Source organism: Nuphar pumila, chromosome 15 (assembly GCF_984573655.1).
Source record: "Nuphar pumila chromosome 15, dmNupPumi1.hap1.1, whole genome shotgun sequence".
Lineage (NCBI taxonomy): Eukaryota > Viridiplantae > Streptophyta > Magnoliopsida > Nymphaeales > Nymphaeaceae > Nuphar > Nuphar pumila.
Genome location: NC_143263.1, coordinates 68,171,204 through 68,315,382, shown reverse-complemented (window position 1 = coordinate 68,315,382; position 144,179 = coordinate 68,171,204). Strand labels below are relative to the sequence as shown.

Here is a 144,179-nt window from a genome sequence, read left to right as displayed (position 1 = left end):
GCATTATTCATGCTCATATAAACTTAGGTCAAATACAATCCTCATCAATCTAGGATTTGATTGAAAACAATGTTTGCTTCTTATAATTTTTAAAACTCTACTTCTTTAGGTCATTAGAGCCTTTTGTTTTCTTGCATATTGATTATATTTCAAAAACAACCCAACCTATTTTTACCTGACCACCACGTTGCTAGGCTTTCTTCTAAAACCATAGTTCAGGACAAAGGCTCACAACTGAGCTACCTATTTGGGTTGATCCCCTCTGCCATGTACCGATGGCCATAGTCCAAAGTATATCGACAGGCACTCGAGGATGTTGAAAAACATGAGCCTAAAACCAAAGAAAATTGTTTTTATGCCATGTATATCGAGCATTGGCTCAAATATATCGGCATAACATGATTGGACATAGATGATCAGAACCTTAGAGTTAAGATTAGGGTCCTACAACCATTTCAAAATTTGCTGCATTTAGAGTCAGCCTTTTAGGGAATGTCGTATGCGCATACTTGATTGTATAGGATGTGATTAAATACATTTTAGTTATTTTCCTTTATTTTCTTATTTTTTCAATAATTTTTCTGAAAATCCTGGATGATTTTTCAAAAATCCTCTATTTTCCTTCAAAACTTCAGGCAATTTTTCATCCTTTCTTTTCTCTGGATCTCAAAATTTCAGCTTTATTTTGATCCTGCCTGCTATTTTCTTTAAGAAAAATCATGTGTTTTCTCATGGATTTCAATCCTGTTTTGAAAATCTCTTCACCTTATTTTCTAGTGAATTTCATGATCATGGCAGTGGGAAATTATCCGCCCACCTTCCCTTTTGGGTTTACCTTAGTTGTGTACTTTTTTCGTCGAAGTAACAATGTAATTGTCGCAATTCCAATGATAACCCAATCTCTGGTAATAAGATATCCTTTCATAATTGCCAACCTGATCTCATCAGATTTTTCTCTTCTCCTTTTCATTCAAATTGTTGCCCTAAAAAATGTTTCCCCATCCTTACCATCCCCTTTATCCTACAGAGAGTATTGACATTGTTGAATGGTTCAGACCAGATCAGGCAAGGAGACTGCACCATATCAGCGTGTCAGCGATATTAGCAGCGAGCAAGAAAAGATGAGTTCCCCGAGTTTGGTCAGAGGATAGGGTCAACAAGATAGCAATGACATCAATCATGCCATGTATACCTTATTCCAGAAGATGATGGCCAAGATGCAATCAGAGCAAGCTGACGCTAGCTCAGGAAAGGTGCCATCCAGGAAGAAGGCTAAGGGCAAAACCATGAAGAAACATATCAAAATTGCTCAGAAAAAGGTTCAGCGGGACAACGAGTCTGAAGGTGTAGATTCAGCAAAAGAAGACTCTGAAGAGGAACAAGAGTTGTTCATTCAAGAGCTCGAATCTATTAACCAGTTAAAGAAGCAAACCTCAATAGTCGATGATATGATCCAGCTTCAGCTGAAGGAAGTGACCAGGATGGTCAAGGACTTATAAGCCCGCGATAAAATCAAGAAAACCTACACAAGTGAGGACTTCTACGATGGCCTTCAAGGGAACGATAGTCTGAAAGATCTCTCTCGCAAATTTGTCAAGTTTGATGGGATTGGCGATCCCAAAGCTCACCTAGCCATGTTCTTCATGGAATGCAACTGATTCAAGAGAGACAATCGGGCTTTGTTCAGATGTTTTCCACACAGCTTAGAAGTCACCACAACTAAATGATACTCTGAGCACATCAATTCAATCGAGTTGCAGGAGTTCGATAAGGTGATCAATCTTTTTATCAAGCAAAGCATATTCAACACTAAAGCACTTTCAATGCTCAATCATCTCTATAATATGAAAAAGAGAGATAATGAAAAAGCCAAAAACTTCATCCGCATATGGAGGGGTACTTGCAATAAAATGGGAAACCCCATCTTAGAGGAGCACAAACTCCAAATTATCCTCAACAACTTCTCGCATCCCCTGAGAAGGCTTATTTCCACTTCACCTTTCAAGTCTTTCATTGAACTTACTGAACGAGTCGAGTGGCTCAAGATAGGGATGGAGAACGGAGTCTATGAATGTATCACCCTCATCAAGAACAATCAAGTTTAAAAGAAGAAGACAAACTTCACCCTCTCTGCCACCTCCGACAGCAATGACAACAAAGGTAGCAAGGACAACCATGCAGGTCAGAAGGAGAAGTCTTCTAAGCACAATGACAAACATGTTCAGTCCAACTTTCAACAGAAAGAAAAGATAAAACATGACGGTTGGGGTAACGATTACAAGTTCACTCCTCTAGAGCAGTCACTCGACGAAGTCCTTGAATATATGCTGACCAAGGAATTAGTAAAGCTCCCAAAAGCCACAGACCCTTCAACGATCATGGAAAGATTCATGAATCAGTTCTGCAAATTTTATCGGGCAGTAGGGCACGACACCGACCACTATTTTGTCTTCAAGAACATTGTTCAAGACCGCATTGATAAGAATCTCCTTGTTAAAGATGAAGAAGACATCAGTCAGCCGTCCCGACTGAGCTTTTTCTTGATCATTCAAGAAACTGACAATGCCAATGCTTTCCCATTTCTCATCTCGCTTTTGTCATTTTGAAGGGATGATGTAATCCCATTTTTCTTTCCTTGATTTGTCATTCTTCCTTCAATGCATCAATAAAATTATCAACTTTTCTCATAGTTGCCGCCATCTTCTTTGTTGCTCTTTCTCCTTCTTTGTAATATGTCTTTTTACTAGGAGAAACCTATTTCAGAGTGCCTCCTGAATCGATCAAGAAGTTTGTTGCCTTGTTACCTTCAGAGAGTGTTCGTTAAATACCAATTATTTATCCTTTTGTTCAATGTTTTATTCCATAGTCATACCAGGGCATCTTTTAAAAAACTGTTTTTACCTCAAAACGTCATGTATGCAGACATGATCAAACAAAATCTCTCACCATTCATTTGCATTTATTGGTATTCATTTGCCTCTATTTGCATTCATTTGCATTCATTAGCATCAATTCACATTAAATTCATATACCCATTCAGGATAAGGGATAATTCTGAGACTCTCGAGAGTTGTCTATGACAATTGCGAGGGTGAAAATTGAAAATCTTTCATCACAACCATTAAGCACTTATAGAGTATCGATCTTCTCAAGATCAACCCTCGGGTTGAGTCACCTTTCAAAACTACCTTCACCAATCTTTTCAAATTTGACTCTAGGCTCTAGTATTTTTATAAAAAACTAGGCTTACCGGTTTTTCATGATTGATTTCCTTTTAAAACCATTATCTTTTTCAAAACTCAACCCACAGGTTGAAATCTCCTTTAAAAAACCAACCTTACGTTGGACTTACCTTCAAAACCCAACTTCCGAGCTGGTTGAGTTTTCCTTTGAGATTCAGGTCCCGACTCAAAATTTCTAGTTTTTCCTTTAAAGATTTGAGTTTTGACTCGAGTTTTCTCTCCTTCAAATCCAAGAATTGGTCTAGTTTTTTCTTCAGAGATTCGAGTTCCAACTCAAATTTTCTTTCCTTAAAATCGAATTGGTCTAGTTTTTCCTTCAAAGATTTGAGTTCCGACTTGAACTTTCTTTCCTTAAAATTTGAATTGGTCTAGTTTTCCTTTGAAGATTTGAGTTTCGACTCGAATTTTCCAGTTTTCTTTGAGATTCGAGTTCCAACTCAATTTTTCTTTCCTTAAAATTCGAATTGTTCTAGTTTTACTTCGAAGATTTGAGTTCTGACTCAAATTTTCCAGTTTCCTTTGACAATTTGAGTTCCAACTCGAATTTTTTTTCAAATCTAAGAATCGTTTTAGTTTTCCTTTGAGATTCGGGTCCCGACTCAAATTTTCCAGTTTTTTTTTAAGATTTGAGTTCTGACTCAAGTTTTCTCTCCTTAAAATCCAAGAATTAGTCTAGTTTTTTCCTTCAGAGATTCGAGTTCTGACCCGAATTTTCCTTCCTTAAAACTGAATTTGTCTAGTTTTTCCTTCAGAGATTCGAGTTCCGGCTCAAATTTTTTTTCCTTAAAATCTGAATTGGTCTAGTTTTCCTTCAAAGATTTGAGTTCCGACTTGAATTTTCCAGTTTTCTTTGGGATTCAAGTTCTAACTCGATTTTTTTTTTCTTAAAATTCAAACCATTCTAGTTTTCTTTTGAAGATTTGAGTTTTGACTCGAATTTTCCAGTTTTTTTTGACAATTTGAGTTTTAACTTGAATTTTCTTTCAAATCCAAGAATCGTTTTAGTTTTTTTTTGAAGGTTCGAGTTCCGGCTCAAACTTCCTAACTTTTCTTTAGAGATTCGAGTTTCAACTCGAACTTCCTAATTTTCCTTCAAAGATTTGAGTCTCAACTCAAACTTTCAAGTTTTCCTTTGAAGATTCGAGTTCTGACTCAAACTTTCCAGTTTTCTTTTGGAGATCCAAGTTTCGTCTTGGACTTTCATTCCAAAATTCAACTTTCAAAGTTGATCTTTTATTAAATACTGAGTCTTTTGAGGGCTCAGTCTAGTCACAGATATGTTAGTTGGATATCAATCAATTTCTTTCACTAAGGATTTCAACATATTTTGCGAATTTATCATCAAAAATAGTTGTTGATTTGAAATTTTTATTACATAAAATTTTACCTCAAGTTACCTTCAGTGTTCTCTCCAAAAGGACAAAGCTCTTGCGGAGAAAGAAGAAAATTTAAGCTTTTTTTGTTGGTCAACCAAAAGGATGAAGAAAAATCCTTGATATGACTAGCAAAGGAAAAATTCAATGATATTGAAAAGGCATACGTGAACCGGCATTGATCATAGCTATGGCACATTTTGAAAGACCATTCCTCTGATAATAGGGCAGTGAAAATATCCTGAACATAAAAAGAATTCACTCAACCTCAATATCTCTTTAATCAATCAAGCTGCAACTAACTATCTACAAAAGGAATCTCTCACCTATTGTCAAGTTGAAGACGGATGGATGAACTAGACTCCCGTGGCCAAAGAAGACCCAGATCATCTCCGAGTTGAAGGAGCATGTGACGTGTCCTTCCAGGGAAAGTTTAAATCATCACCAAGTTGAAGACTGATGCGATGAACCTCCCGATAATCTCTAAAAGATATTTGATTTATCATAAAAAGATTTTCAATTCAAAAGATAATATAATCAATCTAATTCTTGGGACTAAAGAAGACTCAGATCATCTCCAAGTTGAAGAAACATGTGATGCATCTTTTCAAAGAAAATCAGAACATCACCGAGTTGAAGACTGATGTGATGAAATTCTCATCAAATCCCAAGAGAGCATACTTTTCATGTCTCAAAAGAGTTTAAAAGACCTTCAAGAGATTTCAATCAAAGAGACAATATTATCAATCTAATTGCTGAGACCAAAGAAGACTTGAAACATCTTCAAGATGAAAGAGTATATGACATATCCTTCCAGGGAAAATCAAAACATCACCAAGTTGAAGGCTGATGTGATGAAATTCTTGCCAAACCCCCAAAAAAGCTCAATCTCTATGTCTCAAAAGAGTGTAAAAAGATCATCATGGGTAAACCCCAAATATCAAACTGCCAAAACTACCAAGAATCTTCTTTACTTATGTGAAATTCTCTTATCAATATCTTTTCATAAAACACTTTTATAAAATCGGGAATATCTTCATTTCTTTTCATATCAAGGAAATGGATAGCTTCCTTAAAGAAACTCAACAACAATAATTTGATCTTGCTTTTGGATTCTACGGAGTTAGCCCAATTGGAAGTAATACTCTAGGTATAAGAGGGAATATCTTCCAAGCAAATGTGCTTACTCTCAATTACTTTGAATCAACTACAACTTTTATCATTTTTGCAATATTTTCTAGTTATCCTAACATAAAACGAGAGCTCGATGTCCATTTTGATACATTCTGGCCTCACCTTATACCTCTTTAAAAGAGTCGCCTTATTTATCTTTCATATTGTCGAAAGAATCGCCCTACTCCTCTTCAAAAGGATTGCCCTATTCGTATTCATCTTTCGCATTGTCGAAAGAATTGCCTCACTCCTCTCCGAAAGGATTTCCCTACTCATCTTTTGCATTATCGAAAGAATTGTCTCACTCCTCTCCAAAAGGATTGCCCTACTCATCTTTCGCATTGTTGAAAGAATTGCCTCACTCCTCTCTAAAAGGATTGTCCTATTCATCTTTTGCGTTAGCAAAAGAATCACCCTACTCATCTTTCACATTGTCGAAAGAATTGCCTCACTCCACTTCAAAAAGATTGCCCTATTCGTCTTTCACGTTGCCGAAAGAATCGTCCTACTCCTCTTCGAAAGGATTGTCCTATACATCTTTTGCGTTGCCAAAAAAATTGCCTCACTCCTCTCTGAAAGGGTTGCTCTACTCATCTTTCGCGTTGTCAAAAGAATTGCCCCAGTCCTCTCTGAAAGGATTGCCCTATTCATCTTTTGCGTTGTCGAAAGAATTACTTTACTCCTCTCCAAAAGGATTGCCTTGTTCGCCTTTCGCATTGTCAAAAGAATTGCCTCATTCCTCTCCGAAAGGATTGCCCTATTCATCTTTCACATTATCGAAAGAATTGCCTCACTCCCCTCTAAAAGAATTTCCCTACTCATCTTTCGCGTTGTCGAAAGAATTGCCTCACTCCTCTTGAAAGGATTTCCTTATTCGTCTTTCACGTTGTCGAAATAATCACTCTACTTCTCTTCGAAAGGATTGCCCCATTTGTCTTTCGCGTTGTCGAAAGAATTGCCTCACTACTCTCTGAAAGGATTGCCCTACTCATCTTTCGTGTTGTCTAAAGGATTACTTTATTCATCTTTCGCGTTGCCGAAAGAATTGCCTCGCTCCTCGCCGACATGATTACCTTATTCGTCTTTCGCATTGTTGAAAGAATTGCCTCACTCTTTTCTGAAAGGATTGCTTTATTCATCTTTCGCGTTATCAAAAAAATTGCTTTGTTCCACTTCAAAAGAGCCGCCTCATTTGTCTTTTGTGTTGTCGAAAGAATCACCCTTGCCCCTCTTTGAGAGACTTGCCTTATTTGTCTTTTGCACTAACGAAAAGTTTGCCTTATACTTCTACAAAAGAATTGCCTTATTCATCTTTTGAGTTTCCTTCTGCAATCTCATTTTTCTTACCTTTTGCAAACCCCTCTCGAATCTATTTTGTAAAATCTGGGTTCCATCATGGTTTCTTCATTCGAGGATTTCATATTATTCATGCCCGTTCAGGTTAAGGGTTACACCTGAGCCTTATTTTCTGAGGTATTATCTTCTTCCCATTCAGGTAAGGGCCAAGCCTGAGCCTCATTTTGATGAGGTGAATCTTATTCTTCATCCCCCATTTTATATCTACCACCATTATCATCAGAGCTAATTCTTCCATACCTAGTCAGATTCTTCTAATTGAGGCATTTTTATAGCCCAAAGTTGGTGTGTGTGTTTTTGCCATTAAGCTCGGCTCTAAACCGGCTTAGTAGCAAAGAGTGACATCTGTAAATACCCCAAATTTTCCTTGTTCATCTTCAAACATCCCCTTTCAGCAGATGTCAATCCTCTTAGGAGTTTAACCCTAAGTTGATCTCAGTTTAGGTGCCATTTTACCCTTATTTTGTTAGAAAATTTACCATTTTACCCTTAGGTCACCTTAGATCTCAGCCACTCAGAATCAACAAAGCTCATTTTTAAGTTTAGAACAGTTAGAATGTCAGTCACTTCTAGCTCCTCTGAGCTCACGATAAGCGAACTATGTTCATTTCTTACCATTTCAACTAAAATCAGTTTATTTCTCAAGAAATAAGCTCATTTCTGTCTCAAATACAAGCCAATTGTCTTCGAGTCAATCAATTCCAGTCAATCATGTCCTTTTGAGTCTAACTTGAGCTCATCGAGAGTTCAAGTGGTCCGGTTTTAGTTCAAATCCATTTCTCATATTATTGGAGTCCATTTTAGTTTATTTCAACTGAAATTGAACTAAATCCAGTCAGTTGAGCTAGTGTTTGAGCTCTAGATTTAGTTCATCTCAGTATTACTGACCTTTATTCCAGCTCAAACATAGTACATTTTTGTGACCCACTTCACTCCAGTGGTGATTTCTCACCATTTCTCTGAGAATTGGGTTATTTCTCAATCATTCAGCCTGAAAGTTTAGTTGAGTCAGTGTCTTTTTAGTTCACCTGAGTTTAAAAACCCTAGGATTCAGTGTAAACCAGTTGAAACCAGTTAAAATCTCGTTCCAGTGTCACTCCATACCCTGCAGGGGAAAAATCATTTCTCAAATCATTTTGGTCTGAAACCTCATTTTATCATTCTCCCAACAGGTACAACCACTAATCGAAGCTCAGATCGGTTCCTTTCCTAGAAATTTTAGCCATATTCGAGACTCAAATCACATTTGGATCAGATCCAACAGCGGGTCTGATATCTAATTATCAATTTTTGCCTTCGAACAAGAATGTTAAGTTCTTTGTCCTTGCCAGGGGTCCGGGACTTCAAATCCTTTGCCAAGGGTTTATATTTCATATCATTTTATACCATTTGATATCATTTCATGTCATTTCTCATTGTGTCATATCATTTTATTGCATTTCATTACATTGCATGCCATCTTCGAGGTCCAAATCTCTGCTTTTTCAAAATCTCAAATCAAGATTTGAGTTGCAAAACCTTGTTTTGAAATCAATTTTAAAAACCAGGGTTTTAGATCAACATTTGCCATTTGGCCAATCCCCAGAGCTTTACATCCTTTATTAAAAAAACATTTTCCTTAAAAAAAATGATTTGGATTTGTTTTAAACTCGATTTTTAAACCAATTTCCAATTTTTACAACTTTCTTCATGTGGGGCCCACCCTGCAGTAGTGTAAACCCTAATTTTTCATTTTCTTATCCAATTCCAATTCATTTTCATGTTTGACACATTTCAAAAAATACAAAAATATTAGTGATTATAGGTGTCCTTTTGAAGCTTTTCGAAAAAATCGTTTTTAACCCCTTTATTTTCAGGTTTTTAAAATCATTTTTTGAAAAATCAAATGGGGACTACAGTAGATGGCACCACATTTGAGAATATTTAGGTTAGTTTAGGGGTTAGTTAGTGTTCAAGTTATATTAGAAGTTTGAAAAAATTAAAAATGATTTTAAAACTCTACCTTTATTTTAGTATTTTTAAACCTTGTTTTTAACCTTTAATTAAAGTTTTAAAAACTAAATGTGAGCCCACAGAGGTGGTGCCACATTTGAGGATTTTAAAAGTCAATTAGGACTCAATTAGTGTTAATTAGTTAGTGCCTTGTTAGGTTAAAACTCCCATGTAGAAATCCCCCCCCACCCCCTCCCCTTAGTTTTATTTGTTTTGAAACTCTTTTAAACAAATCTAACTCTTAATTAAGAGTTTTAAAAATGTTTATAAATAGGGCCATCTAGGATTTTGACCCCCACATCATCTTCTCTCCCTCTCTCATTGCTCTTTCTTCCTCCTCAAGTCCAGCATCCTCCATTGTTGCAGCCCAAGGTGAGCATCCATTCCTCTTTTTATTTTTTTATTTTTTAATTATTTTTCTATTATTTCCACCATTGCTGCCCCCTTTTGTGCATGCGTTTCTCTTTTTTTTCATTCAAGGCTAATGCTCACGACCCAAGATTATGATCTATTGATCATCCATGGTTATTTTCACATTTTTGATCCGTTCGAATTATTGGCAAATCGTTTATTATGTTAAATGTCCAAAAAAGATCAAGATTCAACCTTTTTATAGGTCGAATATCCCTTTTAATGGCTAAATCAAATTTGTAACTATACTTTCCTTAATTTTTTTGTTTATTTTATCATATTCATGTTTATTTTAGTTGTTCAAGCATCAAATCATGATTCATTGCATTAGTTACACATTTTTTTATGTTTTTAGCATGAATAATCCATGTTATTTCATTCTAGGGTTTTAGATTCGTTATTTACAAATCTGACCATCTGTTAATATATTTATTTTACCAGTTTATATATGCTAATAAAATCTGATTTTTTTATGGTGAAATTATTCATATACCTACAATTTTCAATAAAACAATCAAGATTTTTAGAGATCTGTAACTCTGTGTTCAAAAATCAAAGTCAGAACCTATTTTCTAAGTCAGAAAAATGCTATAGAAATTCAAGAGAATCTTTCCGAGGTCATATCTCCCTCGTTTGAGATCTGATCGATGATCTGTAAAAAAGAAGTGTATTCCTCATGATGTCTACTGCAATCTGTAAAATTTTTATAAATTTCTATGGTAAATTTCTATGCTTCTTTGATCCAACAACAACGTATGTATTTCGTGAAATGACAGACCTGATTCATGGTTTGGGTCAACTTACTAAAATGATTTCTCCTTAACCGGAGATCGTATCGATGATCCGTAAAAAAACACAGATTTATCTACATGTCTAATTTCAGTGGTAAAAATTTCATAAAATTTCACTTTGTATTTCTATTTTTTTAAGGCTCACAATCATAGTCTGTATTTCTTGAGTGAAAATTTTGATTCAAATAATGATTCAACTTGCCGGAATGATTTCTCCCTCACCGAAAATCATTTTTCGATCCGTAAATAAGGTTTTTCTCTTTGTAATCTCTAGTTTGTCTCTGTAAAATTTTATAAATTTTGATGTTGCTTTTTATATTTCCCTACACCCAAAACCGGATCTATCTGTTTCACATCATTATGTATAGGTCAGAATCAAGTACGTATTGCCGGAATCATCTCTCTCTAACTGAAGATGATTTTTCCGATATGTAAAAAGTGTTATTTTTTTCATTTGTCCTGTTTTTATTTGTCAAATGTTATAATTTTTTATGGTCGTTTGATATCTGATTGGAGCCTGACACTGTGACAAGTACTGACAAGTACTCTATTGTAGGTAAAATTGCATATTTTCATCTTTTTATTCAATTTTTATATCAAAATAATCTCAGAAATTATATTTTTTTATTTCATTTTAATTTTAGGGTCATTATAAGTATCCATGTCAATTTTTATGAATTTTAGAATTTATTTGATGCATTATTTAGTTATTTCATAAAAATAGGATGCTCGCGGAGTCCTAATTCAACTGAAATACGACAAAATATTTTTTTTCTAATGTTTCAATTTTTTCATAAAAAGTTTTATATTTTTAGTGTTTGATCATGTTCATAATCATATTAGGGTGCTCTCCACCCGATTTGGCTTTGTTTTGAACTTGTTTGATCCCCGAATGAAATAAAATCTTGTTTGAAAAACCCTATTTTTAGCCTTATTTTGCAATAAAGGTCAATTTTCAAAGGTATTTTGGCTATTTTTTTTAAATTCTGAATTTTAAAATTATTTATTTTTATTATTTATTTAGTCAAGCATCATCCTTTATTGTGTTTATTTCAGGAAAGTATGGTAATCAATTGTACTCATTGCATACCATGAGGCTCAGTTTAGTGCCATCGACTGCAAATCCAGGTTGAGGTTCAACGATCATATAATTGGTTATGAGAGTCCGACTCCTTGAGAAGGGTCTTCGTTATCCTTTGAAAGGACTTGAAACATGTTGGCCAGCCCAGACTTGGTTGATGACAGCTTAGTTTTCCAATTTCTATTCAAGCTTTAGAGGAATTCCCGACATCCAGCGATTAGTCGTGAGCGTTCTTCCACCAACACGGCAAGCACCGTGACATAGCATCATTTTTAGCTTATTTTTATTGGCAACTCGGATGATGAATAAGCCATTATCAAATTCGGTAAAGTGTAGCTCGAAGAACTTAGCCCAAAGTTTCTGCAAAGATGAAAAAACAAATTTAAAATCCGAACATTTGTATCTTTCACCACCAGACAGTCCTGCTATTGCGCTCCAATGCACGGTTTGAAGCATATGATCATAATTTGAGGTCAGGATAAACAAGTGGTTGCAGTTCGATCCCTCCAAAATCTTCACAGGAGGAAGGTTGTACTACATCATGGACGCAAAGCTATCTCATTCCACTGTTGAGGCCCAAGAGCGGCTTGCTCCTTGTGAAGAGCCCGCAGTGCCTGAAGGATGAGAGAACTTTTCAGGGGGCAAGGACGGGGGGAGGGGAAGGCGGAGGGTCACCACACGGGAGAGGGGGGTCGAAGCCATTCGGGTGCTCAATGTTTCAAGTGTTGAACCTTATTAAATTACCTTCGTTCTTGATTTAAGCTAATATAGAGTAATGCTACAGGAGTATTCTCAATCAGACCTTATATATGTACTTTACACAGTTTACTCGATAGGAATCATGCCTTGGATCATGTTTTTTGGACATAAAATTAAGTCTTTTTTAGTCATGAAATTTTGGTACATTGTGAGCCGTTGATTTTCAAAGATCTTAAAAGCCTTACACTATGCCATAATCACATGATCCAAAACTTGGTTTTCACTAAATAATGATTGTAGATCATATCTATATGGTCTGATCAAAGAAAAACCTCAAAAAAATTGAAATTTGAAGCTTTTATTAGGTGAGAATAGGTGCTCTGGGAGCTACTTATCATTACTAATATATATATATATATATATATATATATATATATATATATATATATATATATATATATATAGAGAGAGAGAGAGAGAGAGAGAGAGAGAGAGAGAGAGAGAGAGTAATGTGTTCCTTAATTAGGCCCCCTTTTTAGTTAGATCTCATTAGGCCTATTCAAAAATCATAGTTTTAAGTATTTTTTCTCACCTCATACACCGTAGATGTGATATGTAGGTTTTTCTTAGTGAAAACCGGCTTTTGGATCGCCAAAATCTGACTTGTATACAGGTTTTCCGGTGATCGAATATCAATGGCTATGAAGGTACCGGTTTTTTTAACTCAGAAAAACATGCTTTTTCATAAAAAAAGACATGATCCGAGAGTTTTTCCCCACTAAATCGAGCATGCTAAACACATCTAATGGTTCTGATCTCTCATAAAACACTTAAAACCTATGGGGCAGAACGAGATGGGGCCTAAAATATTCAGTTCATATATATATATATATATGAAAGAGAGAGAAAGTATTTCACTATTCTTTTAATTTTTTATTTATGACAATTATTAAAAGAAAGAAAGAAGTGGTTACACGTTTTTGTAACTTGGTAAAAACGTGATTACGTTGAGATATGTTAACATTGTGGGGGTCAGAGATGGGGGCAGGGTTTTCACCATTCTTTTCATTTTTCTTATTTATATCAATTTTTAAGAGAGAGGTAGAGGTTGTTACACGCTTTTGTGACTGTTGGTAAAATTCACAATATGACATGTAAATAACAAAAAAAAAATGTAAACTTCATGAAGATGGGCAAACAAATTTAATGACACTATTACAACACATGGTGAGAGTATCGTTTAAGAAAAAGTTCAAAGCCAATAATTTTTGGCACCTAGTGCCCCTTATTCTACATTTATAATATTTAGGATGAGGACATAGGAGATAATCTCAGGTCCATGAATTAGCTTTGTAAATGAGTATTGCAGCATATTAATTGGTTAATGAATCGACATATTATGGTTAAACTGATAAAAACGAAGGAATAATTAAAATATATATGGTCCATATCATTAAACAATCACTTCTAATTAACAAGCTCACTTGTAATAATAATACTATAGGAGAAACTACGGAGCTAAAATAAATCATGTAAAATTCAAATAGTAGTAAACAAAGCAACAAAATATTTAAGGATTTCCCTGGTTGAAATGACGATAGATGCAACTTAGATAGTGACAAGAATTGTCATCCGAAGACAACTCCAGTCCAGACAGGTCGCTTGACTCAGCATTCCCACAAGCTTCCAGCTTTGGCATGATTGTTGCAGGGTCAGCCATCTCAGTGGAACTAATATAATGGTCTGGTTCAGGAAAATCACTCACGATGTAACTATTGTGCTCATCATTTGCTTCAATCATGTCACTCGGGATGGAAAAATCCTGCTCATAATTTGGTGCAAGTGAGCTTGGTGCAAAGCTATCTACTTGGACATTTGATAGCACTGAGCCTTGTTGAATGTGTGGTGCTGGTGGGATTGGTTGGGTGCTTGTTGAAGGTGTGTCAACATTCCATGAACCGCTAGTTGTTGCCTCCATGGGTGGCCTAAGCATTCTCAAATGTTGGCTAGGCAAACACAGAAGCCCCCAAGTATGTTCGGTGCTCTTGAAAGCAAGTGGTTGATTATTAGCTTTAGGAGAAAAATTGGGCACGATTCCCTCCATAGAAGGAGCTTGAACACCATCAAGGTTACCAATATCATGCTTAGGTGCTTCTTTCAGTTCCTTCCTTGGTGTCTGACTTGCATCCTCTACCTTCAAATTTTTGGTGTCTCCAACCTTCTTTCGGCAACCCCTCTTGTTATCCTCTTTAGTAATAATAACTTCAGCTTTACCTCTTTCACATTCTTTCTCATACACTCTGCAGAGAACCCAATCATCCAACTGCAACAACAATTGGTTATTAGTTATTAAAAAAGAGTAATGCTACCGTGCTCTGGGAGTACCTACTCCCACATAATAGAAATCATGGTTGTATTAATTTTGACAATCTAAAGCTACATTAGGTACTTTGGGAGCACCCTATCATAGAACACACACACACACACACAGAGAGAGAGAGAGAGAGAGAGAGATCACCGTCATATCACCAGCCTTCCTTTTAAGGGATGTACTGGTGTTGGTTTCATAATCATCGATGGTCCGAAACTCGTGCATGATCCAGTTAGTCTTGGTGTCGTCGGGAGCCTTCCCTTGGTAGTATACAAGTGTCTTTCGTGTTCCAATCTTTCGGTCGTTCCCATCAAGTATGTACTTATCGCTACTGATGGCTTTCCAGTAGCCATCCCCAGCAGACCGACTTGGCCGGCTCCCGTTCTTATACTTTCTTGATCTTGGGGTGAAGAAGTACCACAGTTTCTTCCCATAAACTGCCTTCTCTGTATTCATTATCATCATAAAGTCGCATAAAAAATCTTTTCACAAAACTGAACAAAGAAAAAAAAAACATATATGTATATTGAGAAAGAGAGAGAGACAGGTATCCTTAATTAAAACTCTGTAACTTCAATAGTAATACTAATCTACAAATTTGCAGAAAGAGACAAGGATCGTGTTTTTATTCTTCTTCTTTTGTACTAATGAAGTTTAAGAATTTTGCAGCACTATACAAGACTTGAAGATGAATCTTCTTTTTCCAAGAAAATGGATAGACGTATAAAAGAACAAAAATACAAAAAAAATGTGTAAAATTATTCATCCCCTACTTATCCCAATACAGCATAATGAGGGCTGAATCAGCCCCAACATCAAATTGAAATAAGGTCTATTCCTATTTGGTCATATATATATATATATATATATATAGAGAGAGAGAGAGAGAGGCAAAAAAACAGCCTTTAGCCACAGCTAAAGTCTGTATTTTCGCCCAGAGCACAGCAGTCAAAGACTACCACTAAAACGCTCAGATAGACGATGGACACACGCCCAATGTTTTTCCATCCACTGTTACAGGTTTTTGTGTGTGTCTATAATACGCTTAACTGAAAATCTAAATTATGGTAAGCTGACTTTGGTTGGATATGCAATAGAGAGAGAGAGAGAACCTATGAGTTGAGGTGGCGCCATGGAGTAGACGTCGACGCTGGCGATCAAGTCTTTGAACTCATACGAGTCATCATTAGCAGCCTTCTTCCTTTCATGGAGGAAGTATCCCACCAACTCTTGTTCAGTGGGGACGAACCTGAACCCTACCCTTGGTTCTTTGGCCATCTCCTTGTTTTTCTCCATCTCTTCTCTTCAGCCAAACTCTCCAAAAAGTTCCCGAGAAAAGGAGAAAATATTGAACTTCTTTGAGGCAGCCAGAAAAAAATATCATATATATAGAGAGTGAAGAACTTCTTGGAAGTCTTATTCGTTTACGACTCTAATGGAAGCAGGTGAATACGGTGGAAATGAGCAAAAGGCTCGTGCTAAAATCGTGACCGCCCCTCATATTTTTTTATGAATGCCACGTGGCACTTAATGGAGCTGGTATTAAACGGAGCTGTTTTTCCGTCTATTTTGAATGAAAAAATATTAAAAAAATAAAATGTAAGTCTTCTTCCCTTTCCCTCTGTTCAAACTCTCTTTGAATCCTTTACAATATACGGGTCTTCTTCTTTTCCTTTCTGCAAACCCTCTTTCAACCAGCAACATGCCTCCGTCCAAGGTAAAAAAGGGAGGTGGATCGGTGAAAAGAGAGTTTGCAGATAGGGAGAGAATAATTGTATATAGTTTTGCCCCGGGGTGGAGGCATGGAGTCAAGCATAGAGTGCATAGCGAAAAACAGAGAGTGCATAGCGAGTGCAAGAGAGCGAAGAAGCAAAGCTGAAGAAAGCAGAAGCAAAAGAAGAGAAGAGACAGGAAGGGCCACCACCACCCGTGTTGAAGAAGATGAAGATCTTGGTTGGGTTCGATGAGAGCGAGGGCAGCTTCTATGCCCTTAGATGGGCACTGGACACCCTGTTCAGCCATGGCAGCTTGATGATTGTGAACGCCAGTCAAGCTTTCCAGCAGTATTTCTTCCCTGCTGGACCAGCTAACGAGACCCGAACTTGGTCATGATTTTCATGGGATGCCAAACACGCCCATTCTTTTTTCTTTTTTTTGGAGGGAAACAAGCATATACTAAACGGTAAAAAGGATTTGCAATTGGTTTCTCCCCATGTGTTTGTTAGATTTTTTTTGAAAGATCATAATCTTGGCAAAATGTATTTGGATGAGGAATTCCCATTTTGGTCTTTTGATTGTGCAGGTGTTTATATTACCCCTGCTGTTATTCAGTCGGTGAAGCAAGGCCAGGAAGAAAACAGTGCAAGGCTCTTGGGACAAGCATTAGCGTTGTGCAGTGAGAAACATGTAAGTTTTTACTTTTGGAATCTTTGAAGAAATTATCATTTCTTGGTCAGGATGGGGTTATTAAAATGAAACATCCAACTTTGCAGCTTTGTCCTTTTTTCTGTAATCTAGAATTGGCACACCTAATTTAGTTAATTCTTACAGTGTTGTCACGTGTATTGTTTGTATGAATTCTTGCTGCCAGATAGCTGATTTAAATGCTAAAAAGATGGAAGCCATGTCCTTTTTGTATGCAATATCAACATCTTAGTTTATGTGCTGCTTATCAAAGTCTGTGCTAGGGGTGCAAACGGGTCGGATATGGGCTAGATCATGCAAGACCCACTCTGATTTTGAGTTGCATGATATAGATTTTTATCAGAGTTGTATGTGAATGATATATGATGAGGTAGGATTGAATCAGGATCTGAAATATATATGGTTATATTAAATCCAGTAAAAACATGATTGGATTTTGTTCGAATCAGAACATAGATCCAACATAAAATACTGATGTAAATCCCATCCGAGCACAAAATTAATCTAATTAAGCATATCCAAGTCCGATCTAAAAGAACATTGAGATATTATCTTAAAGATCCATATCTGAAAATAATATATCATATTTGAGTTGAATTACAAATGCAATCTGTTTGCACCCTTAGTCAGTCATGATTTTGCAATTGGGGCACTACTTTTTGTTCATCATGTCTCTTGAAAGTATGATATATAGCTCTTGATTTCTTAATTATCCATTAATTTTTGCAATGTGTTTAAGTCTAATGGCTACTAGCTAGTTTTTCAATTGAGATTGATCATCACTATTTACAAGTTCAGACTACAAAATATGATTACTTAAAAGCTAAATAAGTTACAGTTACTCTTTGGTGTGTGGAAACCATCCCAATAGGCTTTTACATCTATTATTTGTGGTATCTACTTTTGTAAATACTAAACGGCAAGCATGGTGATAGCTAAGTCAGGATGCATGCTTCAATGTTGCTGGTTGGAAGTAAAAATATTGAAAATTTAAACCTTTTGCCTTTCATATCTCAGTTCATAGTTCATACACCCTTATGCACACCAATCAGTGTTGTGAAAAGCGTTGAGGCGTAGCGAGGCGCTCCACCAAAATCTGAGGCGAGGCGTAAGCCTTGAGGCGCAAAGCGTAAGCCTCAAAAAAAAATTTAACTTAAAAAAAAACTATAAAAATTATCTAAAATTATAAATAAATAAGAAATGCTTTATTGATGAAGCGCCAACCGACACGAAATAAAAAATCTCAAATAAATACGAAAAAAATATGAGATTAACATGTAAAAGTAACATTAATGCAACAACTTGATCTATATAAGTATCTAATTGCATAAATATGAGCATTCATTCAATAAAAAACTAACATTAACAACAAAATGCATATTAGCACTAACAACATCATGTCATAATTAAAAAATGCATGTTAACATTAACAACCAAATGTTAATGTATTTGTCCAGAATTTTTCAAAATGAGAGTGTTAACATTCACAATTACAACTGAAAGTCCCAAAAAACATATAAATGGTCAATAGCTCTATGATATAAATTAGGGCCTAGGCTCTTGTTGTGTCTCGTCATCATCAATATTTAAGTCTTCAATATCATCATTTGAAGAATTCATATAAATAGGTTTTTATTCATCTTCATTCTCTGACTCTTCATCATCTACACTTTCTTCATCCACGTCCTCAATTACTTCTTTTGCTTTTCTTTTTCCTTCAATAAAAAATCATGTATTAAATATTTATGTTATGTAATTAAAAAAATACATTTATATTCATAGCTAGGTAAAAGGAATATAACTTTACCTCGATCTCTTGAAGACATGTCTTGCCTAAAACCACTTTGTGAAACATAAGATGAAGTGACTTTTTCAATAGGCACATGCTTAATGGCATTTATGTCGAAGTTCGGATCCAACCATGAATCCTCCAACCAATTGGGATCACTTGGCAACACTGGATCTTCCTTCTCCACAATCCACTCATCGTCTGAGTCTATATGATCTAGACATATAGGGTCTTTGGTAGCCCTCCTCTTCATATTTTTCTCTCTTAATTTCATATTGTATATTACAAAAACCAATGCATTCATCTTCTCTTGTTCAAGTCTATTCCTTCATTTTGTATGTACCTATAATTTCAAATCATTGATAATCAAATATAAGATAATTAAACATATAAAAATGTACTTCAAAAATAAAATAAAAAGTCACAAACCAATGAGAAAGTACTCCAATTCCTCTCACAGCCCGATGCACTGCATGTCAAACTTAAGATTCGCATTGCAAAATTTATCAACTCAGGATTTTCGTGCCTAAATGAACTCCACCAATCAGCTGCATTCAAATAAAATAATAAAAAATTGATAAAAACATTAAGAATGTCATAATTAACAAAAACATAAAAAAATATTAACAAATAACAACATAATTGCAAACTTATCAGGACTTTTTAATTTTCTTGTTGTAACAACGACCTCTCTGCCAAACAAGCCCTTTGCCTTTTTAAATGCATCGATTTGTGCTGTAATTTTTAACCGAATATTTGCATCAGAAACTAAATTTTCAACACAATCGTAAAAGTCACCCATAACTTTTCCATCAGGGTTGAAGTTGTCAGCATAATGAAAATGTGGATTTAAATAATAGGCAGATGCTGCATGCAAAGACTTATGAAGTTGCAAGTCGCATCGTCTATCAATGATATCCCAAATAGATTTATATTTTCTTTCGACATTGTCAAGGTTTGAAGCAATTTTCTCCTTCGCTCTATCTATTGCCTCATACAAAAATCTCATAGCAGGTTCGTCTGCATCAACGAGTCGCAACACTTTCACGAGAGGTAGTGTAGCTTTAATTGCATATGATATAGCAGCCCAAAACTTATGATCATTAAGAACAATATAAGAAATGTTCTTAGCATCAAATTTTTTTATAGTAACTAGATGTTCTAAAATTTGAAGATAAGAACATCGACTTTAACTCTTTCTTATAACATCCAATACTATGAAGTGTAAGATTGTGGTAAAACGAGTGATGGTTGGACGCAGAATTTCTTTCTTCTTTGCTAATTTTCTCATTAAATTTAATACTCATGCATGACTATAAATGTATCTTATAATTTTTTTTGCCTTTTCCACTGTATCTTTAAAAATTGATATCTTTCCAATATCTTCTAACGTAAGATCCAAGCAGTGGGCTGCAGATGGTATCCAAAAATATGTTTTTCCTGTTGTTAACATATTTTCAGCTGCCATATAATTTGGTGCATTATCTGTAATGAATTGCACCATATTACTTTCACCAACTTATTTAACAACTTCTTCAAACAACTTATACAACTTTACACCAATTTTTTTCATGTCGCTGATGTCAATGGACTTCAAAAATATTGTCCTAGATGAGCTGTTCACAAGAAAATTAATTAAGTTTCTTTCTTTTCCATCTGTTCAACCATCTGCCATAATATTGCAACCAACCTTTGGCCACTCTTTTTTGAACTCTTTCAAAATTTCATGAGTACAATCTGCCTCGTCCTTCAAAATCCACGTTCTGATCTCATGAAAAGAAGACAGTTTGAACCCTCGCCCATAATTTGCAATAGCTTCTACTATTGCACCAAAATATAGACTGTTGCAAATATTAAATGATAAGGCATTTGCATAAAAAAATCTACCAATGGCACGACATACATTTTTTCTTTTATCCCTTTTGAAAGCAATGTTTATTGTGGTTTGTCGTGCTTCTTTATTCACAAAAATGTTCATAGGACCAGCTGTACTTGTTTTTGCATCACTACATGATCCACTAGTTTCTTTATTCACATTATCGTCGGTTGATGATCCAAAATAAACACTTCTCCCGATATCCAACTTGTTTTGTTCGAACTCTTCTTTCTTTAGCCTCTGATCCTTTAGATGATTCTGAAAAAATCTTTTCACGTCAGGTGGAACCGCTTCGCACATACTTACACCATGCCTTGTGCCAGCTAAGTAATGTTTTAGCCTATAGATGACTCATGTAGTCTCTTTATGACAGTAATTGCAAATTAAATGTCCTACGAGTTTGGGATCTTTAGTAGGATTTGGAACTTTAACTCCATGATCCCATCCTACATCTTTTGCCATTGTTCAACTGCAAAAATACATAACACAAAATATATTTTAACATCATGCATTTTGCTGATCACATTACATGAAAACAAATGCAAAATAGACAATCCCGGTGTATAAGCTATATAGGAATCCTAGAAAAAACATAATTGAGCAATAGGAGCTACGTTGCTCATGTGTGCCAAAGTAATAGAAACAAAACAATGACGGCATACATAACTCTTCTCTAATGTAACAGACTAATATACAACATGCTAACTGAAGGCATAGTAGTAAGGAAGTTGCAAATCTATCAAAATATAATGTGAGTTGAAAGGTTCTTTAAGTAATTTGTCCATCTTAACCAGGTTTGGTCCATTGTAGGTTTTGTAAACCAAACCCATGATTGTGATCTCTTTAGTTCTTTTAGTTGAAAACACATACCACATTCAAAACTTATCATGTTTAGTCAGATTTTTTAAAGAAATCTAAAAATCAACATTTTGTCACTATAAGTCAAAAACGATGGAAGCGAAAAGATGGCTACTTGTGCATGCCCAGAGACTAGAGTATTTCTATATTTGAAGAGGCAAGGAATAACATCCAAAATATTTTGAATCCGTAGTCACTAAAATAATACATAAATACAAACAAGGCTAAAAGGTGACAAGAAAAACACAAGTGACAACATGGCAAAAAAGTCATTAATAAGACAATAGAAACAGAAGCCAACAGTAAAATATTCATATAATGAACCTACTTTTTAGTTTTAATTAGGCCGAGTGCGTCTAGTGGTCTAAATAGTTGGCATGATAACCTTTCATAGTGGAGAACCAAAGAGTGATGGGAAGAGTAAAACAAACTCTCAAGAAAAAAAAGAAAAAAGAAGAAGATGGGAACAATAAAACAAAGCAAAAAGCTAAGCAGATGAAAAATCGACTTAACTTCAATTCCCCTAAGGCCCTAATATTATCTGTCACCTGGAAGTTCAGAGACATCCAATTCATAACAAGAAGTATGCCAGAAGTATATTGTTTGTCATACAATAATCAATGAAACAAACTTCTAAATTTTTTGCTACAAACTGACAATTCATATCATGAAGAGAGAATTCAGACTTATACTAATTCACAGACAAAAACATACACATATTTTTTGTTTCTTTAACATCCAAAAAGCCTTGAACCGATTTACTCCATTACCCCAAGAAAAAGATAAGAAACCATGAACAACCATGAAACTGAATCCTCAATTCAATGTTCTCTTAAACCAACAAAAAACAAATGCTAAATCTTAACTCCACATCACCACAAGGGAGAAACTCAGAAACACAGTCTATTAGCTAATTCAATTCCCCTGCCCACGAAAGGCGACGACAGGGGGGGGACCCCCTGCCCACGAAAGGCGACGACAGGGGGCACCACCCCCTGTCGGTCGACCCCAAAAGAATGGCAGGAAGTAACCCCCTGCCAAAGAGAGGTGACGACAGGGGGCTCTGCCCCCCTGTCGATCGACCCATCACGGAGAAGAAGAAGCAAAGAAGTTTATCTGTCACCGGAAAACGCAGAGGTCGCCGGAATGGACGGCAGTGGCGGTGAGTCGTTGGCGCTCTCGTAACAAAGAAAAGAAGACGGTGGTGGCCGGCGGGTTGCCGATGCCTTCTCAGTAGAGGAAAGAAGAAGGTGGAAGAGGCGATGACCGACGACGGGTGGTGGCCGGCGACAGCAGTGGCAAGGGACGAGAGGGGACAGAGTGGAGAGAGAAGGGGCGAGGGCTTTCCCTCGCCCCGAAGCGCTTGTGTCTTTTTTAAAGACACAGGTTCTCGATCCTTCGAGAATACGGGCCCGGATCCGGGTCAAACTCGGGTCCGGGCCATCCGGTTTTTTAATGCGCGCCTCACTTTGAGGCGCGCCTCGCCTCAAGGCACATGAGGCCTACGTTTTTATGGCTTTACGCTTTTTAAGTGCGCCTCAAGGCGAAAAGGCTCTCGCCTCGAGGCGAGGCACACTTTTTGCGCCTTGAGGCACGTTTTTAACAACACTGACACGAATATTCTAGTTGTCAAGAAATGTTGTTTGCAGAGAAATAGTGCTTGTTAGCCAAGACAAAGAAAATGTACAAGCAAAACTGGAATTTTAGATGAGGACATTGAAGAAAAATAAATAAAGAATTAATACAATAAAAACAAAATATATAGATTGTAATTTTAGTGATGAAGTTAGTGAAAAGAAAAAATGTCATAAAAGCTATGTCACATAGGTGTGGGTGCGGGTGTGGCGATGTGGCACTTTAAAAAAACTTGGGTGTGGGTGTGTTGACTTTGAGGTATTCGAGCAAAAGTATAAACGTTTTAACATGGGTTACTTTCTGGAATTTCAGTGTTCATTAGAAAATTTGGTGATGATGATGTCCACTAATGTTCACACAATAGCCAGTATCATTAAGGCGATGTTTGGTGACTTTTTGACGGAAGCAGATCAGGTCATGCTGGAAATGAGTAGAAGGCTCATGCTAAAATCATGACCGTCCCTTACACTTTTCGTATGAATGCCATGTGGCATTTAACGAAGCTGCTTTTCCGTCTATTTTGAGTGAAAATTTATTAAAAAAATAAAATGTAAGAGTCTTCTATCCTTCTAACTCCGCCTGTGTATAACTGTTTAGTTATACACTGCCGGTCTCAAGCCCGGATAAAGGAGGAGGGTTGCGGTAGGCCTGTGACAGCCAGCATAAAAACTTAGTCATACCCTATGATTATGAACCAATATGAGAATTTCGTTGGGGGCGTTCCCTACTGAGCGACGCGTTGTACTCTATAGGCCCGGAGGCAGTGATAAATGGGCAAGGGTTGCTAGGTCGTCATCCGGAAGCGACGCGTCACACCGGCGCCCGGGTGTGGTGTCAAATAGGCAAGGGTTCCCTCACTTTGTTGAACGGGTGGGGGTAAAGAAGTTAGTCTAAGACCATAAAATTAGGTTATCCACTTGGAACATAGGATCTTTAACTGGTAAGTTGGTAGAGTTAGTAGATGTTATGTGTAGGAGAAAAAATGATATTTTATGTCTACAAGAGACCAAATGGGTAGGTGAGAAAGCAAAAGTGATAGAACCTTGGGGATATAAGATTTGGTATACAGGAATAAATAGGAATAGGAATGGAGTAGGGATTGTTATTAGTCGTGAGTTTATAAATAATGTAGTTGAGGTCCGTAGGAAGGGTGATAGGATTTTACTTATTAAATTAGTATTAGGTACGGATATTATTAATATTATTAGTGTTTATGCACCTCAAGTAGGTTTAGATGATTCCATTAAGCATCAATTTTGGGAAGATTTAGATGGAGTACTACAAGGGTTATCCTATGGAGAAAGGCTTTTCATCGGCGGTGACCTTAATGGGCATGTAGGCATTAGTAGGGATGGATTTGAGAGTATCCATGGAGGCTATGGTATAGGAGAAAGAAACGAAAGTGGAGAAAAGATTTTAGATTTTGGTTTGTCCTATGATATGATCTTAGCAAACACTTGGTTTAAGAAAAGGGAGTCTCACCTAGTAACATTTAAAAGTGGGGTTAATACGAGTCAGATAGATTTTTTCCTACTTAGAAAGAGAGATAGGGGTTGTTGCATCGATTGTAAGGTTATACTGGGAGAAAGTGTAGCTACACAACATAGAGTCTTAATTTTAGATCTTAGAATTAGACAATGTCGCAAAAGGGATAGACATAGGATAGATCCTAGAATTAAGTGGTGGGCACTGAAAGAAACTAAACAAAGAATGTTTGTAGAGCGGGTAGTTAAGGAAGTTGATTGGTGTCTCGAGGAGGATTCAGAATCAATGTGGAATAAGATAGCGGGTGGCATGAGAAAGGTGGCTAAGGAGGTATTGGGTGAGTCTAAAGGCGGTGCACCGCTAGGTAAGGATACATCGTGGTGGAATGAGGATGTCAAATTAGCTATTAAGGTTAAAAGAGAGTGTTACAGAAATCTAAGTAAAAGTCGTGATAATGAGAATTTGGAGAAGTATATGATAGCAAAGAAGGAAGCTAAAAAAGTAGTTCGGAACGCGAGGGATAAGGTATATAAGGAGGTTTATGACAAGTTGGATACCAAAGAGGGCGAGAAGGATATTTATAGGCTTGCAAAGATGAGAGATAGGAAATCGAGGGATCTGGGTATGGTTAGATGTATCAAAGATGAAACGCAAAGGGTTTTAGTCAAAGATGAGGAGATTAAGGAGAGATGGAAAGATTATTTTGATAAGCTATTTAATGAAAGTCATGATCAGGATCTTGGAGACTTTTCCATTCCTTTTCATGAGATGAATCGTGACTTCATGCGCAAGATTCAAAAGAATGAAATTGCAAAGGCTTTAAAGAAAATGAAATCAAGAAGGGCAGTGGGCCCAGATGGTATACCTATCGAGGCTTGGAAATGCTTGGGAGAGAAAAGTTTAGAATGGTTGACAATTCTTTTTAACAAGATTTGGCGGACAAATAAGATGCCTAATGAGTGGAGGAAGAGTACTTTGGTGCCTCTATATAAGAATAAGGGTGATATACAAGATTGCACAAACTATCGTGGTATAAAACTCATGAGTCATACTATGAAACTTTGGGAGAGGGTGATGGAGTCTAGGTTGAGAAAGGTTGTCATGATATCGGAGAATCAATTTGGTTTTATGCCTGGAAGATCAACTATGGAAGCTATACATCTTCTTAGACAACTTATTGAGAGAAATAGAGAGAGGAACAAAGATTTGCATATGGTTTTTATTGATTTAGAGAAGGCTTACGATAGAGTACCTAGGGACGTTCTCTGGTGGACAATGATGAAGAAAGGTGTTTCTCTCAAGTACATTAGTATAATTAAAGATATGTATGAAGGAGTAGTAACCAATGTTCGCACTTGTGTAGGGGTGACAACCAATTTTCCTATAACGATTGGGTTACATCAAGGATCTGCTTTAAGCCCTTTCCTATTTGCTATAGTGATGGATGAGCTTACGAGATCAATTCAAGAAAATGTGTCGTGGTGTATGTTGTTTGTTGATGATATTGTTTTGATTGATGAGTCTAGAGCTGGGGTTAATGCTAAGTTAGAATTATGGAGACAGACATTGGAAGCAAGAGGTTTTAAGTTGAGTAAGAGTAAGACAGAATACATGGAATGTCAATTTAGTAAGCAACGAAGTAGTGATGGGAGTGTAGTGAAGCTTGGTGAGCAAGAAATATCGGTGGATGATTCTTTTAAATATTTGGGATCTATCATACAAAAGTATGGAGAAATTGATGGAGATGTAAATCATAGGCTAAAGGTTGGGTGGATGAAATGGAAGAGTGCAACTAGAGTGTTGTGCGATCGTAGAATGTCATTGTGGTTGAAGGGAAAGTTTTATAGGACGACTATTAGGCCCGCTTTACTATATAGTACGGAATGTTGGGTTGCCAAGAGACATCATATTCAAAAAATGAGTGTCGCTGAGATGCGTATGCTGAGATGGATGTGTGGAAATACAATAAAAGATAAGATTCGGAACGAGGAGATACATAAGGTAGGTGTTGCACCCATTGAAAATAAGATGAGAGAGAATCGTTTACGGTGGTTTGGACATATTCGACGAAGGCCTAATGATGCTCCAGTTAGAAGAATGGAGAAATGGGAAAATATATTAGTTAAAAGAGGTCGGGGTAGGCCTAGGAAGACATGGATGGAGGTGATAGGAAAGGATATGAATGCTTTGAACCTCACCGAAGACATGACATTGGATAGAAATGAATGGAGAAGGATTCATGTGGAAGACCCAGAATGATTTTCTTTGTTGGTTTATATCGCCGACCCCAATTGTTTTGGGATGAAGGCGTAATTGTTGTTGTTGTTGTTGTTGTTGTTGTTGTTGTTGTTGTTGTTGTTGTTGTTGTAGTCTTCTATCCTTCTCCTCTATTCAAACTCTCTTTGAATCCTTTACAATGTACGGATCTTCTTCTTTCCCTTTTTGCAAACCCTCTTTGAACCAGCAACATGCCTCCATCCACGGTAAAAGAGGGAGGTGGGTCTGTGAAAAAAGAGTTTGCAGAGAGGGAGAGAAGAATTGTATATAGTTTTGCCCCATGAGAGATGGAATGTATCATGCCAGATCAATGAACCAGAGCTTGTCAAGCAGCTTAAGGTATGCTTATCAATTAAAATATTTCTTATTACAACGCCCTCTTTGTTTTCAATCTTAATTTTGGCCTTTTTATTTGGGGACTGCAAGTATTCAAGTGATAATTGCTGCATGTACTGTTAGGAAGAGTTGAGAGCAGAAAACTCCAAAGCAAAGGAAGAAGTCGAGGATCTAACCCAAGAAATGGTTGAATTGTGTTATCAGACAACAGAAATGCTTGAAGAAGAGCGCAAGCGACATGCTTTCATTGACCAAACATCACTCCTTAGGATTAAGGAGTTAGAAGAAAATGTACTGAAAAGATGAAAATTTAATATTCACTTCCTGAATGGTGTGCTCTCCATCTTTCTAAATCTAAATTCTTTCTGTTTGTTTCTGACTTCAAGGTACGTGATGAACCTAGGAAATTTTTTGCTGTTGAGAGGCATCTGCATGAAGCAGAGGAATTGTCTGACATTGGATATAAGGAGATCATTCGCTTAAATGATACTTTATTGGTATGTCTCTCCATGTTCCTTGTAATTGAGACTGCAAATTCCTTAGTGTTGTGTTTATACTTTATAGAGCAGCTCTAGCACATCTTTGCTGCTGAACTTCAGATTTCTTATTCCATTTGCATCAGTCCACAAGTTGCTCATCTCTGTGGATACTGCTCTTAGTGGCTTGTTGGAATAGTCCAGAAGAGATGTTGCATTCTGAATCAAATCACTAGGATAGCAGTTCATTTCTTTCAAGTACAGTCATTGATTGCATTCATTTTCTTGTTCCATACAGAATTTTATGAAATTTATGAACCGTATGCATCCACCAAACTGACATCACAGGGGGGAGGAATCTCCCAGTTCACTAACACCAAGAGGGGGAAAATATCATCAGAATGACAAAGAAAAAAAAATTAAAGAAAAAAGTGAGCTTTCTTTTTTCTCAAATGCATATTATGCCAATTATTAGGCAATCTTAGGTTGATCTTGCTGATCAAGATTTTCTGCTCTTTTTGGTTTTCTGATTCAGAGATTACAATTTAAGGGCTCCAAGGCAATTCTGCATAAGGACAAAACATGCATGTGTGTGGTCTGTGGATGATTTGAAACTCCAGCTTCTTAGGTCAAGAACCATAGAAAGCTGAATGCATATTTTCTTCAGATGATATGTGGTGTTGCACCAATTCTTTGTAACTAAAGAAACAGAGAAGGCCGCATGGCAGGAATGCGTGGTTTTACAGATCCTATCATATAGGTGATGGATTGCAGCAAGGCTGAGATTTTATGATTTTTTTTTCAATGGAAAAATCTTTTTGATATTTGAATTCATTCATTCATGTATTTTAACTCTATATTCATGTTTTATTTGTTTTATTCAGTAAATAAAAAGCTTATCGGTGTACAGTACCTAAAGTACACAATATCATTGCTGAAACTCAAGATATGGCCCAAGTCCATGCATGCTTAAAATTCATGGCAGTTGCTCATTCACAATAGCTGGCTGGACAAGACAATAGGATGACTCATGCCTATGCTAATCTTGATTGGAAGTGGCTCATTTCTATTGGCAGTTAATGAGGCTGCTACGGCAACAAGCTGTACACCCACAAACTATAACCATGGTTGGCTGTGTTGGTCGTTCTGTTGCAGGAATTATAAACATGTTTTCTTTTTTAACCTCCATTGCAGAACCTCAGACTACATAATCCTTGGGCTTACACTTTTGTAACTAGTCCAAATTCTGAACCTCAACTGTCGTCCTTTTCTCCATTTCCTGGTTGCATGTTTGGTGAAACCCACTTCGCATCATTAAAACCCGAGTTCTGTGAAGAGCATATAGATCCGTGTTCGCTATGGATGTCCCAAGCTTCTAGCAATTTCAGCATTTCTCCTTCTATGTACCAAAACTTGTATAAGGTCAACAAATCCCCATAAAAAAGAAGAAAAAAGCCTTTTATATTTTGAATGGCATGTGTACCTGCATGTACGGAGAGATGCATTATTCGAAGATGGGCATTTCTTAGTTCTTAATTTTGAAAATTTGAGGCATCATAGAGGTTGGCTTTTCAAGGATCTTCAAGAATCAATGTTGTTAAAGTCGGTTCACAAAGGTGAATCGGTTTCTTGAAAAAATCTAAATTGAATCGAATGGTTTGTGAATCGACAACTTTTTACCACCACATGTTTGTCGATTGAATTTTTTGTACCCACTCAAAATAATATTAAAACTCTAATCTGAATTGGCCTTTCTATAATTGTTGTTTTGGCCGATTCGATCTGACTCAGCCGATTCAATCCATTTTTAATAACATTGGTTAGTAGAATAAGCTATAAATTAATAGAAAAAGAAAAAAAAGACACTATAGGCTCACGAGTTCCAAGCCTAATGAGCATTTAATTATCTGTATACACATTTTTTGATAGTCAAATTAGGGTTCCCCTCAATGTGATTCAAACCCAAGATCCATCTGTTTAGAGAATGAACTCTAAGTCATCATTTGTGCTCATTGAAGGACTAATCCAATATGATCCCGACATTTGTCCACTAACAAGTTTGCTACTTTTGCAGGGACACTCAAGATTAGATTTTTTCTTTTCCTTTCTTTTATTTCAATTCAATTATTAATATAAACATTAAAATAAGAATTTTCTTTTCTGCTTAGAATATAGTTACATTGCATATAGTTTATTTTCAATAATATTAATCGTGTGATGAATGTTGATTTAAGTATATAAAAAATCTACGATGGTCTACACGAATGGCAAATGCACTAGCTTGATTTTATCTAAGTCTTTCTCCTAAGAATCGATCTTTTCATAAACCCTTTTGATTTTCAAGAAATTTTTTATCTTTTCTGAATCTAATTCACGATTTTCCTTTCTTCAGAAATATTTTCCAAATGTGTCTCACGATTTTCAAAGTGTCCTCTTTTTCAAGTATTTTAAATATTCGAAGCATATATCATGTTTTCAATCAAAAAAATTTTAAGTCATAGCGCATGCCTGATTCTTTGTGTATTTAAGAATAGAACATCAATTTAGATAGTTGACTAAGGCAAAACACATGATTGATCCTTGGTTCGATTACCCCTAATTATGGTGCCAGGAACGGTTGAACCTCGTAATGACAAACGAGTCATTTTCCTGTAAATGTTTTAAAATAAAGGTGAGTTATTTAAAAAAACATTTTTCAAAGGTAAGTTTGACTTGCAAAAGTAATATTTTGCAATGATAACAACGGGGCAAGGCGGGAATCGAGATGAGAATGGGGCGGGGGCAGGGGAAAGCGTAAGTCTATCCCCGCATGGGTTGTGATTTTAACCTCCATCTCTGCCTCCATTCCCATTTCATGTCCTCCATCCTTGGTCCAAATAAAGGCCCTATTTTCCCCCGGCCCATTGCCATCCCTACAACCATGATGTTAGATTCCATTCGCACATAGTGACCCTGTCCACCATGTTGAGTCCTTTTTTTTGAAAGGCAAGTTAGGGTTAGGTAGACCCCTACCAGTTATACAACTGTACCTTTGGGATTTGAACTTGCAACGTCTCAACACAAGGTGGCATGCACTAGCTGCTTCCTCTGTGACAAATATCACGAGATTTATAAAAATCTCATGATAATATTGCAAGAAATTGCTTGAAAGTTTAAAATGGTAATTTTTCGTGAGATTTTCAAAGCGTGACAAATATCACGAGATTTACATTTTTAACATATATTTATTGTGAAAACCCTTAGGATTTTTATTTTTAAACATATTTTCTTATATTTTTATTTAATTTTTATTGCCCAAATTTTGCTGAGAAAACATGAGATTTTATGAAAAAATTCAATTTTTTCTGAACTTTTGACTGCGGATTTGTCACTATGGCTGCTCCTACCCACATTGAGTCTTGCTGCTAACTCCACACTCAAGCTCAAATCGACCTGGAGTTGACTCAAACCAGACCTGGCTGACTTAGCTACATTGAGCTTAATATTTGAACGAAGGCATGGTGGCTTGCCCTGTTTGGGCCAAGTTATTTGTGGTTCCACCTGTGTCTAGGGTTGTCAATCGACCGGGTTTGACCTGGACCCCACCCATAGCAAACCCTATAAGGTCAGAGTTTGGTGATGAACTGATTAGAATCCGGGCTAGACTCAAAGGGTCTGATCAATATATGGAGCTGGGTATGATTTGTGAAATTTCATACCAGACCCTGGCCCGACCCTGGTTATGACTATGATATGCAAATTTTCAATGTAAAAAAGATTAAAATATATTATTTTACCGTGTATGTTTTAGGTATGGTTCATGTAATCTTTATAGGATCTGGTTATGGTTTCTTTTATGGGAGGTCCAATTGGATAATCCAATACCAACATCTCAAATCAGATCTAAGTTTGGTCCCACTTGGGTCCAAACCAAACCCGAGCCGTTGACACCCCTACCTGTGCATCGTGTTTTCAAGCCCACAAGTAGCCATCCGACTTCTTTTGATATGAAAACTCAACCCGTGTTGCTCTCTTCTCTGCTTGGTGATATATTTGGAAAGAGAGGGTCTTCAAAGAGGAGGCATCGTGTTCGTGCCTGCGTTGACATCTGATTAGTTTCAAGAATGTTCAGGTATTCGTGAGCTGCAAAAATGGCTGGATGATCACTTCTCTTGGCTAACCATGTTCTGACCATTCATTTATTTCTTGGTTCTTTACATTTTTCTGTTTCATTCTAATCAGTACACCTCATGACGCTTTTACTTTGATGTCACGAAAACCCCGAGTGAAGCCCCACGAGTCGACCACCCTACCCTTACTTGGCCCACCTTTGAAAGATACAGACACACTCATGTGCCAGTGAAGTTTGATCCAGTGACTTCGTCATGCTTTCGATGAAATTTACTAATTCTAAAAAAAAAGAAAAAAAGACCGCCCCAAAACACCAAAGATGACTCTTATGAGGTTCGTACCAGGCTTGGTTTTATCAGGCTGAGTTAGAGATACATCGGGTCAAGTACTTGACCATTCATCCCCGAGTACCAACGGGGTTCCGCTTGATTGGTAGGAGCTGTTAGTGTAGGTCACCATGTGTTGGGACTTTGCAAGTTCAAAACCCAATGGTATGTTGTGTAACTGGACTAGCTTGCCTTTCAAAAAAAAAAAAATTCTCCCAAAGTGCTCTCCAAAAAATTACATACTAATGAATATAAATTATTATCCTCCACCCCCCGCCTTCATCCTCGTTTCATGTCCTCCATCCCCGGTTCAAACGGGGATGAGGCGGGGCAGGGAAAAGTGGTCGGGGCGGGGCAGGGAAAAGTGCACGTCCATCCCCGCCTCCACCCCCGGACGGAGATGGATTTTAACCTTCGTCCCCACCTCCATCCCCGTTTCATACCCTTCATCCCCAGTCCAAACGGGACGAGGCGGGCCCCGCTTTCCCCCGGTCCACTGCCATCCCTACCAACAACTCCACCCACCTAACCTAGGGAAGATGAGGGTGCAATGCGAATTCACACTTTTGCTGTGCTGCTATACACCAGTTCACTTTTCATCTGATGTTAGGCCCCCACAGCTGACAGGCTGTGTATCAAAAAGTAAAAGGTGCACACTAAATGTGTGCAATGAGATCCACCAACAACCCACATAAGAGACAAATAGAGAGATGTTATACCTAATTTATGCTAGCTGCCTTTAGTTTCTTTAAATGCCATAAACACACATCAACCTTCATAATTGTGGGCACATTAGAACCCACACTCCTACCCAGTTCCTTGCCTGTGCTCTACCACTGCATACATGGACCAAGGTGATGTTTAACTCAGAAAGTTCACACAATTGGCCAGTGGCCATCCAAAAAGATCTAAGCATGGCCCTTCTACCATAAAGTAACAACTTTGGTAGCCTAACTTCACGAGTTCATAGTTGATTCGAACTGAAAAAAATGGTATTTTGGAGCAAAGGGTGGTTAGGCAATCGCATGGTTGAGTGTGTGCCGTCTCCAAATCTGGATCTGAATACATTTAGACAATTAGTCAGTTCTAGACTAGTATTGGCCACATCCTGTTAAGAATTCAAATGAGGCAATTAAACATCAAGTCAGAAAGAGATATTGCCCTTTAGAAAAGTGAACGGTAGGTATTTTTATTATTTGATTACGACAGGATTTAATGTCATTTAATTCAATTTGATTGAACCAGAGGTCCAAAGTTAATGTACAATAGTAAGGGTAGGTCTTTTTACGTAAGCCCTGAAGCTTATATCAGAATTTTTTAAAATGTGTCTCATTTCTGAAATTAAGAGCAAAAGATGGAAACCCAACTGGGAATTTTCCTTGTGACCAAATACGTTTGTTGAACATGAAAACGTGACGTGTTGGTTTACCTACTAATTAAATAAATCGTTGCACACTTTTTGGTGTACTGTATCCCAAAGATAGAAGGTGGAGCAGCACACCAAGAGTGCAATCAATGCTCTTGTTTATAACTTGCACTTGATCCTCTACTCCTTTGTCCTTTGCTTCTTCATAGCAGTTGTGCGTACCTCCATCCGACGCTTCCCTCAGTTCTCCCTGGTAACCATCTCATTAGTCATTAGCCATTAGCAACCTCTCTCTCTCTCTCTCTGGTGGTTGTTGTTGCCATTGTTATTGCTGTTTCAAGGCTGTGTGGTTTAAGGGAGCAGTTGGTAACATGCCCAAGTTGTATCTTTTCTTTCCCCTTTTTTCATAAGTTGGTGATATTGCGTTGTTTCTTTTGTATCTCAGGGCTTTCGTTATCGTATTTGCTTGGTGCTGGTGAAAAAGCAAAACATAGAAATGGCGCAAGAGCCCATTAAATCTGAAGATGTGAGCTAGTCGATTCCTCTCTAATGCTTCATTCCGAGATTTTCATCTTTTTTGTTCGTATGAGACTTGAGGTTCATGAATTGTGATAAAGGATGTTCTCTTGATTCTCAATGGTGTCTCAATTCTGAATAGTTGGTCGTTTTCTCTGTGTGAAGGTGGTCCTTACAGAAGCGGTCGGCAGTGTTAGATTGATTAAATTGAACAGACCTCAGCAATTGAATGTTATTTCTTCAAGGGTGGTATGTTGTGGAATTGAATGGGAATTGCATATTTGCTTGATTTTTATACATGATAGTCAGGATGTTAATTAATTGATATGGCATTCCCATGGTTAGGTGTCAATATTAGCTGAATCTCTAGAGAAATGGGAAGGAGAAGACGATGCAAAGCTTGTTATTATTAAGGCTAGTATTCTGACATATTAAAAAAAGGAAAAGAAGGCGTTCAATTCGTTTATATGCAAAGTGATACATTTTGTATCTGTTAATAGGGAAGTGGGCGTGCATTTTCTGCTGGTGGTGATCTAAAGATGTTCTATACTGAAGGGAAGACAGGTGAACTTCCTTTACGATAGATGTCCCAATTGGGACAATGCATATTCTGTAATTCTGGGGTGTGTAATTTTCCTGTTTCACTTTACTTCCCCACTTGGTCGATATGCTGCTTTCTTCAATTTTGGATTCAATATTTTCACGTGGCTTGCCGAGATCCTTCTAGCTCGATAATAGTGAATTTCTTTGATGGACCAACGTTTTCATGTGATTATTTGTGGCCGCTGCCAATTTGGCCCAACTGTTAGTGTCTTAACCCAGTCAGTCCCATGGGTGGCTTGTAAAACTTGGTGAAGGAAATCTTGGTTAGACACACAAAGTGACTCGAATTGAGGCTTCTACAAGTACCAAGCCTAGATTGCTTTTCTGAAATGGTAATTTTTTTTATTGTATCTTATCTTTTTTTTTCCTCTCCGTTTCATGCAGATGCTTCATGTACTGAGGTTGTTTATAGGATGTACTGGCTACTTTATCACATTCACACCTATAAGAAGACCATGGTATGCAACTAGTCTGTTTTTTCCAGTATCCAAATTACTTTCAAGGACAAGATGCTGTTGATGCCTTTAAGTACTTTGCATTGAAAGCAAATCCTCAAACTAGCTTCATGATTTCTCATCAGTAAACCGTAATGCTGTTCTCAGGTAGCTCTTGTTCATGGTATTGTCATGGGTGGAGGTGCATCTCTGAGTTTTCCTTTGAAATATTCAATTGTGACAGAAAAAACTGTAAGTATATGATTCTTGAAAGATGATAAAACACCAATATGATAATTATGATTTTTGTGTGGAATAAGATAATTAGTTTACAAATTTATCCATGTTTGTGAAATGCTGATAGTGATAGATAACTGTCGGATTGCTTGGTCTTTTTTTTATGCCCTGTGCCTCCTTTTGACAACTGGGTCACATGAGGAAAATCTCAATATATTTCATTGTTCCGTTCCTTTGGCAGGTATTTTCAGTGCCTGAAGCAAGTGTGGGATTTCACACTGACTGCAGTTTCTCCTACATTCTTTCTCATCTTCCTGGGCACTTGGGTAAATTGTTTTTGTCACTCAGCATGACAGTATAGATATAATCATTGACCTTAAAATACTTGCAACGATAATCTGCAGGGGAGTACTTGGCTTTGACTGGTGCTAGGCTGGATGGAAAGGAAATGATTTCTGCTGGCCTTGCTACACATTTTCTCCCATCAGAGGTAATCTGTGGTTTATGCTTGAAGTCTCAGCTGACAGGACCTTGATCTCATGATTTGATTGATTGAATCAAATTGTCTGGGCATCACCCTACTCGGGTCTGTACTTAGGGAACTTAGAGAAAAAAATTGACTGATTCAGTCTGTCTGCTACTGCTGTCCCAGCTGATCCTGTTTGAGTCTTTAGAGTAGCAAATTGACTCTAAGCTATGTCACATGGGTGCGGGTGCGGGTGCGACACGGGTGCGGCGCAATTCCAAAAAATTTGGACACGGGGACTCGGCTATATATATATATATATATATATATATATATATATATATATATATATATATATTAAAATATATATATTATAAATATATATATTTTAAATATAGATAATTATATATATAACAATAAATTAACACATAAAGATTGTAAATTTTAAAGCAAAAATAAAAAAGCAATTCTTAACAACACAAACTTACCAAAATATAACACATAAAGAAGCTTGTGAGTGTGATAAACAACAAAACTTATCATAAATCTGCTTCATCGTCTGAATTAGAGGGAAGAACAGGATCGAGGTAGTCCATGTTGAGAGTATGTAAATTATGTTCTCCCTCCAAGTCAAAATCTTCTGGATTTACATCCCAATTCTTGGATGGTCCACAACTGCATCAAAAAATGACTATATTAGTATCTAACTTAAAACTTTGAATACAAATATTTAAATACAAACTTTGAATACAAAAAAAAAGTACTTATACTCTTCTTTGGTGCGGCGAGAAATTAATCGTAGATTTGAGTGAACATAAACCAAATCCTCTGTTCTTTTACTAGTGAGTTTGTTTCTTTTAATGTTGTGAATTTGAGCATATGTACTCCAATTTCTTTCACCACAAGATGATGTAGCAGATTGGAATAACAACTTCATTACAAGACGTTGCAGATTTGGTATCTCTGATCCATATGTTGCCCACCAATTAAGGGGATCTTCCTCGTCCCTTGCCACAAGTGTTGCTAAAGAATCAAATCTCCCAGTAGAAAACTTGCCAAACTCACTATTTATAACCTTAAACATGTGAGGATCATTAAAAAGTCTTCCCAAATATATCATTCTATTTCTTGATATCTCAAGATCTTCATTTGGAGAAACACGACAAACACCTGCTGTCAACCATTTTTTTGCGTAGTATTTTGGATTGAGAGAGTGTGTCATGCAATGCAAAGGTGTATTGCTTTTATCCCATCTTCTCTCTAAAACTGAATGTACATGATTGTAAAATTCTGAATCATCAAGTGCAATATCTTTCTTCTCATGTTTAAAAATGATACTTTGAACTTTTTCAATCATATTGTCCCACATTTCATAAATTCTATGAAGCATGGGTATATCTCTGTCAACTTCTCTCAATATTTCCCAAATAGGCTCTGTAAATTCAACAAAATATGTAATTTTATCCTACCAAAAATCATCACAGATGCATTTTTTGATAGCTTGAGCCTTGACATCATCTTCAGTACGATAAAAATCTCAATCTTGATCAGCCACCATCATCATCAATGCATTCTTGAGTTGCTTAATTCTTTTTATCATAACAATGAGAAAAGCAAAACGAGTTTCAGCAACTTTCAGTAACTTGAGATCAGAATGCCTATTAAATATAGAAAGGGCATGATGATGGTTTACAACAAAATTTCTAATATTTCGAACATCATGTTCTATTTCCTCAATCCATAAGCACATTTCATGTGCATGTGCATCATCTTTTGATGGATTGCATATATTCTTAAGTGCCAAATTTAAACTGTGTGCTGCACAAGGAGTCCAAAAAATATGTGAATATGTATCTTCACTTGCCAAATTCATTCTTGCACGACTGCAAACTGGAGCATTGTCAGTAATGATTTGCACCACACTTTCTTCACCCACTTCTTTTATCACTTCGACAAATAATCTCTTTAAATATTCAGCATCTTTATACTCTCCAGATGCATCAACAGTCTTCAAAAAGATTGGCCCATTAAGTGAGTAAGCAATGAAGTTTATCAGTGGTCGCCTTTGTATATCAGTCCACCCATCAGAAACAATCGACACTCCATGTCGTTTCCATGCAAATTTTTTAGTCTCTAACAAGTCTTCAATTCTATTTTTTTCCTCTGCAAGAATGATTGTTCTTAGTTTTTCTGAACTAGGAGGCACATAACCACTCAAATTGCAATTAGCCAAAGATGTAATCATATCTTTCTAGTATGGACTTCTAGCTACATTAAAAGGAATTGAGCTTGAGTAAAAGAATCGACCAATCTTTTTATCAATTTCTGCTCTTGCCATGTTTTTGAATGATGCTTGTATTGTTTTATTGCTTTCCATCTTTCTTTTCTTTAAAAGCTCTTCTTGTATATCACTAGCAGTAGGAAAAGACAAATTAATCGAATCGCTTCTCATCTCTGTAATTTTCTTCTTTTCAGCTTCCTCTTGTTCTTTTTTTAATTGCTTTAACATGTCTTTGTCAACCCCAGAACATGCCCTAATTCCTTGACCACGAATATGCAAAAGATGTGCTTTCACACGCGTATAAGAACCTGTGAAAACAGTCTTACATAGATTACAATGAAACTGCACATTCCCACCACCACCACTACTAGCTTTTACCCCTTTTGTCACAAGCCTCCAAAGTGGTTGAGAAACTTCTAATTCAGGGTTAGAACTTGAACCAAATGTATTGACACTACCACTAGAACTCGCCATTATATTTGAAAAGTGAAATCTGAAAAGAAAATAAGTAAATAAAATAAAGTTAATAAACACTTCAAATTTCAAAATAATAGTAATAGGAGCTACCCCCTATCTAACACAAAAAAAGAGGGGCAGGGTAAGCCCCTGCTGAACCTTATCCGTGTCAGGGGCTTCGCCCTTGCCAAAAAGCCAAAGGCAGCAAGGGAAACGAGGAGGGGCTCGGCCCCTCCTCGTTTCCCCTGTTGTTCGGCGTGGCAAGGCTCGGCCTGTCAGCCGAGCCCCCTCCTTCCCCCACTCCTACTTCTTACCCCTGCAATAAAAGGGAAACGAGGAGGGGTTGAGCCCCTCCTCTATGAATCAGACGTACAGGGAGGGGTCGAGCCCCTCTTCTGCGAGCAGAGGGTGCAGGGAGGGGGGGCGAGCCCCTCTTCTGCGAGCAGAGGGTACGAGGGGAGGGGCCTGCCTGGCATAAGCGAAACGAGGAGGGGCCAAGCCCCTCCTCTGTGAATAGGAGGCACAGAGAGGGGTTGAGCCCCTCTTCTACAAGCAGAGGGTGTAAGGGAGGCTGCGAGCAGAGGGAGGGTTGATCGACATACCTGTTGACGGAGGGGGAGACGGTGGCTGCCTGTGCGTACCGTCGCCGGAGTCTGGATCGTCGGCGTGGGTGTAGGAGAAAGCTGCAGGGGCTGAAGGGGAAAAGCAAAATCAAGAGGGTAAGCCCCTCCCCCTGTCGATAAACCCCTTTTAGGGTTCGGCTGCAAAAGAAAATTGGATTTGGGTCGGGTCCGGACCCGACCCAGATCCAAAATGTAATTTAAAAGTCGAAATGGACATTTTTGGACTCGGTCAAAGTTGACCGAGTCCAAAATGTGGACGGTCTCGGCCTGGACTCGTTGACCGAGTCTGACTCGGCGTTGACCGAGTCCGGGCCGAGTCCTAAGCCGCACCCGAGTCCGCACCCGTGTTGGGGCGTGTCGACTCGGGTGCGGCACCTCCTTAGCCGAGTCCGTGTGACATAGACTCTAAGACACCAATCTAAACTTGGTTACATGGATATTTGTTCTTGTATTGTTTTCAATTTTCAAAGAAACATATTTTCTGACCATCCTAAGTTGTCCCAGAGTTTTATTGTAATTCTTAACCTGAATACCTATTTCTCCATAGTTTTATTGAAATTCTTAACCTAAAGACCTATTGCTGCACTTGCCAAAAACCAATTGTCTCAGTTATGAAATATTTTTGGAGTATGTAGCTCAATCTTTTCCACCATACTATTCTGTATCAGTTAATATGTACCTAGGTTATAGTGCACTACTCAATTTTGAGGATCATCACATTATGTTATTTGTTTATGGCAGAAAATATTTGAGCTTGAGAAGCGGTTACTAAGTTTAGACTCGGGTGATGAGCATGTTGTCAGATCTGTGATCGAGGAATTCACAGTATCTGTTGAAATTGATGAAAAAAGCATTTTGAATAAGTAAGAAAAGTCAAACCCAGCATTTGTCTAACTGTTGTCCATTGAAATACAAGAAAATCTCTCTTTCTTCAGAAGTAACATCATTGAAATTACTTCGCTTTCTATATTCTTTTTATTTTTCGTTTTCATCTTCTTGCAGGCAATCTGTCATAGACAAATGCTTCGCTGGGGAATCTGTGAAGGAAATCATAAGTGCACTGGTCAGTGAGTAGAACATAAAAACTGCTTGCTCAAATTCTTTTAAATCATAAATGCAGGATTTCTGGCACTTTTAATTGTGATTATACCCAATGTGTCCAAATTATTCTATCCAACCTTTGTTGATATATTTTGTTCACATGACTATGGAAGAACATTTTGTCACATAATTGTATAAAAAAGGAAAACAAAAGTTTTCTGCATGAACCCACATACGCATGAAAATGCTGATGCACACACACCCCTTGGTTGGTCATGTAAAAATAGAGTCATGGTAACCGCATCAGTTTCCATGAGGGCATACTTTGCAATTTCCTTCCAGTAAAAGCTGGTGAAGCACCAAGAACCATCCATTGCTGTACAATGGCTCATGACAAAAAAAATCCTGAGAAAATAATATGGTCACATCATCGTGTCTAGATGCTGTCATAAATCAGTCAACTTTAAATAATGGTGTCTATTCCAAGGAATGTAGGAAAGGTAACCTGCCAGATTGTGATGTCCTCTTCTTGGTTTTCAGGAGGCAGAGGCCAGTGCAGAAGGAAATGGATGGATTGCTGAAGTAGTCAAGGGGTTAAAAAGATCATCACCAACAGGACTGAAGATCACACTAAGATCTGTATGCATATTCTCCAGTCATATTTTCTTATGAATATTATACACTGTGCTGTTGTGAAAGCAATATCATATAAGCGATCATAGGCCTTACAGATACTGAAATATCAGAAGTGGCCTAAACGTTGCATCTGAAAATTGTGCATATACTTAGACAAGGTGACTCGTATTTATATATTTTCTTTTACAAGTGTACTACTTGCTTTCAGTCAGTAAGCAAGCCTTATGCTCTAAACATGTCAAACAACAATAGCAATCATATATTACAAAGGGGAGATTTATTTTACTTTTGTTTTACAAAAATTTGTAGTAACATGGAATGATTAAGAAAATGCAAGGAAGCATGCACTTAGAAACTCACATTCTCATTAAAGGATAAATGGACTAATTGCTATTTTTGGACTCATTCTTGGGTGATACGAACAGCATTCAAGGAAACGAATAAACTCATTTTTATTGTCAAGTAAATTGGAACTCCTGCAATACTGACAAGATGAAGTGATTGCTTGTAGTAAAATTTATTTTGGAAAAAGTGAACGTTTCCTCTTTGTCTCAGGCTAATAAACATCATGTATGACAGGGCACCATCAGATGTCAATTCTGGATAATTATTAGAATCAAATTTAGCCTGCATCTGATATCCATTACTTTTAATGACTGCTCTAGAAGAATAACTTCTATTTTTCTTGGTAATGTTTGATTATTGATATTTCATTCATCATTTTTCTGTCATACCTACGTACATTCATATACTGAGTGACAAAATCTCTTGAAAACTAGAATTGTGAGTTGGTTATTGGCTTTGAAGATTACTTCAGCTTGATTGTTTTAAAATTTTGAAATGAACAACTGTGGATGGCTCCTTTTCTTTTTCCATGGTTTTGTAAACTCCTTTGTTTCACTAAAAAAGAAACAATTCACCTGTTTTCAGGAAAAATAAAAATCCGAGTCTATACAAGTGAGGCTATTCATCTTTTTTGGGAAGAATAAAAATCTCAGTGGGCTCTATAAGCACGTGGCAGTTGTGCATCATGTCCTTACATTTGCATTTGGTTGGAATTTAGAGTTTGCAGATAGCACAATTCAATAATTTTTCTCCACATCATAAGAAAGAGAAAACTAGCACTTTGCTAGTATATGAAATAATGTGTTTGATTACTAGGGCTTCTAAATTTCAGCATTCACAAATAAGCCTCTGTTCCATGCCAGGTACGGGAAGGAAGGAAACAATCTTTGACCGAATGCCTGAAGAAAGAATTTAGACTTACCATGAACATACTAAGATCAGTAATCTCCAACGATGTGTACGAGGTAATAACTGACTAAATGATAATTCAAAAGCTAAGCCTTTATCTTGGCCCTTCACCTAATTTTTCCGTTATCTGTTGGAACTGAGAAGGGCATTAGAGCATTGGTTATTGATAAAGACAAGGCTCCAAAGGTATGAAGATCTCTCTCTCTCTCTCTCTCTCTCTCTCTCTCTCTCTCTCTCTCTCATATGTGGACTATTGTAGTGGGATCCACCAATATTGGACAAAGTAAGCAGTGACAAGTTGGACTTTGTCTTCCAACCTTTCAAAGAAGAGTTGGAGCTTCAGATTCCAAGCGAGGGCAAGTTATCCAGGTCAGCCTTAATATGAAACCTCGTCATATATATATCTCTGTGTATGTGCATGTGGAGGGCGGTTGAAACCACTTCTAAATTTATTTTTTAAAGTGTTTTTTTGGCAAATTTGACCATAGGTCATGATAAAAAAACCTAAGAACCTGCTCTAATAGCAAACTTTTTTTATGTATAAATAGGATTTTTTATGATCTTTTAAACTTCACAATTTCAAACTGTTGATTTTTAACATATTATAAAATCGTAGGTGCACATTGAAAAGATTTGTTACAAGAGCCGGTTCTTAGGCTTTTGACCATGGAGATCACATCAGTATGGTCAGATTTGCTAACAAACACAACTAAACATGAGTTTGGGAGTGGTTTGTACCTTCTTTTGGTTGGACGGTTATATATATATATATATATATATATATATATATATATATATATATATATATATATAGAGAGAGAGAGAGAGAGAGAGAGTAATGGTCCTCTTAGTTTCATCTGTAGTTCATTTAGTGGAAAACATGTATTAGATTAGGATATTTTCCTATCTTCAGACAGGTATTTAAGAAATGTAGGAACCAATGGGATATAATACGTGAAAATATTTTCTTTCAAAAGAATATAATACACTAAAATTACTTTAAAATAAAAAATCAAGTTTTTCATTGAAATCCAAAGTACCATCATATGATCTCTTGAATGGTTCCATTCCTAGCTTGGTTAAGACCTCTCTCTCTCTCTCTCTCTCCACACGCACATCCACACTTTCCTTTTTCATATCTTGGTATCTTTGCATCAACATTTGCAGGTGGAGTGGCAAATTTGAGAATTCAGTCTACCAAGCTAAATGCACTGGCCAGAATGGCGATCACTGCTATTCTTCTTAGTTCTCATGCCAGACATTCAGCACCTCCACATAAAATAAAAGACAAGTGAGCATTGCACCTCCATTCATATCGGTCATGTCCTACTTTCTTGAAGCGTATATTGGAAGCGTTTAAATTATCTTATAGAAACACCACCACGTTTGAGGGATTACAATAAGGAGACTCAAAGGAAACAAGTGAAGCGCAACAAGTCTTAAAGGGCCTCAGGGCACATATGACTAGTAGGGGGACTCAATTTTCGCCCAGTAATCCTTACCCTTGGAGACACCAACCCACACGCCTTTCAAGAGGGAAGTATTTATCATGTCTTTGGTTGTGTTTTTCTTGTTTGGTACTTTGGGTTGTGACCCCAAAACTGAAGTAAATGCTCAACATTTGTCTAAATAACCAGTCTGTAGTTGTAAAAGTTGAACTTCTTCGATAGCCAAACATCTTCAAAGTTCCCTATTTACCTTTGCAGCATTCACGAAATTGTTTGTCAAGCAATTTGATTATTCTGAAACAGACCTTATGTTGCAATCGAAATCCATGGTCACAGGAACCCAATACATCAACATGGTGTTTTTTTTTAATAAAAGGTTGCTGGGGGATAGGTGACATGTTTCCACTACATCACATCACCTAGCTTATGGACCCTAATTACATTACAAAGATCGCCAAATTCAATAGGCTAATCACCAACGAACTGATACACCCACGCAATGGAACTTTTAGAAATCCCTTCTTTGTCAGCTATCAAGCTGATGTGAACCTGTTGTTGTTTGACAGAAGCCTTGCCCCTTGAGGGCCTTCTTTGCGAACTGCCACAACAACCTCATGAACATGGAAAATTCAGGCACAATGTAATCAGATGATGAGAATGTAGCACCTACAAAGAGAAAAACACCATCTGAATTTCAAACAGGCACGGCCAATCTGGTTCCAGCCGAATCCTCATGAGATACAAAGGAAAAATCAGGATTGAATTCCTCCTAAGGGGGCACCCGCTTGACTGTCATGATACAAATTTGCTACCACTCCTCTACTTGATGTCTAACATCATCTGCCCAAGGGATCTTCTTGATGTTTTCATGACAAGCACTCCATATTTCCTTTCAAAATCTGGGAATGGAATAGTCTTCATCATCATGAATAGACCTATTCCTAATGACGAAATTTTCCATATGATTATGTCACGTAGAATGGTGGAGCATGTCAAAAGGATAAGGCTTGTATAGCCCTCCTTTTTAACGCCAAAAAAACCCCTAATGCATCAGATGTATCCCATGTTGGATTAACCACCACGATTGACGTGGTGGTTATCCACGATGTAGATACATCCCCACATTAGGGATGATCCATCCGATAAACCAGGATAAGGGGGAACGCTTACACAAACTGTTCCCACCCTATACTTTATAAATACAGGGTATCATGAGCGACCCTGTGTGTGTGAAAAGTAAGGATACAGGGAGGAGATAGGTCTACTCACCGGCTGTCCAAGGAAGCCTGCGCTTGTGGTGACAGCAGCCCGACTGAACAGAGAACCTCTGGCGACCTCCATCTCCGGTAACCACAGCCTAACAATGGTTGCCTCAGGTACGTTGTCCTCTGTGCTCTGTGTTTTTTTTTTTTACGCAGGGCCACCGCCTCTCAGGGGAAGCAATGCGTTTTGCCGGACGAGCAATCCCATTAATGGGTTATGGGCCCACACCCTATTTTTGTTGTGGGGTGTGTTTTCCGGTCGTCCAGCAATGCAGGTCGCCGTGGGGCGATGTTGCAGCTGGTCACCGGCAGCCGGCGACTGTCGCCGTTGGGTGACAGGGCAAAAAAAATTTAGACTGGCTTACCTACAGATTTTTTGGGGGTTTCAGTCGGGAAGCACGTCGTCGACTGTTTCCCTTCTTCCTTCATCTCTGTCAGGGCACTGCAAAGCTATCGGAGCCGTCGCCGGCGACTGTCAAGTCGTCGGACCTCTGCATTTTTTAGCCACGGTTGTTGTCGCCCCACCGTCGAAAGTCAGTTACCATTGGGCCACTGACGGTGGTGGCTGTCGCCTCCTTGTCGTCGGGGTCGCCGACAATCGTCTGATTGCCAGACCCGACGGTAGCGATCTGCATTAGGAGAGAGAGAAGGAAAGAGGGTTTCAGAAACCCTATTTCGCGTCTTAAGTTTTCTTTTTAATTCTCTTTGGGTCAGGTCCATTTTTGGATCCGAACCCGCCCCACCTGAACTGATCCATAAGGCTCCTCTGGATCGGATTCGGGATTCGGGTGGGGACCCGCTTTGTTCTGACTCAGATTAGGCTAAATCCTGAGTCAGACCCGGATCTGGTTCGTACCGGGTCTGGCCCGGATCCAGTTAAGCCTCGGGTCTGGCCTGGATCCGGTCAAGCCGGGTCTGATCCGAATCTAGTTAAACACCGGGTCCGACCCGGATTCGGCTATATACTGGGTCTGACCCGGATCCGGTTAAAACCGAGTTTGACCCGGATCTAGTTAAACACCGGGTCCGACCCAGATTCAGTTAAATACCGGGTCTAACCCAGATCTAGTTGCAAACTGGGTCTGACCCGGATCAGGTTAAAACCGGGTTCGACCCGTATCCAGTTAAAACTAGGTCCGACCTGGATCCATTTTAAAGTCGGGTCCGACCCGGATCCAGTTTGAAATGGTTCTGACCTAGATCCAGTAGGGTCCAGGCACTATTTGGCCTGAATCGGATCAGGGACTGATTCAGCCACTTCCGGGACCGGTTCAGAGTCATTTTTAACCGGTTCCTTTCAGTTTCTCACTGGTTCTAAGATGCTAAGACCTTGTTTTCTTAAATATAAGAAAATACAGGGATTTTGGCATACAGTTATAGGTTTTTATGAACTTTTATTCATACTTGACATCAGTTTATAAGGTTTAGAACCGGTTCAAACCCTTGGATAACCGGTTTGTGGTTGTTTCAGACCGGTTCAGAGTACTTTCAAATCGGTTCCTGCTTGAGGACCCAGGGTTTTACCCATTTAAGCTTGGCTTGGGTTATAGTTCATGCATTTATTTGTAATTATGCATGCGTGAATGATTATTTAAATATTGGCATCAAGGATAGCAAGATGACTTAGTGATTTCATGTCACCAAAGTGACTAAATACACGTATGTTGTCAAAATTTTATATTATCATATAGTTTTAGCCAATATTACTGTTGTACTTAGATTCATGAAACGATAAACGACCCAAAAGTAGTTTTATTGTGTTTGGAATTTAAGTAGGGTGGAATAAGGTAAATGTGTCGATATACATCACACATGTGTATCCAAAGGTACTTTATGTTGATGGTCTAACTTCACAAAAACCTTAGTTTTATCAAATATGGTCGGTAGGCGAAGTGGTTTCGCGTGTCGAAGCTATTACCAAAGTAGGACTCTGATGACCCCCTTCACTCGCTTGGAAATAAGCATATTAAGGGTCTTTATTCTTTTGCTTTTTTCATTAAAGTTTTAGTCCCGTACGAATGCTTCTTGATACGTATTTTTGTCGTGCAGTTTCTAGTTCTGTGATTTTAGATGGCTCAAGCTCTATACATTTTCTTGATGGATCTAACTTTAGTGATTGGAAAGAAACTATTCATTTTACATTAGGGTATATGGATTTAGATTTGGCCCTAAGGATAGATGAATCTGCTGGTCTCACTGATCAGAGCACTGTTGATCAAAATATTGTTTTTGAGAAGTGAGAGCGCTCGAATAGGCTTAACTTGTTGCTTTTGCAATCTAAAGTAGCTAAGAATATTCGCAGTGCTATCTCACAATGCAGAACAGTGAGAGAATTTTTGAGTGTCATTGAGGCACAATTTGTGAGTTCAAACAAAGCCAGAGTTAGTATCCTGATGTTAAAACTCATATCTATGAAATATACTGGAGGGAAAAACATTCGCCAGCATATTTTGGAGATGAAGAACATAGTGTCTCAGCTAAATGACATGAAGCTCACCATCTCTGATTCTTTCCTAGTGCATTTAGTTCTAACGTATTTACCTTTGGAATACAGACATTTCAAAATCTCTTACAACACACATAATGATGAATGGACGTTCAATGAACTTATGTCTAAGTGTGTTGAAGAAGAAGAGAGGTTGAAAGGAAAGAAGGTGCAGAGTGCACATATGACTTCTCATACATCCAAGGTAGGACCAAGGAAGAATACATTTAAGAGAAATGCTAGGAAGAAGTCAACTGGGGATAAGTCATCCCAAGACAAGCAATCTAACTCTACTCTCATAAAGTATTTTTTTTGCAAGAAGAAGGGACACAAGAAGGCAGATTGCATAAAATACAAAAAGTGGTTGGAAAAGAGAGATAATTTGTCATTTGTTTCTCATGAATGTAATTTATTACAAATTCCTGAAAATAACTGCTGAATTGATTTTGGTGCTATTGTTCATATTTCCAATTATCTACAGTTGTTCCTGAGTAGAAGAGAACCAACAATGCATGAGAAGAGCATCTATTTAGGAAACAATATGCGTTCACATGTGAAGGGTGTTGGAACCTGCAGGATTACTCTGGATACAGGCGCGGTTTTAGATCTTCATGATGTCTTTTATATTTTATCATATAGTAGAAATTTAATTTCAATTTTGAAGTTTGATAAATTTGGATATTGTTTTAAGTTTGAAAATTCCAAATTGTTCATTTATAGAAATTCAATTGAAATTGGTTTTGTATCAGTTTATGATGGTTTATATAGATTGAATGTGAAGATCCAAACTCAGGAGTCTCTGACTTCTGAATACGCATTGGTTGAAAATAAACGTAGCTTGACAAATGATAAATCTTACATGCTTTGGCATTGAAGGTTGGGTCATATCTCTAAAAAGAGAATAAAGAGACTCGTAAATGAATGGATCTTGAAATCTCTAGATTTCACCAACAATGACCCATGTGTTGATTGCATAAAGGCTAAGCATACAAACACATATAAAGAAGGTGTCAAACGCAACAATGAGATATTGAAGATAGTCCATACGGATGTATGTGAACCATTTTCTCCATGTTACACAGGCAAAAAATATTTTGTCATATTTATTGATGATTATTCTCGATATATGTATCTCTACTTGATCTTTGAAAAATTTGATATTTTTCAGATGTTTAAGGAATTTAAGAAAGAAGTAGAGAAACAAACTGGTAAGATTATTAAGATAGTCAGGTCTGATAGAGGTGGCAAATATTATAGTAGATTTACTGAGATGGGGCAAAGGGAATGACCATTAGCGCGATTTCTCAAAGAGGAATGCATTGTGCCTCAATATACTATTTCTGGTAGTGCCTATCAGAATGGTGCAGCTGAAAGGAGAAATCGTACACTTAAGAAAATAGTCAGAGCTATGTTGAATTATTCAACACTTCCCATAAAGTTGTGGGGTGAAGCCGTAAGGACTGTTGTGCATATTTTGAATAAAGTTTCTACGAAACCTGTACCTAAAACTCCTTATGAGTTGTGGACAGGTAGGAAACCATCATTGTCTTATATGCACATATGGAGATGTCCTGCAAAGGCTAAGTCGTATAACCCCCACATTAAAGTCTTTGATTCAAGAACAACCAATGGATATTTCATTGGTTATCCAGAAAGATCAAAAGGGTACAGGTTTTATTGCTCATCTCGCTCACCACAGATTGTTGAAACGAAGACCAAATTCCTAGAAGATGATTCAGTAGGATTAAGCGCACTTTAAAGTCTTGGTTTTGAGGAAGTACAGGATCCAGTTTTATCACATGTTAAAAAAACATCGAAAGATACCATATTATTATTCCTAATGATGATGTGGTTGATCATTCAGTTGTTAATGTACAAATCCAAAGTGAACCTATTGTGGACAATGCAGAAGAGCATAAACAAGATGATCAGGTTCAATCTGAGCTTGAAGAACGACCTGTTTAGAGATCCACAAGGATTAGAAGATTTGCCATACATCTTGATTATGTAGTGTACCTTCAAGAGCCTGGTGATTTCATATATATGGATGATGACCCATTGACTTTTATGGAAGCTGTTGAAAGCAAACAATCTTCGCACTGGATAGAAGCTATGAAAGAATAGTTAGACTATAGCTAAAAATCAAGTGTGGAATCTTGTCACGTTACCTAAAGGAGTAAAACTCGTAGGGTGTAAATGGGTCTTTAAGACCAAGAATGACTCCAAAGGTAACATAGAGAGACATAAAGCAAGATTGATTGCTAAAAGATTCACCCAGATGGAGGGCATTGACTATAATGAGACATTTTCTCATGTCTCAACTAAGGAGTCAATGAAGATAATTTTGGCCTTCGTAGCTCATGATTTAAAGTTACATCAGATGAATGTGAAAACAGCGTTCCTCAACGAGGATCTGAATGAAGAGGTATACATGGAACAACCTCTTGGTTTCTCTTAAAATTATCGTCTGGTTTGCAAGCTCAACAAATCAATATATGGACTTAAGCAGGCCTCCCAACAGTGGTATATTAAATTTTCCCAAGTCATTGTGACTTTCAGGTTTACAGAAAATATTATTGATCGATGTATATACCTTAAGGAAAGTGAAAGTAAGTTCATTATATTGATGTTGTATGTAGATGACATCTTACTTGCAACCAACGATATAAAGTTGCTTTCAGAGACAAAACAGTTTCTTGCATCATATTTTGATATGAAAGATATGAGTGAGGTTGCTTATGTTCTTGGCATTGAGATTCGTCGAGACAGAGCAAAAGGTTTTCTAGGTCTTTCTCAGAGATCCTATATAGATAAGGTGTTAAAGCGATATGGGATGGAGAATTGTTCTCCTAGTTCTATACCCATATCAAAAGGTGACAAACTGAGCCTATAGAATTGTCCACAGAACGATATTGACAAAGCACAGATGAGTGCTTATCCATATGCATCAGTTGTTGGCAACTTGCAGTATGCACAGATATGTTCTCGACCAGATTAGCAGATTTCAGTCTAACACAGGTTTACCTCATTGGAAGACTACCAAGAAAGTCTTGTGGTACTTGCAAGAGACAAAAGACTATATGTTGATGTATCATAAAGTTGATCACCTCGAAGTCATTGGCTACTCAGATGCGGATTTAGAATGATGCCTTGATAGTATAAAGTATACTACTGGGTACGTCTTTTTACTTACTGGGAGCGCGATCTCTTGGAGGAGTGGAAAGCATACGACTACTGTTGCCCACACTATGGAGGCTGAATTCATAGCATTGTACGAGACTACTTCATAGGCTATATGCTTAAAGAACTTCATATCACAGTTAAAGGTGATCGATTCCATTAGAAAATCACTGAAAGTCTACTGTGATAATGAAGTTGCAGCATTCTTTTCTAACAACAAAAGTACCACGTCGTGCAAACATATGGAATTGAAGTATTTTGTTATTAAAAAAAAGATGGAGAATCATTTAGTGCATATTGTTAATATTGGTACTAAGAGATGATCGTTGATCTTCTTACTAAAGGGCTATCACCGAGATTATATTCCGAACATGTAATGAGAAAGGATTGTTAAACCCTTTTTGACATATGCATACAAATAAAGTGATCACTTTCAGTTCTTGATTCTTATTATGGTTATTGTTAATCTCATAAAAATTAGATATTCAATTAAAAACCTATAGAATAGATTATAAAGGCCAATTTATTCATCAAGTTATTCCCATAAGGTTTTCTGGTTAAAAGGTTTATCGTCAGATCAATTGGGAGAATGTTACATCCCCCATCCGATAAACCAGGTATAGGATAAAGGAGAACGGTTATGCAAACCATTTTCACTAAGGATACAGGGAAGAGATAAGTCTACTCACCGGCTGTCTAAAGAAGTCTGGGCTTGTGGTGGCAGCAGCCCGGCTGAGCTGAGAACCTCGGGCGACCTCCGGCCTAACAATGGCTGCCTCATGTACGCTGTCCTCTGTGTTTTCTGTTTTTACGCAGGGCCATCACCTCTCGGGATAAGCTATGCGTTTTGCCGGACGAGCAATCCCATCATCCCACGGAGCGCCTTCCATTTCCTATTGGAGTTTCAGTGACAAATGGAATATTCACACTCCAAAGACGCAAATACAGATCCTAGAATGGAAACATTTCCAAGCCTCAAGGCACCATTCATGCTCTAAGAAGAATAACCAAGCGACACACTCTCTCCAAGGGGTTCTTGGTTGCACCCAAATGTCCAGAAAACTTGGATACGTCGGAAAATTTTGTTCTGCTCCATATTGCAATATCCCAAAATCATTCCAGTTATTCTGAAAAAGTGGGTGCATCTTTACACTCTAAATCTAAACCCCACATTTTGGACACCTAACATCATTCCTAGGTAGAGATTAAAAAGGATTTAGATGACAATGGCTTGCCGATTGGAGTCCGATTCCAGGGAGCGGGTATATGCTAGGCATTGAGGGTTGAGGAAAATGGGGAGAATGCCTCTCCATTTTTCCCTTCCATATTGAAAAAAAAACTCCTTCATGGCTGAGGGGTGACGGTATCTCTCGGCAGGAGGCGCAGACGGAGAGGCGGTCTGGCACCAGAAACGATCGCCGGAATCGTCATCGGAGGCTTCGCCGCGCTCAGCCTCGCGTGTATGCTCTTCATCTACCGCTACGAGGTGAGGACGAAGATGGCCGATACCGCAGAGGGGTGGCAAAATTCTCCGACGACCAGTAGAAGACGAAGAGGACGAACGCCGGGAGATGTTCATGCCTGCGCGGGAAAGGGATCGGCGATGAGAGCGTCTCGGAGAGCATGAGCTCCATCTCGGAATCGGAGGATGAGCTGCGGGAGCAGAAACCGGGATGCCTCATAACGGTGGACGGCGAGTGCCCGGAGATGGATGTCGATCGGCCGGATTGGTTCCTGTGTACCCCTCTCCCTGTTACGTCGTTAAGGTGTTTTCTATGGTTTTTCTTTAGTATGGAAGGGCAAAATGAAGAGGCATTCTATCCATTTTTCCAAACCTTAATGCATTTACACGTGGCGAGCATGGCATATACCCGCTCCCTGGAACCCGACTCTGCCGACTGTGGTGCTAGCTTGGATAAGTGAAACCTTGCTTTGGGTGTCAACGGATCGGGTTTACTCGGACCCGACCCAAACCAAACCCTATAGGGTCCGAGTACTGTGATAAATAAGAAGACCTGATTAAGACTCGAGTTGGGATCCGAAGGTCTGATTAATACATGGACTCAGGTATAGTTTGTGAAATTTTATAACAGACCTGAGCCCAACCCGAGTTCCGATTAAGAGCCGCAAATTTTCAGCATAAAAATGATAAAAAAAATATTGTTTTACTGGGTATGGCCCGGGTCTGGTTCATGTAGTTCTTATCAAGTCCGGGTATGGTTTCTCTTATTGTGGGTCTGATTAGACTCAGATCCACAGCCGATACCGTACCCAAAAATCGGAGTCAAGTCTGGTTCCACCTGGGTCCGAACAAAACCCAACCCGTTGACACACCCTATTTACACCTATTCCAATCGGTCTGTTCTTAATCAAACATCAGGAGGCTGATGCTTCCAAAGTGCCAGCACTAGTGCACCATCAAAGTAACACATATTATATGCATCTGTGCGTATAGTATCTGTGCGTATAGTGCATTGTCCATGGTGCCAGGCTTTAGCAATATACATAAAGTTCCGGATTAGAGAAAGCTGTGCATACTTTTGATTTCTTAGTGATTGGTAAACTGTAAGCGTTCAATCGTATTAGCATTTGCAAAAGCTAAATTATGCTTCTACGCCATGAATAGCAATTGTTAGGCAAGATGTTCTCTTTTTAAACCGATTATTTATTGAGCATTTTACAGGATACAAGCCAAAGACCGTGACTTGATATCGGGAAAAGGAGAAAAAAAAAAGCCCACTGAACAACATACAAGAAAAGAAATATGGATTCCCTTTTCTGTTTTCTTCTCTCAATCTACAAAGATATTACACAAACAAAAATCAAAAACTTAAGAAACTCCTTGGAGTGATAATCGTTCACGCAAGGTATCAAAAATTGCAGTGGCTGCCGTGTTCTGGGCAAATGTCGACTTCAAGCGGCCAAGCAACTCACCATCTTTTGCCTGTGATGCAGCATCTGCAGCTTCCTTTGCCATGCCAATGCGAGCATATGCCTGTCATCGACATTTTGATTAACAGCAAACATATAAAGATGATGATATGCAACACAGTTTTAAGTTATACTCTGAACCAAACAGTGTATACACTTGAACAACTTATCCCAACTTCACAATGGCCATGGGCAAATTCTTGACATGTATCGTGTACCATCCATCTCCACAACAGACATCGGTTGGGATCAAGCAAATACATTAAAATATTGTCAGCTCATCTCGATGACCCTAACTACAAAGGTGACATATGCATGGAAATTGGCATAAAACACAATATATGATATTTTCAGTTAGAGAGGTATGTCATTAGCAACCATAATGAACTTTAAGTGACCCAAATGAGTTGCAAGCGAAGAAAAAGACTGAAAAGATCACAAAATACCAAAACAAAAGTTAAAAAGAACCCCTTTCGAGGAGAAATTCATACTTCAGCTCTTTCCCGAGGATCTGCCAGCTTTGGGATGTACTTGAGAGCTTCATTTTTTCTCATCAGCATCGATACATGCTTCCACAAAAGGTTTGTAACCTATTCATCTCAAAAATAACAAATGTAAGCACAAGATTGTGATATTACAAATAGAAGCCAACCAATGAATCACATGCATATGTGAAGAGAGTGAAATCAGCTTCAATATTTCCTTGTAAAGGATTATGAGGACAAAAGCTATCCAATACTAAGATGCAGTCTTGACAGGATACAGGCACACGAGGACTTGCTGACATGAGAAGCACTGACAAATAAAGGACTTCTAAAACAGTTTGGCAGGACCAACACATAAAAAGTGCAGGTCCTCGACTTAGGCAGGCTATCCAAAGTTATCTGAAGTTCTGGACTTTCCAAGTATCAATTTAGCAATATCAACGATTCATCTATGAATCTTATTCTGCATTTCCTTCTATCCTTTTCAGATGGTTACCATTCAAGCATGTAGAAGAGAATGTTCAAGCAGGAAACAAACAAAAAGCAGATACTGGATTAAAGTAAGTTGCTCATAAATATACAAAATCACCACATACCTATTGGTGGTTTTTTCTCTTTGGAAAATTTTTCTAGAGCATCCCAATCTCTTATAGTAGCCAAAGCAAAAACTTTAAGCCAATACCAACGCTTGTCAGATACCTGCAAAAAGTATTTAGCTCAATAAGCATTATAAGATGAAGAAAAGAGAGTAAAAGATGCCATAAGAAGAATATCAGTAAAAGACTCCAACCTTAAATTCTGTCCTCACTTTCATTGCAGCTCGATGATTACCCAGTACAATACAAGTACGTATTGTATCACTGACACTTGAATCAACAAATATAGCCTGCTTTGTAGTCACTTCTAGTTCATGCTGCAATCTGTAAAATTTACAAGGATCATTATTGGTATCAAAGAAGAAGGAAATATGTGATCCAAAGATAGACCAGTAAATCCACTTCTAGTATCCATTCTAGATCATGATATGGACCAAAAGTTAAAATTTTGCAAGTTCAAGTGAAGAATAGTGTCACATAAATGTATTGTGCTTGTTAACAGCTCAGTTTGCATCACTAGTTTCACGGCCACCACAAGCAGGTCCAACTTGGATAATATTTTAACATTGATTTCATGGAATAGGTTTTCTGGGTTACAATCTTTTGGGTTTATGATATAGCAGCATCTTGAAATGTTTCAGAACTGGCCTTAGGTTGGCAGGCCAAAGATTTAGCAACCTTTCCTATCATAGAGGTTTTTCTGTCCAACTAAGGAAAGGAAAGTATGCCCATTGCCCATTTCTTGTTCCCAACAGACTTAAAAATGACCCAGGACCTCAACAAAGACCCCAATTGGAGATGGCCATCTGGTGTAAAATCTTCTGCAATTCTCACGCTTGGTTCAAAGGGAGCTTCAAGGATGGGCTCTTATGGCTTCTGAACAGAATGCAACATCATCCCTTGCTTACCTCTACCAATTCTGATAGCAATACCTGCTTGCTTGTCTACAAACTACAAAGGAAGCAGCAGCAACCACTGCTCATCAAGGAAGTGGAGGCATGTTTGGGCTCACCTCCGTGGCCTCATGTTCACCAGTGCATGGGTGAAGTGTAAGCGTGGTAATATGAGGCCATTGTGTTTGAACCTATGCCAACAAGAGTTTCGTAGAGAACAAAGATGGTGAGATATTCTGCACCACCCACTGCACTCATGCCTAGCCCCACTTCAATTTTGTGAGATCTGGAATATGGTTGAAGATCTTTATTCAGGCTACAATATTGATAGAGACAGTCCTATATTACAGAACAGCCATGAATGCATGTTTGATGCTCTATTTGGAATGGAAGCAGATAGCTTTTGCTTAGATTTGCAGGATCTCCCGTTGTTACTATTGATAGTCAATAATCAAAGTCAGCATTATGCTACTAAAGAGCCAGGCAATGAAGTAATGAAATCAAGGACCAAGTTCCATTTTAATGGTCTATGTCGCACAGTCGCACACATGGATTTAACATGAGGTGGACATAAGACATGGATAAGAGATTATGAAAGTAAGATGGAAATGTAAATATATATTAATATATAAGCTGATTGAGAAAGATATGCTTATATATTTGATTTATGAAAAATATAAGCATAACTGTACATTGTAAAATGAAGATCGAAGACCAGGGAACTTTTTGCGAGCAGGGGTGCTGAGGATGATCCATGATACTTTGATGCCAAAGACAGAATTTCTTAACACTATCCTTGCACTTGAGGATCTTAGTTTCCCCTGTATCACTGTTTCTGCTGCAAATGCAAGATGGATTGCGTGGATGAGAGATATTGTGGAAGGACGTAAGCTGCTTCTGCTCAGTTTTGATATGATCGTTTGTTAGAGATTTCCTGACATTATCCTATGTAAATTTGTTGTTTGTATTCCTCCAACTGTACATCACATACAGAGGAAAGATAAACCACCTGACTGGAAGTGTATTTAGGTTATCAGCACTTTTATTGCTGAGAACCCCCTAGGGAGGGGACCCTTTTCCCCCAGCTTGATAATAAAAAAAGATATGAAGAGTGAGTGAGAGAGAGAGAGATGTCAGTTTGCAGCCCAACACAGTACTATATTTTCCTATAAATAGCAAACTATGAGTTTGAAGACACATAATGAACTAGGTTTCCACTTCAACAATTTTGCATGTTCTTCAGCAACCTTTGACTCGAAGGTATGCTCTTTTGTCTCAGAGAACAGATTCTGAGTTTGCTCGATAAGCTTTATACGCGGGCCGTAAAGGGGAGAACCCTTGCTGGCCAATGGGTTCTTCCCTATCACCCATGACTCCCTCCACAACAAGAAAGCTAAGTCCTATGACAAAAGATATACATCACATCAACTGACAACACAACACAAACAAAAAGTTTAGTGTTTAGCGTTGAGCATGTAATAATAAAAAAAGCAGTACATTATTAACTAACCTGAAGCCGTATATAAAAGAGAAAGTATTTGGTCTGTGTCAAAGTTATTCAGCATAATTGGCAAAACACATACCATGAACCACTAAAAAAATGCAGAAAATGAAGCATTTTGCAAATGGTTTAATGTATGAATGTTGATACAAGGTGAAAGTGCATCACAGCATGCATAAGTTAATTAACAACATTCACAATTCACAAATAAACTCCAACCAATTCTGTTTTTTTAGGTGATTCATGTTGGGTTGCCTCAATGAATTTGAAACATGAGACCTAAGATCCTAGGGAATGCTGGGGCTTAACGAGTTTGAGACAGTAAGTTCCCCAAGTGAACCATGTCGGTTCCCTTTTTCTTTTTCTTTTTCTTTTTCTTTTTCACAAACCATGTCAGCAGGACTTGCAGCACACCAATTTGCCAATACAGCCTACAACATGATCATCAGGGGAATGTAACATTTCCTATCACTGAAGAAGAAAATCAAGATGTTTTCAAATCATAGTCACAAATATTGCTTTCCGCTTATCGGCAAGGGTTTTTTTGGCAGGGGAATGTAAAAATAAATTCTTTTTTCTTAGGAATATCCCAGGAGAGCCTTGGGCATTCTTTAGAGAACAATAAAATCATTCAATTTCTTCACTTTGTCAAAAAAAATGTGATATTCGTGACATTTTTTTATCATATTCTGACCATTACAAAAACCAAGATATTTAAAAATATTGTGATATTTGGTGACTATGATTCAATTACCAAAATTTCAATGCTTCCAAAAGTGCAAATTCCTGAATAAGTCATAGCTTGCCTTGCTTGTCTCCAAGTGTGCAATGGGATAGACCAATGTTGTAATGATCATATAGGAACCCATATTGGAAGGGCTGGCAATACGGGTGTATCGTATTGTATCGTAAGATACAGAAAACCTCATTTTAAAATCATAAAAAATAAAAATGCACAAAAAATTTAGAAAAAGTCATAGAATAAAAAAAAAGAAATCAATTTTAAGGATTATGAACAATTGGAATGGCTGGCGATACGGGTGTATCGTATTGTATCGTAAGATACAGAAAACCTCATTTTAAAATCATAAAAAATAAAAATGCACAAAAAAACAAAAAAATTTAGAAAAAGTCATAGAATAAAAAAAAAAGAAATCAAGTTTAAGGATTATGAACAATTAAACATACACATGTACAACTATAACATGCAAAACAATATGGTAACAAACTAACAACTAACAAAACAAAAGGTTTATTATTAAAGAGTCACAATAGATAATAAACAAAAGCAAAAATTTTTGAAAAAATAAATTATAACAATCACATAATACAGAAATACAATAAAATTTAAATAACTAAAAAAATAAAAATATGACCACAAAGATAATTAAAACACATTTTAGTCAAACTGCAATATTAAATAAACTTAATTATGAAAATTGAGCATGAATAAATATGTAACAACTATCAAATATAAAAGTTATAATTATGATGTTCTAACAATGTATCCATTACATATATCAAAAGAGTAAAATAAAAAAAAAAGAAAATAATGTCATTTCTAAGTAGTATGCATTAAAAAAGAGAAATTTCATAATGTTTTCATTGATTAGTTTCACTAATTACAATAAGCACAAGAGTGCTCTTCCATAATAATATTTCTCTTCTCTTCTTTCTTGTCTTCACTAATCACAATAAATTAAGAAGAAACTTCTATTTTTTTGTTCACATAACTTATGAAATAAGTGAATAGGACTCTATTAAAGTCTTATTTATATAAAAAATTGTCACTAAAAGTGAAAAAGGATCCAAAATAAATTGCTTGAAAATTTTCAACACAAAAAAGTGAAAAAGCTGCCGTATCTTACAATACAGCATGTATCATACGATACAGTACCATATGGTGTGATACGGTCCAATATGCCACATTTTCAGATTCAGGGGGTATATCGTATTGCATGGACCAGCAATACTGCGATATACTGTATCATATACAATACAATACTGATAACACTGGGATAGACAATGGAATAGCGATACTAGAAATCATTTCTTTGGAGATCAAGTGCCCAAGACCTCCCTCAAGGCAATGCTCTTAGAAAAGCCAGAACTCTCAAAATGAACAGCAGAAGAAATTTTCTAGCTCTGGCAAGAAAAAAGTATGGAGAGGCACAGTACCAATAGACCATGTTGAAAATTTTTAAGCAAATACATCCACTGCTTCTGCTCAATAGATGTAAAGATTCTGGCTTCAAACAAGCTAGGCACATTTTTCCTAAAATCAAGGGTTTAGGACAATACATATTGTATCTAGTATCCTGCTGCTAATTTACTAGCCACAACAACAATACCATTCTAAATAGGAAATACTCGAGTTGACAGGAGTAATAGAGGCAAATATAAAGAAATTAATTCTGAAAAAAAATTCAAATCCTTCAAATTGTGTCTGATACATGATAAATAAACCAGCTGCAAGTCAATTATTTGTTGAATAAGATATTCAATTAGAACATCTCATCATACATTTGGCAAAGCATTAACAAAGCAACATAAGCAAAACATACATGAAGCTGCCCAGCTGATAGGTAGAAGTCCTTGAGAAACTCATGCTTGTAGCACCTAACACCGCACAAAGTGTTTAATATCAACTTTCCACAATCCTATCAAAATAACATTAAATTACTGAACATAGTAAAAAGAGAGAAGAACTATGGGAAAACAGTGTAGCATATAGTGGTACCTTGCATAAGTAATAAATAGATCACGAGCCAAAGGTTTTCCCTGTATCATTGTGAAAAACTCCAGAGGAGCCTTCTGTATTATGAAGAGAGTATGTCATTTCATGCTGAAAACTTAGTATTATTTAATGGTAATAAAACAAAGCGTTCAGTTTAACATAGTCCATGTGTTAGACAAAAAACACAGGTATTTTCCGACATGTCGTACAAAGTACACAACAAGAACAACTGGTTGGGTAACTAGTTGAAAAGAACAATATTTACAGACATCCAGGAACCAATCCCACAATCAACAGATGATTCACCAAATAGGAGTTGCCTAGCCCAGATGATAAATTTGTGAAATATCCAAACCATCATGTGGTGAGCAAAACCAAGGACGTAGGATACCAAGGCATGCAATGTTTGCACACGGACAATAAATATGTCATTGGGTAAAGAAGTCATTAACATGTTACACAAGACTGACACTAATATGTAAAACAAATGTTGACTCAGCTGCAGAACATAAAAGAGAACAAATTTGACAAAAAAAAAAACAAATACCTTCTGCCAGATATGGAATAGAACAAGATAAACCAGATCAGTGTCGCCACTTTCAGTTGCCTTTATCAAGGCTCGATCCTCTTCTCCCATGCTTAACAAGAGGGGAACCTAAGCAAAAGGCAACATATGTGAAAATGTCATAGTGCTTCATCAAGTAATTAGAAATAATGGACTACTGAAATAGCCAGCTACTTGATAAGAAGTTATCTTGACACACAGTCAGAGGAACCATATTAGAAAGCATGAATCCTAGCAACAGAAACCTGAATAGCCTTAACAATGACTTACATCGAAACTTTAATTCTAGGTAGCCATACCTGCTCTGAGGAACGTGGTTCATATTCAACAAGCATAGCTGCTAATTTCCGACGCCCAGTTCGATCTGCATGAGCAGCAACAGCAGCATAAGAAATGCCTTTGCATATTGACATCTGAACCCAGAAGCCATTATTTCAGAAATTATGAAAAGTTCATCAAATAAGAGAGCAACTTTTGACTATAAATTAACTTGATCACTATCTATTCAAATTGCAAACCATATCAAGTAGCATGTCCAGCAGAGGAGTGTCTTGAATAGCCAATGAGGCTGTTATCTTAGCACATGCCCAGTGCATTATCACCACCTCCTGCATGGTGCAGAAAATTGGATAAGCAAAAGCAACAATAGCAAGCTACAACAGTGTTACCAGAAGCTTGCACTTCTTAGAAACTTGCTTCGGAAGCGCGATACTCGCTTCTGAAACTTGATGGAAATCTTGATTCTCCCACACTTCTCCTATGCTTTCCATATGCTTCATCCATGCTTCTTCTATGCTCTCTAGCGCTTCTTTTCATGTTTTTTATGCGCTTTCTCTCACACTTCATACTCACTTCTCATGTGCTTTCTCTGAATTAGTAGTCATCTTTTTTAGATTTCGACAAAAAATTAATTCTTACACTAAAAAATCATGAAATTTAAGAATAGTTATTTTTATTATAGTTTTTATTTGCATTCCATTTTGATTCTCATTCAATTCTTATATGGCTTTCTATTTTATTCCTCACTTCTCACTTCCTATAAATTTTAAAATGCCTCGCTTCTCGCTGCTGCTTAATAGTATGAAAACCTTGAGCTACAATGCAAGAAAAAAGGTAAAGTGTTCCGACATATATATATATATAGAGAGAGAGAGAGGATGGTCCATCACTTGTCCGCTCCTTCAAAATATGTATGTTAGATATATTTTTTGGTAAATCTGACGGTATAGATGTGATCTCCATGGTTGAAAAAACATGATTAGCTTCTTGGATCAAAGTTTTTTAATGTGCAAGAAAGATTATATAACATAAAAATTTTCACAAATTTCAAAACCATTGATTTTTTATTCCATGTAAAATCCTAGCTACACATCAAAAAAAGTTTAATTCAAGAGTCTATTCATATGTTTTTTGTTAGAAAATGGTATTCCACCGTCAATCACAAGAGGAAGAGGAGTAGAGAGGGAAAGACGCGTCGATGGCTGAAAAAAAACAATTAGGGTATGCGGTATTGGCTTCCCATTAAATATATGTTGATACAACTATTAGGGTACGAAAATACCCATTCCATAACAACATAAAATTACATTATGCCATTAATGAACATGTGTTAAAAAAATCGAGTTGGATCTGGATCCTGAGATCCAAACCCAATCGTGAATGACATCTTTTCACCCTCCCTCAAGTTGTACATGGTTTTGAACCATGAACAACTTGTCTTTTAACATCCAGAATCTATCTTTGATAAGCCCTTTTGTAAACAAGTCAGCAACTTGATCAACAGTCAAAACGAATTCTAGTTCAATTTCCTTCTCTTCAACCTTCTGTCGTACAAAATGTTGATCAATTTCAATATGCTTGGCACGACTGTGATAGATAGGATTAAATGACATGTTGATGGCACTTTGATTGTCACAATAGAATACATTTAGAAATTGACTCTCCTACTTCTATCAACAGGTGTGTGATCCATGTTACTTCGGTTGTAGTAGCTGTCATTGACCTATATTCAGCTTATGTGCTCGACCTGGCTATGGTTTTTTGTTTCCTACTGCTCCATGAGACAAGATTTAGGCCAATGAAAACACAGTGTCCTTAGACAGACCTGTTAGTTTTGGATCATGGATCCGACCCGCACCACATTCCAAGGGTCCACCTCGGGATGCGTAGGCGGTGGCATATTTGTAATTTGTTTTTATTACTTGTGTAATGATATACCCTGTACAATACTTATAAGTAATATGAGAAAAGGGAAAACCCTATTGCCGCCGACTCCCCTCTTCTCTCTCTTCTCTCTTTACCTCACCTTTGTCTCTTGTAGGTTGATCTTTCTCACATGGTATCAGAGCACAGGCGCGAAAATCAATCATCTAGAAGACCTATAAGGACCAGCACGTGCTTCTAAAGGACGTAGGATTTATTTTTGTCCCTTTTCCTTAATCAGATTTATTTCTTTCTCTTTTTACCTTAATCCTCTTTCACGTCATTCTAGTTTCTCTTTCGGTTCTTTTCATTTTCAATAATTTTCTGGTACGCACGTCTTAATATTCTGTTCCAATCTGCCGAATCTTTGATTTTCTCCCCAAAAATATATTTGTCCAATATTTTTCTGGTTCGCACGTCACTATTCCTCTGTGTGACGAAGGCACTGATATTATTTTCAGCACACAGCATTGTTGTTTTTCTCTCAATATATCTATGTTCAATATTTTTCTGGTTCGCACGTCACTACTCCTCTGTGTGACGAAGACACTGATATTATTTTCAGCACACAGCATTGTTGTTCTTCCCTCAATACACTGTCAGTACAGTCGACATTTGGCATTCTATTTTGGTATCATCCCATTCCTATTTCCTATCTATTATTGCATCTCATTCTTCATATAATCCATGGATTCCAAGTTGAACCCTAGTTTTCTTACCTCATGACTCACAAGTTATCCCATGATAACTACTTACTTTGGAAGCGTCAGACTGTGCCTTTTATTCGCAGTCATAGTCTTTATGGGCATCTAGATGGGCGATCACCCGCCCCACCTACACATATCATGCAAGAAATAACAGGTGAAGATGGGAAGGTGAGTCAACTTCGAACCACCAATCCTGCTTATGACATATGGGTACAACGGGATCAGACATTAGTTGCTTACATAACTTCCACACTTTCTGATCGTGTTTTACAAACTATTTGTGATGATCAATCTGCTGCCGAGTTGTGGAATGGACTAGCTCATTCCTTTTCTCAGGTTTCCGAATCTCGGGCTTTGCAACTCGTGGCAATTCCAATCCATGCGAAAAGGAAACAAATCTATTACAGAGTTCATGGGGGATGTCAGGGTGATTACAGATCAGTTAACTGCCATTGGAAGTCCTGTATCAGATAAAGATATGGTACAACAGGTATTAGGTAGCCTTGGACCTGAATATCGCATGTTTTGCACGGCACTCCAGGTTGTCTCAGTTCTTCCATGTTTTGATGATCTTCAATCTAAGCTTTTGCAATATGAGGTCAGTTTAAATCAGGAACACGCGTCAGATGATGTTCATCTTGTGATGATGGCACATACGCCTATTCAAACAGGAGTCTTATTTACTCCTCCTCGTCCCAATGGAACACCTATGAATAAAGGAGGATTACTACCTACACCAGGTGGAGGAGGTATTGGCTCAGGCAGTATACCACGAGGGGGACGTGTTCCTACTTGTTTTCTATGCAATAAGCGGGGACATGTTAAAGCAAATTGCTGGTACAATCCTCAGAACCGGAACAAAACAGGGAGGCCAGATAGTAGGTCAGGGCAGAAGGCAACTCAGACGTTTGCACGCACTCCTCAGGGACAGGTTCTTCCACAGGACGTACAAAATATCCTTATGACTACTTTCAATCAGATGAACTTGCGTCAAAATGATGAAGGTATATGGTATATTGATTCAGGGGCAGCAGCACATGTTACTTCTGATGCAGGTAAATTTTCTCACTTGACTCCTTACACTGGAAATGGCACTCATAGGAGATGGATCTCACCACCCCATCTCTCACACTGGAAATGTCTCCCTTTCTTTGCCTGAATCTCAATTACCCTTGTCAAATGTCTTACTCACACCTGCTATTCAAAAGAATATTCTATTTGTGTCAAAATTAGTTGATGAAACAAATTCTTCCGTTGAATTTACTCCTTCTGTTTATCTTAAGGATCTTCACACCAAGAAGACGCTCGCTAAAGGTGAACGGCGCGGGAACATGTACGTCTTTGAAGAATCTCATGTGCCTTTGAAGACGTCGTCTTCAGTAGCCGTGGCTTCTTCAGCTTCTTCCTTTCCAACATTTTTGAGTCAATCTACAGATCATAGTTCTTCATCTAGAGTTTTGGAACTTAATAAGCCTGACTTATGGCATCTCCGTCTGGGTCATTGTAGTCAAGTTTTTCTTGACAAGTTGTCTGCTAAAGGTTTAATACCCGCAGTCAGTTTAGAGTCAAAATGTCCAAGTTGTCACTTATGCAAAAGTCATGTACTTCCTTTTCATAGTATCAATAAAAGAGCAACAAAGCCTTTTGAGATTATATGCTCAGATGTTTGGGGTCCTGCGCCCACTGCCTCTCTTTCTGGATCTCGATACTATGTACTCTTTCTTGACTCTTACACTCGATTTAGTTGGATTTACTTCATGAAAAACAAACATGAAGTTTTCAAGTAGTTCAAACAGTTTCATGCACTAGTCCAAAACCAATTCAATACCAATGTTGTATATTTCCAGTGTGATGGGGGGGAGAATACATATCCCATGATTTTAGTGAATATTTAAAGGAGCATGGCATTACACGTAACATTTCTTGCCCTCATACCCCTCAACAAAATGGAGTAGCTGAGAGAAAACACAGGCATATTATTGAGATAGCCTTGAGCATGATGCACACTGTGGGTATTCCTTTCTCTCTTTGGACAGAGGCTTTCCATACAGCTGTTTACGTTATCAACAGGTTGCCCATGACCATCCTTGAAGATAATTCTCCGTATTTTGTTCTTTATAATTGTCATCCATCATATGAAGAACTACATCCTTTTGGTTGTCTATGTTATGTTCATATTGATCATTCATTGAGAAATAAGTTTCAAGACAGAGTTGTACAGTGCAAGTTTCTTGGGTATGCAGATGACTATAAGGGATACAGGTGTTATGATCCTCATACAGGCAAAATTCGGGTATCTAGAAATGTTGTTTTTTATAATGAAAATTTTGACACTCTGGGTTCATCTTCCACAGATACACAGGACGGTTATGATCCTTGGCTCAGTGACTCACTTTTATATGACTCGTTGCCTTATGAGGATTCATCTTTATTGACAGACAATGAACCTTATACTTTCGATGTGGAACCGCATATGGAAGACATTCCTCCTACAACAACATCCTCACATTTTTCTGGTCTTGTTTATTCTCGTAGACCTCATCCAGTCAATGATGAGACTCCTCTACGACGTTCCACTCGGATTAGACATCCTATAGATCACTGGGTAAGTTATAACAATTTCTCTTTGGATTTTCAACATTTCTAACTAGAGTGTCCAAAGAAATAGAACCTTCCTCTCTTTTCATGAGGTTGTACATTCCCGTGCCTGGGTAGAGGCGATGAATGAGGAAATCGAAGCATTGCATGAATGCAATACATGGGAAATTGTACCAAGGCTAGATAACAAGAATGTTGTAGGATCCAAATGGGTGTACAAGATCAAGCACAAACCAGATGGCAGTGTTGAGCGCTATAAGGCTCGTCTGGTTGCACGAGGCTTCACACAACAGTATGGGCAGGACTACGATGAAACGTTCAGCCCAGTAGTAAAATTGGGCACCGTCAGGATTATCATTGCATTGGCGTTACAACATGGATGGTCACTCAGTCAACTTGATGTTAAAAATGTTTTTCTGCATGGTGAACTAAAGGAAGAAGTTTACATGGAGCAGCCACCTGGTTATAGCATGCATGATCCATCCAATTGGGTATGTAAACTTTGACGCTCTCTTTATGGCTTGAAACAAGCTTCTCGATCTTGGTTTGAAAGTTTTTCCACGGAGATCCAGCATCATGGGTTCACTAAAAGTATTCTAGACCATTCATTGTTCATATTCAAAAGTGATTCAGCTATTGTTTGGGTGCTTATATATGTTGATGACATCATTATTACTGGGAGTGATGAGGTTCACATATCTTTGGTTAAGTCTATGTTGATGGCTAAATTCAAGATGAAAGACTTGGGTCCCTTGCGATATTTTTTGGGTGTGGAAGTTGATAGTCGACATGAGACTATTACATTGAGCCAACATAAGTACACTATTGATATTTTACTTGCTACAGGGATGGAGAATTGTAAACCAATTAGCACACCTTGCCTTCTAAATCATAAGCTAAGTGCTAAAGAAGGCACTACTTATCATGATCCTACTTTGTATCGTCGAGTTGTAGGGATGTTACAATACTTAACATTCACTAGGCCTGACATAGCATACTTTGTCAATCAGGCTTCACAGTTTATGCATGCTCCTACAGATGTACATATGGAAGGAGTAAAAAGGATCCTTCGGTATTTAAAGGGTACGATTGGAGATGGCTTGATGTATACCAAGGACACAGCTTATACGTCAAGGCATCGACTAGACGCGAACTGGGTTGGTGATCCTGACGAGTGCAGATCAGTTTCGGGGTATTGCATTCTTATCGGCAATAATATTGTAACATGGAGTAGCAAGAAGCAAAAGGCAGTGGCGCGATCTAGTACTGAAGCAAAGTATCGTGCAATGGCAGCAGGAACAGCCGATGTTACATGGGTGAGACATCTACTGCAAGAATTACAAGAACCGATCTCGTCCTCTATGCTTCTTTGCAATAATCAGAGTGCTATTAATATTGCCTTCAATCCCATCCTTTATTGTCGCACGAAGCATATCGAGATCGATCAACACTTTGTTAGACAAAAGGTGGAAGAAAAAAAAATTGAACCTGCATATGTTCGGTCAGATATGCAAGTTGCTGACATCTTTACCAAGGGATTATCCACTCATCAGTTTTGGGCACTAAAAGACAAGTTGAGCATGATCAAAGACCATACTCAACTTGAGGGAGGCTGTTAGTTTTGGATCATGGATCCGACCCGCACCACATTCCAAGGGTCCACCTCGGGATGCGTGGGCGGTGGCATATTTGTAATTTTTTTTTATTACTTTACAATACTTATAAGTAATATGAGAAAAGGGAAAAACCTATTGCCACCGACTCCCCTCTTCTCTCTCTTCTCTCTTTACCTCACCTTTGGTTCTTGCAGGTTTATCTTTCTCACAAGACCTATGCTCATCTGGATCTCCTGACCAATCTGCATTTGTGTAAGTAAGAAGTTCATGCATGTGATAGCCATGGATACTCTTTCTATACACAAGACTATCTCCAATAGATCCCTTCAAATATCGAAGAATGCGTTTAACAGCTTCCATATGCCCAATATGCGGTTCATGCATGAACTGAGATACCTGATTGACAGAATAGACAATATCAGGCCGAGTGAATGTAAGGTACTGAAGCATTTCTACTATCCTGCGATATCCTGTAGGATCCTGATACAAATCTCCATTACACTGGGTGTGCTCAGGGGCTTGCAATCTATCATACCTGTCTTGCTAAGAACATCAATGGTATACTTATGTTGGGCAAGTGTCATGCCTTCAGTAGTCCTATCAACTTCTACTCCAAGAAAATATCGCAGTTTACCAAGATCATTCATCTTGAATCTATAGTTCAAGAGTTCTTTAACTTGTTCAATATGTTAATTAGAGTTACCTGTAATGATAATGTCATCAACATATATCAATAACAGGGTAACTATATCTTTACATTTGAATATGAAAAGAGAATGATCAAGAAGAGACCGACTAAAACCATATTTTTCCACTTCAAGAGAGAAACTGTCAAACCAAGATCGAGAAGTCTGCTTCAGACCATATATAGCTTTCTTTAACCTGCACACATATTCTTTGGAGTTCCCTTCTGCATACCCAGTGGGTTGCTCCATGTATACTTTTTCCTTCAGAGTTCCATGTAGAAATGCATTTTTCACATTCAGTTGACTGAGAGTCCACTGGTGCTCAACAACCAATGATAGTATGACTCTGATGGTGTCCATTTTCACCACCGGACTGAAGGTCTCGTCATAGTCTTGTCCTTACTCTTGTGTGAAGCCCTTGGCAACCAGTCTAGCCTTGTATCGCTCGATAGTACCATCCGATTTATACTTTTATCTTATACACCCACTTTGACCCAACCACATTTCGATTGTATGGTCTGGGAACAATATCCCAAGTGCCACATTCATGAAGAGCCTTCATTTCTTCGTTCATAGCTTCAATCCATCTTTTAGAATTTATTGCTTGATAAAATGTGGTGGGTTGATCTTCCTTACCAAAAGAGGTTAAGAAAAGTTGAAAATCCATCGTGAAGTTCTCGTAACTAACCCACCTATCAATAGGATGTCGAGGCCGGATAGACCTTATGTGAATAGGTGATTGAATGGAAACAGAAGGAGAATTCAGCTCCTGATTAGAGCTGGGAAATATCTCCTTCTCACGTCGAGAGTAAACAATGTCTTTATACCTTTCGGAGGCCAATGATGGTTTAGAGATCACACTTTCCTGAGTTCTTTGCTCAGCAGTAGACACGTTTCCCCCATCTCTTTGATTACAGTCTAAAGAACAAACACCGTCGATACTAGAAAAGAGATCAGAGTTCAACCAAGGGTGATAAATTTCAATTTCAGGAGAAGTGTCAACATTATGACCAAAATTTGATTCATCAAACACAACATTTCTGGATATCTTGATGCGCTTGCTCACGAGATTATAGCATCTGTATCCTTTGTACTGTAAGGCCTTATCCTGAAACTTGTGTCGCATTGAACTGTCAACATGAACATAACATACACACCCAAATACACGCAATTCATGATAATTTGGATGCACACCATGCAAAGAGAAATGGGGTGATTTGTTTTCCAAGATATTCATGGGCAATCGATTTATTACATAGACTCTTGTATGAAAAGCCTCTGCCCATAAGGTAACTAAAAGATTACTATTATGCATCATGCTCATTGCACTCTCAACAATATGGCGATGCTTCCGTTCAGCAATCTCATTCTGTTGAGGTGTATGAGACCTGCCTACTTATTCCATTTGTTTGAAGGAAATTAATAAAGTCATTTGAAGAGAACTCACCCCCTCCATCACATTGGAAACAAGTAATATTCTCAGAGAATTTATTTTGAACAAAGGAATGAAAATTTTAAAACCTGAAGGTTTTAGATTTACTTTTCATGAAGAAGATCCATGTATATCGAGAATAAATATCAACAAAAATGAGATAATATTTAGTGTCAGACATGGAAGGAACTAGAGCCAGACCCCAAACATCAGAACATATAATTTCAAATGGTCTTGAAGCTCTTTTATTAATGGAATGAAATGGAAGAACATGCCTCTTACACTGAAGACAACTAGAACATTTTTTATTATCGACACTTAAATTCAGACTTGACTTGAGAATAAGACTGCTTGAAACAAGCTTATCAATAAAGCGACTACTACAATGACCCAGATGACTATGCCAAAGATTCGGCTCAATACATTCAGAAATATTAAGAACACTCTCAAGAGGAACTGAAGATGATGATGTGAGCTTCAAGATGGAATGAACATGTTGAACACGAGAGGAAGGATTCTCTTGAAACACGTACATATTCCCTTGTCGTTTTCCTTCAGCGAACGTTTCCCTCGTGTGAAGGTCCTTAACATGAACAAAAAAATGAGTAAACTCAACTGAAGCATTAAAGTCATCGACAAGCTTAGAGACAAAAACAATATTTTTCTTGATATTAGGAGCATTAATGACATTTGAAAGAGCAAGGAAAGAGTTGGACATAGGAATTACAAAATTTTCAATATGTGAAATATGGTGATGAAACCCATCTCCAGTGACAATACTATTTCGACCAACATAAGGAACAAGATTTAGGAGCTTACCAGTATCACTAGTGACATGAGTGGTTGCACCAGAATCAACATACCAAGTACCTTGATCATTCTGTTTGATGTTTAATGCAGCAAAGGCAGATAATAACAACTCTTTTACTTCTCCAGTATTCTTCAATATATTTGTTCCCTTTCTTGTCTCTAATTGTTTTCCTCTATTTTGCAGGTTAAACCAGCAATTTGCTTTTATGTGCCCCTTTTTGTTGTAGAGAAAGCAAGTAGGTATTGTCCTTTGTCTTTGCAGATTAGGAGGCATACTGGGAGTAGGTAATATTCCACAGGCTCCTTGTCCATTCTTCTCTTGACCTCTCCTTTCCCGAGATTCATATATGCCATGTCCTCGACCATAGGTAACTCCTGTGACAAGAACATTGTGTGCTCCAATGGGGTTGTGAATACCTTCAGAGAATCCCTTCAAGGTCATCTCATACTGTAAGAGCTTAGCACGAAGGTCTTCAAATGTAGGTAAGTCTAGCAAACACAGCAAAGAAGTAACCATCATGTGATAATCGGGTCTCAGCCCGCTCAAAGTCTGCTGCACCATATCTTTGTCACTGACCGCGCAACCCACGATGGCCAACTCATCCGTGATAGTCTTCATTTTGTTTAAGTACTCCATGACAGTCATGGAGTCTTTCCTCAACATTTGAAACTCTCTTTAAAATAAAATTCTAACCTGAGAAACTTGAGAATATGTCTGAACAAGACGATGACATAACTTCATAGTTGAGCAGTCATCAGGGATTGCCACAAGCACCTCCTGTGACAGAGTGAAAGTGATGTAGGCAACCAAAGCTTAATCTCGCTTCATCCAGGATATATACTCTAGATTTCTAACAAAAGTAATTGAAGCGTCACCCTCCTCATTCTTTCCTTCTTGTGATATGAACTCTGGAGGAACAGAAACATAGCCATCCATATTTCCAGAAAGATCCTGACTCCTTATCAATGGGATGATTTGTCTCTTCCAGGTTAGAAAATTTGAATTGTTCAATTTCTCAGACACAAGCTGACTGAGAAAGTTGGAAGAAAGACCATATTGAGAAGAAGAAAATGAATCCATAGTCGATGGGAAGCGAAAAACGAAGAAGATTAAGAAACCGAAAGAGAAGTCACTTTAGAGCAAACAAAATAAAAATTTAGAACAAATAATTGAACTTCAGAGAACTCGACTGCCTTTTCCTTCTTTTTTAATAATAATAATAATAATAACATGCAGACCCGAGGCAGAAAAAACAGAATATGCAGTAAAGAAAAATAAGTATTCAATCAGTAAGAAAATGCATGAATATGAAAATAACGTGTTTTCTTTCTAAAAGGGAAAATTCCAAAGTAGAGAGAAAGATAGATTCAGAGTGATATTAATCAATCAAGGCAGAACAGAGATCGTGTTCAGGTCAGATTCTGTTCTGACATCAATATGGGAAAAAGGAAAGAACGAGTTTGACGTGATTTCAATCTTTGAAATCACGCAAACATGAATTCTGATATTGCGTGGTTAGGTAAGATTATTGTATGGGTGAAATCAGATGCAGCAATATGAAAGAAAGAACAGTGAGAGAAGAAACAAATAGGAGAAGAAGATAATGCAAAGTTAAAGAGCAAATCAGATATTTTGGATTGTGAAGGAAAAGAAGAAACGATATGAACAGAGAGAGAAATACCTTAGAAGAGGACAAAGAGGCTGGACTTAATGCTCATAGGAGAACACGATCTTTAAGGAAGGATCTCTTGCTCTGACACCATGTTAGAAAATGGTATTCCACCGTCAATCACAAGAGGAAGAGGAGTAGAGAGGGAGAGAGGCGTCGATGGCTGCAGAAAACCCAATTAGGGTCTGCGGTATTGGCTTCCCATTAAATATATGCTTATACAACTATTAGGGTACGAAAATACCCATTACATAACAACATAAAATTACATTATGCCATTAATGAACATGTGTTAAAATAAAACCGAGTTGGGTCTGGATCCTGAGATCCAAACCCAGTCGTGAATGACATCTTTTCATTTTCAACCATGGAGATCACATCAATATGGTCAATTTTGCTAAAAAAATATCTAATATGCACATTTTAATGGGGGAGGACAAGGGGTGGAGCATTGCCCTTCTCATATATATATATATATATATATATATATATATATATATATATATATATATATATATATATATATATATATATATATATATATATATATACATATATATATATACATATACATATATATATATATATATATATATATGTATATGTATATATATATGTATATATATATATAGGTGTGAAATGATACGTGCTAAACGAGTTTTGTAGGGTTTTTTCATTTTATTTTTAAATTCTGACCGTACAGATGTGATCTATGTACTTGATTTTATAGGGATCAGCTCTTGAAGTGTTTGATTCCAACACATGGGTGGGTTTTTATAAGGTTCAAAAAATCAACGGTCGAAAATCCTTGTAAATTTTTTAGGCTCCAAATATCATTTTTTTCATAGAAAACACATGATCCTAATGTGGATTCCTCATAAATCAACCATGCCCAACACATTTATGGGGTCAGAACTGCAAGAAAAAACACCGAAAGGGCAGAAAAAAACATTTAGAACGTATCAATTTTGCACCTACCCATCTCTCTCTCTCTCTCTCTCTCTCTCTCTCTCTCTCTCTCTCTCTCTCTCTCTCTCTATATATATATATATATATATATATATATATGTTTGCTACCCTTGTGGATAAAGAAAACCCTAGTGAAAATATATAATATTTTTTTCAGTTCTTTTGCATATCTGACCCTTCATATGTAATCTACATAGTAAGTTTGGTAGAAATTGACCCTTAGATCATGTTTTTATGACATATATATCAGATTTTACGGCAGTTGAAAAATCAATAGCCTAAAATGTACCAAATTTTCAAACCTCAAAAAAACATATTTTACATCAAAAAACTTTAATCTAAGGGCTGATTCTTACTATTTTGACAATGCTGAACAAATCCATGAGGTCAGATTTGGTCAAAGCAACCTGCCCCTATGAGTTCCAACTAGGGTAGGGGGTTCATTACCCATGGTGTAGCAAATGCTATCCCTATATATATATCATGGTCACAGATATAGGCGATATTTAAAAAATATAGAGCTAATATAGCTGTTAAATCATAAAACAATATTAAAGGCAAAATATCACGATATTTTGAAAATATTAGAAATTTATATCACGATATTATCGCGATAATATCACAATATTATGAGTTAGCTTTTACTTTTTTACTTCTTTTCTATATCTTAACTATGTTTTCCTTCTTGCTTTTATATTTTACTTATTTCTTTCATTATATGTGTATTTTATTATCTAAACAGGTTTTTTTTAATTATTTCTACTATTTTTATATTTTATATATTTTTTAAGCATAGAGTTTTCCTGAGATTTATCAACTATCACGAGAAATTGCCTTGCCAAGATATAGCCAAGACCGATATTTGTGACTATGATATATGTATATATATTCAAAAGTACATGAATGAATTCATGTATATGGCTTAAAGAACACAATCAAATAACACAGTAAGTTAACAAAAGGAAAGATCATCTTTTCCAAAGAGAACCAAGATACACGCATACCTGGCTCAAACCAAGATACTCTGAGATCCTTAATGACAAAAGATGCCGATGTGCATTTATTAAACGAGCAACCAGAACTGGTGGTGTAAGCATCTGAATTTATAGATACAGTTAATTCATGTACTCTAAATCAGATTTTAGCTCATGAAACAAGATAAAGCGCTTTCAGTTGAAGAACCTTGTACTGCTGAATGCTTAGAGGAACACCAATCTCATGGTTGCGCACAGCATTTAGAACTCGCAATGTTTTGCACACGTCTCGAAAGTGATCACGTTGGAGCTGGCTGCCAAAGTGAACTGATTTCATTACCGAAAGCACAGATCAGAAAAACACTTTTTTCTGCTATAACTGTGCATGTGAGATGGAATTTTTTTCCTGCTATAACTATGTATGTGAGATGGAAATTTTTTTCCTGCTATAACTATGCATGTGAGATTGAAATTTTAATAAAACAGGGGGCAATCCAATTGAACATTGTATTATGCTGAAAAGAGATGAGGAACAAAAAACAGGCAAAACACAAATGGGCAAGAAGAATGAACATGTAAGGGTGATGTTAGTCAAATATTCAAAAAAGCCAATTAGGGTGCCAAAGGAGTATTTCCAAGGAAACCCACAAGCCCAATACAACTAACAAGTGACAAGAGACAGAATAATGATAAACTTTTGGACATTAGATGCAAAAAAGAACAAGAAAATTCCAAATGCAATCCAACTTTTACAGGAGAAATGTTAAAATATCAAGTTTAAAAATCTCACCCACAACACATTACAGAGATGAGAGACTAGGATAACACGTAGAAACTTGACCCAATCATGTTACTTTGCAGGAAATTACCTCAAGAAAACTGCAAAATGAAGTTATAGTACACCATTACAACTATACAAGCATGAATAAGATTTTCTAATATGTAAAAAAGGACAAGAAAGATTGCACATGTAACGTTGCAATGGTTGCATACAAAAGAGCAACCTTTCTAATCCACATTTAATCTCATATCAGGAACATAATAAAACACATACTTCTGCCTTTAAGTTCCTCACAAGAGAAACTTCTCTGTCTTCTTTCCATGTCAAAGAATAGAAAAAAAAGTGAAAGATACCTACAACCGAACAAAGAAACAACACAAAGAAATAGTTACTTTTGATTTGCTAGTTTGTTCCTTCTAAAAGATATTTCACTGAAGGAACAATTGGAAACCAATCTCAAATGAAATAGAATGTAAACCTAAATCAACAGAAAAAATACAAAAATGGCTGGGAGAGTAAAAAACTTGGAAGAATGCAAGCATGTCGCTCCCCCAAGAACGTTGCTCAAACATGTACCCTACTTATAGCATGTCTACATCTGAAAAATAAATCATAAAACCAATTTAAACCAACGACAGGTAACAATTTCCGAAGCACACTAACCCGCAAAAAGCCTGTCCATAGCTTGCAGCTCTAAGAAGCATTCTTTGGCGTGAAATGTCAAATTCATGGCCAGCAGCATCAATACATGCTTCAACTGCCTCAGGGAGAGAGGAGCGAATCAACCTAAGATTTTCATCTGCCTGACCAAAGATATTCAGAGATTAGTAAGAATAGGCTAAGGTGACAAACATCATAACACCTCTTCAAATACAAAAAAGAAACATCGTATAGATGATAAAAAATAAAAAATTGATTTAAGTCCCCAAAGGATTATGTAAAACAGAAATTGGAAATCCAACAGCAAATACCATCATAGTTGGCAAACCCGGTGATCCAACTCGGGAATCGCCCGAGTTGGATCGGATCGCCAAGCAACTGGGCCACCGATCCAGCCCAAACCTGTTTTAGCCAGGTTCGGGCATGGTTCGGCTAGGAATCGACCGACTCGGCTGACTCTGCCAAGTCAGCCGATTCAATCCTGAATCGGGCGATTCAGGACTGAGACACGGCTCAGTAAATCGATATCGATTCACTGAGTCTTCTCGTATTTTGAACCAGTTCATTTCGATGCGAACTGATTCACCGCTTTAAAAGTCAGATTCTTTTTGAGAATTCTCTCACCTCTTCTTGTTCTCTCTCACCCCTTCTGCAACTCCAACCCTAGGGTGACGGCCGCTGACCAATGACGACCACCGGCAGCCATCATCTGCCATGCCGCCGACAGCTAGGTTCTCTCTCTCTCTCTCTCTCTCTCTCTCAGGGCGTACGTTCTCCGTCCCCTCCCATCTCTCCTCATTGCTTTTGTTCATCTTCCTCGCTTTGGGATTGCTTGTGGCAAGCCTGAGTAGCTCTTGATACTCTCTCTCTCCTGTTTTATTGGGTATTGATGCAGAAAACGCAGTGAGGTGTTTTAGTTTTGTTTTCTTTTTTAGCACGTTTTAGGAGGTTTTAGGGTTTCACTAATTCTTCCTTCTTGAGGGTGTGCGAGATGCAACCTCGCCCCCACCATCTCGCATGCATCACCGACTTCAAACCCTCTCATGTTACCTGCTCAGCCACACAAGACTCTCATCAGTCATCCCGCCCTGTCCAAGAAACTCATTCCCCTGTAACAATCGTATTTGCCCCTACTCTCCCTCACTGTGAGGCGAGTCGATGCTCTCTCTCTCTGCAAGGCTTGCCTCTGAGAGGCGATACACAATGCACAATTAGGGGTTTTTCTCATTTCACAAATTTCATTATTGTTCTTATGTATGCGGCTATGTCAGTTATGAAGCTTATTTATTTTTTATGAAGATATTTTGTAGTTTTTGTTCTTTGATGCTTTGATTTAGTGAATTTGTTGATTGGAGTTTGATTATTTGCATTCACATTGTAGAAAACATAGTGTTATATTCAATATTTAAAGTATTATTTAAAAAAAATACTAATTTTTTTTTATGTCCTAACCCGTCCGAGTTACCGAGTTGACATGCCGACTCGCAGACCCGCGAGTCAAGGGTCAGACAATCTGAGCCCGAGTCACAGGTTTGCCAACTAAGAGCAGAAAATCATGTTACAGAGTTCTAATGCTACATACATAAAAAGAAAGTGACACAACTTGCAATGGATTTGTTCTTTGTTTCTCTTACAACTTATGTCATAGGGATTCGTCCAACAGGGCGTCGCACCTGCGTCAACGTGACTCGACCCAGGTGCGAGTGCGGGTGCAGCACCCAATGCGGTCAACACACCCAAGGTAATAATTGTCCATTTTGGACCCAAAAAAAAATACGAAAGGTGGTGATACAAGTGTATATCTGTTAAAAATTATATACATAATTATATATATACCCTCTCGCACCCCGCACCCAAGTTTTTTTAAAGTGCCGCATCACCGCACCCGCACCTTTGTGACATAGCTTACAACCGATCATGGATAACATGGTGCATTTATTTCCAATGGCTGTTGCATGCACTTCGCTTCCTGAAAGTAACTTCCAATAGGCAGTAGAGGAAAGCCTTTCGTATTACATAAACGAAGTTCATCTGCCTATTAAATCTGCTAATGTAGTCCTTGGTTATGGATTTATTTGTTTTATGGCATTGTCATCTCATTTCCTTTGTTTCTCAAAAACCTTAGAGTTTAACACTTTTCTGTTTATGATAGTCTAATTTAGGTTTCAAGTATAAAGGTTGTAGAATGTCCAAGACTCCAAGTTATTTAATTCACTTGGTGCCCTTACACCTATTAGGCCCTTAGCACACACTGGTTTATGGGGCCTTTCTCCCTAGGTAGGTCTCCACATTATGTTTTGTTCTTACTTTGATTCAAAGAACAAATTTAGATTGATAAAACTTTTAGATAGATATTTCTTTACTCATAGGACATTGGCGCCTTCGAGGTTGTGCCATCAAGAAATGGCCTAATATCGACATTTCTTGGATTGGTACCTCTAGATTAGGGAATGTACTAATGAAAAAAAAACTATATTTGTAGTGGTGAGCCCTCATCATCGTAATAGCCTTTTCAATTTAACAATTTTTATTCCCCTCAGAAAATGGTGCTTTGGAGTTTCACTTCATTGCATTATAATGTAAAATGTTAATGGAATAAATGAACTCATAAGGTTTTCAAAGTGTGTTACTTGAAGCAGATTTATTTTTCTCCTTTTATTATCTATGTACATGAAACAATGTGATGATTGTCACAAAATATGTGAAAAAACAAAAGCAAAAACCATAAAGAGATTACAATAACACAAACACAACGTGCACATGAAGAAGTCCACCATGAGATAATACAAGGTGCCAACATAGGCAATACAAACAACCACTAAGGGTAATACCATGCATTAAAACACAAAAGCAAGAATAAAATAAATAACATTTTAGTGGTTGTTTGTATCAGAGTTACCAGTCGAGGAAGCGAGAGCGGGAAGCGATACAGGAAGCGGGAACGGGAAGCGAGGCACTTTCAAAAATTTAGGAAGCGGGGAAGCGCGGGACCACTTAGAAGAAAATTATGAACCGTCTCGGAAGCGACCTAGGAAGCTAACCGGAAGCGAGGGGGAAGCGAAAAAAATGAAAAAAATAGAGAAGTGAGGGGGAAGCGTGTTTTCCATAAAAGGGAAACGTGCTTCCCATAAAAGGAAAGTGTGCTTCCCAAAAAAGGAGGATGCTTCCTCACGTGTTTCGGAAGCGCGACATTTCACGCTTCCGAAGCGCGTATCGGGGAAGCGTGCTTCCCCTTACGCCTAGGCGCTTTCGGTAACTCTAGTTTGTATTGCCTATGTTGGCACCGTGTATTATCCCATGGTGGACTTCTGCATGTGCATGTTGTGTTTGTGTTATCGTAATCCCTTTGTGGTTCTTTTGTTTTTCTGCATATTTCGTGATATGGTATCAGAGCGAGGGATTTTTTATCTTAGTATCTTGTTCGAGTTCGTGCTTCGAAAGAAAATTTGATATATTATTAATGCATGAATTGTTACTAATATTTGTAAAAAACTTAAAATTATTACTTTGTTCTACTTGAGTGTTATTCTTTTTCAAAATATACATACTAGTTTTTTTTTTAACTATTTGGTTAGGATATCTTCTTTTCGTATAGTTGAAATATGTGTTTTGTTCTCTCGGTGGGTTCTTAAAGATGCGATGGATTGAAAAAGGAATATCTTTGATACATCATATCATGAAGATGGAGATAGTCGATGAAGGCGTTTGGGGATGATCACCAATGAAGACATTCAAAGACTTATATTTGCAAAATTCTCTGATACGTCATAAAGATAGAGACTCTCAAATAAAGACACTTGAAGACTTGGATACTACCCATTGATTTTTTTTTCAAACTTTCGGTATATGACACTGTAAGTTTAAGGGAGAGTGTTAAGTTATATATATATATATTATTTATAATGATGTTGTTGAAAATAGGTGGTTTTAAGTGAAGTCCTTTTATATTAGATGTTATTTGTATTTTTGCTTTTATAATGGGGCTTGATTGTAATTATGCTTTTAAGCCTCTCTCTATTTAACATAGAGAGAGGCCCTAATAACAATATCGAGTTCTCTTTTTCTTGAGCAGTCGTCTCTCTCTCTCTCTCTCTCTCTCTCTCTCTCTCTCTCTCTCTCTCTCTCTCTCTCTCTCTCTATATATATATATATATATATATATATATATATATATATATATATATATATATCTAAGGCTCGGTGCATCTTCTACATGGTATTAGAGCCTAGCCGATCGTGGGAGCGTGATCGAGTGTGATCAAAGCACAGTCGATCGTGGAGGCTTTCTTGATCGTGATCAAACTTCGATCCAATGAATATTTTTCCAATCAGGTCAGCGATTAAAATTTTTTTTAAGATCTGATGACAGATCTGGGCGTGCTGTTGGTCGTGGATGCTTGTTGTGGGTTTCGTAGCTCCTCGGTGTTGTTTTTTTTTTGTTCTCGTGACTACCTACTGCCGAGTTGGTAGTTCCTGCCGTGATTCTGCAAATGTTTGATTGTTGTTGGTGAGTTCTCGTGACTACCTACGCTGGGAGTTCTCGTGATTCTCGTGACTACCTACGTTGGGAGTTTGATTGCTGTTGGTGATTCTGAAAATGTTGGTTGTAATTTCGCTGTGAGTTCTAGTGACTACCTACGCTGGGAGTTTGATGGTTGTTGGTGATTCTGCAAATGTTTGGGCCCAGTTTTTTTTTTATCGCGTGAGATCTTGACATCGTGGACATGGGTACAGTTTGCACTGAACCACGTTAGCTCCTGTGTGTTACACTCTTTGCTTTCTGATCTGCAGTGAATGTGTGAAAGATATCAGTGCTTTTATTTCAGCCGTGATACCCTGATTTTTGGGCCCTGAGTTTGTTTTTATCGTGATTTCATGCCGCGACTTCCTGTTTTTTTTTAGAAACAGCAATCCAACTCGTAGTGGTGTTGCTCGTGATTGAAAAATGACTGATTGTCGAGCTGTATATGTCTGGAGAGTTGCCCCTGTTATGAAACAGGTTTTGCGTATGCAGAAGTTATGTTGGTCGTGATTCACTGACATGCTGAAATTTTTTTTCATGTTTGTGGGCTGTTGTTCACTATTGTCATGGGTTTTTTTGTTCGTGTGTGAACAGCTGCTGATTGTCATATCGGTTGGTGTGTGAGTGTAACACACGCTTTTCCCTGTGTTGATTGGAGTCTGTCCAGTTTTTTTTGCTGAACCAGAAGTATGGCTGAATCTTCGAAATGTGATTCAAAATTGAAAAATATTGGAGAATATAAGGCATTTGTCAATCCATTTTCGTACGGCTCGTCTGTAAGGTTGAATGAAACTAACTATGCCAGGTGGTCCAGAACATTTATGATGTCGGTATTTGGACATCGTAGAAAACATATCTTGTTGGAAGACGAACCCACTGAAAAGGTGGGAAAATATGTTACCTGGGATGAAGATAATGACATAGTTATGTCATGGATTATGAATAGTGTCGAACCCCATATTGCAGATGGTTTAATTTACTATAATACAGCCAAACATATGTGGGACAATCTTCGAGATACGTACTCACAAGAGACTAATGTGAGTCGTATCCTGCAAGTTGAACAGAAAATATATAATTTACAGCAGGGAGATCAAACCTTGGCCCAGTACTATGCCTTCGTAAAAGCTGCCTTTGAAAGACTTAATGCTCACAGACCCCTCTGCTGTTCGAAACAAAAGGATCATCAAGAACAAACTATGGTTGCTCGGTTTCTTACAGGTTTATCTTCAGAATTCTCTGTTGCAAAAGTCCAAATGTTGACTGGTTAGGATGTACCTACTCTTGTTGAGGCATATAATCGTCAGAGTAGACTTGCGATCTCTCTTCCACATTCTCAGCCTGTGACTCAGTCATCTGCCTTAGTTGTCTCATCTGGTTATGGGCGTGGAAATCTTCAGAACATCAGAGGACGAGGTCGCGGACGAGGTGTCGGAGGCAGAGGAAAGCTTCAATGTACATTCTGTGGAAAATCTGGACATTGAGAAGATCGTTGTTGGGATAAGCATGGCCGGCCAACCTCCTCTTCATCAAAGTCATATGCTCCTAAAGCAAATGTTACTACTCTCGAGGCAACAAAGGTACAGGAAAATATCTCAGCAAGTGACAGTAGTATCACCCTCAGTCATGCTGAATATGATGAGTTGATAGCTCTTCGTCCTTTAAGTTCCACCCCTCCTCTAGCTGGTGTTGCCTATTCTACCGGAAATCATCTTCATCCGACTGACAGTAAATGGATTATTGACTCTGGTGCATCCAGACATTTGTGTGGAAATTCACTTGTTTTTTCAGATCTAAAGGATATTAAGGCTCAGCTTGGAGTCTCATTAGCCGATGGGAGCTCCTCCCCGGTTGTTGGTCAGGGAAATATTTCTATATCCTCCTCATTACAGTTGAAAAATGATCTTCATGCTCCAAAATTTTCTCAAAGTTTACTCTCTGTTAGTTGCCTTATAAAAGAACAAAACTGTAGAGTAATATTTGATCCAATGGGTTGTCATTTTCAGGATTTGCTGACGGGGAAGAAGATTGGTGGAGGCTATAAAGAAAATGGAATTTACTACCTACATCATCCAATGGGTATTGTTCATGCTGCAGTGGAACATTCATTCAGTCTTGTTCAGTGGCATCGTCGTCTTGGTCATCCTTCATTGTCAAAGCTCCGTTCGGTCTTTCCTCAGATTCCTTCCACCACATCATTTCAGTGTGAAGCATGTCAGCTGGGCAAGCATCATCGAAGTTCGTTCCCTTCGAGTCAGAGTCAGAGTCAGAGTCAGTCTAGTAATAAAGTCTTTGAACTTCTTCATGCAGATGTATGGGGTCCTAGTAAGATTCCTACTAGGACTCAGTGTCGATACTATTTAGTTATTGTTGATGATTTTTCTAAGTTGTCATGGGTGTTTTTAATAAAGGAACGATCTGACGTTCCAAGTATTATCAAATCTTTAATTCTTGAAATAAAAACTCAGTTTGAATCTAGTGTCAAGATTGTTCGCACTGATAATGCTCTCGAGTTTAAATCAAAAGGTCTGTTACAATTTTACCAAGATAATGGCATCCAACCCCAAACTTCTTGTGCCTATTCATCTCAACAAAATGGGGTGGTTGAGCGAAAACATCGTCACCTACTTGATGTTGTCAGGACCATTATGATTCAATCCAATGTTCATGCGTTATACCGGGGTGATGCAATTACAACTGCTTGCTATCTGATCAACCGCATGCCTTCATCTTCTGTGGGTGATCAAATTCCAATTCATATCCTAAAACCCAATACCCTCCTCTTCTCCCTCTCGCCCAAAGTATTTGGATGTGTTTATTTTGTACACAAACTTGGCCCTGACCGTGATAAATTAGTTGCTCAAGCTACAAAATGCATATTTATAGGTTATCCCAAAAATCAAAAGGGATATCGATGTTATGATCCTACTTCTCGCCGAGAGTATGTCAGTGCGGATGTATCTTTCTTGGAATCCACTCCATATTACTCTAGTACCGGTTCCCCGCTGCAGGTTGATCCAGTTGAGTCTTGTACATTACCTATACCTCCTTTTCCTTTGGAATTCGTGCCCTCATTCCCGAACCAAACTTCATCCTCTTCCAGATTTCATAATCCTCCATTGGTATATGTGTGTAGAGATCCACCTCTGTAAGTGCCTTCATCTTCTTCTTCCCCTGAGGTAAGTTCTACTGACAATAGTGATCTTCATGATGATGATAACAAGCCTATTGCTCTACGAAAGGGGACACGACAATGTACCTTATATCCCATATCTCATTTTGTCTCTGATGCCAGAATTGGAAATCAGATGAAATCTTTTATTTCAGCCTTATCTGCTGAAACTATTCCTCTGAACTATCAGCAGGCAGAGCTTGATACTCGCTGGAAGCTGGCTATGCAAGAAGAAATGGATGCTTTAATATCTCAGCATACATGGGATCTAGTTGATTCCCCAGCAGATGCTGACATTGTTGGATGTAAATGGGTATATACCATAAAGTACAAATCTGATGGTTCTATTGAAAGGTACAAGGCCAGATTAGTAGCCAAAGGGTATACTCAGACATATGGTATTGATTTCTTTGAAACTTTTTCTCCTGTTGCACGGATGGGTACCATTCGTCTTGTTCTCTCAGTAGTTGTTCAGCATGGTTGGAGCTTGTACCAATTAAATGTGAAAAATGCATTTTTATATGGGGACTTATCTGAGACCGTTTACATGCAATAACCTTCAGGATTCGAGGTTGAGGGGGAATGTCAGAAGGTGTGTAGATTGAAAAAGGCGATTTATGGCTTGAAACAAAGTCCTCGTGCATGGTTTCAAAAGTTGTTTGAAGTGATGTCACGCTTTGGATTTAATAGGTCAGCAGCAGATCATACACTATTTATAAAGAAAACTAGCTCTGGCATAGTTGTTATGGTGGTATATGTGGATGACATCATTCTTACAGGAGATGATGTGAAAGCTACTGAAGCCACAAAGGCTTATCTTCAAAAACACTTTGTTACAAAAGACCTTGGTTCACTCAGGTATTTTCTGGGTATAGAAGTTGCCAGGAGCCGTGAAGGGATGGTTTTGTCTCAACGGAAGTATGTTCTTGACTTATTAAAAGAAACGGGAATGTTGGGAGCTAAACCAGCAAATATTCACATGGACCATAAAGTTCAGTTGTCTGAAGAAAGGTCAAAACTGGTTGATAGCAAAAGCTATCGCTCCCTAGTAGGGAAAGTACTGTATGTAACTGTGACCAGGCCGGATATTGCTTTAGCAGTAAGCAAAGTTAGTCAGTTTATGGACAAACCAACTGAGGTACACTGGAATGCAGCTATTATGATTCTTAGATATCTAAAATCTTCTCCTGAAAAGGGGTTATTGTTCAGGAAAGGTGGAACTCTGGAGATAGTGGCCTATTCTGATGCTGACTATGCAGGATCTGTAGTGGATAGAAAATCTACCACAGGATTCTGTGTGTTCCTGGGAGACAACTTGATCTCTTGGAGAAGTAAGAAACAAAATGTGGTTTCTAGGTCGAGTGCAGAATCAGAATATCGAGCTATGGCCCAAACAGCTGTTGAATTGATGTGGGTTCGTATTGTTCTTCTTGATCTTCAGGTGAAGGTTTCCTCTCCCATGACCATGATGTGCGATAACAAAGCTGCAACATATATAGCGAACAATCTTGTATTTCATGAGAGAACAAAGCACATTGAGGTTGATTGCCACTATGTAAGGGATATGGTTCAAGCTTGTCATATCACTACCAAATTTCTAAAGTCGGAAGACCAAGTTGCAGATATGTTTACAAAACCTCTTGCTAGACCAAATTTCTCAAAATATTGTGACAAGCTGAGCATGATTGATATCTATGCTCCAACTTGAGGGGGAGTGTTGAGAATAGGTGGTTTTAAGTGAAATCCTTTTATATTAGATGCTATTTGTATTTTTGCTTTTATAATGGGGCTTGATTGTAATTATGCTTTTAAGCCTCTCTCTATTTAACATAGAGAGAGGCCCTAATAACAATATCGAGTTCTCTTTTTCTTGTGTAATTGTCTCTCTCTCTCTCTATCTATCTATCTAAGGCTCGGTGCATCTTCTACAGATATAATAGGTAATACCCTCTAGGGGTATTTTCATCATTTCAAAGCATTATAATAGGTTGTGCCCATTAGGGGTACTTTAGTTCATTTACTTTATTTTGTTCTTTTTGTCAATTTCTGTTTTTATAAGGACTATTTGGTCAAAGACCAAATAGAACTGTTGGGTTCTTTTTGGACTATGAAAAGAAAAGAATAGAAATATATATTATAAATACCTTTTTTTCTTAATTAAACAAGATATACGTACCAAAATATGTGCATAAAGTCACCAATAATTTGACTAGTCCAAAAAGAACACATCTCTATTTGGTCTTTGACCAAATAGTCCCTATAAAAACAAAAAATGACAAAAAAAAAACAAAATAAAGTAAAAGAACTAAAGTACCCCTAATGGGTACAACCTATTACAATGTTGTAAAATGACAAAATATGAATATATATATATATGTACAATATGAATATGTGCATAAAGCCACCAATAATTTGACTAGTCCAAAAAGAACACAACAACTTTATTTGGTCTTTGACCAAATAGTCCCTATAAAAAAATGACAAAAATAACAAAATAACGTAAAAGAACTAAGGTACCCCTAATGGGCACGACCTATTACAATGTTGTAAAATGATGAAAATACCCCTAGAGGGTATTACCTATTACATCATTATAATATATATATATATATATGTATATATGTACAATATGAATACGTAAATAAAGTCACCAATGATTTGACTAATCCAAAAAGAACACAAGAGCTCTATTTGGTCTTTGACCAAATAGTCCCTATAAAAACAAAAAAGAACAAAATAAAGTAAAAAAACTAAAGTACCCCTAATGGGCACAACCTATTACAATGGTGTGAAATGATGAAAATACCCCTAGATGGTATTACCTATTACATCATTATAAATAAAATATATATATGAATATATATGTATATATGTACAATATGAATACAACCCCGCCTGTGTATAACTGTTTAGTTATACACTGTCAGTCCCAAGCCCGGATAAAGGAGGAGGGTTGTGGTAGGCCAGTGACAGCCAGCATAAAAACTTAGTCACACCCTATGAATATGAACCAATATGAGAATTTCATTGGGGCGTTCCCTATTGAGCGACACGTTGTACTCTATAGGCCCGGACGCAATGATAAATGGGCAAGGGTTGCTAGGTCGTCGCCCAGAAGCGACGCGTCACACCGACGCCCGGGTGTGGTGTCAAATAGGCAAGGGTTCCCTCACTTTGTTGGACGGGTGGGGGTAAAGAAGATAGCTCAAGACCATAAAATTAGGTCAGCCACTTGGAACATAGGGTCTTTAACTGGTAAGTTGGTAGAGTTAGTAGATGTTATGTGTAGGAGAAATATGGATATTTTACGTCTACAAGAGACCAAATGGGTAGGTGAGAAAGCAAAAGTGATAGAACCTTGGGGATATAAGATTTGGTATATAGGAATAAATAGGAATAGGAATGGAGTAGGGATTGTTATTAGTCGTGAGTTTATAGATAATGTAGTTGAGGTCCGTAGGAAGGGTGATAGGATTTTACTTATTAAATTAGTATTAGGTACGGATATTATTAATATTATTAGTGTTTATGCACCTCAAGTATGTTTAGATGATTCCATTAAGTGTTAATTTTGGGAAGATTTAGATGGAATAGTACAAGGGATATCTTATGGAGAAAAGCTTTTCATCGACGGTGACCTTAATGGACATGTAGGCATTAGTAGGGATGGATTTGAGAGTATCTATGGAGGCTATGGTATAGGAGAAAGAAACGAAAGTGGAGAAAGGATTTTAGATTTTGGTTTGTTCTATGATATGATCTTAGCAAACACTTGGTTTAAGAAGAGGGAGTCTCACCTAATAACATTTAAAAGTGGGGTTAATACAAGTCAAATAGATTTTTTCCTACTTAGAAAGAGAGATAGAGGTTGTTGCATCGATTGTAAGGTTATACCGGGAGAAAGTGTAGCTACACAACATAGAGTCTTAATTTTAGATCTTATAATTAGAAAATGCCGCAAAAGGGATAGATATAGGATAGATCCTAGAATTAAGTGGTGGGCACTGAAAGGAGCTAAACAAGCAATGCTTGTAGAGCAGGTAGTTAAGGAAGTTGATTGGTGTCTCGAGGAAGATTCAGAATCAATGTAGAATAAGATAGTGGGTGGCATGAGAAAAGTGGCTAAGGAGGTATTGGGTGAGTCTAAAGGCGGTGCACCGCTAGGTAAGGATACATCATGGTGGAACGAGGATGTCAAATTAGCTATTAAGGTTAAAAGAGAGTGTTATAGAAATCTAAGTAAGAGTCGTGATAATGAGAATTTGGAGAAGTATATGATAGCAAAGAAGGAAGCAAAAAAATTAATTCGAAACGCGAGGGATAAAGTATACAAGGAGGTTTATGATAAGTTGGATACCAAAGAGGGCGAGAAAGATATGTATAGGCTTGCAAAGATAAGAGATAGGAAATCGAGGGATCTGGGTATGGTTAGATGTATCAAAGATGAAACGCAAAGGGTTTTAGTCAAATATGAGGAGATTAAGGAGAGATGGAAAGATTATTTTGACAAGCTATTTAATGAAAGTCATGCTTAGGATCTTGGAGACTTCTCCATTCCTTTTCATGAGATGAATCGTGACTTCATGCGCAAGATTCAAAAGAAAGAAATTGTAGAAGCTTTAAAGAAAATGCAATCAAGAAGGGCAATTGGCCCAGATGGTAACCTATCGAGGCTTGGAAATGCATGGGTGAGAAAGGTTTAGAATGGTTGACAAATCTTTTTAACAAGATTTGGCGGACAAATAAGATGCCTAATGAGTGGAGGAAGAGTACTTTGGTGCCTCTATATAAGAATAAAGGTGATATACAAGATTGCACAAACTATCGTGGTATAAAACTCATGAGTCATATTATAAAACTTTGGGAGAGGATGATTGAGTATAGGTTGAAGAAGGTTGTCATGATATCGGAGAATCAATTTGGTTTTATGCCTGGAAGATCAACTATGGAAGCTATACATCTTCTTAGACAACTTATTGAGAGATATAGAGAGAGGAACAAAGATTTGCATATGGTTTTTATTGATTTGGAGAAGGCATACGATAGAGTACCTAGGGATGTTCTCTGGTGGACAATGATTAAGAAAGGTGTTTCTCTCAAGTACATTAGTATAATTAAAGATACGTACGAAAGAATAGTAACCAATGTCCTTACTTGTGGAGGGATGACAACCAATTTTTATATAACGGTTGGGTTACATAAAGGATTTGCATTAAGCCCTTTCTTATTTGCTATAGTGATGGATGAGCTTATTAGATCAATTCAAGAAAATGTGTCGTGGTGTATGTTGTTTGCTGATGATATTGTTTTGATTGATGAGTCTAGAGTTGGGGTTAATGCTAAGTTAAAATTATGGAGACAAACATTGGAAGCAAGAGGTTTTAAGTTGAGTAAGATAGAATATATGGAATGTCGGCTTAGTAAGCAACGAAGTAGTGATGGGAGTGTAGTGAAGCTTGGTGAGCAAGAAATACCGGTGGATGACTGTTTCAAATATTTGAGATCTATCATTCAAAAGTATAGAGAAATTGATGGAGATGTAAATCATAGGATAAAGGTTGAGTGGATGAAATGGAAAAGTGCAACTGGAGTGTTGCGCGATCGTAGAATGCCATTGCGGTTGAAGGGAAAGTTTTATAGGAAGACAATTAGGCCCGCTTTACTATATGGTACAGAATGATGGGCTGCCAAGAGACATCATATTCAAAAAATGAGTGTAGTAGCTGAGATGCGTATGCTTAGATGGATGTGTGGAAATACAATAAAAGATAAGATTCGAAACGAGGAGATACGTAAGAAGGTAGGCGTTGCATATATTGAAAATAAGATTGAGAGAGAATCGTTTACGGTGGTTTGGACATATTCGGCGAAGGCCTAATGATGCTCCAGTTAGAAGGATGGAGAAATGGGAAAATATATTAGTTAAAAGAGGTCGGGGTAGGCCTAAGAAGACTTGGATGGAGATGATAGGAAAGGATATGAATGCTTTGAACCTCACCGAGGACATGGCATTGGATAGAAATGATTGGAGGAGAAGGATTCATGTGGAAGACCCAAAATGATTTTCTTTTTTGGTTCATATCGCCGACCCCAATTGTTTTGGGATGAAGGCGTAGTTGTTGTTGTTGTATGTACAATATGAATACGTGCATAAAGTCACCAATGATTTGACTAGTCCAAAAAGAACACAACAGCTCTATTTGGTCTTTGACCAAATAGTCCCTATAAAAACAAAAAAAGAACAAAATAAAGTAAAAAAACTAAAGTACCCCTAATGGGCACAACTTATTACAATGGTGTGAAATGATGAAAATACCCCTAGATGGTATTACCTATTACATCATTATAAATAAAATATATATATGAATATATATGTATATATGTACAATATGAAACAAATATATATATGTATATATGTATGGTAATACATATATATATACATGTATACATGTACAACTTAACAATGATGAGAACCAAGTTAAGGACATAAGTGTTTCGCTACTGGCTACTATACATGGGTTCTCATGCAAAATTCTGTTTGCAATCATAGTTCAAATAAAGAATTCATAATGCAAATCAGGCAACCTTAATAAACAATTTTAGTTGGCTTTTTTAGTGCTGAATCACTCTTGAACAGAAGGAAACAACATCAACCAAACATTTTACAAAGCAATCTCAACAGAATAGACTTTCTGCGAAGTTATTTTTGATAACTTTTATATATGAACATAATGCATATCTGAACCCAAACACTCCCACTATATGATTGTATCCTATAAAATCAAGCTGACAATACCTTTGCACTACGCTTGTCAAAGTGATCCAAGGCATCATACAACAAGGCAGCTGGTACTGTGCTTCCAATTTTAAATATAGAGACAGTGGAGTCAGGAACTCGCTGTAGGAACTCCATGCTTGTGTTTGAAAGGATCCGCACCCCATCACATTCAGGAATCAGAATGATGGGCTCATCATATGTGTATCTAACAGCATCCCCATATGGCCCAACCATCAAAAGCAAATTGTCCCAGTAAAGCAGCACGCTGTCCATCCCACACCATGCAAGTTGTTCAGGGGGCAAAGCAGACTGCAGGAAAATGCAGAATATATGAACTTGTAATCAAACTAGGAGAAGTGTTCTGGACATTTAAAAAAAGAAAAAGAAAAAGCCCTATCTTTCCAAAGTGGAAAATTCCATTTAATATAAAAATGGCAAGACTAGTATTGGGCAGATATTCTTTCTCTAGTCAGGTGCTTCGATTTCTATATAGAGGCTGCAAATCTAGAGATGCTCTTCAATTTACTTGGTGGTAGAACTCAAGTTCAAGGAAATTATATTCATAAGACTGGAACTACAAGCTGTGTAATCCTTACCATAACTTCTCGTCAAAATTCCCTGTTTGGGAAATGTTTAAGTTTCTTTATTCGGCAGAATTTGATCTACCAACTCGGTGAAACTATGAGATATGAAATTTCAACTGTCTATCCTGAAGTTCCCTTCTTGAAACCAAATGGTGAAATTCTAACACTAGGTTGAATCAAAGCTCAATTCCGCCAAACTCTGCCGGCTGAACAAAGCCTCAACATGAACAACAAATGCATCAAAAAACGCCCTCTGCTCCTTTAGATTTCATATTTTCACAATTTCTCGAGGCTAACCCATCTTTATCACGCCCGATTGCCATTTTTCAGGTTTTCAATTCATTCAAACAACAGAGTTCCAATTGCAAGTAGCACCACGATGACTAATTGATGATGAAATTTGACAAAACCAAAATTCAATGTTCATAGAGAAGATGAAGAAGGCATCAGAATTACCGACCTCACAATTGAACTCGAACAGAACTCGAGAGAAATCCGTGGAGACAACAAGGAGCCGCCCGTCATGCGTGAACGACGCAATGAACTTCCCATTCGGTGAGACCGCCATCTTCTGCAGCGGCCCGATCCCGTCGCCCTGCTTCTGCGCCGTCTCCTCCTCCACCACCAGAACCCCGTCGCCGACGGCGAGCAGCACCTCGACGTTCCCCGACATCGTGTACTGCGGCTCGATCACCGCCGCGCACAGCGGCAGCTCCCCGGGCACGAGCCCGGCTTCGCAGAGCCGGAAAGCTCGGGGGCTCTTCAGATCGGGGATGCAGAATACGCGGCTGGCGTCGGTGACGCAGGCGACGCCGTTGCCCCAGAAGACGCACTCCACGACGTTCTCGTCGGCCGCCTCGATCCCGAGCGAGAGCGGCGGCTCGATGGGCCGGGCGTGGGCGTCGTAGCGGTAGACGGAGCCGTCCTGGACGACGCAGACGAGGGCCTCCTCGTCGGTCCAACCCATGCCGACGAGGCGGCCGCCGGGGCGGTCCCAGACGGTGGAGGCGAGGAGGATGCCGGCGGAATTGAAGACAAAGAGCTTCCGGCGGGCGGACTCTGCGAACAGCTGCACGATTTTGGAGTCGTCGCGGATGGCAGCGATCGGACCGCTGAAGCGGGCGCAGCCGACGCGATGTCGCCGGAGATCCATCTTCTGCCAGCACATGGAGTAGAGTTCCGGCTTCCGGTAATACCAGTTGTAGAGGAGCTGCCACTCCGCCGCCACCGAAACGGCCGCAGCCATCTCTCTCGCTCTCTCTCTCTCTGAAGAAGAGTGCGGGTTCACGTCGGGAAGGGAAACGCTTTTGTAAGGTAGAAAAAAGGGAGAGATCGATGGGCAACGATTTTTTGTTTGAAAGCGGCGTTTGGATTGCACAGACTCGGGAGTCCGCCGGAGTTTGAATTCCAAGGATGCCGAGAATTCCTGGAATTGGCTGTCTAGGAGTTTGAATTTCAAGGTCTCGCACATGGACCCTGATCTCTGACGGGTTATGGCTTAGACGGGCCTAAACCCAACCCAATTGGCTTCAAGATCTAGTTTGGTGGGTCTAGGTCTGGTCAAACCATTAAACGGATCAATGCCGAGCTGTTGGGTATCCAATCACTGCAGTGGTTACCCATGTGGTCAGCAGGGCCATGTGTCAAGCTGAAGGCCCAAGATCAAATCCTGCTGCTGCATGGGGGCTGTCGTTGCTTTATCACAGTTGAGGCAGGTAAGGTTGGGTGGCCGTGTTTTCAACCCGGATTTTTATGAGCTCACTAAGTAACCCGGAGTCTTATCCAATTATCTAATATCCAAACACTAAAAATAAATATAAACGGATCTTAGACCCAGACAAGTTTCACTTCCACCTTGTGTCATTCTCCTCAAGTTAGAAAATTTCTTGTTCTTAGGCCTGAATCTTCTGCTTTCACTTTTTTTTTTTTTCTCAACCTGTGCAAACAATTGAACTAATATATCTTCTTATGCATAGGGATCTAATATGCATGAATCAAGAGAACACGGGGGCTCCACTTATCACCTTGTGTTGGGACATCGCAAATTCAAAACCCAATGGTATAGTTGTATAACTGGTAGGGGTCTGCCTAACCCCAGCTTGCCTATAAAAAAATGAATCAAGAGGTGGGATCACTCTTTACAAAATACCCAAGTAGAAAGAGTATCGAATGGATTTACCTGTAATATAAGGGCCAAGCTATCCATTTGCAGATGGCCCCAGATCCAATTATGATTAATTGGATTCAAGACAGTCTTAACTGGTCTAAATGGATTTGGATTGGATCTGGTTTAAATGGATAGGACATGTTTGAATATAGGTTGGTTTTAAGGGTTTTTGGAGCTGGCTTTGTACTCATAAACGGGGTAGATGGGTTGTGAACAGTGAAAACTTGGTTCTATTTGAATATTTCAGGGCCAGATCATGGTCCATAATTGGGTAAAGTGTTTCAGAAAAGAGGCAGATGGAAGGAAAAATGGAGTAGGGCCTTGCCCACCCTGCTCCACCATCTTCCTTGAGGACCAAATAAGGGGGATACAGTCTGGCAAGCGGGGTTGCAGCCAATCCATGATGGTGACCCATCTTATACTAGCCAATAGAGGTCCACTGGTATCTGTTGCAACTCTATATATAGCCCTTGATTGGCCTGCTCCTTCATGAAAAAAAGTGAGTCATAGTGATCACCTTGTCCGCGAAAATAAATGAGTCGAGCTTGAACAAGGCGTTCACATAAATGAGATGAGCTTGAATCGACAATCGAGATCGGTTTAGATCGATGAACTTGATTAGGCGCGGTTTATTATATGAAGCATCAGTTTTCATGTGTATAGATGTTGGCAATTATTACCTGGAAGGTGTTGAGTTCAAATCCCATCTTGGTTCTTGATTTCAAAATTTCTTAAGTTAAAGTACTTGAGTTTGAAGTGAGCTTAGCCAAGCTCGAGCTTGACTCAAGCTGGTTAGGGACAGAGAGTGTCCAAGCTCGGCTTGATCTTGAGCCAAACTTACATGCTAAAATTTTTTTAGCTAGCCGAGCCAAGCCAAGCCAGCCAAAGCTCCGCTCAAGCCCGGCCCGTGTGCATCCCTAATCACTGGTGGTCAAAGCTTTTATGGGCCGAATTGTATGATGCATGTTGATGGTCATCGGTGTATTTTGGGACATTTCTGAAAGTGAACCACTCGGGTATGAACACAGAGTCACAATGGTGCGTAAGGTTAACATGGTTCGGTCAAGTTTAACCTACATTAACGACAAAGGTCTCTCTCTAACTCTAATTCATGATGAGAGGAGGGGCTGATCTCTCTTGATTTAAATAATTATTTACATGAGAGACAAGACTCTACAATCACTATGGACTCTACAATTCATAATCTCATTAGAGTTCACACAATCTTGATGATTGTGGTTGAGGAGAGTCCTAATGATACGCTCCTTTACATGACAACTAATTCTTTCACATTAGCTCAATTGATGGTAGAAATCTCAAACTATTTCAAGCAATTATTTGTTGAATCGGGGATGCGATTCAGACCCGAACCTGTCTGCACCTGACCCAACGGTACTCGATCTAAACCCGGACCCATTAGCGGGTTCCGAGTGGATCGTGTCCATGCCTGACCCAGTCAAACCCAGACCCGGTTGGGATTCTGGGTGGACTAGGTCTGAGTCCGACTTGATTTGGGAGTCAGACCCATTGGGGTTTTTGGGTGGATCGGCTTTGACCTTGACCCGCTGGACCTAGTCCAAGACCCGAATGGGTTCCAAGTGGATCGGGTCAGTGCGTGACCTGATGGGACCTAGTTCCAAACTTGGGATCCATTTGGACCGAGTTTGAATCTGAATCGGGTTTGAATTGAGGGATCTGACTTATATGTTGTTTTGGGTCGGATCAGGGTTGAAACATGATCCATGAACTGTTTACCCCTTTTAAGGAGCTGAACTGGTTCAGTGACCGAGTCGGTGGATTCCAAGACCAATTCAGAGCATTTTCCTACTGGTTCCAAATGGTTTTTCATCGGTTTATGTAAGAAGTGACCTTATTTTCTTGTATATGAGAAAGAACAGGGGTTTTCTCATTTGATTTTAGGAGTTTAGAGGCTTTTGTGCATGTTTCAGACTGGTTCGGTTGTTCTGAGACCAGTCCAGGGTATTTCTTAATCGGTTTGAGGTCGTTTCAGACCGGTTTCAAGTACTTTTTTACCAGTTTCTACACTAGGACTCTTAGTGTTTCATGTTGCCTTTGTCATCTTCCTCATGCTTTTATGTATAATTTTATCATGAACGCATGACATTGCATGCATTTTATGTTACTTTATGTTATTTAAGCATGAGTTATAACTAAATTCACGATATATGTGATATGTTTCATACAAATTTAATTTGTGCATATGTGATGTAGCATAATTTTTTGTTTTTTTTATGTTATTATTCATAATTTATCATGAATATGCATGCATGAGCATGCTTTATAATACAAATATGTTTGCGATAAAAGATCTCGATCAACTAATTCATGTAATCACCAAAGTGATTAGAGTTGTGTTGATTAAGGGTTCTTTGAACCGTGTTGAAATTAGGTATTACAATTGTGTATGATTTTATGAAATAATGATTCTACCCAAAGGTAGGTCATTATGTTCCAAATTCACACAAAGAGTAATACTATATGTGTACACCAGTCCATGAAGCATGTTCGTACCCAAATGTGCAGTGCCAAATTGTCTTTGGTTACATGATCTACTAGTTTTATCAATTGAACTCAATTTCTTAAGAATTGAAAAGGCGAAGCAATTTTGAGTGTTATTGTTTTCACCAAAGTGGAACGATGATGATTCTATTATGATTGCCTTAGAAAAGGTGAATAATAAATGATCTTACATTTACTTTTTCAATATGAATCTTCTATGAGCAATAATTTAGTATTTTTTCTTCATTTTTGCAATACCATATTCTTTAATTATTAGCGGTTCTAGTAATATCTTAGTTTTAGATGGATTTAATTTTTTAGATTCGAAAGAAATAGTGTTATTTATTTTAGGAAACATAGACTTAGATTTGGCTCCTAGAACTAACAAACCTCCCTCTCTTAATTACAGAGTAGAGTACAACTGATCAAAATGCTACCTCTAAGAAGTGGGAACACTCGAATAAGCTTAGCTTGTTGCTTTTGCAATCAAAAGTGACTAAGAATATTTGAGGCATCATTTATCACTACAAGACATTAAAAGAATTTTTAGGAGTCATTGAGGCTCAATTTGTCAGTTCTAATAAGGCTAGAGTCAGTATCCTGATATCCAAATTAGTATCTATGAAATATTTTGGAGACGGTAACATCTGACAACATATTTTGGAAATTAGCAATATTGCATCTCAGTTGAATGGCATGAAACTCACTATTTCTAACTCTTTCATGGTTCATTTGATTCTAACATCATTGCCTATTGAATACAGACCCTTCAAGATTTCTTATAATACACATAATGATGAGTGGCCTTTTAATGACCTTTTGTCTAAGTGTGTTGAAAAGGGAGAAAGATTGAAAGGTAAGAAGGTGCAGTGTGCACATATGGTTTTTCATCAGGAAAAATATAGGCTTGGGGCAAACAAGGGTTCCTACAAGAAGAAAACCTCTAGGGAGAGTTTCAACTCTCAAGCGAAATCCAAATTCTAGGATGACAGTTTTTCTATAAAGTGCTTCTTCTATAAGAATGAGGGACATAAGAAGGTGGAGTGCATAAAGTACAAGAAATAGATCAAGATTAAAGGTAACACATCATTTGTTTCTCATGAGTGTAATTTAATTCATAATTTATTGAATAACTGGTGGATTGATTCTGATGCCACAGTATATATTGTCAACTCTCTATAGGCAACAGATTATGGAAAAAATATTTTCTGAAGAAACAAGATGTGTTTGCATGTAAAGAACGTTCGGACTTGCAGAGTTGTTCTGGAGTCAGAGTTCATTTTGAATTTGGTTGATACATTTTATGTTTCATCTTATAGTCAGAACCTTATTTCGATTTCAAAGCTTGATAAGTTTGGTTTTGCCTTTAATTTTGAAAACTCTAAACTTATTATTGTTAAAAATTTAATCTCTGTTAGTTCTGCATTTATATGTGATGGTTTGTATAATTTAAGAATCAATATTTATATCCAGAAATCTTACTCTGTTGAAAATGCATTGATTAACAATAAATGTGATTTAAATGATGACCAATCATATTTGTTTTAGCATTGTAGGTTAGAACATATCTTGAAATAGAGAGTGCAAAGACTTGTAAAAGAAGAGATTCTTAGAGCACTTAACTTCACATATACAAGTCTATGTATTGACTGCATAAACGCTAAGCATGCCAACACATATAAGAAAGGTGTCAAACACAATAATGCTAAATTAGATACAGTACATAAGGATGTTTGTGGGTCGTTAACATCGTATTACATGGGAGAAAAATATTTTGCCACCTTTATAGATGACTACTCTTAGTACATGTATCTCTACTTGCTATTTGAGAAATTTGAAGTCTTTCAGGTTTTTAAGGAATTCAAGAAAGAAGTAAAAAAACAAATCGATAAAGTTATAAAAGTAGTTAGGTCTGATAGATGTAGAGAATATTATGTGTGTTTTACTAAGATGAGACAAAATGAATGGTCATGAGTATGGTTTCTAAAAGCGAAAGACATTGTGCCTCAATATACAACGCATGATAGTCCCTACTAGAATGGTGTAGTTAAAAGAAGAAATTAAATGCTTAAGAAAATGGTTCGAACGATGTTAAATCACTCAACTCTTCTTTTGACCTTTTGGAGTGAAGCTCTTAGGACAACAATATATATATCTAATAAGGTTTCTACGAAGGTTATCAAAAAGATTCTTTATGAGTTATGAATATGTAGAAAATATTTCTTATCATATATACGCATATGAGGTGTTCAGCTGAAGCTAAATTGTATAACCCACATATAAAAGTTTTTTGTCCTAAGATGACTAATAAATTTTTCATTGGTTATCCAGAAAAATCAAAAGGCTCTAGGTTTTATTGTTTATCTCATACACCGCGAATAGTGAAATCAGATAAAGCGAGATTTCTTAAAAATGGTTTTATTGGGATTGATGCATTTCAAAGACTTACATTTGAAGAAGTATATGATTTAGCTTTCACACCTACGAAGAAAAAATATCTACTTTTCTTAATAATTGGTCCTTTGTATAATATTAGGAAAAATCAGATCAATGAACTTTAATCTCAAGTAGAACAAGTTGTTGATGAGGATACAACAACAAAGGGATGCAAGGGTTCAATTTGAATCATCAATAGCTCATGTATGGAGGTCTACGAGGACAAAAATATCTGCTATCCATCCAAACTATGTGGTGTATTTGCAAGAGCCCAATAATTTTATAGATATTGATCCTTTAACTTTTGTAGAAGTCATTGAAAGTAATAGATGGACACATTGAATCAATGTCATGAAAGAAAAGTTTGACTTTATGACAATGAATCAAGTGTGAGATCTTGTACCTTGACCTGATAGAGTCAGACTTGTTGGTTGTAAATGGGTCTTTAAGATCAAAATAGGCTTTAAAGGATGGGTAAAAATGTATAAGGCTAGGCTTGTTACAAAGGGTTTCACGCAAATGAAGGGCATTGATTATAATAAAATATTTTTTCATGTCTCAATTAAGAAATCGTTGAGAATAATCATATCCCTCATAGCTCATTTTGATTTAGAGATACATCAAATGGATGCGAAAATGACTTTTCTATATGGAGATCTAGAAGATGAGGTATATATGCAATAGCCTCCTAGTTTCAGTGTAGATGACTCAAATAATTTAGTTTACAAAATAAAGAAATCAATCTATTGACTTAAACAAGTCTCTCGTCAATGATATAAAAAGTTCAATCGAGTGATTTTAAACTTTGGATTCACTGAAAATATTGTTAATCAATGCATATACCTTAAGGCTAGTAAGATTTAGTTCATAATTTTGGTTTTATATATTGATGGCATTCTTCTTGCAACTAATGATTTGAGTATGCTACATGAGAAAAGATTTTATTTCCTCTCATTTTGATATAAAGAACATAGGTGATGCCACTTATGTCCTTGAAATTGAGACCTGTCGTGATAAAACTAAGGGTGTCCTTGGCCTCTCTTAGAAATCCTATATCCTTAAGGTTATTAAAAGATATGAAATGAAGAATTATTCTCTTAAATAAGCACTCATAGTAAAAGAGAATAAATTGATCCTAAAGGATTGTCCTCAAGATGATAATGAAAAGACTTAAATGACAAGCGTCATGTATGCTTCGGCGGTTGAGAGTTTGTAATAAGCACAAACCTTCATACGATTAGATATCACATTTGATGTTGGGATGCTTGGTAAATATTAGTCTAATTGAGGCATTGCATACTAGGTGACAAAAAAAGTCATGCGCTATTTGCAATAAATGGACTATATGTTGACCTACAAAAATGTTAACTACCTAGAGGTCATTGGATACTCTGACCCGGACTTAGAAGGATGTCTCAATAGTAGAAAGTCTACTATTGGATATGTTTTTCTATTAGCAGGTGGTGTTGTCTCATGGAGAAGAAAAAACCAGTCTACAACTGTAGATCACACCATAGAGGCAAACTTTATTGCTCTATACGAGACTTCGTCTCAAGCCATATGGATAACTTCATTATGGGTCTTGGTATAATGGACTCTATTCAGAGGAGACTAAAGATCTTATGTGATAATGAAGTTGTTGTGTCCTTCTTGAATAACAACAAGAGCTCCACCTTATCTCGACACATAAAATTAAAATACTTTGTTGTTAAAGAAAGGATTAAGATTTATTTAATGTATATTGATAGAATCAGTATGAAAGAAATGACTGCAGATCCTCTTACTAAAGGGTTAATACCATGATTATATTCTCAATATGTAATAGGGATGAGTATATTTGATTCCTTTTGATGATGTATGACAATACATTATAGTTATATGTGATCACATTTATGAGATTCTCTATGATTTTTATGTATTGTTGATTGCGAATAAAATGTCTTTCATTTATGAAGAGAGAATAACACAATAACAATATTAAAAGGACTAGAATGAATTAGAGACCAACTTATTCATAAAGATATTCATAATATACTAAACAATTAAAATGAATAATAGACTAGTACATGAAAATATGACATCTCATATAAAGATGATCATCCTCATGACTCATATGATTCATTTTTGTGATACAGACTAACATATGAACCCACATAAAAATTAAATTAAGATAACGGTCAAAAACCTCGATTATGTATTTTTCTGTGTCAATGGGTTAAGTGAAAGAATGCTGATTTTTTTTATCGAGTCCAACCGGATGTAACCCGGTTTGACACGGGTACACCAAAGGACATCATAAGAGTGTGAGGGGCTGTTATGAGAATGTGAATGGTTCATATTCAATATGCATGAATGTCATGCATGTAACCCCCACTCATTAGGGATGACAGTGGATCGGGGCAGGAGTGGGGGACAAAGTCTTCACCCCCGCCTCATCTCAAAATCCTACCCTCCATCCCCGCAAGGGTTTTGATTTTAACCTCCATCCTCATTTTATGTCATTTTCTCTGGTCCAAATGGAGTGAAGCGGGGTGGGGCTCTATTTTTCCTCGGTCCACTGCTATCTCTAAAGAAGGATCGGGGACAGGGCAGAGCGGGTATCGATGCCAGGGGTGGGGGAAAGCATAAGTCCATCCCTGCCTCCATCCCACACGGGTTTTGATTTTAACCTTCATCCTTGTTTCATGTCCTCCATCTTCGGTCCAAACAAGGCGAGGTGGGATGGGACCCCATTTCCCTCTGGTCCACTGCCATCCCTACCACTCATCTCCCACTATATAAGGAGACCTCCATGAATGCTTGATGAAAGCATACATGGTTATTGAGTTTTATTTTGAGTCATTGAGTTCAAGGGTCCTGCTCACTTTTCGACATTCTGTCTTGGCCTCATTGTGGGTGTCGATTGGCTTAGGAGAACACCAACTACCTGCATCCATCGAAGCATCTTTTGGATCATTCATGGCCACATCCAATAAGTGGATCTTCCACAATCCATTTTATGCTAACAATTCATTCATTATATTTAGTAGGCAATTACAGCTTAGGTTGTATTCTTCAAGTTCTCTAACAAATGAGGTTGTGTTTGGAGATTGTGGCTTAAAGTTGCTCGGTGGAGGGTTTGAGAGGAATGCAATAATCAGACTTTCAGAGGACAATGCAATCCTATTGATCAAGCCATCCCCACTATTCAATCGGACATGTTGTTATCGGTAAAGATATCCTAGTCAGACTCAAACATTGCATAGTTGGGTCCCCCTCGGTCGAGACCATTTTTTGTTAGATCTACTGTTAATGACTGATTGTTCGCTTTCTTTGGCTTGCATGTAGGGGAATCAGCAGGCCTGGTTTACCCTGACTCGACCCGAACCAAACACTATAGGGTCCGGATATGATGATAAATAAGAAGATACGGGTCCGGACCTAAAGGTCCGATTAATACATGGACCTGAGTATAGTTTGTAAAATTTTATACCAGACCTGGACCTGAACCAAGTTCTGATTAAGACCCACAAATTTTGAATGTAAAAATGAAAATATGGTTTTACCATGTATGGTCCGGGTTTGGTTCATGTACTTCTTATCGGGTCCAGGTATGATTTTTCTTATAATGGACTTGATTAGACCCAGGTCCAGACCCGATACCATACCCAAAAATCTGGTCCAAGTTTGGTTCCACCTGAGTCCAAACCAAACCCGACCTCTGCACACCCATACTTGGAAGCAGATCAGGTCATGCTGAACATGAGCGTTTTTGCTCATGCCGACATTGTGGCCATCCGATTTGCATTTTGAAAAGACTTAACAAAACCACATGGCATTCATCCAAAATGCAAACAGACGGCCAAGATGTCAGCATGAGAAAAAACGCTCATGTTCAGCATGACCTGATCTGCTTCCCCCATACTTGCATGTATCTGTATAGGCTGATATAATGAAAACCTCTTCATCATTTAAACTATTTTGCCAAATTCTCTTAATAAAATTTTTATATTCCCCCTAAAAAAAAACTATGGAAAGGTTATGATCTAATAGGAAATAATTACATGTAAAATCTAAAAAAAGTATTCAATAATACCAAATAACCGATCACCTATCCAACTAAATATCTCTCCACAATATAGAGAAAACAAAACCTTAATTCTAATTTAGGTTTAAGATAAATCCAAACCCTAGCTCGAATCCAAAATTTCAATCCAATTATCAAATATGTAAATTTAAAATTCAAACATTAAAAAATAAATGTAAACATAAAAAAAATAGATGGGAACAGGTCCTAGATCCTGACTAGGGCTGTCAACGGGTTAGGTGAGAGCCAGGTCAGGGTTGACCCGGACCTGCCCATATAGGTATTAACCGGGTTTTATAGGTCACCGAAATAGAATCCCATACCTGGACCCGCATATTTTAAAATTTTATTTTTATTAAAAATACATATAAAATACTCAGGTCGGGTCAGGTTCCCAGCAAAACTCATGACCCAAACCGGCTCACAAATTTCTCGGGTCGGGTTAGGGTCAACCCAAATATTATTAGGGTTGGCACTTTCCTTGCCCATACCCAATTAATCGGATTCGGGTACCCGGTACAAAGTGGACCCCTTGACAGCCCTGATCCTGACACATCTACACAAAAACAACCTTGCCTCCGGTGAGACATTGCTACTGGAATCCCATTCCAGAACTGATAGAGCTGATGTACTCCGTAAATTGAGCTCTAAAATTAATACAGATCCAATGATCACACAGAAACCCCACAAAAGATGGTCATACCCCACAAAACCAATTCAAATCCAAACAGAAATTGGACACTACCCCACAAAAGCAAAAAGCTAAAAACCTAATCAGAATCTAACCATCTAGAAATCTGCAACAAAATTCAAGAGAACAATAAAAAAGTGCTCAAAATTCCTGTGGAAATATGAAGAAAAACCCAATTTATATCTAAATAAGAGACTAAAGCGATTCCAAGAATGAGAGAGAGAGGGTGGAAAAAGGTAAGGCTAAGATCTGAGGCAAAACCATCCTTTTTTTCACATTAATTCATATTGAACTCAGGCCAACCTAATAGTGGTGGCTTGGAGTAGGGGTGTCAACGGAACAGATCCGGTTCGGACCCAGGTGAGTCCAAACCCAAATCTATTTTTGAGGTGCTCTACCGGGTCTGGACCTCCTATCAAGTCCGTTATAAGAAAAACCATACCCAGGTCCCATAATTAAGGATTTACATAAACCAGAACCGGTCCATACCTGGTAAAATAGTATTTTTTAATTTTTTATAATGAAAAATCATGAGTCTTAATCGGAACTCGTGTTGGACCGGGGTTTGGTATGAAATTTCACAAACCATACCTGGCTCTATATACTAATCGGACCCTTTGGGTCTGATCCAGTTTCTAATCGGGCATCCTTTTCTTGTCACCAAACCCTGACCCTATAGGGTTTGATATGGGTCAGGTCTGGGGTGTCAATGGGTCGGGTTTGACTCAGATTCAACCCGTACTGGACCCTATAGGGTCATGGTTTGGTGATAAAGAAGGAGGTCCAATTACAAACAGGGTTGGATCCAAAGAGTTCGATTAATATATGGAGCTGGGTATGGTTTATAACATTTATACGAGACGCAGGTCCGACCAGAATTCTGATTAAGACCGGTGATTTTTCAACATAAAAAGATAAAAAAATATTATTTTACTGGGTATAGACTGGGTCTGGTTCATGTAATCATTATAGGATCCAGGTATGTTTTTTCTTATGGCATATGCAATCTGACCCAACACTCACACCTAGAAGTCAGATCCAGGTTCAGACTCACCTGTGTTCAAACCAGATCCGACCTGTTGACACCCCTCGATTGGAGCGGCTGTTTAAAGCAAACCTACAAAAGATAGGTAGGTAGTTGTAATTGGTCAGACATTAAGAACGTCTTTGTAAATATATCAAGTTGTGTCTTCTATAAGTTGGATACTGTTTGGATGTGGATTTAGTCCTGTTTTTTTATAGGCAAGCTGGGGCATAACCTTGCGGATTCGAACCCATGACTCCTTGGTTTTGGTTATGATGATGCAACCTAACCATCCAGCTATCTAATTAGACGCCAATTTTAACTAGTATTTCTTGTCCAAACACATATACAATCATGTACTAGATCATACATGGATGAGAATACAATGTCCATATCCTAACTATTGTCACCCCTAGATGGTACTAGCTTACAAAAAAAAACTTAAGTCTTGTGAAAATATATAAATAATAATTAAAAAAAGCTAAAAATCTCTGTTTTGGCCAAAATTCAAGGGAACTTGATAAGAATCCGACTGTCACAAAGCTAAACACTTGAAAGTTACTGCATGCACCGGAAGATTTGAGTTGCTTTGTAAAGAGCAGGGTTTCTCTTCATGAGTAGAAAAGCTCTAAGTATTGAAATAGAAAAATATATAAAGTTGGAAACAGTGAATTAGTCCCAAAGATATAAGTTATTAGCTCCGGCCGGGTTGCTCAATTGAGTGTAGGGATTTTCACGGGTCACATACGTCATGAGTTCGATCCGCCTATGATGTGTCTCTCTCTGTTGACGATAACTCTTCTCACCTCTCTCTCCTTTACAGGATCTGATCTCAACGGTTACAAAAAATATCTCTGCGTATCAAGTTGGTTATGGAAACTGTATATCGTACGGCTATAGTTTTTTCCAAGTTAGCTATATGTTGTATATTATAAATATTGTGTCCCTGATGATTCAAATAATAAGAGAAAAAAAAGAGCAAGAGTGTTTACCGTGGATGTAGGTCTAATATGACTGAACCACGTTAATTCCTTCTTGTGGCAAATCGTGTTCGTGATCCATCTGGTACACTGTGTAAATCGTTACACAGTGATACCTGCAAATTATTTTCTATCTACATATTGCTACATGGTGGTGTGAGTCATCTTAATAAATCGCTACATGGCGATCTCTCATAAATCGCTACGGTGGTATCTCTCATAAATTGCTACACGATGATATCTCGCAAATCGCTTCATGGTATCAGAGCCTAGTTGATCTCTGGATGTTGCGTCTTCCTCTCATTCTTGTCAAGTGTTTCTGGCAATTGTGTGTGATTCCTCTTCATGGCAAACAGTTCGTCAGGACAACCTCAATCTCCATCATCAACAGAGCGAATCCTCGTTCAAGATCAGGTATCTAATACAAAAATCACATCGATATTATTGAATGGTACAAATTATCTTTCGTGATCCAAATCAGTTTCCTTATACTTAAGCGGTAGATCTAAACTCAGATATATTAATGGAGAAATAACTAGGCCAAGTATAAATGACCCCAAATATCGTGATTGGAGGTCTGTCAATGACCTTGTTATATCTTGGCTTCTTAATTCAATGGAAAATCGAATTGCTGAGGGTTTCTTATTTTTAAATACCGCTCAAGAAATATGAATCACTGTTGAAGAAATGTATAGCGAGCAAAACAATATAGCTCGTATGTATCAATTGTCCTCCAAGATTCATAACCTCAAGAAGGATACTCAAGGTTTCTCTGATTTTTTTGGAAAAAAAAAGTGTCTATGAGATGAATATGAGTTATATACATCCACATGCACGGATATGATTTCCTTTAAAAATCTTTGTGAAAAGGAAAAAGCATTCCAATTGCTCGATAGGCTTGGGAATGAATTTGATCAAGTTCGAAGCCAGATCTTGTTATCACAGAATTACCATCGGTTAACAATATATGCTCTATCATAATGAAAGAGGAAACTCCCCATCGAGTAATGAATGTAGAGAAGTCTATCCCTGAAGCATTCGATAGAGCTTTTTTTTCTGATGTTGTAGTTTGTGCAACAAAAACTATGAGTCATCAGGCCACAAAACAAGAAACAAGATTTCTTGTACCTTTTGTAAAAAAACTGGACATACCAGGGATAGATGCTGGAACCTTCACGGTAAACTAGGAACTGCTCCAGCTCAACGTCCCCATGAAGTTGCACCATCTAGTCATGTGGCTACCACTTCAAACCCGAATGATAAAGTTAGCTCAGAAGATTTATCTACTCAATTGAAGAATATTGCTGAGCTGCTTAAAACCATTTGTCAAAAAAATGATCAAGTAGCTATGATGGCCTCCACATCCTCTCCTTCAAATCCAGGTAATATTTCTGCTCATCACAATGATAAAAATTGGATCATTGATTTGGGAGCAAGTGAACATATGTGTTTGACCATAACTAATAAATCTAGGCTAAAACCAATTTGCGGCTGCAAGCATGTTGTCATTGCGGATGAAACAAAAGTTGATGTAACAGGTATTAGTAGATTTTAGCCATTTGATCATGCAAAAGAACTGGAGGTTATGGTAGTCCCAAGGCTATCGCGCGACCAACTTATTATCTGTATCAAAAATTACAAATGAGCTTAATTGCAATATCACTTTCTCACCATATAATGTGATATTTCAAGACAGGGTGACGAAGAAAGTGATTGGTGAAGGAAAAATTTCATATGGTCTTTATGTGCTTGGAAGACACGAAAGGGCCATGCTTGCTGGAAAATATGAAGAATGTCTGTGGCATAAACGTCTAGGACATCCACCAAGCCAGTCATTGAACATTTTATTTCCTGATTTTCAATTTGATTGTCATTCGTGTGATGTTTGTAGATATGCTCGAATGACTAGACTTCCCTTTCCTAGATCAAATAATATTGCAGAAAAACCATTTGATCTAATTCATACCGATGTATGGGGACCTTCTCTTGTGACGTTTTACTCTGGTTTTAGATATCTAACATTCATTGACAAATTTTCAAAGGGTACCTGAATCTATTTACTTAAGACCAAAAATGAAGTCCTTGGTAAATTTAAAGAGTTTTTTTCTATGGTAGAAAACCAAATATGATACAAAAATCAAGATCCTAAGATCTGACAACGGCACTGAGTATAAGAATACTCAGTTTGACGAATTTGCAAAATAAAAGGGTGTAAACCATCAATTTATCTGCGTAGGTACTCCTCAACAAAATAGAGTAGCCGAAAGGAAAAATCGCCATTTGCTTGAAGTTACCAGAGCCCTATTATTCCAAATGAATGTTCCAAAAATATTTTGGAGTGATGTTGTTCTGACTGCTTGCTATATTATAAATTGTTTGCCTAGCAAAATTTTAGAAAAACACTCTCCTCTTGAGATTCTAAAGGGACACAAACTCAATTTAAATCACAGAAGAACCTTTGGATGTGTTGTATTCATAGCCAAACAAGGATCGGATAAACTTAGTTGTCGTGCTTCCAAATGTGTCTTCTTGGGGTATTTTGCGTCTCAAAAGGGATATAAATGCTATAATGTAGAAGAGCAACGTCTTTTTATCACCAGGGATGTCAAATTTAATGAAAATGTTTCATACTTTCAGCAAAATCAATGCCAGGGAGAGACAATATCTGGAGACATATTTGAGAAAAACTATTCTCAGGAAGAAGTAGTTCTGCCTGCGCCTAACTCATATGAAGAAATTACAACAAGCATAGGAAGAACTTTGGACTCATCACAAGAGGTAAACTCTGAAACAGAAAATCAACCTTTGCTAAGAAAGTCAGGGCATCAATCCAGAGCTTCTGCTCATTTAAATGATTATGTTACATTCTCAGTTATGTACCCTATTGAAAATTATATCGGGTATCACAAAATAAGCAGGACTCACAAAGCCTACATCAACCACATTTCTCAGATTAAGGAGCCATCCACATATGAGGAGGCTAGAATTGACCCAATATGGGTTCGAGCTATGAATGAAGAGCTACAAGCTCTTTATAAAAATAAAACCTGAGAAGTTATTTCTTTACCTCTTGGAAAAAAGACAGTCAGATGCCATTGGGTATATAAGATAAAACATAACAGTGACGGGACTGTAGAGAGATACAAGGCCAGGTTGGTGGCTAAAGGGTATACTCAGACTCAAGGTCTTGATTACGATAAAACATTTGCTCTTGTTGCCAAAATGAATACCGTCAGAATTCTCTTATTTGTTGCTTGTAATTACAATTGGCATCAATATCAATTAGATGTTAAAAATGCTTTCTTACAGAGAGACTTAAAAGAAGAAGTGTATATGAAACTTTCACCTAGACATCCTGAAGAAGAAAATACTGATAGAGTATGCAAACTACATACAACCATTTATGGCCTGAAACAATCTTCCAGGGCATGGTACCATCGATTGAGCAGTTGATTGGAACAACATAAACTTGTCAGAAGCAATGCTGACAATTCAATATTTGTCAAAGGAGAAGGTAATCACTTGGTTATTATCTTGGTATATGTGGATGATATCATTGTGACAGGTACAAATGATGAAGGCATTCAAGAAACAAAAAGGCTTTTGCATAACACCTTTGACATAAAAGATTTGGGAAAACTTTGCTACTTCTTAGGCATTGAAATAGCCCATTCAAGAAAGGGTCTGTTTTTATCTCAAAGGAAATATATGTTAGATCTTCTTAAAAGTGCAGAAAAAATCGAGTGTAAGCTCGTGGAAACTCCGGTGGAAAGCGAACAAAAATCTATTATCTCTTTTGATGATGTAACCGTTAATAAGGAAGGATACCAGAGATTAGTTAGAAAACTAATCTATTTAACTATTACTCAACCGGACATTACATATGTCGTCAACCAAGCAAGCCAATGTATGCATGCTCCTCAGGAACTACATTGGAAAATCGTAAATTGAATACTGTAGTATTTAAAAGGAATGTCAGGCCAAGGGTTATGGTACAAGCAGAACAATTATCATCAAATTCAAGGGTTCATAGATGCAGATTGGACAGGAAGTTCAGACAGAAGGTCTACCTAAGGATATTGTGTTTTTGTTGGTGGCAATATGGTTACCTGGAAAAGCCAAAAGCAATGGGTGGTTGCCAGAGCTAGTGCAGAAGCCGAGTATAGGGCCATGACAACTACTTCCAGTGAAATAACCTGGGCCAAAACGCTCCTAACAGAAATGAAGATGTCAGTCGATTTACCTATTTCCATGTTCTGTGACAATCAAGCAGCAATACATATTGCAGCAAATTCAGTTCTTTATGAACGAACTAAGCATATCGAAATCGATTGTCATTATGTTCGTGAAAATGTTCAAAGAGGAGAGATCTCTACTCCATATACTAAAACTACAGAACAACTTGCTGACAGATTCACCAAAGGACTAAGTCGAGATCATCATCGTGACCTTCTCAACAAGTGGGGTTGTGCAAACATCTACACCCCACTTGAGGGAGAGTGTTGACAATAACCCCTCTCACCTCTCTCTCTTTGATTTACGGGATCTGATCTTGATGGTTACAGGAAATATCTCTGTGTATCAAGTTGGTTATGGAAACTGTATATCGTACCGCTATGATTTTTTCCAAGTTAGTTATATGCTATGTATTATAAATATTGTATCCCTGATGATTCAAATAATAAGAGAAAAAAAGAGAGCGAGAGTGTTTGCCGTGGATGTAGGTCTAATATGATCGAACCACGTTAATTCCTTCTTGTGGCAAATCGTGTTCGGGATCCATCTGGTACACTGTGTAAATCGTTACACAGTGATACCTGCAAATAACTTCCTATCTACATATCGCTACATGGTGGTGTGAGTCATCTCAATAAATCGCTACATGGCGATCTCTCATAAATCGCTACATGACGATCTCTCATAAATCGCTACGGTGGTATCTCTCATAAATCGCTACACGACGATATCTCACAAATCTTTTTACTCCACCACGGCATCAAGAACGCCATCCCCAACTCTACCTCAGATGTAGGGCATGTTCGGTGGGGACTTCGGAGGTGGCGATGGTGGTAGCGCAGCCCCCGACCCGACCTCTGCTTGCAACCTCTCTCTTCCTCCCTTTCCTGCTACCACCCCATCTTCTCCACCTTCCTCCTCCCTTCCAACCCACTCCTTCCCCAAAAATCAGGCGACGCCAAGCACCATCACCGGCCATTACATGGTCAGCGACTGGATGCTGACCAAGGACGACCGGTGAGACCCCCTGATCGCCTCTCCTTCCCTCCTTTCTTCTTCTTTCACTGCCTCTCTTCAATTGGTCTTCCTAGGCGAGGTTCAGACCAGACAGTCATCGGCATCACCCATGACCATTATCCATGACTGTCCAAGTTGTTTGCATATTGTCATCAAACAACGGACATTTGGAACATAACTTTTAAGTGCGGTCCAAACAAACATGGACTGACTTGTAACAGTTGTTACGGAATGAACATACCTATATGTTCTGTTCCATCTTTTTTTTTTCATTCAACCCTGGACAAGTCATCAAACATACACTTAAGGCTCGATCGTGGTGGGATCTTCGTCATTAACAAAAAATAAAAAAAAAGGATATCCTTTGGATTGCAACTCCCCCAGCAATCGTAGGTACACTTTGGGTCTCAGCTATACCTGGCTAGTTGAAAAGAATACAAGCACAAAAAAGCAAACCAGAAAAGGGATTCCACATGATTGCTATCTTTCAACTTGTAATTTTCAAATGTACCAATTGTCAAATTCATATAATATCAACTTTTTTTGGGCTCATGATGACTAAGCTGGAACATTGGTTGATCTTAGCCTTTACATGTCAAAATGACGTCCATGTGATGTCATTCTCGCAAGAAAAACCCCTGGTGCGTCTCCACGGTCATTTCTCAAGTGTGAAGAGAAATAATATGGACCCATTATTTTTTGGACTGGATATGGACCAGTTGCTTGTTAATAAATTGAACCAGCTGAAGTATCAGGATCCATGTCACTCACATAAATACTTGGCTCTCAAATACGCATTTTATTGGTATGACTATGGTTGTAGAGTGGTTTGCTGGCTAATTTTCCATTTTTGTCCCAGTTTTACCTAAAGGATTTAAATGGGAGCCAGATTTGGCATTTTGTATTATTAAATACGGCCACATATGGAAGGGTTAGCTTATATTCTTTCAAATAAAATTGGAAGAAATTCCTGTGAGAACAAGTCTGGCCCCTTTGACAGCCAATGATATAGCTCAGATGCAAAAAAAAAAAAACGCATGCACACATGCTTATGTTTACACACACAAAACACGGAGTTAAACATATAGTTTACCTGGATAATTTAAAAAATTTAGTTTTTATTAGATAAATCTCAGAGGGTTAACACAAAAGAATTGACAAGAAAGCAACACAATGTAATGAAAAAAATTATAATGATTTCATGAAAATCATGATAACTTTAAAATATCAATAATTGAACATGTTACAGTTTTTTCATTTTTTCTCTTTCTGTCAAATTGTTGCCGTAATATCACAAAAAATTTAGTTGTCTCTCGGCCCATTTGTCACATTAGGATAGATAATGGGGTGAGAATTGATCAGATCTAGATCGATCGTCATATGCTGGAGTCCTGATAGAGCCTTCATAAAAAGTTTGAAGTTTAGAGTTTGGAGTTTGGACCAAGATCCATATCCAGTTTTATATATTTATTTCCCCATTTTATTCTGATATAATATGATTATCATACATAAAGAATTTGTTATCTGGACAACCAACTTTTGTACAAGTGCACAGTTACTAATTATGTAGCTTACTGTCTCAATCATTACTAAAGCGTTTAGTGCATGTTCATTGGATGCTTGACTGCTAGATCAAATAGCAGTTACCACACAATGGCCAGAGGGAAAAGTGGTTGTGCCTGTTTGTAGCTTGTTGGTGCCTTACTTCATGACAAAAAAAAAATCAACGTGCAATTCTGCAAACAGGACCACTAAGAAAACCAGGGGTTGGTATACCTCCACTATGATCTGTTTGCTAGATGCTGTGTTCTTTATATTTACATACAAGTGTATTTTAGTCCTTTTACCCAAACAAGATTCAGTAGTGGTCCATCAAAGGCAGCTCAATAAGGTATGGTGAAGAGGTTACTTAATTAAACTGATGGTGCAGGTGGAGCTGGATTTGTGAACCAACCAAAAGTGTGCTTAACTAGTTTTTTTTTGTGTTCCTGGTTACATCAAGGGAGCCAACACCTCCCCCCTCCCACCCTTCAAAAAACACCAACTACGCATTGACAGGTCTCTGATTGGTAAAACCCTTGAGGCCCGATACGCACCAGGGAGTACACCCTAAGCAAGGGATGATCCTGCGCGTTTGGAACTCATGACATCCATTCAGCTTGGTGACATTCAAGAATCACCGCTACCAGATGAGGTTGGCATGCCACCATTGAAAAACTTTATTGACATCTTGTTTGCATTTGAACTCTGAAGCCCACAACAACAGTTTTCAGAATTTCTTGCATCATCAATTTCCTTATATTAGAAAAAAAAAAAGCAAGGCTACTAATCATCAGGGTGCTAGGAAGGATGGGAGACTTAAAAGAGTTTTTCCTGGGCCTGAAGTAAGCAATTTGAGTCTTTGACCGACTATATATGGACCTGCACATGGCTCAGATTTGTTGCTTCACCAGCTATATTTCAAACTTTGAGAAAAATAACATAGTAAAAGGAAAAGTAGTGAAAAAGAAGACCTGCTATGCTTTCCTTCGTTACCCTTCCTACTGTAAAAAGATAAAGGGTTGACAGAACACAGAGGCCATCATGGCTCTGTATATACCCCACAGTTCTCCCACTGTAACTTTTCCTTTTGTTTTTCTTGGTCTATCCATCCATGAAAGTCTGCTTTGTTGTTCTTCCAAGCCAGGGAATATAGGCCAACATCACTATATAGAATTAAAAAACTAAAGAAACGAAAGCTTGATAGTATTCTTATTTCTTTTACAAGTATCTTCTTAACTTGTAATAGCACTCGATTGTATTCAAAGTTTCATGCTCCTAACAACAATAACAAATAAAACAATTTCATATTTTCCTCTGGGCTTTCTCACTAAAAAAAGAAAAAAAAAGAGCGAAATCCATGTCCCAAATTATATTGGGGTTTCTTTAAAGTCCCAAAAGAACTATTCTTTCACCTTAATAGATAACCACAGATTTGGTTAAATTTTAAGATAAATATAATGTTAAGATGGGTTTTCTTCAAAGGAGGTGATCGCATAGGTATTAAGGGATTGGCTTTTGTTTGCTAACTCAAGAGTTGAAACCTAGTCGGGTCTTAGCCTCGGAGTTTTAAGCCACCAGCACAATGACCATAGGTATGACAGGTCGAGTCAGTGCACCAGGTCTTCATGCTGGGTGCAGTTGCTTTATATTATATAAAAAAAGGAACCCAACACTTTTTCATCCGCTTTTTGGCTAGCCATCATTGGGTACGCCTTAGTGCTTGACTTAAATCATATTTCTTTTTTGTTTACTTACTTTTCCTTTTGGGGTTGATAATGGAAAAGTCTACTAAGTTTACATTAGGCCTTTTAAATTACAAATATGGCTTATGAAAGGAATTTCTTTATATACATCTCTCTCTCTCTCACACACACATGCACAGCTAAAAACCAGTCTTTCTTCTTGAAACATCATAGTACTCAAGAAGTGGGGGTTTGTTCTTCTGTAATATTGCAGAATAATTTTGTGACTACAATTATATGGTTGTTAGAGGTATTGAAGTTGTGAGATTGTTCTGCTGAAGTTTTAGTACCTGACTTCAAGATTTGGGTACAATGACATCTTTTCAAAGGACGGCCGTGTACATAAGTATGGCAGTTCTTGTTTTCAGTATTCTTTGTGCTTGTGTTGTTTCATCTCATGAGCTATCCCAGAAGGCTGTAAATGACAACGGGAGTCATATTGTCCAAAAGGCATCTACAATTCTCATTGTTCCCATGGTAGTCTCTCTCTCTCTCTCTCTCTCTCTCTCTCTCTCTCTCTCTCTCTTCCAAATTAAGCACTATAAGTGCATTGCTGTTGCTGTCGTTGTTTCCAGTTCTAACATACTGTTTGTTATATCTTGCAGTTGGACCCTCGACTTAAAAATCAGATGGCCGTCCATGGTTTCCTCCTATGGGCATCTGTTGGTTTTCTTACGCCTATTGGAGTGCTTTTGATGAGAATGTCAAACAGGCTAGACTGTGGAAGAAGATTAAAGGTTCTATTTTACTTTCACATCATTTTACAGGTAAAGCGTTCCCCTTTAATGATCTCCATGTGTGTGTGTGTGTGTGTGTGTGTGTGAGAGAGAGAGAGAGAGAGAGAGAGAGAGAGAGAGAGAGAGAGAGAGAGAGAGAGAGAGAGAGAGAGTATAATCATTGATACCTTTAAAATTTTGAGCAGCATAATCATTGAAACAATTTGTAATCAACAGCACTCTAGTTTATTCTTTAGCAGCCAACCCCTCTATTCCATATTGTTTACCATGCCTAAACTGCTTTTCAATCTTCAAAGGAAACTGCAGCCCTTTTTTTTAATTATTGCCAATTGCACCATGTTGATTACTTTTTTTTTTCTTATTAATTACCTGGGAGGTGAATAAAGTTCATCAATCAGTGTCATGAATTTGTTGCAGATAATTTCAGTTTCCCTTGCCACTGTAGGAGCAATCATGGCCATCAAAAACTTTGAGAACAAATTTAGTAACACCCATCAACGGATTGGCCTGGCTATCTATGCACTTATTTGGTTGCAACCATTGATTGGCTTATGCAGGCCTCATAGGTACATAACCTGACTACAAAACTCTTATTAGAATTTCGGTCGATAATGAATTGTAATGCTCATTTCTTCCTCGATGAAAAACTCCATAGCTTGACTCACAACAGGGAAATGTTAATCTCTGTAGGTTTTATTTGTTTGGGGATCACTTGGAACATGACCAAGTTCTTAAGCTAAGCTAAGGTTGGACCATGCGAGCTTGATCCCCGCATTCTCTATTGTGGTAGAAAAGCTGGACGCCAAGCAGCTGCCACATTAGTTGAATGCCATGTTGAAAAATTGCTCCATTTATTTGAACTTGACAACATTCTTAAATACTGAGAGTTTGCTTGGAGGCAAGCATCTACGTATTATCTTTATTTTTTTTGAGAGAAATCTACGTATTATCTTTAAAGAGAGTTTGAAAAAGAATAATTAACGGCAAATTTTCCTCTTAGGGTACAACCAACTCATGCTTACTCTCAGTTTAATTTCAACAAGCTTGAGATAAGTGGCCAATGAGATCATATTCCAATGGGTGAAAAACCACTAAACAATAACGAATGTCTAATGGTCAAATAATTTGTTGCTAGTTCTTAGATAATTAAGGATCGATGAGCGACTCTTAACAAAAAATAAAAATACTTATAGCGGCTAGTTTTTTTTTTGAAAGGCAAGCTGGGGTTAGGCAGACCCCTACCAGAAGAACAGCCGCCCCATGTGGCAGAGGGATTCGATCCTGGGCCTTCAGCTTGACACAGGGCCCTGCTTACTGCATGAGATACCACCCCGGTGGTTATAGCGGCTAGTTATAGTGACGTTCAAGACAACCGCATGCATCTTAATCTCTCATGCACGCGCATTCATGTAGAAAGCCAAAGTCAAAGTCAAAATAAAGTTCAGTCACGAGTTCAAATCCCATGAGTGCGAGTCCCTTGCTGTGAGGCTAAAGTTGGGTGTACTCTCTGGTTGGACAGGGGAGACCTGAGGTTTTATGTCAATTAGCTTGCCAGTTAGTCATGATTTTTCCCTGATTAACTATCCAAAAAGTTTAGTCAAAGGTCGTGAATTTTTTTTTTTGAAGTAAACTTGTACTAATCAGATGGTGATGAGCAATCACCCAAGGGAACCCTACAGTAAATACTATATAGTATTATAAGGCACAAACGAATCGAAGTGACAAAAGGCGCTCAGTGAATCATGGCAACAAGGCCACTTTGCTGGTTACAATACCCTGTCGTGTATTTAAAAGTCTTGAATTAGTTAATTGAAGTCCAAAATGATCAATATAAACTTTTTTTGATATTATGGTGATGCCATATTTGTCTTGGATACAGAATATATAAGCACCAACTAGAATTCATGCATGTGGTCTTCTTTTCAATATGTGCCTATTGCAAATAAGCAGCAAAATGTAGCAGTAGTAGAAATCTTGGATTGAAGAGTCATGCAAACCCTGCATCCATGTTTATGCATGCACATACATGCTTGCAGGATGCTTTGCATCATCATGAACCAAAATTTGTAATCTATTTGTATCACTTTTCTCTTGTTTGTGCAATGAAAACGACTTCCAATTTTACCATGTCAACCATTTGGAAGCACATAATGGATCAACAACATCAAATTTGAATAATGAATTTTCAAGCCAATATTCTCTAATCTACCTTTCAGTACTGAATGCTGGATTCTTGAACTGTTCCAGGGGTGTTCGAGGAAGAACCATTTGGTATTTTCTGCATTGGCTACTTGGAACTGGAGTTTCATTGTTGGGGATAATAAACATCTATGTTGGTCTCTATGCTTATCACAGTAGGACCTCCAACAATGTGACCATATGGATTATTCTGTTCACTGTTGAAGCCTCCTGCATTGCTTTCCTCTACTTGTTGCAAGATAGATGGGATTATCTACACAAACAAGGCGTGGTTCTTGGGGTAGAACCACTTGGACCAACCTATCAAGTCTCAACATTGGGAAACAAAATGAATGGTGAGCATTGCTAATTGCAGAGGAGGATAATTCTTCACTAACGTTGTGATTTTGTGTTCATTAACCACATTTCTGCATGTCAGTGAAACACAACCAAGTTCATGAACTTCAGCTTCAGGAAATGATGGAGTTCATGAACTTGGTTTTGTTCCCATGCTAACCGAAAAATGCCTTCTCCTTTGCTTTGTTTTTTTATGTAAGTAAATCAACAATATTGCTCAACAAAATAAGGGAGGAACTGTTGCTTTGTTAATTTCTTTTGTGGCATATAATCAAATTCTTCTTTGTCAAAATAATAAATGTACGATATAGATTTTCTTTTCCATTCTAAGTAAAAGAAAAACAAAATCTGTTTTCACTGTTTTTGTCATGGGCCTATTTCCTTCAATGGGCCAGCGCGGCGCGACGATCCTTCCTTACCGCCGCAAGCCTACTCGTCAGCTCGCTTGCCGGTCGCGGAAGCTTGTAATCAGAGTGCAAGAGAGCAAGAGAGAATAGAGGGAGAGAAATTGCAATCACAAGAAGCAATCACAACGAGGGTGAACAAAAGAAAGCTCAACGCATTTAATTCATTCACAATTTTGCCCGCAGGCTATTACAGTTCAAGTATACGGGCTGCCCCTTCGGGGTATTGATTCACCTGAACCGGGCAGCTTACATCAGACTCAATAAAAGCAAAACAAACTCTAAGCGCAACTGTACACTGTAAGTCGCAAGGGAACATGCTCCCCCCTCAAATCATGCACCGTCCTCGGCGCCATCTGTTTCGTGGTAAGCCCTGACTTCAGCCGGGTAGCGGCTATTTCATTCGAAATGCAGGCTCTCACGTTGGTTCCGCTGTTTCCTCCCACTGCACCAAGTATTTCTTCGCTTGCCCCAAGTAGTTGACCTTGTGGCGAAGGATCTGACTGAGGTGCTTCTCGGCCCGTTGTGCTGTCGGGGCCCTCTGCATGATGGGAGCGCGTTGCGGCACATTGCGTTCCGGGTCTCCATCATCTGGATGGAACTGCTTGAGGTTGCACACGTGGAACACCGGGTGCACCTTTAAGTCTGGGGGCAACTCCAGCTTGTATGCCAGCTTGCCCACCTTCTTTGTGATGGTGAAGGGTCCCTCATACTTTCTGAGTAGTCCGCGGTGCCGCCCGCGGAAGATGCCTGTGCGACCAGGATATAACTTCACCAACACTTGGTCCCCAACTTGGAACCCTGCGGGCCGACGGTGTTTGTCCGCCCACTTCTTCATTCTCTTTGCCGCTTTGTGTAAAAATGCCCTCGCTAACTCATTTTGCTCGTGCCAGTCGCGAACAAACTGATAGGCGAATGATGGCCTTCCCTTTTCCTGTGTGGCAAGAGTGTGCGGGGTCAGTGGCTGCTGCTCCGTGGCTATCTCAAACAGACTATGGCCTGAAGACTCGCTCTTCTGCAGATTATAACAAAACTGTGCCACATCAAGGAGCTTCACCCAATTTTTCTGATTGACACTAACAAAGTGCCTAAGGTACTGCTCCAGGATCCCATTGATACGCTCTGTCTGCCCATCTGTCTGCGGATGGAAGCTAGTTGAAAATAGCAACTCAGAGCCAAGTAGCCGAAATACTTCACGCCAGAACTTGCCCGTGAAGCGAGCATCACGATCACTCACAATGCTCTTCGGTATGTCCCAGTGCTTCACCACATGCTTTACGAACAACTCCGCAGTCTTCTCTGCAGGGCACTCCTTAGAAGCTGGGATGAAGGTGTCATACTTTGAGAAACGATCCACCACAACCAGAATAGAACTGAGGCCCTCTACCTTTGGCAGACTAACAATAAAGTCCATGGAGATGCTATCCCAAGGACGTTCTGGAATTGGTAGAGGCTCAAGGAGACCGGCAGCCTTCTGATTTGTCCCCTTATCCTGCTGGCAGATGAGGCATGTCCGCACATACCCCTCAACGTCGTCTCTCATCTGCGGCCAATAGTAGCCGCGCTCAAGGAGTGCTAAGGTCCGCTCCTGACCAGGATGGCCGGCCCATAGTGTATCATGGAACTCCTTGAGTAGCTCTCGGCGAAGGCTTCCCCACCGTGGTACAAAGATGCGTCCCCCTTTTCTTACGAGGAGGCCATCTTGTAGCCAAAATCGCCAAGTCTTCCCTGCCTGCACTAGAGAAATAAGGTGTTGTGCGATCGGATCCTGCTGCGTACCCTCGCGGATGCGGCTCAGCAGTGCACCCTCCAAATGCACTTCAGAAGACTCCGCACGCGCAGCTGCCAGTTCAGCCCTACGGCTCAGGGCATTCGCCACAACGTTGGTCTTTCCAACCTTGTACTCCAAGGCAAAGTCGAACTCAGCCAAAAACATCTGCCATCGAGCTTGTTTAGGCGTCAACTTCTTTTGTGTCTGAAAATAGCTCGTGGCCACATTGTCCGTCTTGACAACGAACTCGGCACCCAAAAGGTAGTGTCGTCAGGTCCTGAGGCAATACACAATGGCGGTCATCTCACGTTCGTGCACTGTGTAACGCCTCTCTGCATCCTTCAGCTTGCGACTCTCATATGCGATCGGATGACCATCTTGCATAATAACTCCGCCAATGGCAAAGTCTGAGGCATCAGTGTGGACTTCGAAGGGTCTCGAATGATCAGGCAGTCGCAGCACTGGCTCCCTCACTAAGGCTTTCTTCAAGCCATCAAAGGCATCTTGGCACGCTCCTGTCCAGAGCCATACCCGATTCTTCTTTAACAAATCCGTGAGAGGCGCAGCAATGAGGGAATAACCTTCGATGAAACGCCGATAATAGTTTGTCAAACCAAGGAATGACCGCAATTCTGGCACTTTGCTTGGCGGAACTCATTCTTGGATGACCCTTATTTTCTGCCCATCCATACGCAGCACACCACGCCCCACAACGTGGCCAAGGAAGCTAATCTCCTCCTGCCCGAAGAGACACTTCTCTCGTTTGACACAGAGGTCATTCTCCTTTAGCACCTGAAACACTATTCGCAAGTGCCCGACATGTTCCTCCATGTTACTGCTGTAGATCACGATATCATCCAGATAGACTACCACAAACTTGTCTAAGTAAGGGTAGAAGATCTGGTTCATTAAAGTCATGAACGTGGCTGGAGCATTTGTCAACCCGAATGGCATTACTAGAAATTCGTAAGCACCATAACGGGTGACACAAGTTGTTTTCGGCTCATCACCTTCAGCAATCCTCACCTGCTAGTAACCCGATCGCAGATCTAACTTGGAAAAGATACGGGCACTGCCTAGCTGATCGAACAAGTCCGCTATCAATGGCAATGCGTACTTGTTCTTCACCGTGACCTTGTTCAAAGCACGGTAATCAACACATAACCGTTTAGAGCCATCATGTTTCATCTGGAAAAGGACCGAGGCACCAAATGGGGCTTTTGATGGACGAACAATGCCTGCGTCCAACATCTCGTCTAGCTGCCTACGCAGCTCCTTCAACTCTGCTGGCCCCATACGGTATGGAACCATTGCGGGAGGCTTTGCTCCCGGGGTCAACTCAATCTTGTGGTCGACCTCGCGTCTTGGCGGAAGACGCTTAAGCAATTCCGGAGGCATCACCCCTCGAAACTCCTCCAGTAGAGGGGCTAGGGTCGGCGGCACTGCTGCTTCTACCTTCCCTTCATCTGCACGCACTGCAACTAAGAATGTCTGCTCCCCATGCTTGACACCCTTCTTCAGTTGCATTGCTGATAACACTGAAGACTTGCCTTTCTGCGTAAGGCACTGCACTGTGTAGGACAAGTCTGATACCATGATCGTCAACGTGTTAAACTTTGGCAGCATCATCACATTCTGGCTTCACAGAAACTCCATACCCAAAATCACCTTGAAATCGTCTAGGGGCACCACAGAGAAGTTGGCTTTGCCGACCCAACTCCCCACTTGAGTAGCCACATCTCTTGCTTCACCAAGGATGGGTTTGGCCTCAGAGTTTACTGTTTTGATAGTCCTCTGCTTTGGCCCAGTTTTCAAGCCCAACCGCTCTGCCTCTTCCCGCGAGACAAAGTTGTGTGTGGCCCCGGAGTCTACCATTGCCGAAGTAGACTTTCCATTCATAATGACTTCTACGTACATAAGTTCCTTACTGACCTGCATGTTCTTAGTTGCGCAACTTCTAGCTGCGTTAATCGATCACATGGCGCCCATCCTCGGTTGCATGGTCTCAGTGTCGCTGCCTTCAGTATCGCTGCATTCTTCCTGTGCAGTATTGGCTTGCCCGTCGTCTTTTACAAGGCGCTTTGGGCATTGCCGGGCGATATGTCTATCACCACAGAACCAACATGTCACAACTGCACCCTTGTTGTTGTTGTTATGCTTTGTGTAGTTCTGTTTCTTTTCAGATTGATGGCGTGTCGACGCCTCACCTTTATCGTTGCGCTACTCATCCTTCTTGCCTCCGTGGTCAGGCTTCTTCCTAACTTTGGTTGATGGGGTGAAAGGCTTGCGCTGAGTGTCAACTAAGCGCTCAGCCGCCACATATGCATCTTCCAAAATACGGGGGTTGCACCTTTCCACTTCAGACTGTGCCCATGGTTGAAGTCCTATAATGAACCAGTTGAGCATGTCGTCTTCTGGCATGTTAGGTATCTCCAGCATAAGCTTCTGGAACGTTCTGACATAGTCTTGCAACAAACCAGTATGTTTGAGCTCACGAACCATCCGGTAGGCCTGTCTTTGCGCATTTCTTGGCATGAAGTAGTTGCGCAACTCTACTTTGAAGTCGTCAAAGGTGTCTATCACACATTGACCCCTCTCCATGTCATTGCGCTTCCGCCTCCACCAAGCGATAGCATCACCATCAAGTAAGGCCGCTGCAGCCTTGATCCTCAGATCTTCGAGGGTCACATTCTGGATATCCAAGTAGTCTTCTACTTGGAACAAGAAGTTCTCAATGGCCTTGCTGTCGCGAGAACCATTGAATTTTGCGGGTCTAGGTACATCAATCCTTGATGGTCTCTCACCATTTCCGCCATTCAGGGTCACCGTCCGCTGCAACGTATGGTTCCTCAACTCAAGATCGGTCACTGTAGTCGTCAACGAAGAGACCTGCCCCATTAGTAAGTTCACCTGCTCTTGCAGGCTCGCCACCACATCATTCAATCCATTGAATGATTCACATGCGCGTGAAATCGCTTCATTATGCGAAGTCACATCTTCCACCAGCTTGTTAACAGTTGCAGCCAACTCTTCTTGGCCCCGAGGTGAACCCATCTCCTCAGCTTCGGCAACTGCCTTGCCTTTGGTGTTGCGTAAGTGTTGATAAGGCGCCACGATGTCTTGCTCACAAATCGCAGCCTGTCGGCGTGTCTGTCAACACCGACTCCGGAGTCCCTTCCCCAGCGCGACGATCCTTCCTTACCGCCGCAAGCCTACTCGCCAGCTCGCTTGCCGGTCGCGGAAGCTTGTAATCAGAGTGCAAGAGAGCAAGAGAGAATAGAGGAAGAGAAATTGCAATCACAAGAAGCAATCACAACGAGGGTGAACAAAAGAAAGCTCAACACATTTAATTCATTCACAATTTTGCCCGCAGGCTATTACAGTTCAAGTATACGGGCTGCCCCTTCGGGGTATTGATTCACCTGAACCGGGCAGCTTACATCAGACTCAACAAAAGCAAAACAGACTCTAAGCGCAACTGTACACTGTAAGTCGCAAGGGAACAGTTTTAGTGATCTTTATTATTTCGAGTCTTAGTGTAATAAATTATTTCTGTCAACGTATATTGTGATATTATACAGACCCTTAAATATGGATATAGAATTATAGATATGGCACACAATATAGAATTCTCGGTTAGGATCTAATATGGATACCTGAGCTAGGCCCAGTCCCACCCCATTAAAAGGTCCGGTGGACATATTGATAGGTCAAAATCAAGTGAACCATGAAGTCAATTACCAACCTATGGCTGGTAAAAGAGACCAGTAAAACTAGCTTGGCTGGTTTAGAGTGAACCCTAAATGGAGCTCGTGATAAGCCAAGTGATTATATAACCACATGAAAGATTAATGTCATAGGACACGCCATTTTTGCCCATTTGTTAAGTGACACGGCCCGACACAGGAACATAATAACACATGACACGCCCATAACTCACGTAATGACAATATTAGATTATTTTACTAATTTTCAATAGTTTTAACAATATTTAAAAAAAATGTGGTTTTATTGTATTATTAACAAAATATCAAAAAAATGTAAAGCAATTAAATAATGAAAATCTATTTCTTTAATGTCCTATTTTAGAAAAAAATTGCAAACTTGCATCTCAAACTCGTATCTACTCACGGTTTGTGTTATTGTGTCATAAATGCAACGTGAAATAAAAGTTATGTAGTATGTACATTTTTACCTTTACCGAGCCTACGTGAGCTGAGCGGAACCCATTCACGAGTTGATCATGGCTTGGCTTGCCTAGCCCATTCAATGTATGAGATTAGGGATGGCAGTGGACCGGCCTCGCCCCGTTTGGACCGGGGATGAAGGGTATGAAACGGGGATGGAGGCGGGGACGAAGGTTAAAATCCATCCCCGTCCGGGGGTGGAGGCGGGGATGGACGTGCACTTTTCCCCGCCCCGCCACGATCCCCGCCTCATCCACTTTTCCCCGCAATATCCCGGCCCCGCCCCGCCTCATCCCCGTTTGAACCGGGGATGGAGGACATGAAACGGGGATGAAGGCGGGGGTGGAGGATAAAATCCATCCCTGCCAGGGAGGCGGGGCGGGGGTGGAGGATAAGATCTTGAGGCGGGGCGGGGCGGGGGTGGAGACCTTGTCCCCCGCCCCACCCCGCCCCGCCCCACTGCCATCCCTATATGAGATTTGACAGGCTTTGTCCGAGATGAGCCACAAGCTGCCCGGGACGTAAACAGTCCAGATTCGAGTTGGATGCAGTCAATACCAGAACCGACTAATCAAATGTGGGTTTAACAGTTTCGGATTCAAATGTTGAAAGGCTCATGCCAAATCTGGTTTTTTAAATGTAATTAGACTTTATATCCATCAATCCAGATACTCGTTGGATTTGGTAGCGAAAAATAAAAAACCATATCCGCATCTAAATATCATCGGATGTGGTTTCGGCTTAACAAGATCCAACTAAACCAAATAGAATTCAGTCGGATATCTGATAAAATCCAATCCATTGACATCCCTATTGGTAACCAAAGCCACAAAATATAACGGAAATACCCCCATAAAACCATTGGAATAGCGAAACGTGCTGAGGGAAAGTTCAGAATACCCATAGTTATCCATGAATACAGCCTCAAATCAAGCCCAATCATAATAGCACTTTGTTTTTTTTTTTAATCACAGAAGCTTACGAAGCTGATTGTGGGTAACGTGGCAGTAAATAGCTTGCAAGACTTATTTGTGAGCACACCATTAGGTCAGGCAATCTTTTGTACTCTTTTATTTGTTGGGGTGTGGGGGGGAGAGGTGTGAACGTATAGTATGACTACATGACTACCTTGAGTATGTGCATGGAGAAATCCTTTATCAGTCTATTGAAGGCATGCGCAAGCTCTCTTTCTTTAGGCAAAGGAATGGTCGTTCATGGCAATATCATCAAGAGCGGATTGAGCACGTTGGCATCGATCCAGACCAATCTTATTGGCGTTTATGTGAAATGCAGTTCTTTGGTATCTGCACTCCAACTGTTTGATGAAATGCCTCAGAGAAATGCAATCGTTGAATCAGCCATGATTTATGGATATTCTAGATCCAGAAAGTTTGATGATGCACGCCAATTGTTTGAAAGGATTACGGAACCAAACGTGGTGTGTTGTAACGGGATGATCTCTATGTACGTCCACAATGAGAAAGACGTGGAAGGGCTTAATTTGTTTAGGGACTTGTATTATATGGGCATCAAGCCAAACGAATTCACTCAGTGGAATGTGCTTTTGAGGTGTTCAAATCTCAAAGCTTGGAAGAAGGCAGACAAATCATTGCTTTTGTTATTAGGGGTGGCTTCTCACTGGATTTAGCAGTTAGTAATTCACTCATCAGTTTGTATTCGAAATGTGGAAGACTGGAGGATGCAAAGTGGGTTTTTGATTATATGGCAGATAGATATGTATATTCGTGGATAGCAATGGTAACAGGGTATGCGCAAAATGGTAGAACAGGGGAAACAGCACGCTTGTTTGATATGATGCCTCAAAGAAATGTGGTATCATGGATGCAAAGTGGGTTTTTGATCATATGGCAGATAAATATGTATATTCGTGGACAGCAATGGTAACAGGGTATGCGCAAAATGGTAGAACAGGGGAAACACCACGCTTGTTTGATATGATGCCTCAAAGAAATGTGGTATCATGGAATGCAATTATATGTGGTTATCAGAAACAAGGGGATGATGAGGCTGCATTGGAACTGTATGTTCAGATGTTGAGGAATGGCCAGTTGCCAAACTCATCAACATTATCTGTAATCCTCAAAGGGTGTGTTTGCTTGCAAGAGATTGGGAAAGGAAGACAAGTTCATGATCAAGCGATAAAATTAGGAGTCAGTTCAAATGTGTTTGTAGGAAGTGCAATTGTTGCCATGTATGCTAAATTTGGTTACATGGTTGATTGCCAAAAAGCTTTCGATGAGATCTCAGAGCGGAATGTGGTCTCTTGGTCTGCTTTGGCATCAGGATATGCTCAAAATGGAGAAATATGGTTGCAGCTAATCTATTTAATAAAATACCAGAGAATAATTTGGTATCATGGAACTTTATGATAGCAGGGTGTCCAAAATGGTTTACAAGCTGAAGCACTTGAATTGTTCTCTGATATGATCAAGGCCAATGTGAAACAAATCAGTTCACCTTATCGAGCCTCTTGAATGCATGTGTTAGTCCCCAAACATCAAGAAATGGAAGAAAAATTCATGGTTATGCAATAAAAAGGGGTTTTGATTCACACAACTCAATTGGAAATTCTTTGATTACCATGTATGCAAAGCAGGAGGATATTGTAAGTACATCTGTATTTGGAAGAATGCGCCAGTATGATGTTGTCTCATGGACAGCCATGCTGTCAGCATACATCTTTAATCACAGGATACATTATGCTCGTCAGATCTTTGACACTATGCCAGAGAAAAACCTGATTTCTTGGGACACAATGATCTTTGGATACCTCCAAATTGGGAAATCTTCAGAAATGAATCAAGAAAAAGACTTGGCTCTGCACAGTTATCCAGAGGATGCATTGGAACTCTTCTACAAGATGGAAGAATTTGATATAAAACCAGATCACTTTACCTATAACTGTGCTCTTGTTTCTTGTGCTACCATTGGAGCCCTGCAGCAGGCAAGATCAATACATGCTGCCACCATAACTAGAGGTTTTGAATGCAACAATGGAGTAGCCAATCCGCTGATCAATGTTTATGGAAAATGTGGAAGCTTGAGGGATGCTGAGAATGTTTTCAATAGCATGCCCAAACTTGATCCGGTATCATGGAACACCATGATCACAGGATATTCACAAAATGGACAAGGCCATGAGGCATTGCACATCTTCCATAAAATGTGTAAATCAGGTGTACAACCAAATCATGTAACTTTCATTAGCATTCTATCCACTTGTATCCATACTGGAGAAGTTGAAAAGGGTTGGGAATTCTTTGAATCAATGAGCAGAGATTATGGAATTGAACCTGGTCAAGATCATTAGGCATGCATGGTTGATCTTCTTGGCCGAGCAGGTCAACTTTGTGAAGCTGAAAGATTAATAAATGATATGCCAATAAAACCGGATGCTGTTGTATGGGGAGCTCTTCTCGGAGCCTGTAAGACATATAGAGATGTTGATATTGGTAGAAGAGTAGCAAACAGCATCTTAAATGTTCAACCAGGTAATGCTTCAGCATATGTAACCTTATCTAACATTTTTGCTGAGGCTCGCTTTTGGGGTGATGCAGCTGAAATGAGAGTACAAATGAGAGAGAAGCGGTTACAAAGAGAATCAGGATGTAGCTGGATTGAAATTTAGAGTCGCACTCATTTCTTGCAGGAGATAAGTTCCATCCAGAGTGGAATTCCATTCATGTGATGCTCTCTACTTTGTATAGTAACATGAAGGAAGAACATTATATACTTGATGTTGGTTAACAAAAAATTTGGTTCTTCATTTAGCAAGATGATTCTTTTAGGTATATATATTTTTCTGGTGAATCCTGCTAGAGGCTTTCCCGCGGCTTGGCTAAAACAACATAATCATGGATGACAGTTTGATGCGATGATCAGTGTGTAACAACAAGAGTTCTTCAAAGCATGTGACGTACATTTAAGGAAGGAGTTGTACATAACCAGTTGAGATAGCTACAGCTAATATTAGGAATGGTGGCACAATTATAAACAATGCAATGATGGCAAAAAAAGCCGAGTCATTTCTCTGAGATACTTTGTCTAAGTAAGCCTGTCTCTTGATGTTTCTTTTCTGTGAAATGGTCAAGGATTTCATGCTCTCTTTCAGTTTTTTACCCAATGGAAGACTGAAGTCGCCTTCTCTGTCTTCAACTAGTTGCAGGAGTTGCTCACGGATTGTTGCCTTCTGTGGGTTTCCATCACTAATGTAACCTGATCATGGAATAAACCACTTGGTTAAATAGATTGGTCATGAATTGGATAAACCCGGTCTGTATCGAAAATGAATTGCACAAGGGTAGTACCACTGTCTGGAGAGCTGTTGGATGTTAACTGTTCTAAGAGGTCCAGCTGAGCACGCATTGAAGATCCTTTTCAAGCAAATGAATAGCTGTATGAGTACCATGGCCACACTATAGAATGAAATTCTGACATGAAAAACACACATCAGAGGTCATTGACTGTATGATGCAAGCAGAAAAGGGATTGCTCTTGATTTAAGAAGTAATATGGCTCAGAGGCATCCTAAGATCTAAAGGATTCTGAATGAGGGAGAAAATTCGCACAGCCCACACAGAAACTCTGTTGAGAAAGAAAGCATATGGTATTAAACTTTAAACAACAAAACTGGGCACTCGACTATATTACCCATCTTCATTTTCTGGGAAGTCATTATGATTCCCTAAACTGGTTTGCATGTCATGTATGGGAAAACTGAAAGAATAGTAGGAGAGGAGACAAGAAAAAACACAGATGGGAAAAGAATAATTAAATGTCTCAATGAAACTAAATCAAAACCAATAGACTGAGACATCAGAAAGAGCCCTTAACAGTGATACTGTCTCTCTTTTGGGACTGTCCAAATATACCTGGAGCAATGTGCATCAAAGTATTTCCTGAGATAGACATGCATCAACAAATAACAAAAGATTTCTGACAGTCATGCATCGCAACTGAACCCACCATCACACTGCAAAAAGCTGACAACAACAGCAAGATTTCAAAGAGCACAGATTCTCATTACAGTTACTGAAACTGTTCAAGATCTTTAAAAGATAAAAGCCTACTTAGACTCGGCCTTTCCCACAGTTTGCAGTTTCATTGTTACAACTTCTGCATACTTGAACCAACGTAAGAGAAACAAAAAGCACAGCAAGAAGTAAATTTTAATAAAAATTATTCCCAACCCATCTATCTACTTGTACTCGTGTCTTTCTGGCCGAACCAAAACTTGAATTTCAAAATCAGTCCTTGAGTTGCTAGAAATCAACCATATATAAAAGGAGTTCCGATAGCAGTCTATTATTTCTGGTAAACTGCACCTCTAATATGTTGACTTAATGATGTTCCTGCAACGATTTCTTACAAAAGCCGCTGGTGCTAACAAGTTAATATAGAAAATGTTCTCTTTTTCTCACTTGATGCTAACTGAATGTTGGTGATGTTTCACAAAATCAACGAGATTGTTTCACACTATGAGCACCTTCAGGTAAAAATGAATCAATGCGATTATTTTGCTCTATGAGCACCTTCGTGTAAAAGTTAAATCAACTACATTTTTTTTAGCTCTATAAGCACCTTCTACTGTACTTGAAAGCATATAACCCATATCACACGAATTGTTCTGTTCTGAGCTTCAGTGTTATTTCAAAAAACAAAATGCTCTCTCTCTCTCTCTTACTTTCGGCTCTCTCTCTCTCTCTCTCTCTCTCTCTCTAGGTCATCTGATGAAAAATTTCTTACATACAAACTTGGTCATCAGTAGCTTACCTGTTGTGGCATACTCATCTGAGAATTTATCAGATTGAGCTCTACATGGGGGCGATCGTCTCTCCAGAATTGATGAGGGTCTCAATGGAGTTCCAAGTTTATGACTGCAGTGCGGGTGACCCAGGGTCGAGTCCCCAGAAGTCCAGTCCATGACTGGAAATCTAGAGGGAGAGGTGTGGGGAGGGATGGAAACTGCAAAAGGCACGGCCATTGCTTCTGCCTCAGCTCCTTTCTGACCTCAACTGTTCCATTTGGCAATGGGCAAAAATTTCAGAAACTGAGTTTTTATCATGAATTGTGGGGAGCAATAGCACCACCACATGTTTTTGTCAAGTATTGGTTATCACTAGTTTTTCAGTTGCATATTCTGATTCTAAAACGGGTGACCCCACAAGTCTGGAGTGAGCGGTTCTCAAAAAACAAGAAAATTGGGATGGCTGTGCCTTCTTCCAGTAGCCTTAGCTGCTGGGCCCACAGTGACAAACATTATGGACGGCAACTTATCGGCCATGAAAATATCGTGATTTTTGGGGTGTTTTATCGCATTTTTATCGGCGAAATCTCAGCAATAAAATCAGCAAAAATAAATAAATAATAACGTAGAAAAGAAATTACTAAATAATATGAAAACTATAATTAACCAATATTTACTGATGTTATGTGGGTTCATTTTGAATAATAATAATATATATTTCGATATATTGACCATTTTAAATGGTGACTAAAAATATCACTTTTTGCAATATTTCCAACGTACCACTGATATTTGTGATTGAGGGTGGGCCACTAATGTGATCACTTGGTTCCAGAGAATTTCAAAATTTTAATACTTATTTCTATTAAAAAATCTTGTTAATAGCACAAAATACTTAAATAAAAATATATAAAAATGAAGAGTAATAAAATTGGTGAAAAATGGGATTTGTTTTCTCGTGATTTGGTGAAAAGAAGGAATGTATCAAACATTATTAGATTTTTTTCCAAGTGGAAAAATGTCACAGTGTTTCCACAATATTAAAAAGAAAATGCTACTTGAAACAGGTATCAATATCACTTAAATTGATGGAAAAGGTTTTTCAGAAAAAATATCTCTAAATACAACTTGACCATTATTTTTGGATGTAGTGGCCTCAAATAATACCTAAGAGTTAAGATCCATCACGTTCACTACAGTTGTATAAAAAATCCAAAGACTTCACATTATATGCAGCATCCCTGCATGATGGCCATGCAGCCACCTGTGTAACAACCATCTATCTTGGCATATCTCGATATGGGTAGGGTTTCAAACGGGTCTGATTCATGAAGTGGCTTTTGCAAATTTTGGCTGTCCAGGATCCAAATAAATCCAACTTCCCAATGTATTTTAAGATCCAAAATGCGATCCATTTGCATCCCTAGAGATGGGTTCATTGTCCATCTGAAGGAATGCTGAGATGAAGCACCATTGTCTATTTCGGACTTCGGTTATCCTAGTTGAGGATCTAGGTTTAAATTTAGTCACAAGGGCTTTGCCTTCTTGACTAAGATCATAGTTGAACCAGGTCAGCGTGGTGATGAGAAGGTTTAACTTATCCATTTATTTGAGGAAATAATGTTAAGAAGATAGTTTATGAAAAAGAAAAAGAATGTATTCCCTAAAAAAAAAGTGAGATGGCGTCTTATTTTATTGGCATTCAAAACTGGACTTGTACGCTAGATCTACTGATCTAGTAGGGGTAAGTAGGTAACTTATGAATGTTCCTAAGGTATGTTTGATGGCTTGTTCAAGATTGGACAGAACGAACCAACAAAACAGACATAACACAAGTTTTATTTGTTTTGCAACTGCACTTCATTTAAAGTTTGTTTCGACTGGACACGGAAGTTGTGTTCCAAAGTCTAACATTTGTTTTACATTATGCGGACAACATGTACACACATGGATAATTGATCGGATAACTTCATTTTGGATCGTACGTCTTGATCCGTACAACCATATGAGTATTTTAACATGTTTTATTATGGATTTTAATATCGGATTGAATCTAAAAGCTAAAAAAAGTTTAAAATTTGAGTAATTTGAGAAAAAAATTAAGATTTTATATTTTTTATGTACAAATATAAAAACCTTAAATAAATCACAAAACCTCAAAATGCAAAAAAACAAATCATAAATAACCAAAAAAATAAACTGCAAGAAAAATAAACCATAAAATTAAATAAAAAATCCTAATTCAAACTCTAATCAAAGAAAATGAAAGAAAGCAATTCTAATATATTTAATTGTAAAAAACCTTAATTAATGAAATTTGATTCAAAGCCCTAGTAAACAAAAATTCTAATCAAATAAAAGAAAATCCTAATCAAATTAACTATAAAATGCCTTAATTTAATTTTTTTGATTCAAAGCCCTAATAAAAGAAATCCATAATCAAACTAACTATAAAAATTTCTAACTCAAGAATTTGATTTAAAACCCTAATCAAATAAAATCACAAAAAAAACTATTCAAATTAATTATAAAAAACCCTAATTTAAATTTTTTTATACAAAACCATAGTCAAATAAAAAATTCTATTCAAATTAACTATAAAAAGTTCAAATTGAAGAATTTGATTTAAAGCTCTAATAAAATAAAATCAAAGAAAAACCCCTAATTTAAAAAATTTGATTCAAAGTGCTAATCAAAGAAAATCAAATTAGCTATAAAAATCTTTAATATTGATGTTAACGTTATTTAGTGTATACATTAAGATAGTTATGGAGGGGGTTATAAAGTTAATGAGACACTTATCTTTAAGTTAATGAAAGAATTAATCCAATCCTCTATATAATAAAACCATGGTCATGACCGGTGATAATGGAGCAATAGTTGAGCTTTAATGGAGGAATGTGAAAAGTCAGTAAACCCACTTGATTCTCACCTCCCAAACAAAGCCTAAAATTTGGATCCAATTGTAGAACGTACCTAAAACTTGGAACAGGATCTCAATATTGTAGGGGTTCAGGTTAGAATCTAGGCTCATCTGATAGGGGCGACTTGTGAATGTCACCAAGTTGACGGGATGTCACAAGTTTGAAACCCACAGGAGGGGTCCCTTGCCGCAAGAACGAAGTTTGGTGTACTTTCTGTGGGCAAGGGGGACCTTAAGGGTTTTACCAAACGGAGACCAGCCAAGGTGTGGTTGGTGATGGCGGGTCCAAAAAAAAAAAAAATCTAGGCATGACTAAAATTGTAAACCCGTATGGGTGATTGGGTTCATGTATTAAACATGGATGTGATTAAAATTGTAATTTCAAAATGTATGCAAAGGTTTTATAAACAACTTAGTTTCTTGTACCCAGCTTTTAATCTTGAATTAAAAAAAAAAACTTGTAAGCGTCAGAAAAAAATGTTTCACTCATAAAGCTAATCAATTAAAACTAATTAATGCTTTGTCTAAATAGATGTTGCAAATCGAGTCCAAGTAAGATTGATTATTAGAATTGAGTCGGGCATGAAAGAGGTTTGGGTACAAATTGGGTTGAGTATGGGTTGGTTCGAGTATATATTTTAATGAACCAACTGGGTCTAATGGTTCTCGTCTAATATAGTTCCAGATCTGGTGGGTTCAGGTAAATATTGCATAGAACTAATTGGATCAGATATAAAAACAAGTGAGTTTCAAAAAGGTTGGGCGATATACTGCTAATTATTCCGAGAAATGACCCGTTTTTCAAAAGGGTATAAACTTTAAATCTGACTCAAACCACCAAGGCCGGTTCATGTCTAGCCTATTTGAGACATTGGTTTCAGTTGGGTATACCTGACCCCATTAGGCCATTACACCCCTAGGTAAACGAGTCTGGATCGGGTGCAATATGATTGCACAAAAATTGTGCATTAAGCACCCGATGGCCCTACATCAAGTCTTGGGTCCCACACCTGACAGGCCTGTTCCCGGGTAATTAGGTGCTTAATGTACAGATATTTGTGCAATCACATTGCACTAGGTAACCTCATACATGGGCTGGAGCTCCTATTGAGCAAAACATTTTACAATGTGCACTAGATCAACGACAAAGGAATCGTGGTCCCTAACTTTTCATATGCATGCGAGCCACTACATCCATCAAGATTCTCATGATTCTAATTTAAAAAAAAAAAACAAAATATAAGGAAATATTTTTTTTCATTTTTAATAGCCTTCATCCCAAACAATTGGGGTCGGCGATATGAACAAAAAAAAAAATCATTTTGGGCCCTCCACATGAATCCTTCTCCTCCAATCATTTCTATCCAATGTCATGTCCTTGGTAAGGTTCAAAGCCTTATCCTTTCTTATCATCTCCATCCAAGTCTTCTTAGGCTTACCTCGACCTCTTTTAGCTAATATATTTTCCCATTTTTCCATCCTTCTAACTGGAGCATCATTAGGCCTTCGTCGATCCATAATAGATATTGTTGATATATAAAAAATTATTTTCTTAAATATTATTTTAAATTATTAAAAAATCGAGAGAGAAGCTAAATGCCATGACTATTTGACACAACCAATCACATGATAGCATTTCATGTGAGCCCATGTAATGCTGTCATGTAATCGGCTAGCGACACATAGTCATGGGACTTAGCTGTTGCAGATTCCCTTTATTGTTTGGTTGTAAGTGACTGTAGCAGTAAGTAGAGGTGGGGCAATGAGTCGGGCAGTTCAGCTCGTCATAGGTCGGGTTTAAGCTTATAAATTAGGTTCAAGTTTGGCTCAAACAGAGTTGAAACGAACTAGGTTATAACTCGGCTTGACACGATTGTAACATGCAGGATGTGGTTTTCCCAATGAGTCAGCCGGAACCAAGGTGTTGGTCTAACCCATCAATTTAAAGGCCAAGCTTGGACCAGGGAGGTTGAGTCAACAACTCAGTTAGCCTGGTCCATTAGCGAGTCAGGTCAACCCGTTGACCACTCCTAATTGTTTGTTAACCATGCATGAGCTAAAATAAATGAATATATGATTTTCAGAGGTAAAGATTTTGAACCATAAAATTTTTTAAGAACCTACCTGAATCCTTATCATTTAAGGAGTTTCAAATTCCTTAGAGTTTTGAAATTTGAAGTCACCTCCCTTCACTATTCTTTACCAAACACACTACAAATCCATTTAAACCTGCCACGTCATGTAAGCATCTCCGACACCCTCCCATACCCCTTCTCCCAAACAGGGGAGGGTGGTGTATGTTCGCTCCCGATGATTCACTGAATCCCACGTCTGTGTTCGGGGCTTTGAATGAGCACCACGTATACAAGCACATGAGGCTCGTATTCCCGTGTATGTTGGCATAACTTTGCATCGGACTCTGGTGTTGTTGCAAAGACTTAAGTACCCTTTCTTGCTATTCTTCTCATAAAGTGATGGTTTGAGAAAATGACAAAAATGCCCTCCATCCACAAAGTCGAGGATGATGTTGACTCTTCAAAGTCTTCTTCTTCTTTTTCCGTTTAAAAAAAGGACAAACATGTCCTCCATCCAGAAAGTTGAGGATGATGTTGACTCTTCAAAGTCTTCTTCTTCTTTCTCTGTAAAACACTGTAAAACCCTCTCTCTCTCTCTAGAGAAGAAATCAAGAGAGGCAAAGAGTTCTTCCTGGAGAAGGCCATGAACATCAACCCTCTCACTCTCTCTCCCTTCTCTCTCTACTTCTGTGCACATCCAACAGACGATCCTACATTGCTCCATCAAACACCGACTGACCTGCACACTGATTGTAGCATCGTTCAACTTGAAGAGTTTATATGTATAGGAGAATACAAAGATGTCTCTCGGATTCATTGGAACATTTTATTTCTTTTTCAATGTGCAGTTGGCTCTTATCATTTTCAGTTGCTTTTTAGATTATACTTTAAATTGTAGTGTATTTTAAATCCATTGATTTGTATGTAATCGAAGCTCATTTCGATCTGAAAATTTTACTGCAACTTCATGCACATGTATTCATGCTCTCCACCAAAAATTAGATCATTCTGAGTTTGTTTGACCCACTTTAAAAAGTCGAAGTTCGGAACCTGTTATTTTGCACCGTCAGGATTTTAGCAGAATTAGGACCAACTTGCGGGAGTGATTTCTCCCTAACCAGAGATGATCTTTCAAATCCGTAAAAAGGGTTGTTTTCTAAATTGAAGCTAGTTTGTCCATACCAAATTTCAGCGATTTCTTTGGGGTTTTCATACCAGTTTTGGGTTAAAAACCACAACCCTGTCACCCTGTGTCATTTTAACGACTTAGATTTTGATCCATTTTGTCAGAATTTTATTTCCCTAATGAGAGATCATTTTTCAATTTCGTAAAACGGGTTCTCTTTGCTTATGTGTCTAGTTCATTTCTGTAAATTTTTAGAATTTTTCATGATCAATTGCTATCTTATTTTGATTTAATACCAGAACCCTGTATCCAGATTTTGGCCCCCATATCATGACTGTTGCAGCCCTCCTTCAACAAATCGCTATTTGATTGACAATATTCTTCAGCAAATCGTTGTTATAATTTTTTTGGGTCTCTAATGTGTCCCTACTATGATTTGTAATATTTTCGGGTCTCCAACGACCCCTACAATGATTTATAGTGTTGTCCGGTCTTTTAACAATGATTTGTAGTATTTTCGGGTCTCCAACGACCTCTTCAATGATTTATAGTGTTGTCCGGTCTTTTAACTACAATTTGTAGTATTTATGCTTAGATTAGAATGAATGAGCATGTAGTTTAATTTTTCATTTTTCATAATCAATATGTTGCATTTTTATTTTTATTTTCATTTTCAATACACTATAATGAAACACGAATGGCACAAGCACCATTCTAATAAAAGGTGATTAAATCCATGTTGACGATACCAAATTTTGGGTCAAAAACCACAACCCTGTCACCACAACAGGGTGACAAGTTGGTATTCCGCAAATCGCTATATAATGTTTTTGAATTGCACTATAGCTATTTGTAGTGTCTTTCGCAAATCGCTATAGCGATTTATAGTGTTATTCAGTAAGCAAATCGTTGTAAAACGCTGCCCAAATTAGGACAAACTTGTTAAAATTTATAACTCTTTATACATATTTGATATTATAAATTTGTTAAAATTCAGGACTGGACTGGTTACAGATTAATCTTATTTAACCATGATTAAACAAAATATTTTTGGTTTTTTATATATTTGAAATATTAAATAAATATATAAAGTTATAAAAATTTTCAGATATAAATTAGACAAATAAAGCAAAAAAACGCTTTTTACAGATTTGAAAAATGATCTTCCATTGGGGAGATATGACTCTTGCAAAATGAACTAAAAACATGAGTAACTCAAACGATATAGAGTGTGATAGGGTCTTGGTCTTCGACCAAAAACAGATATGAAATTACCATAAAAATTGCTGAAAATTGACAGGAATAAACTAGACTCAATAAGAAAGACACCGCTTTGTACGGATTTGAAATCCGATCTTCGGTTAGGGAGATACGTCCCCGACAAGTTGGTCTTGATTCAAATAGCGATTTACGCGTGACGGCTATAGCGATTTGTAGTGTTAATCGCTATAGCCATCACACGTCTGTGTTCGGCTGGTCAAATGAGCGCCACGTATTCATGCACATGGGGCTCGTATGCCTGTGTATGTTGACACACCTTTGCATCAGACTCTGGTGCTGTTGCAAAGACTTAATCACCCTTGCTTTTCTTGCCCTGAAATGATGGTTCGATTAAATGACAAAAATATCCTCCATTCAAAAGCTGTGAAACGATCATTCGAGAAAAGGACAGAAAAGGGCAAAAAAGGGCAAAAAAGTCCTCCATCCAGAAAGTTTGATGTTTACTATTTAAAGTGGAGACGTTCCCTATTCATTAAACTCCTGCGCGATCTGCTGTAACAGTAGCTCCCATTATCAACCCAAACTTTGCCTTCGTCTCCAGTCGAGTTTTCCGCCTTGTTTTTTATCTTGTTTTACAACACATTGTCGCCTTCTCGTGCCTGTCTTGTGTTACAAAACATTCCTGTGTCTTCGCTTCATTTTTGTTGTCGTTAGGCATCATGGAAGAAAGCAATAATGCACAAACATTCCAAGAAGTGCCATTAAGGCAGCGTGAGTATCCTTTCATCTCATCATGCTATCGATGAAGAAGGCATGTCGTCTGGTATGCCATTAAGGCATTGTTTGGTTATTGCAAGTAGATCATGTTCTTACAATGGTTGGAAACTTATCGATATTTGTAAGACGCTAGGACATGTTGACAAGAATGCTTGTTTACAAATGCTAGGAAGGGCCTCTACCCCATCAGGTATCCTATATTAACTCATTATATGCATTGTATCGATTTGTTTGCTATTATGCTCAATTTCTTTCTTATCGATTTGTAATTTATTGTGCGATATATTTATCGACCTTTTAGATAGTATGGTTTTGATTATCGAGTTGTAAGTTATTATGCTGAACTGCCGTATCGATTTTCAATATCTTACAAATCGATATGTATATCGATTTGTAAGATATTATATGTTATGTAATATGTATTTCTAAGATATTTGTACACAGACTTTGAAAACGTGTGCTTGCAGAAACACATCGTTACTTGCTTGTGGGGGGTAGGGGGGGGGGCGATTTTCGCAGGCATGTCGCTGCTCTTTCAGCGACTTCGATTGGACTCACTTTTGAGCCTAGTGGATGTAATGAGAGCGTTATCGTCAACACACATGTACGACATGTGTAATACAATTGGCATGGTAAGCGACAACTCGATGCTCAGTATTAGCAAACATCAAACCGCACTTGCTTTGATACTGTCATTCATTAAATCGTTGTCTTGACTTGCTTAACCTTATCGGTATCCGTTGTTATATGCATCCTGATTAAATCCTAGTAAACGTATACGCTTGCTAACTCCACTATCTTCTCTTCTTTTTCGTTGCTTGTAGGCATCATGGAAGAAGGCAATAATGCACAAACATTCCAACAAGTGCCATTAAGGCAGCGTGAGTAGCTTTTCATCTCATCATGCTATCGATGAAGAAGGCATGTCGTCCGGTGTGCCATTAAGACATTGTTTGGTTATTGCAGGTAGATCATGTTCTTACGTTGGTTGGAAACTTATCGATATTTGTAAGACGCAGTCATTAGACCCACTCTTGACTTGAATGTTCCAGTAGAAGAAATGCAATTCAATAATGAGATAGACTACCGCGACAGTACACATAATAAAAGTGTAGGCACCGGGAATGTACATGAAAGTACACTTGACTTGAATGTTACAGTAGAAGAAATGCAAGTTAATAATGAGGCAGATTTTGATGTCAGTACACACAATAAAAGCGTCGAAACTGGGAATGTACATGGAATTACACTTGACTTTGTTCCTGTAGAAGGAATGCAGTTTAATAATGAGAAAGCTACATATAAATTTTACAATGATTATGCCTTAAAAGTTGGCTTCAGTGTGAGAAGGTTTTCCTGGTCAAAAAATGCACATGGTGTCGTGGTTAGAAAGACATATGTTTGTTCCAAGCAAGGTTGGAAGAAATCAATGGGAAATCCAACAAGGAGCATGCCAGAATCAAGATGTGGATGTCAAGCGAGAATGGTTTTGAGAAGACATCTGAATGAGAAATTTGTCGTGCGTACTTTAATCAGTGATCATAATCATGAGTTATCTGTATCATGTATGACTTCTATGCTAAGGTCACATCGTAAAGTAACTGTAGCCCATGCTGCAATGGCTGAAATGGCCGATAGCGGCGGCATTGCACCAAGGAAGACATACAATTTGTTTACCCGCATGGATGGTGGTCGCGAAAATGTGCCATTCACACCTTTGGATCTAAGAAACCACTTGAGAAGGAAGATGACAGAAAACATGAAGAACGTAGAAATATGTTCTTTGGTTCATTACTTATAGAACAAATCAAGCAATGAACATGGTTTCTTTAGTGCAATGCAAGTGGACGAAGATGGATATGCTGTGAATATGTTTTGGGCAGATTCATAGTCAATAGTGGATTATGAATGCTTCAATGATGTGCTTGTGTTTGATACTACAGTAAAGATTAATACTGAACAGTGGTCATTTGCGCAGTTTGTCGGAGTGAACCATCACGCACAGAGTTGTATATTAGGCGGGGCATTTTTGTATGACCAGACCAAGGAAAGCTTTGAGTGGTTGTTCAGAGTATTCATACAAGCAATGAACGGGAAGCATCCTGAAACTGTACTTACAGATGGTGATCACACAATTGCGGCTGCAGTGGTTCATGTGTGGCCAGATGCACATCATCGCCTATGTTTGTGGCATATCTTTCAAAATGCAGCAAGGAACATAGGACACATATTTAATCAGAATACAAGGTTTGACAAAAAATTTACAAGGTGTGTACTTCATAGTGTAGACGAGGTCACCTTTAAGTCAGATTGGGAGCAAATGATTAAGACATACGACCTTATTGACTGTTTGTGGTTACAAAATTTATATGCAGAAAAAGAGAAGTGGGCATTGGCATATGAAAGACAATACTTTTGTGCAGGTATGATAAGCACACAAAGAGCTGAATCTATGCATGCCACGCTGAAGAAGACCCTGTATTCATGTTTAACAATGTTTCATTTCATGAAACAATATGATTTATTTGTAGACGGTCTAAGACAGAGTGAGCTTGAACAAGACGTGAAATGCTTCAATAAACGACCTCTAACTCTTGGCATGAAAATATTGATGCGACCTGCAGCTCTGTATACACTGACTGTATTTGAATGGATCAAGAAAGAGGTGTTACATGTCATGAATTGCAAAATAGAAGGACTCGTGCAAACCGAGAATATACACAAATACCATATTTTATGGCAGGGCGAAAACCATCACGAAAGGCAAGAAGCACATGTCACGTACAATGTTGACAACAGAAGAGTTGAATGTTTGTGCAAAATGTATGAATTCAAAGGTATTCTATGCTGTCATGCATTAAAGGCACTCAATCAAGAGAAGATACAAGAAATACCTAAGTCTTACCTAATACGAAGATGAAAGAGACGCACAAAGATTGAAATGCTCGTTATGGACAATGCGAGTAAATCTGGTGTGGACCAGAAGTGTCACATAGGCTCTCGTTACCAACAACTGTGTAGGTCATTCATGCATGTTGCGGATTTGGCATCGAGAAGTGAAGAATGCTATGTATCTGTGAGAAAAGCTGCAATGGAGTTACTTGAAAACATGGAGTCAATTCACCTTAAGTCCATTGCAGCGAATGAATACCAACCAAAGATAATGGGATCGAACAACGTAGGTGAAAATCATGTTTCGCTTGACACTCCCGAGAAGTTGCGCCGAAGCGTAAACATTATCTTCAACAAGTCAATAGTGAATGTTGTTGATTATGATAAACATATTCATGAAGCGAAGGGTATCAAAAGAAAACTTGCATTTGATCACAGTCGTCAGAGGCCAAAGGGTGCACTAGAATTGGTTGGCAAGAAAAGGACTAAGAAACAACCAACCTGTAATAAAAAACAACAAAGCCCTTCGAATGAACAAGTATTTTAGACATTATATTGCTTCTCATTACGTGAAGCTTGTCAATATCTAACTCGTGTAATGTCCAACATGCAACAATACCCTACAGAAGTACCAGTAAACGTTGAAACCTCCATTCCTCCCGACCAGATTTCCGGCAAGGATCGCTTCAGTTTTACAAGTCTATTGGTATGTAATCAATGTGGTGAGGAGGTATGCATTTCTTGTGAAACTTAATGCAGTGTCTTATATTTTCTCTATCATGACAGGCTCTGATGCATTCGACAGATGAGAATGGGACGCAGGAATCTCGTGTGGTCTATTAGTTTAGTTTTCCGTGCTTGTGTTTTTGCTTAAATCGATAAGTAGCGATTTGTGGCTTCTGCTGAAAGTCGATTCATGACATCACTGAATGACGATTTGTGGTTATCGTTGAATAGCAATTTGTGTCATCGCAGCATAGTGATGTGTGAGTATTGTTCGAATGTCAATCTAAGCGGGCTGATGTTATCATCGCAAAAATTTTCCCCACCCTTACGAGAGAGAAACGAATTTCGTGAGTCAAACTCGACCAAAGTTTTGAAAATGGTTTTTGAAAATTAACTCGCCTCCGTTTTGAAAATTTGCGGAAAAATTCCGTGGAATGGGATCCGCCTGTCGGAACGAGGTTCAACCATTCCTGACGCTTTAACTTGACTCAAATATCTAAATTATGCTCTATTTTTCCTAGAATGCACAGAGAATCAGGCTTGTGCTATGAAATTTTGAAAATAATGCAAGTTTGAGAAAATATGATGTTTGCTTTGGAAAATTGAAATGCATTTGGAAAATGATTGGAAAAGTGCTTGAAATTGGAGTTTCTGGGAAAATCATTGAATTTCATTGAAAATCAGAAATTTGCATTGGAAAGTGATTTCTCAGGAAAACTTGAAAATCTGAGAAAATTGGTTTTGAGATTGGAAACTTGGAATTGATTTTATGAGAAAATGGATTTGAGAATTCTGAGAAAATCAAGAAATTCATTGGAAAATGACTTTTGAAATAGAAAATGGATTCTTAGGAAAATGAGAACTCTGAGAAAATCGATTTCTGAAAACTTGGGATTTTTGAAATTTGAGAATGTTAACATTGGAAAATCTTGATTTGAACTTGGGAAATACTTTGAAATCTCATTTGAAAATTTAGAATTCTGGGAAAATCCAATCCTGAGAAACTTGGAAATTTTTGGGAAAACTGATTTATCTGAAATTGAAATTGGAAAATGAATTTGAAAATGATGCAATTTGAATGAATATGAATTTGAAAAGGGAATTTCATTGAGGAATTGGGAAATCCTTTTAAAACTTTGAGAAATGCAGTGCATTTTGAAGTTAGCCTAAGAGTGTAGGCTGAATGTGGCTGATATAAAGATCATAAATCTTGGTTTTCTTCGTATTTTGACTATGGCCATAAATATGAATCCCACCGAGTTTATAAACTCTATAAAAGCTTGTGCACGTGCCATTCGTGTAAACCATAGTGGATTTGAAATAAATGCACATGGATCATACATTAGATATTGGAATTTTGCAGAAATTAAACTATATACAATGCAACCCTATTCTAAGCAGAAAAGTAACTCTTATTCCAAATATTACATTGATTTTTACATTGAATTGAAATAAAATAAATAATAAAATGGCTAAGTCTTCTTCATGAATATTCCTGCAAAACTGGAAAACAAGGTTAGCACAAAAATATAGGTTTTTCTGAATTTATCCAAAAATATGAGAAATTATCGGATATTATTCAGATATAAACCCCAAATCATACCCCTTTGATATAAACATGATAAATAATGAATAAATTTCGAAAATAAACTTGAAAATTCAAAATTGGGGTCAAAATGACCAAAATACCCCTGATGACCTTGACATCATGATTTTCTGAAAGAATTTTTGTAAATTTTGGAATTTTGAAAATCAAATGAAATAAATCAAACATAATATGATAAAATATGATGATATGCATGAAATTTTGTAGAATTAGAAATTGAAATTTCGAAATTATGGACAAAATGATCAAAATACCCCCGACAACAAGACTATGGCCTTGAAATTAGGGTTTTCTAAAATAAATTTTGCAAAAATGGAAAATGTAAAATGCAAATGACATTGAAATTAATCCTAATATGATTATACATGCTCATGTACATGAAAAAAACCCTAAAATGGCGAAAATATCATAAAATATCAAATTTAACCTGATTTTCGCTTGATTTTTGCTTTTGAATTTAAAGATAAACTAACACATAGAGCAAATCAATTTGGAATTAAGCCAAATTTGGCATGGACACCTAAAATATCCCTAAAAACAAAATGGAGCTCGAAAATCTATTTTTTTGTATTTTTAAATATGGAAATTCAAGTAAAAACCTTAAATTTTGTGATTTTTGCCTAAAATATTGATTCTAAAGGGGATTTAGGATATCAACCTTCCATAAAAATTTCCCAAATTTTATGGGGTGACAGAGGACAGTAAGTCAAGGATTTTTTCATTTTACACTTTCTGGTTTTGACCTATGGTCGGAGCTGTGCCACTTCGGCAAGTCGAATCGGAATCCGGCGACTCCAGGATTTGGGGGAAACAGACAGGTTTTGGTAGAAAATGTGGGAAAAACAGTAAACAGATGGGAAAAAGGTTGAAATTATGGGAAAATATCTTTAACAAATAGGGGAAAGTTTTATTTTTTTACACAATTGGGATTCGGGTTACGGTTTGGAAAAGGTCACACTGTTATCATAGACCTAAATCTCTGGAATTTCTGGATATTGGAATCTGTTAGACAGAAAGAGAAAATTCGGGAAAAATACTGAAACAGATCCAACAATTCTCAACTTTTGGGAAATGACAGGAAATAATGTTAATAATAACTTTTGTGTTTAAAGGTTTTGCAAAAGAGCTACATATTGAGTAGACTTGGTGCATTAAGGTCTGTCTATACCCTGACAAAGAAAAATCGAGATTTTCCCAGGGTTCTGAGAAATCCAATTTTTTACAGAGGTCAAAACTGCTTGGAAAAACCTCAAAATTTTCAGATCATTAGTAGATTCAATCATAAATCTTCTGTGATTTTTGGAGTACAATACAAATCTCCCACAAGGGTGGTTCCGGAGGTTCTTGTCAGCTAAAACTAAACTTGAATTTTCGAAAAGGGTGAAATCCCAATCAGGAATTTGGGTTATTAGAGAGGGTTATGAAACCCAAATTGATCTAAATATTTGGCAGGAGATCGATGGTAAGTAATCATAACTATCATGAAATTTTCAAGATTTTTAAACAAGAGAAACTACATGAAATCATAGATGGACTCTGCGCATTGACTGGGATACTATGGAATGTTAATCAAATTACACTACTTGAGTAAAACAACTATTTAACCAAGAAAGAAAACTAGATGCAATATCAAATGAATAAGAAACATGCAATTTACCTAATAATGATCATAATGCATGAAAAGCCTTAGGGAGATATGATTGATGTTCTATGTTAGCCATCGGAATGAGGGATCCGATCCATTGGTCGGATGGATGGCCTCTTTTCCATGGTTTTACCATGATGGAACCGATATCATCTACTAATTTAGATCTATGCCATGAAATCAATATGAATTCAGTCTTAATTAGGCTTTCGTTGCATTTATGACATAAAAAAAAAATTTGAAAAGAGAAGCAACTGAGGTCATTACATGGTAAGAAGAACAAAAAATCATTCATATTGTGAAAAGGAAAGACATCTTACCTTGAAAAGGGAGAGCTTGGATCGGCTAATGGGGGTTTTCCACCAAAGAGGTCCTTACGTGCTCCCTTGCAATAGATAGGTTCGCTGCAGCCGATGGAAAAAGTTGAAGATGCTGAGGGCTGGGCGTCTTCTTTGTATGGGCTGGAGACCGGCTGCACTAGAGTTGGTAAGGTTGTGGAGCTTCAATGGCTGGAAGCTGGCTAGAGCGGCTGGGCGTGGAGGCTGCAAAGAGGTGCTGCTAGAAGGCTTGAACCGGTATGGGCGTGGAGGCTGCAGCTGGCTGGACTGGAGATGCTGGTTGCTGTGGTGGCTGAAGAAGAGCTGCAAGGGATGGAGGATGGTGCTTCAAAGTGGATCTGCTGGCTGCAAGGAAGAAGATGGCTGAACTGTTCTCGTGGTGGCAGCAGCTGCTGTGCGTTGAGGCGATGGCTGGAAGTGTAAGTTGTGGCTGCAACAGCCAAGAGGAGAGAGAGAGAGAGAGAGAGAGAGAGAGAGAGAGAGAGAGAGAGAGAGAGATGTGGTTAGAAGATGGGACAGCCGTTCTTTTTTTTTTGGTTTTAAACTTAGTTTTTAATTGGGCTCCTACCTAGGGTTTTATGAGTCAATGAAAAAGGGAGAGACCCCCTTTACGTGAATGGCTGGGCAAGAGGGAAAAGAAGGGAGGAAGAAAGGGAAGAAGGAAAGAAAAAAGAAAGAAAGAAGAAAAAGAAAAGGAAAGAAAGGAAGAAGAAAGGAAAAAAGAAAAAGGAAAGGAAGGAAAGGAGAGAGGGCTGGAGGTTTGGGTGACCATCTTGTGGGTCCCACCTCT

At 38.2% G+C, this 144,179-nt stretch overlaps 6 protein-coding genes and 1 long non-coding RNA gene across 17 annotated transcripts; 3 read left to right on the top strand and 4 right to left on the bottom strand.

Annotated features, from left to right (window-relative positions):
• Positions 1 to 13,688: 13,688 nt before the first annotated feature.
• On the bottom strand, positions 13,689 to 15,785 carry LOC149815529 (uncharacterized). The gene is made up of 3 exons (XM_089990562.1): positions 15,602 to 15,785; positions 14,637 to 14,935; positions 13,689 to 14,441 (listed from the first exon to the last, which is right to left on the bottom strand). The coding sequence occupies exons 1-3, from the start codon at positions 15,783 to 15,785 to the stop codon at positions 13,689 to 13,691; spliced, it is 1,236 nt and encodes a 411-aa protein (XP_089846688.1).
• Positions 15,786 to 33,553: 17,768 nt separating this feature from the next.
• Positions 33,554 to 92,552, top strand: LOC149815527 (3-hydroxyisobutyryl-CoA hydrolase-like protein 5). 10 transcript variants are annotated; one of them, XM_089988403.1, is made up of 17 exons: positions 33,554 to 33,700; positions 33,893 to 33,973; positions 34,129 to 34,212; positions 34,309 to 34,377; positions 34,464 to 34,527; positions 34,951 to 35,024; positions 35,169 to 35,252; positions 35,479 to 35,563; positions 35,642 to 35,727; positions 39,805 to 39,926; positions 40,066 to 40,126; positions 40,645 to 40,743; positions 41,949 to 42,050; positions 42,139 to 42,180; positions 42,254 to 42,363; positions 54,274 to 54,345; positions 92,215 to 92,552. In XM_089988403.1, exons 2-17 carry the CDS (start codon positions 33,944 to 33,946, stop codon positions 92,309 to 92,311), a joined length of 1,281 nt encoding a protein of 426 aa, XP_089844529.1. In that variant the 5' UTR covers positions 33,554 to 33,700; positions 33,893 to 33,943; the 3' UTR covers positions 92,312 to 92,552. The 10 variants fall into 10 exon arrangements, with proteins under 10 accessions (XP_089844529.1, XP_089844531.1, XP_089844535.1 ...); XM_089988405.1 differs by lacking the exon at positions 54,274 to 54,345; XM_089988409.1 differs by lacking the exons at positions 54,274 to 54,345; positions 92,215 to 92,552 and adding an exon at positions 90,569 to 90,666.
• Positions 53,002 to 91,523, bottom strand: LOC149815528 (protein VACUOLELESS1-like). The gene is given in 16 exon segments (XM_089988414.1): positions 53,002 to 53,364; positions 53,792 to 53,842; positions 53,844 to 53,890; positions 54,382 to 54,484; positions 54,576 to 54,705; positions 56,493 to 56,674; positions 59,340 to 59,394; positions 59,516 to 59,589; positions 60,060 to 60,167; positions 60,377 to 60,490; positions 60,596 to 60,685; positions 73,772 to 73,864; positions 73,950 to 74,055; positions 75,186 to 75,325; positions 89,673 to 89,963; positions 90,699 to 91,523. Coding segments are annotated over 16 exon segments (2,535 nt in total). The 5' UTR covers positions 91,485 to 91,523; the 3' UTR covers positions 53,002 to 53,199.
• Positions 92,553 to 112,971: 20,419 nt separating the features above from the next.
• Positions 112,972 to 116,227, top strand: LOC149815526 (cytochrome b561 domain-containing protein At4g18260-like). The gene is made up of 4 exons (XM_089990561.1): positions 112,972 to 113,136; positions 113,265 to 113,426; positions 113,814 to 113,962; positions 115,644 to 116,227. The coding sequence occupies exons 1-4, from the start codon at positions 112,972 to 112,974 to the stop codon at positions 115,942 to 115,944; spliced, it is 777 nt and encodes a 258-aa protein (XP_089846687.1). The 3' UTR covers positions 115,945 to 116,227.
• A 7,270-nt stretch (positions 116,228 to 123,497) lies between these two features.
• LOC149815525 (pentatricopeptide repeat-containing protein At2g41080-like) lies at positions 123,498 to 124,788 on the top strand. The gene is made up of 5 exons (XM_089990560.1): positions 123,498 to 123,862; positions 123,985 to 124,059; positions 124,190 to 124,202; positions 124,303 to 124,572; positions 124,690 to 124,788. The coding sequence occupies exons 1-5, from the start codon at positions 123,498 to 123,500 to the stop codon at positions 124,786 to 124,788; spliced, it is 822 nt and encodes a 273-aa protein (XP_089846686.1).
• Positions 124,789 to 124,842: 54 nt separating this feature from the next.
• On the bottom strand, positions 124,843 to 125,729 carry LOC149815524 (uncharacterized). Of its 2 annotated transcripts, XR_016427826.1 has the most exons (3): positions 125,608 to 125,729; positions 125,210 to 125,249; positions 124,843 to 125,132 (listed from the first exon to the last, which is right to left on the bottom strand). It is a non-coding gene; the product is annotated as an uncharacterized LOC149815524 (long non-coding RNA). The 2 variants fall into 2 exon arrangements; XR_016427825.1 differs by having other exon boundaries at positions 124,843 to 125,249.
• A 469-nt stretch (positions 125,730 to 126,198) lies between these two features.
• LOC149815523 (myosin-G heavy chain-like protein) lies at positions 126,199 to 128,347 on the bottom strand. Its single transcript, XM_089988401.1, has 3 exons — positions 128,087 to 128,347; positions 126,622 to 126,687; positions 126,199 to 126,529 (listed from the first exon to the last, which is right to left on the bottom strand). Exons 1-3 carry the CDS (start codon positions 128,295 to 128,297, stop codon positions 126,237 to 126,239), a joined length of 570 nt encoding a protein of 189 aa, XP_089844527.1. The 5' UTR covers positions 128,298 to 128,347; the 3' UTR covers positions 126,199 to 126,236.
• Positions 128,348 to 144,179: the final 15,832 nt, after the last annotated feature.

Coding starts and splice junctions, on each gene's coding strand:
- LOC149815529 (XM_089990562.1), bottom strand. CDS start 15,785: ATGGAGAAAAACAAGGAGATGGCCAAAGAACCAAGGGTAGGGTTCAGG. Junction 14,936..15,601: donor GGCGCCACCTCAACTCATAG/GTTCTCTCTCTC, acceptor TAATGAATACAG/AGAAGGCAGTTTATGGGAAG. Junction 14,442..14,636: donor GGAAGGCTGGTGATATGACG/GTGATCTCTCTC, acceptor TTGTTGTTGCAG/TTGGATGATTGGGTTCTCTG.
- LOC149815527 (XM_089988403.1), top strand. CDS start 33,944: ATGGCGCAAGAGCCCATTAAATCTGAAGAT. Junction 34,378..34,463: donor CAAAGCTTGTTATTATTAAG/GCTAGTATTCTG, acceptor ATCTGTTAATAG/GGAAGTGGGCGTGCATTTTC. Junction 35,253..35,478: donor CAATTGTGACAGAAAAAACT/GTAAGTATATGA, acceptor TTCCTTTGGCAG/GTATTTTCAGTGCCTGAAGC.
- LOC149815526 (XM_089990561.1), top strand. CDS start 112,972: ATGACATCTTTTCAAAGGACGGCCGTGTACATAAGTATGGCAGTTCTT. Junction 113,137..113,264: donor CAATTCTCATTGTTCCCATG/GTAGTCTCTCTC, acceptor TATATCTTGCAG/TTGGACCCTCGACTTAAAAA. Junction 113,963..115,643: donor GGCTTATGCAGGCCTCATAG/GTACATAACCTG, acceptor GAACTGTTCCAG/GGGTGTTCGAGGAAGAACCA.
- LOC149815525 (XM_089990560.1), top strand. CDS start 123,498: ATGGTCGTTCATGGCAATATCATCAAGAGCGGATTGAGCACGTTGGCA. Junction 123,863..123,984: donor CAGTGGAATGTGCTTTTGAG/GTGTTCAAATCT, acceptor GAAATGTGGAAG/ACTGGAGGATGCAAAGTGGG. Junction 124,573..124,689: donor AGATCTCAGAGCGGAATGTG/GTCTCTTGGTCT, acceptor TTATGATAGCAG/GGTGTCCAAAATGGTTTACA.
- LOC149815523 (XM_089988401.1), bottom strand. CDS start 128,297: ATGGCCGTGCCTTTTGCAGTTTCCATCCCTCCCCACACCTCTCCCTCT. Junction 126,688..128,086: donor AGATGAGTATGCCACAACAG/GTAAGCTACTGA, acceptor TTGCTTGAAAAG/GATCTTCAATGCGTGCTCAG. Junction 126,530..126,621: donor CAACAGCTCTCCAGACAGTG/GTACTACCCTTG, acceptor TTCCATGATCAG/GTTACATTAGTGATGGAAAC.